Genomic DNA, 144,179 nt, shown 5'->3' on the forward strand with positions numbered 1-144,179 from the left:
GGCTGGGTTGCCATGCTGTTTCCTGAAAACCAGGTCTCCTGCCTTCTAGCAGAAGGCAACACCCCTGTCACTTTCTCTTCTCCGCTTCGTATGCTAATTGACAAAGAAGGTTATTAAGCATGCATAGTTTGTTCCTTGAAATGGGTCGGTGGTCCTTTTGTGAGGAGTGGTCACCAAAAGGAGGAAGTAGAACGAGTCTTCCTATTTCTAAACTTTCAACCTTTTCAATGCAGATGTGATTAATGGCTGGTAGAACTCCCTGTTTCCTGTTTTCCAGGACTATTTCAGTGGGTTTCTGGAAACAGGAGGTCTTGTGTTGTATTGATTAGTTTCTCTGTTTGACAAGCAATGAGTTATTAAATCTGGGGTAGCTTATCTTAAATCCGGTTTCTTTTGACCATCCTCTAACTTTTAACTGATTTCAGCAAAGCTTATCTATTAATTTCAGCTAAATCAGCAACATCTACTGTTAGCTGTAACCTTAGCTTTTCTCAAAGCTTCAAAATTAGTGTCTCACTTTTGATTATCAAATTACGATAATCATTCATATTTCTTTGCCCCTCATTATTATTTTGATTCCAGTTAAGGGATGTTATTGGCATTTTCTGATCTCCTTGTTTCCCTTGTGGGTTCTCTCTCTCCCAAATCCTTGTCACTGTGGTCCTAATCATTAGCCTTTCTCCCTGAGAATAAATGATACTCATAATTGACTGCATCTCCTCCCAAGTAAAAATGTTTGGACCTAGAAACTGGTCTAATTGTTCAGCAGTACCACTGGGATCCTCCAATAATCCTTTAATTTCCTTTTTAAAATTTCTGACTTCTGAAGAAGTCAAAGGGGCATTTACAAATCCTGTATTGCCCCCTCCCATAGGTACTTCTCTTAAGGGATATAAATTAACCTCTTTATCCCAGTTTTTCTGCTCTTTATTCTTCTTTTTAACTGAATTCCCTGTATGTTGCTATGGTACTTTAAGAAGGGGATTTCTTTGCACAGCAGGAGCTGTCGTTGCCAAGGGAACTGCAGCCGAGGCGGAGTTTGCTGGGGTTGTCAGAGAAGGAGGGGTGGGGGTGGGGGGGCTGGTCCTGAAGTTGAATCCTCCGGGGAAGGGGCGGGTCTAAGTGGCGGCTGCGGCCGGAGCCGCCGAAGGGGTGGGGGTTTCTGGCGGAAACCAAACCCAGGCACGAACCATTCGCATGGCGGCTGCTCCTGACATAGACAAAGCAACCGGGCTGGGGCCGGCCGGAGCTCCTATGGGGGAAGTGGCCGGGGGTGGGGCGGCCAGAGCGGCTGTGGCTGGCACAGGCAGGATCTCCAATGGGGACCGCAGGGCTTCCATGGACCACGTGGCTGAGACTGGGGGAGGACAGTCCCACGGCATGTCCGGCTGGGCGGTCGCCGACCAAGCAGCCTGGGCGGGGGCAGGCGGAGGCGCGGGCAGCGTGGGCAACAGCGGAACAGCCGTGAACAGTGGGGCAGAGGCCAGCACGGGATCAGGGCCGAGCGGGGTGGCCATGAGCAGAGGGGGAAAAGCCTGCATAGAGGCAGGAGCCACCGGAGCAGCTGAACGTGGGGGGGCAGGAGTCGGCACGGGATCTGGGTCGAACGGGGCCGCCGTGCAAAGGGGGGTAGGAGCTTGCATGGGAACCGGGACGGGCGGGGCGGCTGGAGGCAGCACCTCCAAGGGGTCTGTGAAAAATGTGAAATGATTAATTCATGTTCTTGTGGTTAATGATAAATTGAAAACTATAACAACTGTGTATTATGTGTGTTGTATGAAAGTATAAGTTTCAGGATACCTTGTAACATTTTGTTAAACCAAATTATGAAAAGGCAGGCACCACCCCCGAAGCTCACATTCAGAAATAGACAAAAGGTTTAGGGAAAACCGGCAGTCTCCTCAATCACCGGGAGGAGACCCATCAAGATAAGGCGGCAGGACCATCAACACGCCAGCCGACACCCTCACCGAGCATCAAGCATCATCATCCATATCTCGACCATTAATCAGCCATGAGGATCTATAGAAACTAGACATTAACATATGAACTGAGAGAAAGAACTCTTCAGCCTAGCCAGAGACACCCTTGGATTTGAATAGCTAGCTGGGACACAAAGGGAAATATGGGGAAATATTGCCAAGGGCAGAATAAAATGTATAAAAACTAAGCCCCGAACCGGGCAAATTTGTGAACCTAGAGGGAGACAGCAGACGGCCAGGTTCTGTGTGTCGAGGTTCACCCTTGGCATTTTCCCGGGAAAAAGACTGTCAAGTATCTCCGCTGTTGGTGGGTTTACCGAAATTCTGTAATTCGATCTTTTGTTAATAAACCAAATTATTATTTTAATTGGAATACTGTATTGGCATTTATAACAGGTCCCACCTTTTTTCCCTCTGTTTTTCTTTCTGTTTTGTCTTGGGGGTCTCTGCCACCTTACAAATTTTTATCTCCATAGCATCTGTCTCCTATCCATCATGCAGCATACTCTTGTTCTTCTGGATTAAATGGTTCTTTTGAATTTACAAATATGTTTAAAGCTTGACAAATCCACACTTCTGTAGATCCATATCTGGGGCAGTACACATGGTCTGATCTTATTTCCTTTTTTGCCCATTCTATGACACAAAACTGTATCATCATTACTTTTTCTTTTTTTTCTTGTACTAGGATTATTATCCCATTTAGCAAACAGGACTCCCGCAGGGCTATCCTGGGGATTTTTTTTTTTTTGGTATTCTCTTACCTCCTTGTACTGGTTTGAAAGCAAAACCAGTGAGACTCCAAGTCAGAAATACAATTTAGTAGAGAGAGTACAAACAACAAGAAAGATAAAAATAAAATAAAAATAAAACAAGACAAATGCAATAGTATAAAGGACCACTAACAGAGTCAAAATGCAAACCTGACACCCTGTTGGTCAGGGTGTTGGAAGCAGCCTGAAGTAAGTCCTCCCAGAGTGACAGTTCTGGCTCCGTTGAGGTAGAGGTGATCCTCAAGAAGTCCAGTCGTCCTCTGGGAATCCAGTGGAAACAGGCAATCTTGGTGTTTGGGATGGCTGGTTTTATGCTGGTGGAAAGGCTTTGGCTCCTCCCACTGAGTGGAGCATCTCACAATGGAATGAAGTAATGTTATCAGTCGTGTAAGAGGCCTTAAATGGCCCATTGACAGGTGATATCCCTCGGAGGATGGGTGGAGGAAGAGATAAGGAGGCACTGCCATATCTGGTGTTATCAAGTGTCCCATTAACAGAGGGCATCTCCCCTCTTTCCACCCCTAGAGTTACAAGAGATAAGGAACAATTTCTCCCAACCGACTTCAACAGATGAAAATAGAATACACATTTTTGGTTACATTTCTCAACCCAGGACACTCCTTTTTTCTTCTCTGAACCTAACTTGCTTGTTTTCTGTCCCATTTTTTAAGATTTTATCTGTTCATCTCTTGATCCTGTTTTCCTCTTTCCCTAAAGACCTATACTCCACCTTCCCCTCCCCCACCTCAGGCACACTACACTGTCTTCCAATGATATTTTACAGTACAATACATTACAATGCACCACCCCTCCAGGAAATAAAGTCAAACAGGAAATTAGCAACCTATATTACATTTACTTTCATTCATCACACTCACTCAATTTTATTTCTTCAATATCTCTCTCTCACTCTCTCCGACTCACAACCGAATTACACAAAATTTGGTGCCTTTTCTTTTCAGATTACCTATTAATATCCCCTCATGTGTATTTTTAAGGTCTCCAGTGTTATGGGTTGTGATAAATGATGTGAGATAATTCGTGTTTATAATGTATGTATAATATAAATCAAGTTATACCCTTTGATATAAACGGTACAATCATACAAGGCAGGGCAGGGAGGTAGACGGATTTCGAATCAAAAACGACCTTGCCAGGACCCGGACGACCAAGTTTACAAGAGAAAAGGAGAGGATTGACCAAATTTCAAAGAGAAAAGGAGAGGGAGTCCGAGGAAGATGGGTCCTCTCCAGAGATGGAGCTGCAAATGACCCAATCATTACCACCCAGTTCCGCCACCAGGGACATGCATGTCTGTGGATGCATAGCTGGAAAAGCAGGGACGTGCAAAATCCTGCTTTTAGCCTAAAGGATGAGTAGAAGCTGAAACGTCCCTGAACTGTTGTTTAGATGGGATAAGGATGAAGTAAAGTTTGGAGCAATAGCTATAACAGGATGCTAGACAGGATGTGTTGACCATAAGTTGGGGAAGGCTCATAGCATCCAGCCGCGTGGACAGAGCTTCTAAGCCAATTATGTATACTGCAAGGACGCGTGAACACTATGGTTTAACCAATGATGTTCAGAGTTAGGTGCATGATATGCTTAGCACAGTATAAATGTATGGGAATACACAAGACAGAGAGTCAAACAGACTTGATTAGCATAGCTAGTTTGATAACCAAGATGCCATGGCAGGAACAAACAGAAGTGTGAAAATTACAGGAGATGAGATTACACCTGCTTACGGGAAGAGAGAAGATTCAATCAACTTCTGCAAGCAAAGAATTATTGTAAAATGCATGAGTTTTCTGTGTGATTTTTAACCTGATTATTGTAGTAGAAATTATTAACCTGTTTGAAATAGTATATAAGCTTTTGGGAAACATGAGTAAAAACAAATTCTGATCACCGCATCAGTCTTCCCGTCTCTCAATCAATCGCCAATAATTGGTGCTCCGTATGACCAGAGAAGAACTGGCTATCTGCTGGCAATTGGCGATGCCCCTGGAACTGATCGTGATGGTAAAAGAACCGTGTTTGGGCCTACAATCATCTGTACGCCGGACGTGACAGGTGAGCCAGGGGAACTCAAGGTATGGGACAGGACGTGTCTGACGAGAGAGACGTTAACAAAACCATGCAACGCTTGCTGAGCAAGCTTGGATTCCCCATCCTTAAGCAGGACCTTAAGTCGCTCCTACGATGGGTGTCACGCATGTTCCCCGATACCACCCCTTCCTCTGTTTTTACTCTCTGCTACTGGGACAAGGTCGGCGTAAAGCTCTACCACCTGGCTACACTGCCTGGCCACGAGCCAGAGTTACGCCTGCTTCCTGCGTGGAGGGCAGTCATGGATGGGATTAAAAAAGAGGGGGTAGAGAGGCAGCCTGCGATACCACCGCGGAGACGGCCCCGGAGGCCGTACTAGATGGAAACCTGCCCAGGTCCTGCTCCCCGTCCCCCGTCCGCACCCCCTCCCAGACGAATGCCAGGGATAGAGCCCAGCCAGCACCTGCAGCCCCACCGGTATCCCACCAGTGACCCCAGAGCTGCCGAACGCTAATTACTTATGGGAACTCTGACTCTAGCAGTGATGGAGAGGCTTTTGACCCCAGCCCCGAAAATGATCCGGACTTACTCCCTTCAAATATGCATAACAACTGGTTACAGGTAAAAAAAGAAAGCCCTTAAAGACAGAGACTTTGCCTTTATTTTGCTAATCAATGCCTCTTCAAGTTTCACCAAATGGCCAGCTTTTACAGCAAATCATCTCACAGCATGGGACAGCAACGAGTGCAGACACAAGTCCCACAGCCAACCCAGAAGCTGACACAGTAACCAGGAGCAACCTTCAGCTTCCAGCCGCCCAGACCCCATCCACCGGACCGTCTCCAGCCTACGTGCAGCCACCCCAAGAAGTGCAGTAGCGTTGTCTAATTGCTCAGTTTTTGTCTCCCTACAGGAAATCTATGGACTCTTCCCAGGTCCTCTCAGGGGTGGGTGGAAACAGTCAAGCTATCAAAGCCAACACCTGCTACAGATCACAGGGCCTGAGGGGAAAGTAGGTACTGTCAGTCCTTTTGTACTGTCTGCGCCGCTAGTTTTGTGGGGGGGAGATGTTCTATCTCAATAGGGAATTTTTATGCAGTCAGATTTTGTATAAAGGTCATTAAAGCGCGCGACTTTATAACTAACCTAGAAAAAAAGGAAAAAAAGTTTGGTAAATTAATGTCTCTTAAAATCTTAACAGGAAAGGGGGAGCCAAGGATGGCACCCCTGCTGAGAAGACTGCAGAAAGCTCTTTTATGTTTTCAATCTCTTTGTTCTTGATGAATTCTAAACAAATGGTTACAGCCTTTGAGTGAGAACTTAATGCAGAACAGCTTCTCTCCTTCTCTTGTTTAGTCATCAAACCGAGGTTGAATGCAAATGTGTTATATGTGAGATACTGTAGTACTGTGAATCTCTTAAAAGACGAGGTATTTGCTGTCAATGTGATCCATCCAGCACAAATTCAACAATGAATGTGTGTATATAAATTTGACCTACCTGAAGAATTAGAGCACAGTGGCTTATTGCCACTGAGAATAAGGATATATGATGATTTTGTGACTATCATAATATTTACTGAGAATTTTTTCTAGTGCTCAGACATAGCCTGTTAAACTTACATGCTTTTGACAAAGATTGTGATAACCAGTTGATTTTTAGTTCAACAGACATCTCCCTGAAAATATTTGGGCTGGCAAATAAGCATGCATTCTAATTCGGCACACCCCTTGCAAATTTCAACTGAGATCAAAACTTTACATGATGCACAAAAATTGCTGGGAACAATAAATTTGGTCCATCCCTTACCTGAGATTTCAAATGCAGATTTAGAGCCATTATTTGGCCTCCTGGGAGGAGAGCCCAACTTCTTATCACCCAGACGCTTAAACTAAGAAGCACAAATTGCGCTTCAGAAGGTAGCTGATGCTATCTCTCAGAGGCAATCAGCTAGATGGGCTCCTGAACTGCCACTGTGGCTAATCATTCTGAATCCTAACAAACAGCCTTATGCCTTAATATTTCAGTGGGACTCAGAAAAACCAGACCCTCTGCTAATTATCGAATGGGTCTTTTTGCCTAACAATATGCCCAAGACTATTTCCATGCAAGATGAACTTATGGCCATGTTCATTGTCAAGGCTCGTCAAAGACTGACCTCTTTGGCTGGGAAAGATTTTGATCGTATCTATCTACCTCTCACAATGTTTTATTTGAATTGGTTGCTACAGATGTCTGAAAAATTGCAAATTGCTTTAACAAATTACCAAGGGCAGATATCTATCCATCCGCCTAAACACAAATTATTAAGTTCATCTTTTAATTTAATCCCCAAGCCAAAGAGACGTGAGACTCCTCTGCAAGCTATGACAATATTCACAGATGCGTCTGGGAAAACCCATAAATCAGTGATTGCATGGAGGGACCCTGAAACTGGAACTTGGCAATCTGATATTGCTGTTGTTGAAGGGCCTCCACAAATAGTGGAGTTAGCTGCTGTGGTCAGAGTGTTTCAGAAATTCAGCACACCTTTTAATCTGATTACTGACGCCTCATATGTTTCAGGTATTGTACAGAGAACAGAGAATTCTGTTTTGAAAAATGTTAAAAATGACATTCTTTTTTCCTGGTTAAAACTGCTAGTCTCCCTGTTAGACGAAAGGACGGCTCCTTACTTTGTGATGCATATCAGATCACATTCCAATCTACCTGGCTTTCTCACTGAAGGTAATGCCCAGGCAGACTTGCTAACCTTATCAGTGCAACATGTTTTGCCCAACAAAATAGAGCAAGCTAAACTGAGTCACTCCTTTTTCCATCAAAATGCTGGGGCTTTGGTAAGACTTTTTGGATTAACTCCAGCACAAGCCTCTAATATCATTTCTATATGCCCTGACTGTCAGCGTTGCTCCCTTCCTAATGTGAACACAGGGGTCAACCTGAGAGGTCTACAGATCCTACAAATTTAGCAAACAGATGTGACACACATTCCTGAATTCCGCCGCTTGAAATTTGTGCATGCTTCTATGGATACCTTTTCAGGTGCTGTCTTGGTTTGAAAGACAGGTATCTGCTAGGAAGGGGGCAGGGCCTCCCTAGAGATGGAGAATTCAAATCCCCTCCCTCCAAATTATTCTAATTTAGAAAATTAAAGGAGCTTTCAGACAGAGGTATGGGGATAGGAATAACAGTTCTTTACTAGTATATATGACAAAACAACAAACAAACAAAAACTACAGCATTAATAATAAACAGAACCAAGAACCTTGAGGGCTTTCTTTCACAAAAAGCCCGGGGCAGTTTGATCTCGGTGCCCCTGCAGGACTCCGAGAGGCTGAGCTGGAAGGGAGGAAAAGTCCCGGGCTGGTGGATGAGATGAGGAGCTCTGCGCTGGTAGCTGGAATGGCAGGGATGTCCCGGCAGGGCTGGGCAGTGCAGGGCTACAGAGTAGCAGGAGAGCCTCAGAGCTCCGAAGAAGCAGCGGAGGTGGGGGGAGGGCTGGAGAAAACGAGCTCAGGATTCCTGGGTACACGAGCAGATGACGGTAGCTTTCCCAGGACGAGGCAGAGTGATGGCCGCGAACTCTTCCTGCAGTGAGGGGCAGCTTGACTGTCTTCCTCGATGCTGAGAGCAAGAGTGACAACCCCTCCCCCAGCTCTGTCTTTTTACCTTTCCCAAAGCTCATCATGTCTCCCCTCTGAGGGACACTCCCAGAGACTTAAAAACAATAGGTGTAACCTTGTGCTGCCATGTCCTTCAACTACTCCCTTTTGTTCTGATTAAGTACTGTCATTAAGGTTTCTTGGAAACTTATGGGAAAAAATTCTGTAGGTGAAAAAAGAGGCAAATCTAACCCCCAACAGGTGCTCTGTTTGCCTCAGTTCACACAGGAGAGACAGGGAAAGACGCCTTCTGTGATTTCACTGCTGCCTTTGCCACCTTAGGAATTCCGCAACCGATTAAGACAGATAATGGACCCGCATACATTTCCCGTAGAGTTGCAAACTTCTCCTCTTTATGGGGTATCACTCACAAAAGGGGCATACCTCACTCACCCACATGACAATCAATTATAGAACCCACCCATGGCTCTCTCAAACGTCTTCTGGTACAACAAAAGGGGGGAGCCGGGGACACTCCTGCTGAAAGATTATGCAAGGCCCTGTATGTTTTTAATTTCTTGAATCGTTCAATGACAGACTTAAATCCCCCTATGACTAGGCATTTTGCATCATCCACATCGCATTCCTGCAAGGAGAAACCACCAGTACTAATCTGTGACCCAGAAATGGGTAAAATCCTTGGCCCTTACCCTTTCATCACCTGGAGGAGGGGCTATGCTTGTATCTTCTCAGAAAAAGGACCTTGCTGGATTCTGGCAAAAAATGTGAAGCCATTCCGGGAACCTATACCGATAGCTGACAGAGGCCAGGACGCCACCGCCACCAAGCCCCCGGGAGAGGAGGAGGAGGAACCCCCCTCAGACTGCAGTTGATGACATCCTTTGTTCTACCTAGAAAGGAAACTCTGAACTTTTGGGTTTGATGTCTGTGTAAAGGGTATGGGAATTGGTGATATCACAGAGCCCTTTTTGGCAAATGAATAATGTAAAACAGGTATAAAGCCATTGAATTTTTAGTTATAACTGACCACCACAAAGGATAGTCCTTGAACGAGGACCAAAAGGGGATAAGCTAAAAAAGTTTTTTTTTTCTTTTTGCCACAACATAGTTCTAAACAAACAAACAAAGGCACCATGGAGTTAAATCGAATGCTATACTTATTAGCATTGCTTGCCTTTTGTAGCACTGCCTGGCCTGTTGATCAACCCAAAACAAATGTTTGGATAACTCTGGCTAATGCAACCAAACAAGATACTTTATGCCTGGCCACCGCATCCCCAGAAAATCCATTTTCAACCTGTTTAGTCGGTTTGCCATTAGATGGCTGGCCAATACCAGAAACTACCAAAAGCATAGTACAGAGCTCAAATCCTGTTGATACATGGGATCAGTGGACTCCTTACCTTCCTATAACACCCTTGGAGCCACAAGAATTAGAACTCCTGGGTTCTGTAAAAATGGATTTTTGTGTTAATCTTGATTACACAGGAAAAAATCAGTCAAAAGCCTGGGATGTTTCTCCCTATCATCCTGCATATAAGAATCAGACCTTTTGGTGCAATTACACTTCTGGCAGCCCTTCTAAATCCAGTAACACCCCACTGTGGTTGCCATCAGGAATGTTTCTGGTTTGTGGAGATCAGGCCTGGGCTGCTATCCCTTCGCACATAAAGGGAGGTCCCTGTAGTTTGGGACGACTGACTGTGCTAACACCTAATATGTCCATGATTTTACAGCACAAATATCCCCGCAGAATAAGGCGCAGTCTGCATGCATTTGATGAATACTGCAATGATGACTTGTCTTTGTGGTCTGTGACCCAGATGAATTGGGCTTCTTCGCTTTTGCCAGGACTGGCTGCAAAAAAGGCCTTAAGACAATTAAATAAGATAGGCTGCTGGCTGGCAAAGCAGATGAATGCCACCAGCTCTGCTTTATCAAATTCATTAACAGATGTTGACAGTATAAGGCATGCTACCCTTCAAAACTGTGGGGCAATTGATTTAATCCTCCTTGCTCAGGGCCATGGATGTGAAGATTTCGATGGAATGTGTTGTATGAATCTTTCTGATCATTCAGAATCTATCCATAAAAGCATTTAGCAGCTAAAAGACAGTGTGTTCAAACTAAAGGTAGAATCTGGATCTTGCCTAGATAACCTGTTTAGTGGCTGGGGATTGACACCTTGGCTAAAAGATTTTCTTAGGATTGGAATGCATGTAATGATTTTAATAATAATTGTCTTAGTTATGATACCTTGCTTGCTTCAGTGTGTGCAGAGATTAATTAATAAAGCCATCAAGGGGGTGTTCTTGGTTCATACAGAAGGGGGAGGTCTGGGAATACACAAGACAGAGAGTCAAACAGACTTGATTAGCATAGTTGGTTTGATAACCAAGATGCCATGGCAGGAACAAACAGAACTGTGAAAATTACAGGAGATGGGATTACACCTGCTTACGGGAAGAGAGAAGATTCAATCAACTTCTGCAAGCAAAGAATTGATGTAAAATGCATGAGTTTTCTGTGTGATTTTTAACCTGATTATTGTAGTAGAAATTATTAACCTGTTTGAAATAGTATATAAGCTTTTGGGAAACCTGAGTAAAATAGAATTCTGATCACTGAATCAGTCCTCCTGTCTCTCATCAATCGCCAGTATAAATGTATGTCAAATAGCTGAATAAACGAGCAAGATCTTTAACTCATATTGAGTGCTGTCTTGACTCTGGCTGATCTCCGGCAACACATGTCAATACGCTGTCACCATGAGATTTTACTAGTTGCTGAGTGTTCATATTAAAGTAGAAGGTTTGCACCTTCTCACGCTCCTTTCATGTAAACACCAGCTATGTTCTATAAACATAGCCATTGTTTTCACATTCCTTGCTGGGACAGACAAGACTGTGTGACAGTCCCCTTGACCAATGTGGTGAGAGGTGGGAATGCCCACTCTCCAATCCATGGTCATCTTGCTAGAAGTATATAATAGGAAGCAATAAACAAAGCAGGAGGATTCTCCCTGCTGCTGTCTGATCTCCCCAAACTCCGGGCTCCGTGTGTCTTTCTGGCGAGGCTCACAGCGACAATACGCAATTCCCAAAAAGTCATACCTAATATTCATCTCCCCACAGAAGGACTATTCAACTATTCAACTGACCCAATGGCAAAGATGAATCTCCATGAATATGAAGGAAAGCTTATTCAACTGACCAAGCGGCAAGGATGGACCACTATGAATATGAAGGAAAACTGAAGAAACAAATAAAGCATGAAATAATGCTCTGTCCCAACTGTATAGAAACTGGGTTCACAGAACCAACAGTGTGTATGGTGGGAGGGGGGGGCTACGGAGCGATAGAGGCCGCAGCTAAGGTTCACCGATCCTGGGTCTCGACACTGATTCTTTGATTGTTGGCTTACCCAAAATTCTGTCCAATTATTTTTCTAAAATTAATAAATTAATAAAATTATTTTTTTTTATTTAGAATTGGCTCGGCATTTATTACATTGGTCAATCTCAGATGTTTTTACTTTCAACCCAGGAATCCTTCAAAGCCCAGGCTCTCTGAAACTGAAACCTTCAACCCAGCCACATTTTAATGTCTAGGTTTCTTGACTCTTAAACTCTCAACCCAGCTACTTTTCAAAGTCCAGATTTCTTGAGCCTAAGAGTCTTAACCCAGCCACTTTTTAAAGTCCAAATTTCTTGGATTTTCCAACCCTCAATTTGGCCACAAAAAAAGGAAATTTTAGAGCCCCTCTTTCCTTTTTATCCTCTTTCCCAGTGGATTGTACTGAAAAACACTCAGCTCCCTCCACCAGAGGTCCAACCCCTCCCTTGGGACCCCGTTCCAACCATCGAGGAGGGGTTTCTCTCATTCCTTTTATCTTTCGCTTAGGCCTCCATACTGGCCACCTTTCTTGCAAAAGGACAGAAACGCAGCTTAAGAGGCTCCACATTCGCTTTGCCGGTCTAGGGCCACCAAGCCAGAGTCTCATTCACACATCTCACATGGTTCACCCCCCCAGTATCTGCCCCCCTGGAAAGGTACTTACAATCCTTCTTTTATTTTTCCAGGTCTTTTATGGGGCTAAAATACTGCTTTTTTTTTTTTTAAGGGAGCCTTTTAACCCTTTCTTTTGCTCTTTTGTCTCCTTCTTGTCCTTGGGGTATTTAACCTGCTACTTCCAATCCCCACCAGGAGAAGCGAAGTGAGGCTGCCAAAAATCAGGTGGGGCGCCCCCCCCCCCCCCATTCCTCTCCCAGGGTCTTGGAAGTCTAGGTATTTCCTCCCGTACAGGCCACCAAATTGTGAAAATCGAGGTTCACTTGGTAAAATTCAAAAGTTTAATAAAAAATACAAATAGACAATCAGGAGACAATAAGAACAAAAGTATTCTTTTACAGGTGCCTGGGTACCTTAACATGGAATTCACCATGTGGTACGCAGCTTAACAAAAGACTCATCCCTTAAAAACACTAGTGTGTTGAATATTCATACATCACATACATGATTCAAATATTCCTTTAAAATTTTAGGTGTTTCTGTTTAATCTCAACTCCCCCCCCCCCCCCCCCCCTCCTCCCCCATTCTCCCTTCCCTCTATAAATCTGGCCTTCTCACAGCTCCATACTGTCACAGGGCTTTGATAACAGATGCCATAAATCTTTTCTCAGAGCCTCTTTTAGAGTCATTGCTGCCATCCCTTATCCAGCTAGGATACTGTGAAAAAAATTCCTTGGTTATCTTCTCCATTTCTCGAGCTAATTATAAAAGCATCTTTACATAACATAGTTTCTATTTTACTATTATGCTATAACCTAAAAACTACATTTACCATATTACTGAAAGAAACTATATGAATACAGCATAACTTCCCAACATAACACATGGGATATTCATTTTAATATCTGCGATAAGCCAGTCATATGATATGCATTTATAACAGTTTGTTTGTAAAGGCACCTCCTTCTCACTCCTTTCAAATTGAAGATCAGTTTATTTCTAGAAGAGTAAGAGCAAGCCTTTTAAGTCCTATGGTTGCCTCCCACAGCATGGGTTTTAACCACGTTAGGGGTACCACTTTAAAAAGAGAGAGACTGGCTAAGGGTGGCTGCCCGAAGTACCTGCTCCTTTAGCTACTTTGGCCCTATTCTCCCTGACATTGTTTCTCATTGGTGAGACTGGGTTCTCTAGTCCTCTTTACAGAACTCCTAAAAGACTCTGCTGCCTCAGTTAGGTATTTAAATAAGTACCACAAGAGGGTCAAAGAGGAAGTTGGCCATTTACTGCAGACTTTTCTGGTCAATAACAGTGTTCCTCAGTATTAGTGTTCAACCTGTTTGTCTGATTTTGCTCAGTGGTAATGAGCCTCTGCTCTAGTAATCCAGGGGACAGAAAACATTTCTAGCCTATCAATAAGAAAAGATTGGGAATGTAACAAGTGTCTTACCTACTAAGCCCAGTGGTTTCAGGATATCCTGTGCTATTGCTTCTATTCTTGGTAGTCTTTTTTTACATGGGAAGGAATAAGTGCTCTGCAACTCTGAATGTCAGAACAACACTTCTTGGCTTCAAGATGTGATATTCTTTTAGCTGGCAGACAAATAAAGTCTTTTGTAATTATCTGAACTTCAGGGCAGATAGACAAGTATATTCAGCATCAAGAGTATTTGCTGAACGCGTATTCATCTGGAGACTGACAGAAAACCAAAACTGATCCATTATGTTGTACTAAGTTTGTCTTTAGGAGAAAAATGAGGCCTTGAAACATGCATGGCTGCTGACACTGCCTATGATTTGCAAGAAAGAATGAAACACGTATTCCTCTAGAGGGTTTGGGGGAAAGATCCACAAAAAAAGGACAGCTGCTCAGTATTTCAGCTGTCTTATTTCTGACTGTCCTGCCACTGAGCAAATACTCATTACTGGGGGTTTCACTGACCCTGCTAGTCCCCTCCATTGAGGGTGCATCCAAGCCAAATGATACATCTGAAGATTCTGTCTTTCCTTCGTGAGCAAGTTCTCAGTCACAATGAGTTCTCAAATGATTCAGGTTTGGAGAATTCACCAGTGACCAAGGTGAAGAAATAGGTACTATGTGAAATTGAAGTCAATACAAGCTGGAAGTTTGTTCTTATAGGAACAGAGTCAGACTGAACTACTAAGACAAATTTTCTGTTCTGCACAATAATTTAATTTGGTTTTCTGCAACAGACCCTTGAAAGATTATAGCACACCTCAGCTAAAAGGTACTATGTACGTCTGTCATGCAAGCAGAAAAGCTTACAGCTCTTAATCTTACTGCCACCAATGAAAATCTTAATTTTGATTCCTGGACTGAAGAAGGGAGGAACAAGGAAGTCCAACTCTGCACCTTCTTCCTTAGAACAACTCAAGTCCCTCTTTCCTCTGTGTCCACATAAAAGTTTAACACCTGTGAAAAAAAATCACACCTTCCTTGGCTTGTGACCTGTGGTGTCAGGGAAGAAAACTGGAAAAAATTAGTTGTCTTCCTGCATTATGGGGTTACTTTTAGGGACAGTGTGTATGAAACATATGAAAAATAAAACCTCAACCATGAAAATAACAGAGGAAATGAAGGAGTATCTCCGTGACGGTAGAGTCGGCGACAAAGTATCTCTATAAGCAAAGTAGCAGGGGTAGCACGTGGTTTATTGTGAGGGCCTTGCTTGTAGCTGTTAGGCACAGCTAAAGCAGGCCAGGAGAGCAGGAACAGAGGAACCCCCCGAGGTCCCAAATACCGTACATTAAATATCTTTCTAAGTTGAATAGTCTGTGTTGGACCAACCAATCTAATACAAGATAACAACATTTACATACAGCCAATAGAAATGTCCCATTACCTAAGGCAAGCAGAAGGGGATTGTTTAATCAAAGGAGCTGGCCTTCAGCTTAGCAGGAGTATATTGTTTAATCAAGGGGGCTGGCCCTCAGCTTAGCACATTGTTGTTCACAAGCTGATGGCCCTGTACCCCACACCCTAAATTTCAAAGCATGCTTTCATTTCGCTTGTTGAACTCAGACTCCCAGAATCTAAACCGACATATTTGCAAGGTCTTTCTACTTCATCCTTCCCAACAAGGAAAAAAGCTTTATTTTTATTATTTGAAATTTTTGTGTGAGGTAAAGATACACATTTGACTCCGGTTTTCCTACATTTCCAAGACAGAGTAATTTTTTTTATCAGCTAAAGCATTATGAATACCATGGCACAGAGGAAGCTAAAGCACAAAAACACTTTGATGTGCATCTTTCATCCTTGACTGTAAGGAGAAAAAGTCTGTATTTAGCCTCATAGGGATTTTAAAAAGACAAACAAAAACAATATCATCGACAACAAAAAACAAGTGAGAAGAATATTTCATTATGAGTTTCAAGAGAGTGCAAGGCTTACATATACACAAAACTTATACTGACAAAGATGGAATGTACAAAAACTTTAAAAAAAAACATGAAAAAAAGAACTGGAAACACTCCTAGAACTGGAAAGCTGCAGCATATCAGCTGGTAGAGATTTCTATCAGGAGCTGCTGCCATACACCACGCAACTTTGGGAACATTCCCATGTCATAAAGCCAAAGGAAAAGTGTCAGGGTTAAGGCTGTGTTGCTCACAAACATCTACTGAAGGGCTGTACATTTGTCAGAAATAAAATGACCTGTTAGGAACCTTCCCACTCCGTAGCACAAATACCTTTTGGATACTTTCCACAAACAGGTCAAATAGTCACTGCTCACAATTCTTGAAGAAAAGTTTGACTTTACATCATGATTTCATAACAAGCTGTCTCCCACAACTAAGACATTTCTTTACAACAAACACAACATATTGGGCACTTATAATTCTCATTATGGCAACACTAGATCCTTATTATAAAAAATATTGACATAAAATCAAAAGCCATCTAGCTTTTACAGAACAGATGAGCATTTACTAGTAAATAACACTCCATGAGGCAAATACTTGCCTAAATCACTGTCCTTTTCTTTTTCAATATATTGGTGCTGGTTTAGCCTATGTAAAACTCTCCTATTGTTTATATTGGATTTATCTGAACAGATCTTTTTATTCTATTCACAAAAAAATGAAAATACAGTTGGCTAGTTTGTCTTAGAATGTTCCATATGACACAAGATCTAATGACCTTTTGAGATTACTTTTGAGTTGAAGATTAGTTAAATGAAGCACATACTTCCACCATTCATGCTGTGCTGCTAGTCAATCAGCACTCCAGGGAAGTCAAAGGGACATTTGGTTATACCTAAAATCTGGCAGCAGCGTGCCTATAAAGCCTTTAATAAATGCTAACAACTCAGCAAATCACATAGTGCAATTATGACCTTCCCTTAAGTGGATGATAAAAAAAGTCTGCCAGCTTTTAAGTGCAAAATTTTTGCTTTGGTTGCTCTTTGTAAGGTTTATAAGACAAACAATTTAGTGATGTTGGCTTCAAAAGCACACCATAAAAGCCATGTGTTTCTCAGTTTCCCGGTGCCAGGCAGATAAGGTCAGACCTTGGAAGGGAATGCCCTATACCACTAAATTTGAAATTGAAGTTGACAGCATTTACTATCAGAAGTAACTTCAAATTAGTGACATTTTTTAGGTGCTGCTCTGCTGATAATGTCTAAAAACTCAAAAGACTACTCAATTTTAAGAAAAAATCCACAAAACTAATAGCTTTGAGCTGGATTGTGAGGGGGGTTTTATGGAGAATTCATTATTTCATCAGGATGCACTAGGTTCACAAGGGTTATCTAAAATCCTGGTAAAAAATGCTGAACCAAAGGACTGAAAAGCTTTTGAAGAAGTGTATACATGAAATAGTGCAGTCTTAAGTATCTTTTTTAATATATGGGTTAGGATCTGATTTTCATGCTTCTCAAAGTTCCTGACAACAGAGAATTTGGCAATACTTTCTGAGGGGTAAACATGCAAGCTTAGTAAAACTGTATTCTAAAAATCCATATTTGGAACTAAATATGATAACTGACAGCGACAGCACATTTTAAAAAAAATTTATCTCAATCTGTGCAACCCCTTCTCTTTGTTACTAAATAAAATTCAAATGCCTTCTCTTCACTGATGTGCTATTTATGAGCCTTCCAATGTCAGAAAGTGTTATAAGGACACTTGGAATGAAAATTTGATCTACAGCTTTGTTAAATTTTGATAGGACAGTTTATTTGTAATGACTGAGATACCATCTTCAGAATTTTAGGACAAACTCAGTTCAAGCAGAGGATATTTTGTTCTCTTAGTAATAACAAACTTGAGTTTTAATATTCATAAATGTTACCACCAGTTTCTTAGCTTCATTATACAGTCCTTAAGCTTCATGCACAAAGAATTTATTCCAATGAAATAAGGAAACATATTTGCACAAGAAATTGTAAATTGGTTCTATGTGCAAAAAATAAAGGAAAGAAGAGGAAATATCTTTAGGAAACAGTAATTAAAAACCAGACAAACCCCCCATTTAAGAACCTTGGGGTCTGCATTTTACAAGTCAAATGCAACTTTACAAAAAACCATACCTTTTTCTCAAATTCATTGAAACAACCACCGACGTTTTAGAAATAAGACAAATACTTATAACAAGAAATTTTATCAAAGATTTCTTTCCATTTTGCAAACATGCTTAAAATACTCCCTTGTTTCTGACCCAATGCCCTTTTGTTTCAAGGCCCTAAAAATGAGAAAAGAAAGACAGCATTTCCCATGCTATTGTAGGCATTGGCAGCAAGCTCACAGCTCCTTAAACAACACTTAAAAGGGAGCACCACTATCTATATCAGGCTACAGTAGCAACTCAACCTTTGACCACTGGATATAGAAATAAGAATAAAGCCAATGCTACTTTAGAAAGGACAAGTTTATACTTAAAAAAACCTCAACAAATCAAACATTAAAAACAGAACCATGCCTGTAAGCATTTCCAGTTAAATTAATACTTCAACAAAGAACACAGTAGAGGGATCTGGCAGAGGAAGAAAGGTCATTTTTTAGAGTACTTCCATTGTCAAATATCATACATACATTCCAGTTTGCTGAAATAACCCATGTTTAGTTTTTTTATTTTTATGTCAATCAGTCATACATACATACATACAAACAAATTGGAACAAATCTAACAGTCCTTGTTTTGTTCTCTAACAAAATTCCCTTTGATGACGGACTTCAGGAATTGGTTCAAATTCAATTTTATTTTTAACGAATTTTTTCTCACATAAAAACAAATAGCTTTGGTAACCCTTGGATTTCCTATACAACCTCTGTTTACCATAGTTCCTTTGGTTGTATAATGTAGGTCCTCCACAGGGGTACTTCTCTGGCTTTCTGTCCTGTGTGAAGCTGCATTTTATTTTACAGGTTAATACAATGAGTTGCCGTAAGGAAACATGGCAATGGACATGTATGAAAGAGTGGCACACATGAGGTTAATCAACTTGACATTGTAATAACCTTGATCCTAATGAACTAGTTTGGTGTCAAAAGGTCTGCTCCCACTAACATATCGCTACAATTAAGTTTTTCCAGAGTTTTAGAAATGTCAGGTCTCTGCAAACTCCTTCCTGCACACTGAGCAAGAGGAAGAGTGAAAAACGGCCACACGAAACAATCCTTCATTAATTCCACATGAATAGGGAATTTGCATTGATTCTCATAGTGCTAAACACTGAGCTGTGTTAGGTCTGATGGTTAGAGCTAGATGGATTTTGTGAGACTTAACCTTATACTAAAAGAACCTACTTGTTATACACAGTAAGACTGAAGAATGTTAAAAGTGTAATACCTACCATGATAATGAGATCTAGAACATTCCCAGGATCACCTCTGGGTTAAATAATCCAGGAAGTTGGTTATTTAGACTTGGAAGCTCTGAGCAGGAGCTATCCTTTGCAGTCATCAAAAAGCTTTGGGGACTTTTCCCAATTTTTTCTCATTTTTACCTTATTAGTTAATTCCAGTTTCATAGGTTGCAGTTTGTGTGTAATTTCACATTGTCTATATGAATTCAGTTACAGAGGATTTTTTTTATTAACACATCAAAAAGTTCAGTGAGAAACATAAGAGGTGCAAGTCCTATGTAAACAAGGTAAGCTTGGAAATTATCACAAGAAGTCCACAAGAGACTCCTTTGTTATTAAAAATGAAAAAAAAAAGTAGGAGATATCTTGCACTGGATCTCTAGGATGAGTCTTTTTGTAAGGGTGGGTGATTATCCAGCTCCAGAGCTCATTGCTACTGTAAGTATCGATACACCTTGAAACAGTGATTTCCAGAGTCTGCAACTACAACGTGGCCATCTGAAGTAAGAGCCAGACCTTGGGGACCATAAAGTGGGTCAGCAGAGGTGTTAATGTAGGATAAAAATGATCCGTTTCCATCAAAAACCTTGGAGGGTGACAAAGCACAGAATAAATGTTATGAATAAAAAAGGAAAGTAGTGGACACAAGTCTGCTCTCAGTTATACTGTTCTACTTCTCATTTCTGAAACAGTTGACATAGAATAAAAAAGGGCAGAATTTGTTCTGTTATCTCATAATATGCAGGTTTATATACAAATGTATGTTCTTATTAAAAAGAACTAATTATAGATGCCAGGATCTTTGGCAAGAATTAACACACAATGAAATAATAATAATAAAATTAAGAACCTTGTCCGTTCCTTGTTCTAAAAATAGTCAACTACAATAAATCAAACTTAATTGGGAACTCAACCAACACCTTGTTTTCCTAACAAATATCACTGTTGTAGCCTGATTCTTAGGTTCTCGCACAGAGAAAACCAGGAATTTGTTTACTCTGTTGACAGTGCTTCCTGAGAACAACTCATAAGCAGCTCCCTCAGTTTTATATTCAGTAGAAATAATGCATACACTTATTTATTAAATATTCTTTGGCAAACAAGACGACCTTGCAATTAGCACTTAACACATAAAAAGAGTGCAACTCTCATAATTTGAAAGCAGAATAATTTCTCAACATTTAAAAAAGATGATAAAAATCCGCTGCATTCACCTCGGGTCATTTGCTTTTTCATATTTTCCACTATGTCTCTGATCTTCTGTTACAGTGATTATAAATGACTATCATCTCAGCAATGCTTATAAGTCTCATAAGTCATCAAGTAACTTTTGGGGAACTAGTTGGTGCGAAAATCCTTGGTCACAGTGGCCATCAGAGCTGCCAGCAGCCACACTGAAAAGCTGACAATCTGACACCACCGGATCTGAAGGTGGACAATGAGACATATAAAGGATGGTGTGAGAAACCATATAATTTCTAATGCTGATAGTGTTTCTTGGGCAGTCTGAAGGCCAGAGTTACCAACCCATTCGTTTTTTTAATCAAGCACCTTTGAAATACAGAAATTTCTACCTGTATTCGGCTGTTTCCCCAGTCTGCTACGATAATATTTCCATTAGAATCTACTGCTACTCCAGTTGGTGCGTTAAATTGCCCATTTCCTTCTCCATTTGATCCAAATTTAAGCAGAAATTCTCCCTCCTGGTTAAATACCTGTATTTAAAAACAGGTAAAAACAACAGCCTAAATATGGCATGGTATCAAATATTAGTAATCTAGTACTAGCAGTACACCAGCTAATTAAAGGAGGAATTGAAGAGTTCCCAGGAACACACAGCCCCAACACACACACACAAGATGGGAGAAAAGGTGCCCATTTCTCCCTTCACTCCATTACACCATACAGCATTTCCCTTTTCATTTAAGATCTGATTCATCTCAGACACGGAGGTCAAGAGCCCCAGAACCCTTCTGCAGCATGTGCATCTTGAACTGAAAACAGCTGAATGCAGATACAGCACTGGGTTCTTTGTTTCTGTGGAACTAAAATACAGTGGAGCAGATGTTCTCTGCTTCCATAATCTAACAAACATTGCAAATCATGGCATGCTGCTCTCTGTAGACAGTTCAGCAACTGAATTCTCTGTGATGGTAACAGGTTTAGACCGCAGAAGGATGGAGCTGATCAATGACTATTCTGTCACTGACCTGGATGTGCTAATGGGACCAAACAAGATACAAAATATGTCATTTACATAGTACCAAAGCCATCTCTAAAATATTTTGGTCCATCTTGGACCCAAGCTCAGCTACAGTACAAGGTCCAACAGTGTTCTTAGAGACTGATGGTGGCTTGCACAAGAAAATGCAAAGACCTGACAAGTGCCAAGTGATAACTGAAGTGCTGATAAGGTGGAAGATGTCAGGAAATTATTGTGTTCTCGAACACCCACAGTGAACAGAGAAAAAACATTTGGGGAAGGAAATTAATGAAGTACCAAGTTCGTGCCTCAGATGATTAAAGAAAATAATAAAAAGTCAACTAATGGAAAAAACAGACAAAGACATATTGCTTTCTCCCTGAGCTGAAGTGACCAAATGAGAGAGAAGCTTACATTGCACAGGATTTTCCATAAAAGATGCCTGAGGGAAGGAATATCCTTGAACGTTAATGGGGGCAGGAAAAAAATGTTGCTGAGTAAGCTTGTTTAATTCAAGACACTGGAGGCAGGAAGCAGCTTTGGGACTCATAAGAGTGAAATTAATTTATTTGGTTATTTATAAACTAGTTTATTATTTAAAAGAAGTTGTACTCTGCTCTCAGATTATAAACTCTCTAGAGTGTTAACAGTTATATGTAGCAATTTAGAGAACACTACAGAAATAAGAATCTTTTCCGGTTAGTACCAAATTGTAACAAGTAACATTTGTATCCCATTGAGTCACACCAGAGACAGATGGGACACTGTTCTCATTAGAAATGTAGTAATTATATGTCCTCTAGGATGCCACACTTCTAACATTTCTTCACTTTTTTTTTTTTTTCATTTCAGTTTGCCCCTTGCTGTTATGCCTCTCCAGCATTCTTGTTACCAGGCAAACCTGGCTTGTCGAGAGGTAATTTATGGAGTCATAGGCCTCCTGCTGCTTTAGGTCTCCTGCAGCAGGCTTGGTTTCTGTGTTGTAATCCCAACCACTAACTACTTCCTCACCAATTCCAAAAGGATATGCAAGCAAGGTTGCTATTCCATACCTAGGTGATTCAGAACTGCTCAGGACACAAAGGTGTCTATGCTCAGGCATATGCTTCCTATTTCAGGTGAATATACTAAAACTTATTTTTTCAGTCAAAAGCAGTAAAGAACTAGATTGAGGGTTCATCTTTGCGTAATAAATATGGTACATTAATTCGTGTTTTGGTGTACATAGGCTGTAAATATGTTCTGTAAAATAAAAATGCAAGCAGGTCAGGCACGAAATCAGCTAATCTCAAATCGGGCAACACCCAGGAATTACTATTCAGGGAAGGACAATGCCTTGCTGGGAATCTGGACGCTGTTATTGACACCAGAATGAAAGGCAAATCAAGATCGAAATCAGTCCTCCAGGGGTAGCAGAACTGCGAAATGTTCAGCCATCACCAAGGTGGACGCCTCTCCATTCAGAAAGTCATCTCCTATTCATACAACGAGGGAAGAAATTAACACCCATCCTTTCACGGGGAAGCCCCATTCAGCAGACCGGGCAGAGGAGATGAATTTGAAAAACCACCTCGAACACAAAGAACTGTGGAGAAATCCTCTGCCGCGGGCCAAATAAACTGTATAAAACAAGGGCCAAATAAGCTGTATAAAACAAGAACCCAGAAACAGACCAATTCATGAACGAGGGGGTTACAGCACGCTAGAGGCTATAACTGGTTCATCCAGCAATGATCCCGGGTATCGGCGCTGTACTTCTGATTGATGGTTTTGCCTAAATTTCTGCCTTGTAATTCTTTAATTAATAAAATAATATTTTATTACTTGGAATAAAATTGGCATTTATAACATTCATGTTCGGTCAAAATAGGCATTAGGTGAAATGCCAGAGATTTTATTTTGTTTTTTTTGTGGGACTGACATACATGTCCTGAGAACCCAGGTAAAACAGCATCCTGCCTCTGTCCTCCTGCTGCTGCCTCCTGTAGAGGGAGGGCACAAGAGCACATGCAGGAAGTGTAGGAAAGGGAATGCATGAGAACAAACACACTCAGGTGAGGCATTTCTGAAGTGGCCTGTATCTCTTTCACAGACATTTGCCAACACATCTCAACATGTTTCCTTTGTTTAGTTTGTTACTGGGACAAACAAATAAACTTCCTATCTTGCCATGACTTTAACAGGCTGTGAGTCAGGACTTCCCATGGGTGTAAGGACTAGTGGTCAGTTCTGCTCAGTGCAGGAGGCACTGAATGAAAACCAATAGCTACATGGGTTTTAGGAGAATCAGGTTGTCAAATGGATCCAATAATCTTAAAGCTTATAGGTATGGAATTTAAAGATTGTCATGTATCTTTACTTTGTTATAAGGAAAGCTTTTACTGGGAAACTCAAAAGCCAGACTTTTAAAAGAAGACAGAATACAGGGTCAAGAATGGGTTTGGCAGAGGGCTACTAAAAATAAGTAAAGTTTTTTGTTTTTGTTTTTTTTTTGATAGAACTTACGTTTAAGCAATTGAATTAGAGACTATTATAGTGACACCAAAGGTAATGGACTATATCTTCACTGAGCGATGCACTGCATGCAAAGTTCTCTGAAAGTGCTGTCCTTATAGCAGAGCTCATACAGGTGGAGTGTGATCTCTTTGGCTTTAACAAAACGTTATTTTCCCCAAGAAAGTATCACAATAAAATTAAAATGGCAACTTTCCAAGTTGCCATTAATTGACAGTACCTTGACAGAATGGTTATGAAAATCTGTAATGATAATTTCATTGTTGCTGTTTACAGCTGCAAAATGAGGACCTGCAATGCAGAAAAGGAAGAAGAAAAAAAATAGTAATACCATTAAAATAAAAAGTATGGTTAAATTTTAAAAAATATCAGCCTGTCAGCATATTATGTTTGGCTTCTGAGCAATAGTAGTCCAAGTGGGAATACCTATTTCAAGTTAAGAGTAATTTTACTTAATGGGTTTTTTTACAAGCTCAGCATGCTTTTTGTAAACACAAATAATTTCTTTTTCAACCAGTTGTCAGCTATTGTTACCAATAAGCATTGTTGATTTCTCCCTCTCTTGTATACATATGGCTATGCAGAGATTTATGGGCTTATTAACAAGACAAAACATGTAGAGCTTAAGCATAAAATTGTGTATACACTGAAAATTGTTATCAAAAATGTTCCTGTAAATTCTTAATTGAAATATTTTATGCTCTATATGCTCACATCTTAGAAGCAATTGAGCTAAAAAGTTTTAGGATAGATAAAAAAGTTTCGTAGAAGACCACTGTCAGGGGAAAAAAGGGCATTTTTGCTTTACACTGTGTATTGAAATATGTGTGCAAATTTCAGTAAAGAACAAATGGTAGCTTGAAAACAGGCAAGTACCCAAACTAAAACACCTGTTGCTATTTTGAGTTATTAAACAGAAACAGAACTCAGTTTCAATTTTCACAGTATATCAGGGTAAACTATAAAAAAAGTGAAAAATTTTACATTGAAAACATTTGAGTATTGACAATGTACCTGTTTTCTGTAGCCTAACAGCAAGAAGAGGTGATACATTTCTCAAATGCACTGTTAGGAAGTATTTGCCTACTTATTTTCAGGAGGTGTTTTTGCAAATTTTCAAATGAAAAGAAATTGAGATACCCAGAAAATGTAGCTGTGTTAGAGCCCAAGCTCTCATAAATTATATATATTATGCCATAAGACATTGCAAGAGATCTCAGGATAAAAACACATTGATGATATTCCTCTTTTTCACTGTGAACCTGTCAAAACAACTACATACTAAAAATGTCCCAACACCTGTAAAATTACCTGCATACCTAGTTTGGTATCTTTGTTTCAAATTTTGAAAGAACAGCTATTCACTTAAAATATATCAGTGGGGTTGTTTTTTAAAACTTAACTGCATGTTCTACTTGAAAGATAGCATGTGCAAGCAGTCAGTTGAGTATAAATGACAATTTCCCCAAACTTAGATTGGCTGTTCCATAACTCTGCCTTCCTGATCTCAATCTTAACACTACCTCATTACACTCATTTTCTGAGATACCACTTAAGGCCTTTGGTTTTGTGTATCTGATGACTGGAAACACAAAGCACAGCATCTGAGTTGATTGTGGTGAACAGCTTAGTGTAGCAATTACAAAGCACTTATAAAATGCTAGTTAAGATCAGTCTTTCTTGGGTCACTGATCTAAAATGCTTCCAGGCATAAGGAGGTAGATGAAACAATCTGGTTACAGTTACATTTGCAGAACAGATGTTGCAGTCTGCCTGACCAATCAAGCAAATAGAAGTTGTATGTCTAGCAGAACTTCTCCCCCTGAGGATAAAGGAGGAGGATACAGCATCTTCAACATGCTCAAACATCATGCAAATGTGAGCAGAAGAGGCAAGAAAAGGGGATTTACATATTACCATCAAGTGTACCTGCAAACTGCTTGTCACCATTTCCTCGACTTCCAAACCTGGTGACTAATTTCCCATTTGGCTGGAAGATGAAGACACAGCATGCTTTATTGTCCACTACAATGATATGTCCATTACGATCCACTGAAACACCTTTAGGGCCCATGAGCTTTCCAGATCCAATTTTGGCCTATAAGGGAAAACACAAAACAGGAAAATGTTGGCATGATAGAAATTAGTTAGTACAGTTTAAAGATTGTATTACAGGCACAGAGCAGAACAGAGAGGCTTTTTTTTCATCAAAAGTTGGAAGTGATAGTTTTTATCTGCTCTTACTATGTACTTCATATTTTTTCTTCAGATGAAAATAAAGTCTGCTTTCTGTATGTCTTTTCTAGACTGAAAAATCTGCCACCTCAGCAAATGAGTCTAAATATACAACTCATAATAAATACAGTCATCAGATTTGTGTGACTTGATAAACTTGTCAGAAATGTCTGCATATACAGCATTAGGGTACCAGCAGGACAGGCAGACAAGCAGAAAGGACTTTTGTCTCCTATTGTGTGCTATTCCTGAGTCCAACAACCACCTTGATGGACAGGGAGACATCTTTATCACCGCCTGCATCTAAGAAGTCAGAGTTCTTGAAGCATCAGGGCTGAGTGGAATGGAGGCTGTGATGTCCTCTGTTGCCTTTCCTGGGTTAGTAAGACACCAGCACCTTCTGAGTGCTCATGGGAGAGCTGAAGCTCAGGCTAACCTCTGTATCTTCCACCAGATTCCACATGAGATTGCTTCACTTGTTGCTTAGACACATGAAGTGTCAGCTGAAAACTGCAAAGGGGAGAGGATCATGTTGCCAAAGAGCAAATGAAGCAATCTTTGAAACACTAAACAAATCAAAGCTTGTTCCTATCTTAGTTAAATAAAATTTTTCCATCATTTTAAATAGGCCTTGTTACTACCAAAACCATCTGCTGACTTATAAATGCCAATACAATATTCCAATTAAAATAATAATTTGGTTTATTAACAAAAGATCGAATTACAGAATTTCGGTAAACCCACCAACAGCGGAGATACTTGACAGTCTTTTTCTCGGGAAAATGCCAAGGGTGAACCCTGAGACACAGAACCTGGCAGTCTGCTGTCTCCCCCTAGGTTCACAAATTTGCCCGGTTCGGGGCTTAGTTTTTATACACTTTATTCTGCCCTTGGCAATATTTCCTCATTTTCCCCTTTGTGTCTAAGCTAGCTATTCAAATTCATGGGTGTCTCCGGCTCAGCTGAAAAGAGTCCCCTCTCTCCGGTAAGGTGTTAATTTCTGGTTTTGGCAGATTTCCTGGCTGATTAATGGTCCGAGATATGGATGATGATGCTTGATGCTCGGTGAGGGTGTTGGCTGGTGGTGTTGATGGCTCTGCCACTTTATCTTGATGGGTCTCCTCCCGGTGATTGAGGAGACTGCCGGTTTTCCCTAAACCTTTTGTCTATTTCTGAATGTGAGCTTCTGGGGTGGTGCCTGCCTTTTCATAATTTGGTTTAACAAAATGTTACAAGGTATCCTGAAACTTATACTTTCATACAACACACATATATATACAGTTTTTTATCGTTTTCAATTTATCATTAACCATAAGAACATGAATTAATCATTTCACATTTTTCACATGACATAATCTGCAACAGGAGGGGAATTGTATACAGTATTTCACTGGAAAAGCATTCAGTGGAGATAAGATGGATCTCACAACAGTAAATTATTTGGAAAGGCTAGAGAGCTGTCAAATCCAAAAATGTCAGAAGCATGCTTTAGTAGGTTTAAAAAAAGTGGTTCTTTAAAAAGGATCTAAGCAACAGAGAAAGCAGAAATTGAGACAAAGCCTTCAAAGAATCCATTAACTACCTGGGTATTGCAGTGCATTTTTAGGTTATGATTTATTCCTGTATTGTGCTTGTTATATTTGGTATAATCCAGGCACACCCCTGTCTCCATCCCCAGTTATAGTTTCACCCGGTGGTTTAAGCTCTGGAACTCCACCTCCCAGTTGTCAATCCTCCCTAATTCTATCCCACTTTCCAGAGTTTTCCCTATCAATATCCCTCTGTGAGCCAACCTCTACCTAATCCCTGCCTTGCAAATCCCCTAATCCTCGATGCCCCATAGGCCCACGTGACCCTTTTCCCCCCTCCCCTTTCTGTGAAAGCATAAAATCCCCCCCAAGGCCTCTGCCCGGGGTCTTGGGGCTCCAACATCTGCTGAGTAAACATCTCAGCTTGCACCGAAGTCCTGTCTCGCTGTTGTCTGTCTCTGCGTCGACCCATTGATAACTGGGACCAGCAGAGCTCACCAGGGGGGCTGCCACAGCCCAGTTGCCACCTGGCAGGATCATCCCAAAAATCGGGCACTGCTTCACCTGGGCATATATCCAAGAAGACTCTAGGATCACCTCACAATCCATTCCACATTTTTCACCATTTTTAGGCTGAGATTCTAGAAACTGTTTTAATCTACATAAAATCAGTTGAGTTTTGACCTTTCAGTTAAAAAAGATTGTAAATATGCAATTGTTTGCATTGGAATGGAGCAACTTGCATCCTGCTTTTAGACGTTTTTTAAAATTGATGGACAGATTTGAAAGCACTTATTCAGGCTGGTTTCAAATGTCTGTACTGGACAGACAATCCACCAAACAGGCTGTGTTGAAATTATGGATTCCAGAACTTTCAGATCCTATAGTAATTTGTGAGAGACATCCTACAAAGTCAGGTTCATATCTTGGCAAAGAACACACTTTTCTGTTTACATTGGAATTTAAATTAATTATATACTAAGATATTCATCTTATTTAGGACACAAGGCCATCTTTCACCTCATTGCCTTTGCAGAGTGAGACAGATCACTCCCTAGAACAAGCAATGCTGAGAATCATTGAATCATTTTGGTTGGAAAAGACCTCTAGGATTGAGTCCAAGCATTAACTAGGATTGAGCCCTAACACTGTCATGTTTACCATTAAACCATGTTCCCAACTACCACATCTACTTCTGACTTCTCTGCCCCTCTCCCCTCCCTCCTGAAACTGGAGAGTAGCAGTGGGACAGATTACAAGGCATTGAGAAAATCCATTGGTCAACTCATTTTTCTCACATTGCTCATGTTTTCAAAGCAAACAGAAGAAGCTCTCCTACCCTTAGTAAGTCCCATGCTCCTATTTCACCATAAATTCTCATAGGTGGGGTTGCAGGTAAAAAATAGGAACGATCCTAAAATAAAGCCACCTGGGTTCCCTGAGGATGGCTGCTACTAAGCCACTACAGAACCTTTTTCGGCCTCCAGTAAAGAAAATTCCAAGGAGTAAATCTTGCTGCTTCAAGACTATGCTTAGCCAACATGCAATGATCTTGTGTCAGTTTTATGTCCATGTACATATACTGCTATAAACTGCTAAAATATTTAGGCAAAATCTACCAAATTGAATCATGCTAAAATATCCCAAGGAAAAACTATTAAAAATTATTTTGTGTTCACCAGGGGAAAGATATCAGCAGATCTACAAAATGTATTCAGTTTGCATAACATCAAAGCAGCAAAACCATAAATCAAATGAAAATCTGTAGATGTATTTCCTTTGGGGTGATTAAATCATATTCCCCTCTTTCCTTTGGGATGCCCGCACAGTTGTCTGCTTGAGCACTGCACCACCTCCTTCCCATCTTTCCAGGATTCCTATGGGAAATGACTCAGACTCATGAGTACAGTGTCTTCCTGCCCATATAAACACATATGGAAAAATACAACGAATAAATCACATACTACATTAATGGGCACTCAGTGCTGGGAAGAGTAATAAACATCACAATTCTTGGGCCAGGTTTAAAATATAATTTGCAAGCAACAATTTAGGTCAAAATATGCTGATGAGACATTACTGGATCTGGCTGAACATATTCTTTGTATATTTTTATTTCAGAAAGTTTCTTAGAATTATAGGTTTAATTATTTAGAACAGAACATTATGAAACCCAGTCACTCCCATTAATTGTATGAATGGAAGTATTTTCAGGCTTTTTTTCCACTATAAATTAGTACAGTACAATGAATCATGTAAACTGTTAATACAAATAATGTGTTTAATTGAATTCAGTAAGGGACATTATGTCCCTTATTTTATAGGGTCTTAGAATTTAGACTGGTTTTCAAACATGTGTTTATAAAGTCACCCTACCAGGTTGGAAAATATTCTACTATGGGATATTCCTAGAGGTAAAAAAAAAACCAACAAACAATCAGCTAGCCTACATAAAAATTAATGAAGACTTTTCCACTGTAGGAGTAAGCATGTTAGGGCTAAGTTTAACTTTACCAATCTTGTTGCTGTATGAAAGGTTCAAGATTGTCAGGGATTAATTACAAACTTTCAACAAACCATCTTTTCTTGTTTGAGAACTTCTCTAATAAGGAGATACAGCTTTGTCACACATTGCAATACCACACAATAAGTGTATTTATAATTCATGTGACTGTCAATTCAATTATGACCACTTAACCACACTACCTGTTCCCATCAGAACATGTAACCAGACAGCTCTTTCCTTAATTCTACTAATGAGACAAGGAAGAAGTCTGACACATGAAATGTTTCCTTTAATCTTTTTACACTTATCTAAACTTGATCTTAACTTGACTTGCAGAGCCCTGTTTGATTGATAACAAGCTTGTCATCTTATATATAGCTCTTCAAGACTAGAAGGAAAACAATTCTCAGAAGAACAGGAATCATTCTCTTGGCTCTGTTGTCCACTTCCTTCACTAGGTTTGAACACCACACTGGTGAGGACCTGGCACAGCTGCTTCACCATGCCCTCTCTCCTTAGCCTAGTGCTGTATCTGCTGCAACCGTTTCCTTAGCAATTTCAGAGTACTTGACAGAGGAAGCCAGCACCGTTATCTGCCTTGTACAGATGAAGAAAATAAAGCACTGGGAAGTGAAATGGAAGATCACTAATCACCCATGAGATCTGTGGCATAGCCAGAAACAGAAGCTCCAAATCCTAAAACCCAATCTGAGTCTTTATTGTTTCCAGGATAATACAACCTTTCATGTGAAGAAGCTCATGTTTTGGTGCAGCCTTAGGTTAGAGTTTGTCGGCCTCTGCATTTATCTAAGTTTTATAGCCTTGAGAAAACAGAACTCCTGTCTTTGTTGCTGCCAGAACTGAGGAAGGTGACACTTTTCTGCCTGGCAGTGGAGGTTGCCAAGGGGAGTCAGTCCAGTGTTGTAATCAGGGAGATGCCTGGGCCTGGCTCCAAGGAAATTTGCCTTATGGATCACATGACTATTAAAATTCCGCTAAGCGAGAGAGAGTGTAAGTAAATACAGAAGGAAGGGGACAACATCAAAAATAGTTAGATTAAGCTCAAAACAGCCCCCTGATATTGCTGAGTTAACAACTAGCAGGCCACCTGCATCAGAGGTTTTACACAATGACTCGCAGGCACAGTCCTTTGAAGGTAAATGCCATTATCCTTTTCTCTCTGTCTGTTATTTTAGCAAGTGCTGCCCAATTTAATCTGACAAGGCCCCTGTAAGAATTACCACTGCCAACACACAAGAAATTACAAGGCTTTATCCAGATTCCCACAGGCTAGATCTGTTATATCTATGCTCTGTGCTTCAAATATATTTTATTTAACCCCATAATAGAATAATATCCTGAGCTGCAAGGGACCCACAAGGATCATAGAGTCCAACTCCTGGTCCTAACACCATCATCCCCAATACAAGCCCCATCCCTTCATGGCATTGACTATCCCCTATATCACAGCCTCAGCGGACATGACCTCCCAACCCTGTGTGTGTCCCCCCACAGTTCCCCCTGTGCTCACCCTGCCTGCATCCCTCCTCCCCAACACAGCTCTCCAGCTACACTGTGCAGTACAGGATGCCCCGAATCAGTGCAGCACCAATACAGGACCCCCTACTCCCATTATAGCTCCTCAGTGTGGCCCTGTGCCCAGTGCTCATCTGTGTCTCCATCCCAGTGCTTCCCACTGCCTCACTCCTGCTCTCCCCATGCACATGCTCTGCCATGTGCCCTCTACCCAGCTCCTGCACTTATATACTTATGCTTACCTTCTGTATAAAAAAAATACCTCTACAAACATTTATTTTTCCTCTCATAAATATGGCTTATTGCATTCAATCTAAAAACAGTATTTTATACCATTGATGTTTAATCTCTCATTTAATCAGTCTAGTCCCAAGAACTACAAAGTCTGATGCATTAATTTGTATTAACCACACAAACACTGCCAATATTACATAGCTTTTGCATTTTTTTGCAATCCAACAGAAACATTGACTGAAAACAAACCTAGGCTTCACATCAGAGGAACTACATTAATAATTATTTTTTTCCAATACCTGTCTCCCTGCTGGTAGTATATGGCACATAAGGTCCTGGCTTCTCCAGAGTTTTTTCCTCCAGAGCTGGCACCATCCAAAATGCTGGATTTATAGCATATCTTAAGAAGGCAGGAAAACAAGCCCTCCATGCTGTTACATCCCCCTGGGGAAATGGTTTCTTCTCCCTCAGGGACCCCTGGAACTCCTGTCATGTAGTTTGACCCTTCCTTCCCCTTCTGACCCCATTGGCTGTGTGCCAGCTAGCCCCTCCCTCAGAGACCCTGAGAAAAAGGGACCCCTGTCCCCCGGGAGCTCTCTCTCCTGGGACATCAACCTGGAATAAAGGACTTGCAGCTAAAAGGGTAAGAGAGCCTCTTTTGAATCCTTATCCTGTCTTTCTTGATATAATCCTACTAGGCCTGAGAAGGGCTGAGCTAGCTGAGACCCTTTGAGGGAAACAGGATTGTATCAATTGGCCCCCAAAGTGGGTTTAATTATAGAAACCCATGCGGAGCTGGAGACCTTTCATGGTCTTAAAAGCTCTTTGGGAAGTTCAATTACCCTAGGCACTTTGGCCACATGTTGTTGCTATAGGTGGGTAGGGATAAGCTCGTAGCTTGTGGTTGCCCAGTCACGAGTGAGCTAAAGACAGGACCTTCAGTTGCTTCTGACTCAGCATATGATACCACAGACCAGGTAAAGTCCTCCGTTTGATCGGTACCGCAAACTGGGAGGGCGTCATTTTACCTTTGCTAGTAGCAGCGGGTGGGCTTTAGGACCCTGCGGTGGCGATTTTTTTTTCTTTCTTTTTTTTCTTTCGTTTCTGATTGCCGCAGCCCGCGGACCCGTGGGGCGGCTCCGCACAAGGAGCCCTGCTTTTTGGGGAAACCCCGGCCCGGGTACGTATCCCATCGGCCAAGCAAGGCTGCGGGGACCCCCCCGGTGCCACCGGGGCTGGAGAAACGGCGCGGACACGTGACCGCAGCCCCCGAGTTTTCCCCGCCTGTTCTCTCTGGTTATAGGAGACACAGGAGTTACATACAGCTGACTGTAGCAGCTGGAGGCTGGATTTTGAGCTAATAGCTTTCAATAATATCGAATCATGGGCATACAGCTATCAGCTCCTCAAAAGAGTATATTAAAACAACTCCAGGACCTTTTAATTAACGTTAAAATTTCCAAAAGGCTGCAAAAACGTTTTGTTCGCTGGTTAGAACATGAATTTACTGAAGCTGAATTGTTGCAGATAGATTCTGTTTCCTTTTGGGACTACGTGGGTACGGTGATCACAGATAAAGTCCAAAATAATGATCACGCCGCTTCTGTATTTATCCCAATATTTTTACAAGCTCGTAAACATCTGTTAGAGTTAAACAAACCCAGCCAGGAGCAAAAACTTACCCCATGTAATCCTCCCTCTGATCCACCTTTATACCCGGGTTTACCTTTGTCCCGGGATCCTTTTAACAAAGCCAGTTTCTCTCCTCATGATCTCGCCGGGGGGGCAGGGGCGGCCCGGGACTTCTGTGAGGCGGCAGAGGCCCAGGGAGACCCCCTCCACGTGGCTGATAACAATGGCGGCTGCCATGTGCCCCGACCTTCCCCCCACGACCCCTTCCCCTCCCAACCCCCTCCCTCTGCCCCCGCCCCCACCCCATACCCCTGTGCCAACCCCTGCTGGCCTCCGGCAGCCCCACCCCACCCCTCCTCCCCCTGCCTCCTTCCCGGCTGTTGCGGCGGCTCAGGGGGGGCCGGCCCCTCCTCCTCCTGCCTCCCCGGCAGCAGGGAGAGGGCCGCCCCCCCCACCCTGCACGGCCACAGCGGGGGGTATGATTGCCACACGGCGGGGGGAGGGGGACAGCCTGGGCTGCCCAGCCAGCACGGACAGAGCACGCCTTTCCTTCCCAACCCACAAGGGACTGCTAACACTGTAACCCCGGTACCCCCAGACACGGGGGGACCGGCAGCAGCTTCCAGACCCTTGGCAAATGCAGATGAACCCATTTTCTCTGTAGCTCCAGTAGCATATGTAGGCAGGAGGCAGGGTTCTCGGCAATACCAGCCACTCTCCTACCAAGACAAGAAAGAACTATGTAAAGTACAACGTGAGTTTGGCAGGGACACGCCCATCTTTAAAGGGATGTTTAGAGCCACATTTGATTCTAATGAAATGGTCCCTAATGATATTAAGGACTTATTCAGATGTCTGTTATCTCCCTCAGAGTATGATCTGTGGGACAATATGTGGAAAAGAGCTTTAAGAACACTTTTACAGGAGATTCAGCAAAACCCTAATATGGCTAAGGACACTGAAAATAATGATATTACATTTGAACATCTGTGTGGTGAGGGTGCATGGGCTTGCCCCGAAAAACAAATCCGAGTATTATCCAAACAAATTTTACTTAGGATTAGCAATGTTGCAGAGAAAATGTTTTATCAGCTACCATCAAGGGAAGGGAAAGGAAGTTATGTCAATGTTAAACAATTTCCTACGGAGAATTTCTTACAGTTTGTTGATCGTCTGAGGACACAGGTGGAACACCAAATACCAGATCCCGTGGTGCAGGCAGAGCTGATCAAAGAGATGGCTCAAAGAAATGCTAATGAGACCTGTCGTAGAATTATCCTCACTTTACCCTTGGACCCACCACCTACTCTGTCCCAGATGATAGAAGCTTGTTCCAGACGGGCAGAACTGTTCTGCACATCTGAAAGACATCCTGGACCAACACACCCACAGCATACAGCCCCTGCTGGACCACACCCCAGCAGGCAACAGATGCCACCAGACCAGCTGCAGCGCATCATCTGCCTCCGCTGCAAGAAACCGGGACACTTCGCCAGATCCTGCCCCCAGACGCAGAAGCAGAAGAAATCCAACAAACAAAAAAACTGAATTTACAGCGCGTGCCCGCGGTTGATACTACAACGCGCAAAGATATAAATGTAGCGGGACTCACATTGGCAAAAGCTTCTCTCTTAAAGAAAAAGGGGGGGGAGGGCAGGTCACGGGGTGTGGGGGTGCAGAAAAATGTAAATGTTAAATGCTCAACTAACAAGGTTTGGCAGCCACTTGGCCGTTTTAGACTTGTAACTACCAAAGGTTTCCATTTCAGATCTACTGAGTGGATGGTTATAACAGTTGACCTGTCTAACATCTCACAGGACCTGACGGTTTACCACATGGGATTGGACAGTGAGTATTTTGTTATTGGGGACACAGCACACACACCCTTGGAAATTGAGATAGCTCCCATGACCATAAAGGGAAAAATAATAGGCCTCATGTTGTTGGCTCGTTGTTTGCACCCACCCTTTTATCTGGTAGCGGGACAAATTCTTGCCCAAGCTATACCAGTTCCAGCAGAGATCACAGCAGACGGTAAATCACCAGAGGTCTACTGGACAGAGGTGGTGGGGGAACCTAAACCCTCTATGATGTGCAACATCACCTGTGGATCAGAGCGCCTCCAAGTGGCGGGAGTGCTCGACACGGGAGCTCAGGTCACCGTAATGCCACAAAGCATGTGGCCTTCAAACTGGGAATTAGAGCCGGTAGCAGGCAAACTTCAGGGCATAGGAGGAATCTCAGTGGCAAGGATTTCAAAAAACGTGGTGCAAATTGAGGGACCTGATGGAAAGGTGGCGAACGTCCGTCCTTTCGTAGCAGATTATAACGCCCCACTGTGGGGGAGGGACACCATGTCTCAGTGGGGAGTCCGATTGGTCATTCCTAAAACACCCCAGGATTTTTGCAAGTAGCCACTGTGGAGCGCCCTACCCAGAAGTTAAAGTGGTTGGAAAACACCCCCAGATGGGTAGCACAGTGGCCTTTGAGTAAAGAAAAGCTCAAGGCGCTGGAAAAACTCGTGGAAGAGCAATTGGCTCAGGGACATATTGTGGAGACAACAAGCCCCTGGAATTTCCCGATCTTTGTGATAAAGAAACCGGGAAAGGATAAGTGGAGGTTGCTCCATGATCTAAGAGAAATTAACAAAATAGTAGAAGACATGGGACCCCTCCAACCAGGGATGCCCACTCCAACAATGCTCCCCCGAGATTGGAAATTGGCTGTCTTAGACATCAAGGACTGTTTTTTCCAAATTCCATTGCACCCTGAAGATGCCCCTAGGTTTGCCTTCTCAGTTCCCACTGTCAATAGACAGGCCCCAATGAAGCGTTATCACTGGAGGGTCCTTCCCCAGGGTCTCAAATCGAGTCCTTTCATATGCCAACAATATGTAGCCTCATTACTGTCTCCAATACGCGCACAGAGGAAAGAAGCCATCATCCTTCACTACATGGATGATGTGCTAGTGTGTGGCCCCAATGACTTTATACTCCAACACACGCTTGACCTAGTGGTTAAAGTTTTAACCTCTGCTGGATTTCAATTACAGGAGGACAAGGTTCAAAGGATGCCACCTTGGAAATACCTGGGCTTGCAAATCAGTGCAAGGACTGTTGTTCCACAGAGCTTAGAAATTGGTTGCAATCCAAAAACTCTAGCAGATCTCCACTCCCTGTGTGGGTCTTTGAATTGGGTAAGACCCTGGCTAGGCCTCACAAATCAAGATCTAGAACCCCTCTTCAATTTATTGAAGGGGGAGAAGGAGCTGACGTCTCTCAGGGAGCTGACCCCAGAGGCGAAGACAGCAATCGAAAAGGTACAAAAGGCCTTGTCAGAGAGACAGGCTCACCGGTGTGAGCCAAAGGTGCCTTTCCAGTTCATTGTTCTAGGAAAACTGCCACACCTGCATGGCTTGATCTTTCAATGGATCGAGGAAGAGAGAGATTCACTGTTGATAATAGAGTGGGTTTTCCTCTCCCACCAAAGATCCAAGACCATCACAGAGCCACAGGAGCTGATAGCTCAGCTGATTCGGAAGGCCAGGGTAAGATTGTGTGAATTGGCAGGTTGTGACTTTGCATGCATTCACCTCCCGGTCAGACTTTCAGAGGAGGGAAAGAACTCTCCTGAGAGATTGACCAAAGAGATGTTTGAGCATTTGCTGCAGAGTAATGCCAGTCTCCAATTATCTCTGGACAGCTACAGGGGACAAATATCAGTCCATGCCCCGTCCCACAAGTTGTTCAATGAGGAATTCCACCTCATTCCTCATGAGAAAAGGAGTCGGAGACCACTCAAAGCTCTCACAGTCTTCACAGACGCATCGGGTGCTTCCAACAAGTCCGTCGTGACTTGGAGGAACCCACGGACTCAGCATTGGGAAGCTGATGTTGAGTTTGTGGAGGGATCCCCCCAAGTGGCTGAACTGGCCGCAGTGGTAAGAGCTTTTGAGAAGTTCTCAGAACCAATCAATTTGGTAACCGACTCTGCCTATGTGGCGGGAGTAGTGTCCAGAGCGGAGCAGGCTGTGCTCAAAGAAATAGAGAATGAACATCTCTTCAGGTTGCTTTCAAAGCTAATCTATTTGGTTTCTCATCGACAGCACCCGTTTTACGTGATGCATGTGAGGTCACACACTGATTTGCCAGGTGAGATTGCAGAGGGGAATCGCCAGGCAGACTCCCTTGCTGCCCCAGTTGAAAAGGCACATCTCCCTGATGTCTTCCAGCAGGCAAAACTGAGTCACCAACATTACCATCAAAATGTGCCAGCCCTGATCCGACAATTCCAACTAACACGGAGCCAGGCTCGAGCCATTGTAGGTACCTGTCCGAACTGCCAGCTCCAGGTCATGCCATCGATGGGCATGGGGGTTAACCCCAGGGGCCTGGGCAGCTGTGAGGTATGGCAAACAGACATCACACACATTCCTAGTTTTGGTCGCCTCAAATATGTTCACGTGAGCATTGACACATATTCAGGTGCAGTGTATGCCTCTGCCCACGCAGGAGAAAAATCTATACATGCCAAGCAGCACCTAGTGCAAGCCTTTGCAGTGTTGGGAATTCCAAAAACAATCAAAACTGATAACGGCCCAGGGTATGTGTCCAAGGAGTTCCTAGAATTTGTCCAGCAGTGGGGAGTGGAGCATAAAACTGGCATCCCTCACTCCCCCACAGGTCAAGCTGTGATCGAGCGTGCACACCAAACGCTCAAACAGGTTCTGGCTAGGCAGAACTGCTCGGCTTCGTGGATGACACCACAGCAGAAGCTCTGCAAAGCCATGTTCACCATCAATTTTCTAAACTGTTCATTTGAAAACATGAGTCCACCTGTGGTACGTCATTTTAACAGTGGTGATCAGTTTAAATTGTCTCAGCGTCCACCGGTTTTGATTAGGGATCCTGAAACTTGGGAAACCAGAGGTCCCTATGAGCTGGTGACCTGGGGTCGTGGCTATGCATGCGTGGCTACTCCCTCAGGCCCTCGGTGGATTCCCCAGAAGTGGGTGAAACCTTTTGTCCCCAAAAATCCAGCTCCAGCAGAAGGGGACGAGAAGCAAGTGACTGATGCTTCGAAGAGAAGACGCCGCCGGATGGAAGAGAAAGAACCTCCTTAGAGGTGAATTCCTTCTGGCAGAAACAGGAACCTTTTTAACATGTTTTAAAAAATGTTTATTTTTCCCTTCCAGAGAAAACCTACCTCCCACTCAACCCTATGATGAACCCCATCCAAGTTGTCATCCTGCTAATGCTGAACAGTCTGGCAGCTGCATGGATCATCCCTCAACCACGTCAGAACGTCTGGGTAACCCTGGCACAGACACTTCAGCAAGAAAACATATGTTTGTCCACTGCAGCAGCTAAGAATCCTATGTCTACCTGTCTGGTAGGAATTCCTTTGCAGGCTGGAGAATTTCCAGCAGGCTTGGACAAATACAAGTCCAGCGAAATTCCAGAGGCACACACCCCACAACCACACAAAGATCATCAAAAGCAAGGTGTGTTCGCCATGAACCCCTTAGCGGAATGGGTGCAGGGTTTGCCCAGGGTAGCTCATGAACCCCAGGAGTTAGAACTATTGGGTTCCTCCCCTGCCACATACTGCATCCATTTCTCTGTCATCCCAAAACCCTCTAGCACTGACGAGTACCACCTTATAAAGCAGTTCCGGGGAGAATTTACTGCAAAGAGGTGGTGTCATAATATAAGCCACATTGCACCAGACAACCCATCCCACTCCAAACCCAGAAGCCTCCCTAGAGGATTGTTCTTGGTTTGTGGGGATCGGGCATGGGCAGGAATTCCATCCCGGCTTTTCGGAGGGCCATGTACCATAGGGCGATTGTCCGTGTTGACACCCAACCAAACTTTAATTCGTGAATGGACACACAAAAACAAATCGGCTGACAAAATTCAAAAAAGGAGTGCTGACAATTTGGACCCAAATTGTAATTCAGACATTTTTCATTGGGCAAAGTCAAAAAGAGTTGCTGTATCCCTGTTTCTTCCGTGGGTAGCAGCAGCCAAAGCTCTAGGTGAATTGGGCCACCTAGAGTGCTGGGTGGTCAAGCAGGCTAATTTAACATCTATCGCCATCAGCTCCCTCCTAGAAGACGAGGAGATTACCAGACAGGCTACCATCCAGAACCGTGCCGCTATCGATTATCTCTTGCTATTACATGGACATGAATGCCAGGAATTTGAAGGACTCTGTTGCATGAATTTGTCCTCAAAGGCTCCAAACATCCATGCTGCCCTCCGAAGCATGAACAACATGATTGGACAAGTGAAGCAAGAATCAGAAGATTGGATCAAGGAACTGTTCAAGGGCTGGGGATTCACTGGGTGGTGGACTTCTGTAGTCAAAACAATTTTGTTACTTTTTGTTATCCTTTTCCTTGTAACCATAGCATTCGGAATCCTACGCTGTTTGATTTTCAAGGCTATTAATGGCCTCATATCTTCTACCTCAGAAGTCAACCATATAGAGTTGGCAAATCTAAAGCAGTCTGGTCTCCCTACCAACCATAAGTGGTGGGAAACCCACACTCCGTGTTAAACAGAATGTGAGAACTTCTCTCTGTATCTTTTTAAACAAAAAAAGGAGGAGATGTTACATCCCCCTGGGGAAATGGTTTCTTCTCCCTCAGGGACCCCTGGAACTCCTGTCATGTAGTTTGACCCTTCCTTCCCCTTCTGACCCCATTGGCTGTGTGCCAGCTAGCCCCTCCCTCAGAGACCCTGAGAAAAAGGGACCCCTGTCCCCCGGGAGCTCTCTCTCCTGGGACATCAACCTGGAATAAAGGACTTGCAGCTAAAAGGGTAAGAGAGCCTCTTTTGAATCCTTATCCTGTCTTTCTTGATATAATCCTACTAGGCCTGAGAAGGGCTGAGCTAGCTGAGACCCTTTGAGGGAAACAGGATTGTATCACCATGCTCTGTGTCCAGATCAAGCCATTCACATTAAAGACATTAATAATTATTTAAAACACACTTAGGATACTCAGAATATTTGGATTCTTAGCTAAATTACATATTTCTTTGGGTTTGTTTTGGTGTTTTCATTTCATTTAAGGACTTCCGCCAAAACCAAGGTTTCCCTGTGCAGCTGTACATTTTCAAAATTACTTGACAAGTAAAATCACATTCTGTCTGCAAACGCAAATAATTTGTATTTTTTTAACACTTGCATTGCATTTTAGTATTGTTTTATTTTAGCTTGAAGTCTATACATTATCTGGATACTTCTAAAAGTATACATACCTGTTTCTCAGATGGAGGTCACTGAGAACTACACAAGCACAATCGCCTGTTTGCATTTGTCACTTTGCAAAGACTATTCAGAGAAAGGCCATTTCTTGCTGCACACATGAGCAGCTCAGAACCTGAGCTTTTTGGTCAGTAGGCTGCCAGAAAATTAGCCAAGCAGGCTATATCTGTCCAATGCAGGACTCCAGAACTAAGTAACTATGGTAGAAATTTCCCTGCAGGTCCATTATGCCGATGACCAGTGAGTACAGCTAACCTCTGTCAGGGGTGGCTCTCTCTATTGTGCATCACCAGACTTGGTATCATGCATTCAGAGAACAGCACCAAATAGAGGAGACCTTTAATTTTCTTTAGAACTGCACCTGAACCCAAGTGAAATAAATACTGTAGGTTGGAAATCATCAATGAAGTGTACCAGCTGCTGTCTTATTTTACTCCCATTAAAGGGATCAGAGTTGCTATGAAAATGAGGTATGCTTTCCTTAGAATTTCTGATTTCTGAAACCTACATCATTAGTGCCTGTCAGTTTTTTCAGTGCACAACATACCACCTAGAACACTCCTGTCTATGCTGTAGCACTGAAACAACACCCTGGGTTACCTTTCTTTGCTTTTATTATCAACAGGATCATACATAGATTATACACTTTATTTGCTGATAAGTATGGAATAAAAGAGGAAGTAGTCATCAGTCTGCTACCTTTTTTTTCTCTTCCATATGTCACTGAAGAGCTTCATGTACTCCTTGTAAGATTTTGTGTTTGTCTGTGTGCATACATATATCTGCACACACCCTTCTGTACAATCAGAGTACTAATAATGTGAAGGTTGTTGAGCTAGTCCAACTAGCCTTGGTGGCACTTGCTATCCTCGACCATAAGTTTTAGAAAGGCATCTAAGTACCCAGAATGGAACATGATGTCTCTGCTTGGTGTAACATTAGCATTACTGCTGTGATCTCCTCCTATTAATTATACCATGTGGCTGGGTCAGGGGTTTCCACATCAGAACAATGGAATTTAGACTAAGCTACAGCCAAACTATGTAGTTTCTTAAAAAACAATGTTACTTTGCATTCCTTTGTAAGACAGAGAAACCTCAGGAGAGTTCACATGGTAACTCGTACCTTAAATTTTCCATCTGATGAGAATATGCTAACCCATTTGTTATCATAGTCTGCAATAATGATGTCACCACTGGGATGCACAGCCACTCCTGTTGGCCGCTGCAGCTGGCCAGGAGACCTTCCTCGTATGCCAAAACGGCTTTTGAACTGACCATCATTGGAAAATATCTGTAATAGAAAACAGGAATTTTAAAATTATGTTTACATATGACCATCAGCTATTTCTTAGAGCTTAGATTTTAGCAAGTCACTAATGAACACTATAGTCAGGAAGAGAGCTGGGAACATGAACCACTTTTACACAGTCCATATTTGAAAGTGATATATCTAATTTAAGAAGACTCTAATTTAAAAAAACATAAATTCTCATTGCACTGTTTCTTCAGTGATCTCAAAGTACTTCACAAACATTAATGAATTAGCTTCACAATATCTCTCTCGGGGGGAGGGAACAATATTATTCCCTTACTAGAAATGAGGAAACTGAGGCACTGAGTGACTTGCCCACAGTCAAACACTAAGTCTGTAGAAAACATAGGAATATGTCCACTGGTTGTGTCCTCAAGCCAGGTAACCAGACACTGAAGTTCCTCTGAAGAGGCTGAGAATTACAAAGCATGCAGGTGCTGATGAATATTTGACTCTGTCTCTTTGAAAAGGTCTGGAAGCAAGTTCTCATGGCATGTGGCTTGCTGGTTCTCACATGCAAGAACAAGCCACATGCTGCTGCCGTGTTCACTGCTACCACATGGGCAGCCTGGAAAGTGATGACAAATTGTTAATGGTAAAAAGGATACTTGGCACGTAAAGGAAAATATACAGCTTGATTTTCACACAGGTTACAGAAGCCAAGAAATTATAGGTGTCAGAGTGCTACCACAGAAAAGATTTGATCATGGTATCAGAAGAGAAGTCAGTTAAATAGACTAAAAGCCACTTGAAAATGAAATCTATATGCTTATTTTTATATTTGTACTTCCTAAAAAATTATATGTGGCACTTTGCTCTAGATTTACATTTGAAAACATGGGAGTGTGTTGCCCTGGTTTTTCGGAGTTTTTTTAAAGCCTTCTACTTGTTCATAAGATGGAGTCAGTTCTTTAGTTACTGTACAATATTAAGGGTCAGTTTTTCACTTTCTCGCACTTTGGAACATAAACAACCTTTCTTGTTTTTGTTCACTGTCCTTTGTCTACATATTTCTAGCCTGAAAATAATGTTGGTTGACAGCTGGTCTGGCCAGTGGGGTGAAGGGGTAGTAACCCCAGAAGCCAATCCATAACCACACCCACAAATGTATAAAAATGGAAGAAATAAACAGGCTCGCACTCTCTTTTTGGGGAGCAGCCTTTCACTGCAGACCTCTTGCCTCTGTGCTGTTGTTTTGCATGCCGTTCTAACAGGAGTGATAAAATTTACAATGTTAAATCATATTTACAAAAAGGCATTTTTCCAGATTATTGCACAACTTATTTTTTCATCAAAACATCATAAGGAATGGAAATAAAATTCAATTATATACTAGATATAGTATAGCTCTGAAAAAGCTATCTGCAGGTCAAGAAGATGGAAAGGTAATGGATGATAAATCGAGCTTCCCTTGTATTTTCTATATCTGCCTGAATTGTGTAAAATGTGTCTTTCTGAGACTACAAAAAAGGCAGAGGTGTGGGGGCAAGGAGAAAAACACTGAAAGTGGCATATTCTCATACCTGCACGCACTGGTTGTTACTGTCTGCTATTAATATTTTTCCATTTGTAGATGCAGCTACACCTTGAAGATTTGTAAATTCCCCTTTATTTCTTCCTTTGGTGCCTAAAATTGAACACAAAGCACATAAGAAATCAGGTGAGACAGGACTAATCAGTTAGGACTCAAATGCCAACACATGTAATTATTACATTTCTGATCAAAGGATTTCTATTTTGATGAGTTCTTCTCACTGCTACAACTTCAAAGAACCCTTTCAGTAACAGATACACAATTCTACCAACAAGAAGGGATTTTATTTAAGGGACTGTTCTCACTCTTTACCATGTGTGTCACCCAAGCCCCCATCAATGTTAATTGCCTCTCAGGCCTTCCTAAATCAGTGTTCACAAATTGCCTCTTGCATGAGGGAAGTAGTAGAAGGTTTTAACATAAGCAATGGACTTTTTTAAACTGCAGATTTTTATTCTACTGAAAGGGCAATTAAAGGGGCAATACAGGGGAACACACAGAGAGAGGCTTAAATAAGAACTTGGACACATGACAGTTTTAGCTAAGTCTCCTCAGTGAAATCACAAAGTTGGGATAAAACATCACTTTGGATGGAGCCATCTCAAGACAAGGAAGTTTCCTATTCCCTCATATATAGTTTGTAGTCATAGGCTTCAAAACTTCTCTTAGCAGAGAAATTCACACAAAGAACTAGCTTTGAATGAATGGGACTTGTGTGCCAATGAAGACAAACATCTGGAGACTGAATGCTTCTGGAGAGACATTGGATTGTTCTAATAAAGTAGTGCCCCCACACACACACAGACAAGTCTCATTTTAACCCAGAATAAATACACTTGTGTTACATAGACCTGCAAGTCTTTTACTCAGTAGCTTAAGGTGATAAGGAGTTGTAAAATGTCCATTTTCCACAAAAGTTCATTAAGTTTAGGAGGCTTATTACTTAGATGTTTGTTCTGAGACATTCCAAGGTGTCACTGTTTGCCATGCTGAAATGACTACACAGACACTTGGAACTTGGGAGAAAGATGAGCAGGGGCAAAAAAGGCCCTGATTTGTTTATTTTATCCTATTATATACTTTTAGAAAAGGGACTGTGGATTGGAGGGTGCAATTCCCACCTCTCAACCACATTGGTCAAACAGACTGTCACTCAACACCCTCCTCTCATCAAGAAGAATGCAAAAACAATGACTATTTACAAAAACAATCTTTTGTTTACATGAACAGAGCATGAGAAATGAAAACTTCTACTTTAATATGAATGCTCAGAAAACTAAGAAAACTCATGGTGACACCAAGGTGTGTCACAGAGCAAACCAATGTCTTTAAAAAATCAGCCCCAAAGTGGTTGGTCCAAATTCGTGATTTGTTTGCAAAGGAGGCTCAGGGGTCTTTCAAAAAGACTCCAGTTATGATCTTGGACTCCAAGGTTATTCATAATAAATGAAGGAATTCTGGAAAAAAACAAAAAAAAAGCCCACCAAACAACCACCAACTCTATAAGGTGTCCTTTCCAAGACATGGATGCAGTGCTGTTTTTCCTGGTGAAATATTTTTACAAGCATTCACTGGCTGTGTATCGGGCATTAATTGGTTCCAATATATGGTTTTAACTGAAGAACTTGTATTTCATTTTAGTCAGGCTAAAATATCCTGGAGCTCAATCATTAAAACTGTTCTGACTGTGATGCCTAATATAAGACATATATATCAGCTCTATATTGTATTTAGCTTTCATCAGGGATGTGCATGCTCATAATAACCCTTCTTTCTTCTGTGGTGATGGCTATGGGATGCATATTTCCTGTCACTGGCTAACAAGTAACATTTAATTTCTCTGCACTCAGTGCTGCAAGAATGTCCCTTTGTTTCAAGACACATTTAACTCCATCTGCTTCGTCCTCTAAACAAGGCAAATGCTTCTCAGTTTTTGTACTGCAAGGGGGAAGTATATATTCAGGGAATAGTGAGTTACATACCAATTAAATTACCCATACTTGAGCCATTTCTGTTTATTCTTTTAACCCAGTGCCTGAGAGACGCATGCAGCAATTTTTTCCCATCATGTGCTAATGATAAGTTTCCTTTTTACTTCTTAGCCAAAGAGAATGGATGAAAAAAGAGAAACATTCCTTTTACTACTGAGAGTAAAGGGAAAACATTTGTTAGAAAAGAGGAGGCATAAGCTAGAGCATCTGGAACTAACTAGCACAAACTTTATCGAATGTACACTCTTTAGCCTTAGAAAAATGTTCTTGAAAGTCAAGGAATTTTTTTTTAAAGATAAGAGAGACCTATATAAAAAGTTACTCACAGTAAGTTTAAGAAATAGCAATTTATTAGCACAGTGTGTAGATGAAATTCAGCTCCATGTAATGTCTTAGTATCTAGCACTTTGCAGCTATTAAACCTATCATCTAGCTCCTAATTTGCATACAGTCCCCTCTGGAATGGCAGAAATTCCTCTGCAGAAGAAAGCTTATTTCCTAATGTATGTTCAAGAGGAAATCAGATAACTTTGAACTTTCCGTTTTGAATAATTCACTGTGCCAGCAAAAATCTGAAGCCAAGTGCAGGCACTTCAGATGATGAGAGGAAAGCCTGTAGGAAAGCATGTCAGCCTCTGGAAAAGCAGGCTTTTGCTACTGACTTTGCAATACCAAAGGATGATAGGTCCTCTCTGTAAGCAGAAATTCCTTCCTTATGAACATACCTGCCTAAGAGAGAGTCTTCAGCTAATCTTTTACTGCAAGATACTACCCCTCTGTATCAAGGCATTTCAGGTTTCGTCTTCTCTCCATCATGGGCAGTCACCCATCTCTCCTCAGCCTAGGGAGGCACCAACCTTTCAATTGCACAGAGCTGGAACCAGTAGGAGCCTCATTCCAATCTTTCCCAAACAGCCTGGTTAACAGATGAAAGCCTGCATCTTTTTTGCCCATCATTGCCCAGCTTTATCTCCCTGCTGTTCTGATCTACTGCAGGGAGCAAAGGAGGAAAAGACAGGTATTTTACTGCAAGCTGCCGGGGATTGGGAGAAAACAGGAGAGATTTCAAAAGGAGAAGACTGAACAGAGTTATTAGGAAACAGATCAGTGGCCTGTGGAATATCTCCTTTTACACAATTTTTGTATACAGATAACATTGAGATTTGTTTTAGCCCTATCTAATTCCTTCTGGTATTACTGAGCATAACCTGCACAAACCAATTAATTTAGCTTTCAACAAAGTGTGCATTTTCTGCTCAAGAGAATTCTAGCATCCCATAAAATGCTTCACAATTTCAATCTTTTACTCTTGAGCAATAGATGTCATACTGAGTCTCACCGAAAAGAAGAAAAAATAATCTAAAAGCCCATTAACAATGACAGGAGATGTTAAAAATAACATCATGTAGCTGTAATAAGAATCTGCTCTTTAGGTCCTGGGAATCTGAACAAACGTGTATAATGTATATTTTTGATGCTCATAGTAAGAGGAGTTTTCTGCTTTCCAAGTCTTACTAATATGAATAATAATCCCCCTGCTTGCTAACCTAGATTCCCCAGCTTCCTAAAACACAAAGAAAAAACATGTCAGTGCCTCCAGCAGGAAGGGAATAATTTCAGAAAGACAAAATCAAACTGCAAAAATATTACAGATTATTGGGAAGACTTAATAGGTTGTGAGTGGCCATAACCTGTTGTGTAGGTACCCTTTCTTTTCTTTCTACAGCACTTCAAATAATTCTTCTTGGACTCTCCTATGTGGTACAGAAAAAACAAAAAAGGGTAAAACTAAACAGCGTGGAAAGGTCTATATACATACTGCATAGACAGGCATCATAATAATCTCAAGTTTTAAAATCAGTCAGTCTGTTGGTTGAAGGCACACTGTAACCTTTAGAGAGGAATGAATAATTCAGTAGGAACTCTGTCAGATATGCCCACACACTGTTGGTAGTGAAGATAGACTGATTTGTGTTAATTTGCTTCACACAGCATCTGCCCCTAAGAGCTTGGCCAAGACCACCTCCAAGCCCTACTCGTGCAGCAGAGCCCCTGTCACCACAGAAAGGTATGCACAAACCTAGGAGTAAGTGCAAATCAGAGGTTATTTGCTGCCACAGCAGTCAAACCTCAAATAACAAGAGTCAAATCCAGGCCAGGTCTCTGTCATCAGCACATCGTAACTACGTTGGGGACTTTGCCAGCAATGTGGTATCAAGAGTTCTTCCCTCCCTGTCCAATACAGGTATGGCTGCAATGCAATGCAGGCCTGGCAAAATGCCACACTGACCATCACAACCCCACAGAGTTCACAAGGAGCATCAGAGGGATTTGAGCTAATAAACTGGAAAAGGAAATTCTATTTTCCCATTACTAGGCATTCCTATTTCTACAGCAGGGAGGCTGGACCAGATGACCCAGTGTGGTCCCTTCCAAACTTCTTTCTTTTGTGATTCTGTGAAACACCTGATCAAGAACCCCTTTGCTCCCTCTAAGCCTGCTTTTTAAACTGCACTAAAGCTATTATTACAAAGACCTCGTTTGTGAGTTTGTATGTGGAGTAAAGTCACAGTAAGGCTCCTATTTGCTTTCAGCATTGATAACAGACCAGAAGATGACATTCACACCTAGTGAGGAGGCTGACAGAAGTTCTCTTAAAGGCATTTTTTTACACATTAATCTACCAGCTAAACTTAGATGCTCAGTTACATGACTGAACAGACAACTAAACAGTCTGAGGAAAAAGAAAATTGGAAAATTTAACTTTCTAGCAGAGGGCCAAGTCTCCATCAGGCTGTATCTGATGCCAATTCCAAATATAAATAAATGAAGAGAAAAAAGCAGTTAAAGTGGGAAATACCACCACTACTGCTAAAAGGTGTCAAAGAACCCAGTCATGAAAAGTGCGAGAAGGGAAAAAATACCAAGGCACACAGCGCAGCATGGCAGAGCTTGAACACAAGATGGGGTCCTGGACAGAACAGCTGATGACAACCATGTCTCTTAACCCTTCTTTGAAGAACATGGAAGAGATTTACCAGGGAAGGTGGAAGTGGCTGACACTGTGAACACCCCTCACCTCTGCTCAGCATGAGTCTAAGGCACAAAAGCAGGGTAATGAAAGAAAGACTTCCCTCTCACTTTAGTGCTTCCTACCAGTTGTAGAGGTAGCAAAACCATTGGGCAACAATTATTTTTTAGATATCATAAGAACATTCTTGTTTGCATCTGTATAGACTAAGGACATGCTGTGCAGATCTGCATGGACACATTCTTTGAGATTAGACATGTTTAAAAAAATAATAAGTTGAGGATATAAATTATTGAGAAAGAAAAAGAGGATGCAGAAAATACTCCGCTCTTGTAAATAAATTATATGAATGTATGAATGTGTAGTCAATAATTTGACCTTGGAATGTCTGAAGAGAACCACATGCCATTTTAAAAGCCACAAAGAACACAGAATTGGCAGAAGATACAATGCACCCCATGAACAAAATGCACTAATGTTGTATTAATGCTATCTCTTGTTAATACTAGCAGGAGAACGATACCCTGCTAGCAGCTGATCAATTTACTTGTGCATAAAAGCCCATACATCAGCATACATACAATAGCACACTCCATAGACTTGGATGCCCAGAGGAATATTACAGTGTGATTCTCCAACACAGCTGTACAAGCTTCTGGAAGGCCAAATAGAAGATTTATCTTGCCCAGTTTAAAATAAAGATCCAGATTTGGCCAGGGCCATTGGAGGAATTCAACAATGGGTTCAAAACAGAGAAACACAATTGTGTTGGAGAACAGTTATAAACTTTACATTACCTCATTAACAAATGAACCAAACCGTAACTTTTTAAAATGAGCTGAAACTGGAAGTAAATTAATTCCATGAAGGCAATCCTTGTGAAAATGTCAGAAGTTTTATCTGTCTCAATAATTTTGCATATTTTGGAGGAGTGTAAAATCTTGGAGCATTACAGCTGTAACCTTTCAAACAATGCATACATAAGCCCACAGAAACCCAGAGGAACATCTCTATGTAGGGTCATTCTATGAAATAAGTGGCTGAAAACTGAACAAGAAATATTACTCTCCGCTCTGTTTTTTCTATAAAATAGTGATCTATATATCCCAAATGTGGACACTCCAAGAGATTTGATGGAGAAAAAGCTCTGAGACATGCATAGCTCTTGTTCTAATGAAATACATCTTCCTGTTTTGAGTGGTGAAGAAGGGGAGAAGGCAGAACTCAGCAATAAAGCACATGGTCATGGTTGCATCACAACAGAACTAAAAGGCTCTGCACTTCTGGGAAAACATTTAAGACTTCTAGAGTTTATGGTGTGTTGGAAAGAGTAGTTAAAAAAAAAAACAAACAACCACTTAAACAAACAACACCACTACTAACAAAAGCCAAACCATACCACTATTTGGTACTCAAGCCAGAAACTGCTCACTAGAAGCAAGGGATACAGAAGCAGAAATTACAAGCTGAAATTACTTTAATCCATACCAAAAGCTTTTTAATATGAATATTAACAATTTAAAATATCCCAAATCAAATGTATCCATTTCTTAACCAAAATCCCAATTAAAGATTTGCTGCAAACAAAAGTCGAGGCCTAATGGTATTATCAGGTTGCTTTACTTACAGCTTTAGCTTTACAATAGCTAAACTTTTTCATTCAGTTTCCCTAAACTATTTTTAAGTATGTCAACAGGCAGCCAAGTCACCTACCTATTCTGAAGATCAAATCATCTTCAATGGGATTCTCTTTTCTTTTGCCAGTGCTGTACATGCTCGCAGGTCTTTTCACAGCTTTCTGCTTCACATGACCACTGCCTGGAGATTTAACATGTCTCTTAACCCCTTCAGTGGTAGGAGACACATCTGCTGACCTGACCACTTTAAGTTTGAATGGGCTACCCTTGATATGCTGATCATAAAGTCTCAGTGACAAAGTGAAGTCCCCTTCTTTCTGAACAGTATACAAAAATTCGTAGGTGCCGTTTTTGTTGTCGAGTATTTCTCCATCCGCTACACTCCCATCAGGTGTGCTCAGTTCAGCAGTGAGGTAAGCATTCCCAGATTTACAGAGCTCCCCATCTTTGTCCTTGGTTGTGATGGTTATGGACATGGGCTGTCCAATCACTGTCTGCCTCAGTCCCTCACCGGTGGCAACTGTTTCAGAGGCAACAGCGTTGGTAGTTAAAATAGTCCCCAGGTTGTGAATGGACTTCTTCAGGCCTTCTGTTTCCACTATAAAGTCCAACTGATCATTTTCACGGGGCTGCAGCGGGAAGTCCTGCTCAGCCAGTTCATTCAGCTTGTCACTCATCTGCTTCTTCACCAGCAGCACTTCAGTTTCAGTGCCATGGGTGAGGGCTTGGGCCGTAAAGTTGCTGCAGCTTTTAATGCTTTCCTGTCCTTCTAGTAAAGTATCCAGCTGCGTCTGGAGGACCTGTGTGCATTACCAAACACCAGATTAGCATCATGTTACAAGACCTATTCCAGGAAGATGTAGCATCTAAAGGTCTTTGTAGGAACCAAATTTATAATGTCTTATTTTAGAGTTTAATTTAAACATTCATTTTAGAAGAAGTAGCACACTGATCGCCAACCTGTATTTGGAATACAATGCTGCAACACACACAAAAAAAAATACCCTGGTTTGGGGATTCAAGACTTTACAGACTCACTCTCAATAGATTGAATTATTGCCCCACCTGTCTTGTTTTGTTTGGTTTTGGGCGGTTTGTTTTGGTTGGGTTTTTTTCTGTTTTGAGTTTTTGTTGTTGTTGTTTGGTTTGGGGTTTTTTTGAACAAAAACCCAGTAACAAATGCAGGAGTTTGAACCCTGCCCCATCCAACTCTCAGGAGTCACAGTTAATGAGACAGCTATTGGAACTGAGTTGTGTTCACAGATGCAGAGATATTTTGGAGTCATGAGGTCCATTAATAAGAGAGGCTACAAGAAGCTTTTTGATACTGTTTCTTCAGAGTCAAGGGAATCTGTGGGTTACTCCTCTATGGAGATGGACAAGGTGACCTCAAGACCTGGATACACATCCATCCTGAGGAAAAGTGGAATTGCTGAACTAAATAAGTGAAGAAAGGAAAAATCTCCTTAGCAAAAAGTAAATTGATTCCTCACTTTCAGCAGGCAGGAAAGCAAAATATATAGAATGGGTTGTGGATGGTGGAAAGAGTTGGATTAAGTAGCCAGAAATGTTGGTGGGCATCGAGTAGCCACTCCATATTTAAGACTATGAAAGAGCTTCTATTATAGGGTAAGTTTTGGCCCTCAGTCTAAAATCCTTTAAACAGTATTGATCTCAAAATTGCTAGGTGTGGGCTGGGAACAGGGCTAATTTTTTTTTTTTTAACCAATTTTGCAATGAATTGGAAAAAGGATCCCTGAATTATAACAACCTAGCAGAGACATTCATGAGAGTCAAGAAAACATTGCATCTGCCCCCCACAATCTCCACTGATAAAATCCCCAAACAAAGGTACCCAGTCACACACTTTGTGTGCTTCTCCTACATAGAAGAATTAGGGCACAGACATGACTGTGGATTAGAGAAGTTATTTTGTTGACCATCACTGTAAATATTTTTGAAACATTTTAGTTGATGTAAAGTAAACTTAAAGACTGGATGTATTTAGTGCTATGAAATACTCTTTCCTTGCTGAAACACACAATGCAATGACACTGAATTCTAAAGGCATTTTTTTCTGAATTTTCCAAAGCTTTAAGCTTTTCATCCACTGGAGAAAATCCAGCCTCATGTGTTACTGATATGGGAAAGTGATAACAACACAAAATCTTTTGCAATTCAAACAGAATGAACAAATTTCATGACATCTGCTTTTCTAGGCACACAAATTTCTCAGGATGCAATACAAGGCATTTCTAATCTGTTTGGTCTTTATTCAGAGACATAAGTAGTTAAAGAGAGAGCATAGCAAATAAGGTCCCAGGATGACAAAACCTCATATGCTTCAGATAACAGGCCACAAACTAAAAGAAAGACAATTTGCAGCTATGCTTTAAAATCAACACTTTCCTAAGGCAGTTTTCTTTCATTACAAAAATGGAAAATATTAAAATCTAACATAAATAATATTTAAAATGCACATAGAGTATTTTACATCTTACACTCTTTCAATCCATTGGACAAACTGAACTGCCAACTTTTTTTTTAGTAAAGTGTAGTCCTTTCATTTTTTCATTTTCTAAAAGTATATGATCAGAATGATTGTATTTTTCAGGGCTACTAGGCATTCAAAAGTAAAATCCAATTTCAGTTGGGTTTTTTTATACAAACAGGGTAGATGCCTCTTTTACTGCTTATGTACAACTTCATAAAAATGTGATTCTCTAATACCTACAGTTATTAAATTATTTTAAATCTCTTTAAACAACAATAAGATAATTTAATATCATATTCTGTGTAGACTTTGTACACAAACAGAATATATTTGCTTGCTATGGAAGTAAGTGTGACATCTTGAATATATTGTGACATCGTGAATACATTTAGATGAACCTGGGATCTAAATCCAAATTATTGATGCTCAAACTTCTGTAAGCTGCTGCTTAGCTCTGGAGATGACTAAATTCTGTGCCCCAATGGTTTTGGGCTCCCTATGTTCCTAGAATTATGTATCTTGTGCATACGTTAGAATTCCTCCATTTCCACAGGCTCAGCAGTTCGGCGCCTTTCTAATGATGTTTTCAAGCCTGCTCTACATCCAGGAATGCAGCATTCCTCCACTTCAGACATCTGGAGAAACTCAAGCTGCTCAATAATGGCATTCTTGAAACTCCAGTTATTGATGGTATTTTCTTTTAAAGGCAACTTTCAGTGAGAAATCTTTCTTTATAAAGCAAAGAACTGATGCCTAGGAAATTAAGGACTAAATTCTTTCATTTTCCCGATTTAGACCTAATAATCCTCAACAAAATCTCTACCCACCAGGCTACAGGCTTTGCTTTGTAAAAGTACAGGTTTCTGTTTTCTTCCTCCGAAGCTTGGTCTACAATATAGGGGGAAAACCCTCAGAATCAATCATCCAGATAGGAAGTAAAAGAGTGAATACACTCTTTTTTTTCCCCCCTAAGAAAGTGAGATGTCCCTCCAATATTTTTGTATTCCAACAGGCAACATCTAACATGAAATATGTTACCAAGCACTGGAATGGAAAACAGTGATTTGAAGCAAAACAGATAGCTTTACTCAGTTCTTCAGGATAAATTGTTTGGCCTGTTTCTTCATGCTCATCTTAAAAGGCTGGGCACCCACAAGTGAGGCTCTGCAGCATCTGATTTCAGGAAAACAAAGTTCTCTGGATCTCAGACAAGATTTGTCAAACTGGTGTCCTGCATCATTTGTAAAAACTGGCTGATTAAATTAACAGCTTTTCATTGAAACAAAACATGCATCTTACTTTGTGTTTAAGGCCATAATTCACTTCCAGCTCCATGAGCAGCACGCTCTTTCGCACATTTAAAGTTTTCTGGAGTTCGTCAAAAGTGGAATGAATGTCATCTACAATGCTAGCCTTTTGGTTGGTTAACTGGTGTATGATTTCAGATATAAAATGAAGTGCTGAGTCAATCTCTGGAAGCCTGGGGGAGGAATTAAATTACAGAGGTTGCTGTTTCAAAAGTCATTAAACACTGGCCCTCGCCCTGGTATCTTTTGATTGAACCCTCTCATCAGCAGGCTGTCTTTAAATTTAGTAATTTCCCAGGAGTAAGTTCATTCCTTTTATAACCACACAGTGGGCCTGGTCTGATAAAATAAGGCTAAGCCACAGTCCTCCCCTGTGCAAATCCATTAGACTTTAGGCATTACCAACAATGAGGCCTTGGATCCTCTGTCCTTTATGCTGTATATCTACTCAAGAAGATAACTAGATTTATCCCACTTTTTCTTTTTTTTTAAGCCATTTTCCCACCATAGTGTTTGTACCAGTCTTTTTAACACCCAGCATTATTTATTTAGCTATCATTAAATTCATGATTGGACAGTAGTTTCCTCCTAGCATTTTATGCCCCTTCTTTGGACGACACTTGCATTTCTAATGGCCTCTGTTTTGTGAAAGACATAAGAATCTTTTGCTCTTTTTGCTAACCCCTCAGTACATCCCACTCAATGGATTTTTTGTCCTTATGTTAGCCTCACTATCCCCGTTTCCTAGGTAAATACCCATGGCACCAGCACATTAAAACATCTACCCCAGTCAGCACAGGAAGCCGGTGAAAAAAATGAAAATGGAAAATAGTCAGTGGAGTCTCCAAACCTTTTGTTGACAGCATCCAATTGGACTTGGAGGGAAGCCTTGTGTTGCTCCACCACATCCTTGAGTGGTACCGTGGGATGCTCTGCGTGTTCCCCCTCTGTGCATTCCCAGCACATGGCTGTCTCACAGGACTGGCAGTAAAACTCCATCACCTGGAAAAGTGCACCAATCTACACTCAAACATGGCAGCAGTAACATAACTCAAAGCGCATCTTACTGAGTCTTAAACTCATTTATTAGCTAAGCTCTGAGACAAAGCTTCTGTTTTCTTATGCACCAATGCGGAATATATTCATGAAGGGAAAGAAACAGAGAAGTGCTGTGCCCAAAATCATATATTAGTCAAAATAATGCACATATATGCAAATTCGGCATGAGACTTTCTTTTACAGCTAGGAATTCCTTAGGCACAAAGCATTTTAGGCGTATTAAAAAGGATATAAGGAAGTTTGTAGTATATGCTTCAAAGCAAGACATTGGCAGCTCTTTTGCATTCAGAGCATAGCATCAGAATCTTTAATAATTCAGCTGATGCTTCTGTCACTCAGAAATCTTGCACAAAGATGGTTGTGCTGGAGTTGTTGGTTGATGAGATGGTTGTGTAGAACCAGCTGTTTTCAGGTGAGCAGAGGGATTTGTAACAGCACTGTGCAAAAAAACTGGCTGTTCCGAGGCATCTTGAGAATTAAGGAGGGGGAAGCAAGAACCATGATTTGCACGTGGCTGTTAGTATTAACAGGGATTTTCCTCTGATAAGCTCCTTTCCATCTTATTTCCATTCTTCCCTCCTATCTCAATTCACAAGACACGAGATTCACATGCGGTGGGGGTTTAGTCATTTGTCAGCCACTCGTGTAAGCTGAGAAAATTTAAAAGTTGATCCAAATAACCTGTGTAACATCAAATAAATCAGCAATGGGAAAAAAAGTAGGCCTTCTAAACAATGTCAACCTTCATGAACACTACTCCTGCCACTGTGAATTTAGCAGTCTTGTTTAGATCCTCCGAGGCCTGATAGTTACTTTGGCAGGCACTGTGATGTGATGCATTCTTACAGTGCATAGAGGAAATCAGTTAAACGGAGTTTAGGATGTAAGTTCTTTTCAAAGGCTTCAAAAGTCTGCAATCAGAAGCAGCCAAAATGAAGAATATTTTATTAGGAAACTCTGAAATCTTCTTATATGGTCAAAAAAAAAAATCATTTCTTTTGCATGAGCGTCCAAAATTCATCCTTCTACTTCTTAATAATTTAATGCTTAGGTTCAAGATATTTCAACAAGCCCTTTATTTATTCAGTACTTTTATCTTTGGATACAGTGATTAGAATAATTTAGTATTTCTGTTTTCTACTGACCACCCCATAATAAACATCATAATATCTGCAGCCACATATATAAGAAAGGAAACATCTCATTGGCATAAAGGTTTCTCAGTCTAAACAACTTCCTTCCTCTTTATTCAAACATCAGGGAAACACAGAAGCTCAAATTATAATAGTAAACAGATCATAAAGACCTAATGTGTATCTCTATATAGAAATAGTTGTCTTTGCCTCAAATTCAAAATGTTTTGAGATAAGCAGCTTTCATTTCCCACTATAATTTTTGTATTGTGCATAGATGAAGAAGGAAAACCTAATGACAATACAATTCAGGGTTCAACTGTCTAGATAGGCTGATTTCCTAAGATTTTTTTTCTAGCATCTCTTAATCAGGCAAGACTAATTTCTAACTACAGACAGACAAATATTACTGGCATTTCATCTCTCCCCTCCATGCCCAACATGGGCATCACATTTTGTGACACTCTGTCTTGGGTTGTAATATCTAACTTAAAATGTGTATTCTATTTGCCATCTGTTGAAACCAGTTGAGGAGGTGTTTTTCTCTTGTATAACTAATTCCTCATAACTCTGGGGTGGAGGGGGCAGGTGCCTTCTGTTAATGGGCCAGCTGTTAAAACCAGGGGAACAATGTTCCTTATCTCTTCCCCGACTTATCCTCCCTCCAGAGGGATATCTGCTGTTAATGAGCCATTAAGGCTCACCACATGACTGATAAAATGAAATCATTCCATTGTGAGATGCTCCACCCAGTGGGAGGAGCCAAGCATTCCTACCTGGATAAAACTTGAGATTCAGAACAGCAGAGCATCCTCTTTTTCACTGGATTCTTAGAGGAAGACCAGACTCATCCCACCGCCATTGAACCTGTCTACAAGATTATCTCTACTCCAACAGAACCACATCTGTCATCATCTCTACTCCAACAGAACCACATCTGTCACTCCAGGAAGACTTATTTGGACTGCTTCCAACACCCTGGCCGACAGGGTGTCAGGTTGTATTCCTGACTCCGTAAGGGTTTTCTAGGACGTTTGTTTGCTTGCTTGTTTTTTGTATTACTGCATTTGCATTTTTTAATATTCCTGGTAAAGAACTGTTACTCCTATTCCCATATTTTTTGCCTGAAAGCTCCTAATTGCAAAATTATAATAATCTGGAGGGAGGGGTTTTTACATTCTCCATTCCAAGGGAAACTCCAGTTTTTCCCTGACAGATACCTGTCTTTCCAAACCAAGACACACTCTCGGAAAATTTTTCATTATGACAGGTTTGCCTTACAAAACATCTCAGAAAATCACATTTGCCTCTCTTTCCCAAATTCAAGAGAGATCTTGGGCAGGATATACTGTAGCATCCAGCACTGGCTTCAGCTGTATTTCCCCCAAATTCAACAAGAACATTCCCATCAGCTGTAATGAACTGTGAAATAATACCCACTGATTCTGAAATCCCATCCACTAATTCCCACTTTAAACCAGATTAGCATATTTCAACACGATGTAACTAGAGACCCATGTGCATGTTCACTATTATAATTCAACTGAATTTACAGAAACTTTTAAAATTGCATAATCAAGGATGCAAGTATTTTTGAACTGGATTTCAGACACACTAATTCCAGTCCTTCAAAGTTCAGGTCTTGAGGAAAAAGCTCTCTCCAATCATAATCCCCTCTTCGCTAAAATCACATTTGAAAATCACATTGCTTATCCTCTGCTTTCTATTTGTTTGAATAAGAAGAGCAGTCTACAGAAAAAGGATGAGTCAGCTGTTTGCCATTCACCTTCCTCATGTCACATACATATGCTTAATTCCTCTGTTCCACGGTTAGTGTACACCTTAGCTTTGTATGCTTTGGCTTTCAGAAGAATGTAAGTTTGAATTACCTCAGGGCACCTCTGAGATACCTGATAAAATTTAGAAGGTGGGTTTTTCTCCCTCCCTAGTCACAGCTTTTGCCTAACCCACAGATTACACTTTAATGTGATACAAGAGTAAGTGACATGGTGGGAAGTACAGAGGTGAGGAGAAAAAACAAGGGTTTAAAAGGTAAGATATGAAGTCACTTAATCACAATATCAAGGATAGGTGATTTTTTATTTTTCTAAGAGAAGCATACAGGCAGTAAGCAACACCTCCACAAGCTCAGGAAGTGTTTTGTAAGCAAGATCTTATGCCTGTCAAGTTGCCAAGCTATGCTATGATCTTTTGAGAAAAAGCTAGTCAGAGATAAGGCATTATCTCTTGTTAAGTGTTTAATTTAATACTATGTATCCTCTCTTGTTACACTCTAGAGGCAGAAAATACATTGCCCCACCTTCTTTATTGTAAAAATGTGCTCCTCCACTCTGAGCTGGTTTTCAGTTCAAATTCAAACAAAACCCAGGTATAGACATTTCAGAGGCTACACCACTCATTACATACAAAGGAGTTAGAATTTCACAGCCTTCCTTGCCCTGGCTTCTGTACCTGCCCCTAAATTATTGTAGATCAATGTCTCCAGTCCAGAATACTTTTATACACAAGAACTGCAGGTGTTTCGCAGCTGAGAATAAAGCCAATCTTATTTTATTGTGTAGGTAGAAGATAAGAATCTTCCAGTAGGTTTGAAAGTTCTATATGTGCCCTATTACCCTGATTTAACAAGAACATTCACTTGTGCTCCATGTTGGGTCAAAATGAGAAAGTATTTTTTTATAGTTCAGGCACAGGTAACCACCTTTTGTATTAAGATACTACAAACTAAGTTTCATTCTTCATAAGAACACACAGAACAAAGATGCTACAACAGAGGATGGGAGGATGTGCACAGAGGAAATAAACATACACACATGGAAAATATGAGTGATGGGAATAGGGGGCCAACTGGGAAGGGAAAGTATCTAATCTACATGGCCTGAGGAAGGCCAAGTTACACAGAGACAGGCAAGCAAATGAGAAAGTATCTCTGCATCAGTTTCTATCTCATTTTAATCAGAGAGGTTTAAGTTCAGGATGGCTGAAATTATTGAAAAAACTTGTTTAAACAGAAACTTATTTCCAAGCTAATATGAAGAAAAATGGTAATATTTACAAGAAATATATTTGATGCAAATAGTAAAAATACAGTGGGTCTGACCCTACCTCAAGCAATATGTAAAAATTAATGGAGGGTGGATTTAGTGCAGAATGACTGCAGGTTCTATAAAGGTATTCTCCTCCAGCTGCCAGCTCAATCCTTTTTCACTTCCTGAAGCCCCTAGTAAAGTCACTAGCAGCCAGGCACTTAGAATCACAGAATACCCTGAGCTGGAAGGGACCTACAAGGATCATCAAAGTCCAACTACTGGCCCTGCCAAGGATCAACACTGTGTGCCTAAACTAAAAGCATTGTCCAAATGCTTCTTGAACTCTGGCAGGCTTGGTGCTGTGACTGCATCTCTGGGAAGCACATTCCAGGAAAGATGTTTTGGATTAAGGTTTTTTAGGTATTGCCTAATATCTAACCTACTTGCCACACACTGCTCTTGTGTCCTGAACCTATGAAGCCAGCACAATCCCATTTCCTCAGTGAGGCCTAAGGTGCCCAGCACCTTGCCCTGTGCACCCTTGCAGCCAGACCCACCTGGCCAGCCTCAAGCAGCTCTCTCCAAATCTTACCTCAGCTCCTCCCATCACAAGGACTAATGTGTGTGCTTAGCTTTTCATTTCTTAACTTCACAAAGCTTTAGATTGGAGTCATCCTCAGGCTATCCCCAACCCTCACAGATACTGAAATGAGAGGATGTTCCTATCACACACTACTCAGCATCCTAAATGACATGCTATGTTTCAAGGCAAGCCAAGTAGGTTTAGGGGACTTACAAATGCACCTTTCCCTATAAGGGAGCTCTCAGAAAGGTATAAGGTGGCATATTTTTGATTGTGGACAAGCCAGGTTTTTTAAACATACCTAAAGAATAATCAGCTGATAATTTTAAATACAAAATAAGTAACACCTTAATTTTGACCTTTTTCTGCATTTCACAATCAAGTGGCTCCTATCAGAATGGCTGTGTCAGAAAACAGAGTCATTTTAAAGAGAACAAATAAAATGCAAACAAAAACTAGGAATGCATTAATCAGTAACCACTATACACACGTAGGTATAGTACACATTAAAAAAGTTACACCAGTTATTCATTAATCAGTGTCCAACATCAGTTCTACAAGTTCACCTTATTCCAACAGAAAAGGAACAGAGCTATTCCTCCATTACAGTAATCATTACCTATCAGCTGAATTACTCCCATACAACCAGTGTACCTACACTGAGTATCAAATAAAACAGTCCCCAGAAAGTTGTCTTAAACTACTGACATATGTTTCTTGGCTTGCACAGAAGCACAACATTCAGTTTACAACACAGCATGGCTGAGTCTTGCAGTCTCTACTTACATGTTTGCATAAGCTTAGCTATGAGTCAGGAACTCATATGCCTATCATGAAGTTGCACAGGTTAACACTGAAAATTGTGTAGTAAGCAGAGTTAGAGGTGTTATTGCAGTAATCTGTGAATATTAACTCAGCTGGGGGTACTTACCAAAGAATATACTGATATGATTTGAGGATGTGTATGGGAACATGCTAGGTAAACAGAGTAAGTAGAGGGAAAAAACAAAGCAGCCTCCAATAACTTATACAAAACACTGCAGGTAAACAGAAGCTCTCTGTTTCTAGCCTGTGCTGATCCAAAGCATCCTAAGCTAGGACTCACTTTTATTTGGCTCTATGTTAATATGTTCACATACCTTTTGGTACTGCCCCAGTGTGCAGGTCAGTTAAACTCATAAGGTCCTTGTCACATATTGCCAGAAAAACATACAGGTACACAACAGCTGATGCTACAAGCACAAGGGCTAAAGAAACCCAACCCAAAGAAGTAAAGGCACAAGGTTTAGTACTTGAAGGACAATAATTCTGACCAAATGTGCCAAAAGACAGCATCATCCCAGATGATTGGTAAGATAAAATAATATTCTGACTACTTCACTACTCCACTAAGAGCATTTGAGTTAGTTTGAAGAAACGTTTGTCTTTTGCTGGTATATTATAAAATCAAAGAAATAGTGTGGTTCCACTTCCCTGCTTTCTCTTTAGAAAAAGACATCCATGAAATCCAGACAAGTCAGCACATACCAATGCCTGTACATAGCACAGGAGGCCATCTCACTTACATTTCCATCATGATTGGGGCAGGAGAGCGGTTTGCCTGCAGCAGCAGCAGTGACAGTCTCCAAGATGGAGGACTCCTCAATGATGTTGTGTGGCGTTCGCTGCAGGACATCCATCAGGTTGGTAATAAAGAAGTTGTTCTGGAGTGCAGAAACCCCCTTCTCTGGCAGAATGGAGGTCTGGCGGCACACAGGGCAAGAAAGGGTTAAGCTATGGGCTGGAATGTAATTCTGTAAACACCTATGGGGAAGGAAGGTAGAAAGAGAAAGAAAGGAAAAGTATCATCAAAGAAGGAAAAGAAAAACCCTTTCATCAGTTAAAGAGATAGTTTGAAATAGTGCTACCCTTACTTATAAAAGGAAAAGTACAACAAACAGGCTTCTGAAGCAAAAGTGGTTATGGGGAATTTTTTTTAACATCTTTTTTTTACTCTGCCACATGAAAAAAAGGTTCAGTAAGCATACATCATTAAAAGAGTTATATGCCTTTTTTTGAGACATTTGTGCAGTTGATCATGCTTTCAGATGGCTGCAGATCTACTGTATCCGTCTCACAGGACAGTAAAAATTTTAAACTATCAGTTAAAGTGATAGACTGGCAGACATGAACTTGTATCCAGTATTTGAGTCTGTGCCTTTAACAGACTAACCGGTGCTTGACCCTTGTCTTTCCAACAGAATCTTCTTTAATAACTTGTATTTCTGGGTTTAGTGTTCCAGAGGTAAAACATGGTCCCAATGAAACCAAAGGAAATTTCGTCATTTATTTCAATTTGGAAAATTATTTGGCTGCTAGCCAAAATCAACAGACATCTCTTTATGAGAAAGGGAACTACTTACTAGGTTATCACAGTTGATGTTAAGGGGAGTTTTGGAGGAAATTTTTGCTTGTGTTTGATTGGGAGGGCAGGGTTGGCATTTTTAAGAAAAAATAAATTTCACAGAGTATAAACCTGACACAAAAGTTCAGCAATCAACAATATGCACAATATGCAGCAGGCTGGCCTAGGTAAGACTTAATGCCACTTTTGGCCTTGGAAATGAAGTAAAGACCTGGCTGGGCGTGTGTCTTGGTTTGAAAGACAGCTATCTGCTAGGAAGGGGGCAGGACCTCCCTAGAGATGGAGAATTCAAATCCCCTCCCTCCAAATTATTCCAATTAAAAAAATTAAAGGAGCTTTCAGACAGAGGTATGGGGATAGGAATAACAGTTCTTTACTAGTATATATGTCAAAATAACAAACAAACAACAACTACAGCATTAATAATAAACAGAACCAGGAACCTTGAGGGCTTTCTTTCACAAAAAGCCCAGGGCAGTTTGATCTCAGTGCCCCTGCAGGACTCCGAGAGGCCAAGCTGAAAGGGTGGAAAGTCCTGGGCTGGTGGATGAGATCGGGAGCTCTGCGCTGGTAGCTGGAATGGCAGGGGGTGTCCCGGCAGGGCTGGGCAGTGCAGGGCTACAGAGTAGCAGGAAAGCCTCAAAGCTCCGAAGAAGCAGCGGCAGTGGGGGCAGGGCTGGAGAAAATGAGCTCAGGATTCCTGGGTACACGAGCAGATGACGGTAGATTTCCCAGGACGAGGCAGAGTGATGGCCGTGAACTCTTCCTGCAGTGAGGGGCAGCTTGACTGTCTTCCTCGATGCTGAGAGCAAGAGTGAGCCCCCCTCCCCCAGCTCTGTCTTTTTACCTTTCCCAAAGCTCGCTTATCTCTCCCCTCTGAGGGACACTCCCAGAGACTCAAAAACAATAGGTGTAGCCTTGTGCTGCCATGTCCTTCAACTACTCCCTTTGTTCTGGCTAAGTACTGTCGTTAAGGTTTCTTAGAAACTTATGGGAAAAAATTCTGTAAGTGACAAAGAGGCAACTCTAACCCCCAACAATGTGCAACATATAGTTGCATGCAATATGACATATTCAGTGTGGTCCTGTAAGCAGAAGGTTTGCAGAGTGCAGTTCTTAAGGGGAGCAGTGCTACACCCAATTCCTCATGGGATGCCAACTGAGACAAAGTGTGACCTCACACAGCTCCACAGCTCTTATTTTTTTCCAAGGGCTTTGGTTGCCCCACTCTTCATCTTCCCCTGGCAGTCCTCCTCCTGACCCCCAAATGAAGGCTCCATGAAAGGAGAGCTTAGGCTTTGCACATCAGCACTACACTTGAATAGTTCTTCCAATATCTCTCCATAACAAGATCAGCCTAAGAGGATTACAGTGAAAACCAGAAGCTAACCCTAGGTCTCACACATGAGCAAAAGTCAGGAAACTTAACACATGATGGTGAAAATCTTGTCTCACTGATTTCAGTAAGTTTCAGTTCTGCCTTTTTAATGCTGGGATTTCCTATTCTTCTACAAAAGACCAGTTCATCTGACACAGGCAGAGATCAAGAATTTTTCTTTCACCCTGTGCAAAGTTAGAGATTCACACCACAATTCTTGCTAAGAGGTGGAGATCTCCTAAATTAAATAAGTGTTCACACTACATACCATTTATAAATTCTCCTGCCATTCAATATACAATCCAGAGTTGCATCCCATCATCAAATTAAGAACTCTAACCACTAATTCTTCAGCTAACTTTTCTGCAGGTGCTGTATTTTCTCCACAATTTGATGGATAATGCAACATTAAAGTATCATAATGCATATTCAGTTCTTTCAGGCAAATACAGTAAAAGGTGGGTTGCTGGTTTATCACATCTCTTTCCAGAGAGTTTTCCCACTTCAGTCAACTAAACTGCAGAATAATGAAGACATTTAATCTCAGGTTATTAATAATGTATATATCATGTCTTGTTGCAGCCATGAGGCCTAGTAGGCCTCTCTGGTGGTCAGTCGCCTAAAGGCACAGAAATGCCTAGTCATGGTGACTAGGCCAAATAACCCCTCTTCCGCGCTCGGACCCACTCTTATCTCCCTGTAAGACAATAGGTCACTTTCTACCCCGACTCACACCATTGGACCATCTCTCAAAACCTCAGTACCCTATAAAAACCCCACCTTTTTCCCCAGCTCAGTAGAAGAGCTGTCCCTGAAACCCTTCACAGAGGATGCCAATAAAGACTCATCTGTGGTACTTCATACAGCGTTTCTCCTCTCTCTCCCTGCGTCTGCCAAGGCACCTTAGCAAGCTTATGAGCTGAGAATCACTGCAAAAGAGCTGATCACTGCTAAGAGCTGTATATCACTATAACTAAGCTTGCTAAGTATTGCCTGTGCCTGGGAGCTTTGCCGGAGTTTCTTGGGCAGGAGGTACGTAAGTGTACCCCCCATCCAGGAACAACCAAGGCAGCCAAGACCGACTGAAGCTACCGGAAGAAAAACAAAAATGTCTAACCCTTGGATATTAAAGGATGGGATAATTACTTATTGGCTTAGTAAATCAACAAAGAATTTTTTTTATTGTTTCTAATTATATGATAATCAGAATAAATTTGAGGTCCAAATTCTGGCTATCATCACCTTTCACACTGTAGTAACCGTATTCATTAGTTTAATTGGATTTACTTTTTGTTTACTCATGCATAAAGGGAATGTATTCCAAATATGCCACTGCTGTCTCTTCTTCCTGCCTGCCATAAATGTGTTTTTCTACATCCCTGCCTCTCCAGCCTTCCCAGTCTTTATCATGCCTTAACACAACATTTACAAGTAAGGGGAAAAGTCCCTGTCCACTAAAGGATGCCTTGTCCTGTGCTTGCAGCACAGCACACATCCTGAGTTACCAGCATGAGGAAAGGACTTACCTCTCACAGAAAGTGTGCAGGCAGGGAAGTACTTTGGGGTTCTTGTAATGGTCCAGGCATATGCTGCAAATCAGAAACTGCTTGTCAATCTGACGGACCACAGGACTTGGGATGTTGGAGCCTTCACTGGCCATCCTAGACCACTGACATATGGGTCCTGTTCCCTTCTACCCTGCACACTGCTGGAGGGAGGTGGGGAAAAGAAGAAAAGAAGAAAAACAGCTTATAAACTCCATGAAATAACAAAATCATTGACTAATGCACTCATGTTTTATCTTTATGCAGGAATTCATATTTCCATATAAAACCAAAACAAGAAAGAATTAAACTTCTAAAATGGTTTATCACTGATGAGAGCCAGGGAAACAGTCAGCAACATCTACAACACCTCTGTCTGAGCATTCTGGAAAAGCATGCTGCCTCTGGAATGAAAGAGTTATGGGACTGTCTGGTTTTAAAGAAAACCCACGATAGAAACATTCTCGTGCCAATAGGCTCATCCAGTGCTAACAAACATTGGATTTCTTACATCTACAGTACTGCTGGCAAAATGCTCAAACTGGAACTGCACCAGCCAGTCAAATGGTTGCATCACAGACAGAATCTGAAAATGGTTCACCTAACAATTCTTTTTTCTCTTGTCTGTGCTGGTATTGCCAAAAATATGGTACATTTTGACTCCAGGAAGCCCCCAAGAAGGAAGTTCCAGAACCAGGCAGCCCCTGGAAAGGGAATGCTCAAATTCTGCATCATCAATACGGATGAGGTAAGCAAAATGAAAATCCTCATGATACAAGAAACAGAGAAAAAAAGAGGCAACTGATAGCCACTGAGAATCAGCAATGGTAGGGTGAAGGATACATGAAGTGCATCCAAATAATAAATGCAAGAAAAATGTCATTCTAGGCAGAACTAGTAGTAAGAATCATGTTTCTAGGACTGAGGATTCTTCACAGTCCAGCATATAAAGCATGAAATAAAAGGCTAAGAAAAAAAGTCTACTAACTGTTAGAATTAAAATTGCAGGTTAAAGAGATGGCAGCAGGCTTGGAACGCCTCCTGTCCTGGAACAAGGCACAGGGAGAGAAAAATGTAGGTCCTTTTCAGCTGGAGATACAGATTATAGGCAACAGAATAAAATGTGAAAAGAGAAGACAGGAGGAAAAGAAAGAAAGCAACCATAGAAAAAAGTAAACTTCCTGATAAAATAGTTTAGGAAAACCCAGCAAGCAGAGTCCCTGGCAGGGTGGACCAGCAGGAACTCCTCTCCATCAGTGTTTCTAGCAGACTGAAGTGCTGGGAGGCGCAGGTGCGACTGTCGCAGCACTGAGTTCTACCAGACCTCCTGCCCCCACAGCGGAACCGGACTCTTCTCTGTGAGCTGCAAGCCCAGTTGGGCTGCTTCTCTGCAGGTACACTCCTGAGGAGTCTAACTTGTTCCTAAACAATTTCTAACCCTTTTTAGTCACCCATTTCAGACAATTTGAGATCTAGATTGAGGGCAGTTCAGGCTTTCCAAGAAAGAAACAACAAGCCCTCTGCTGATCATGCTCAAAGGTCGTTCAATTCCAGAATGATTTGCGTGACCTGTGTAGCATTTTATTGCTAGTGTTACATTAGGTCTTCTTCCTGTGCTTGAATGAATGGCAAACTAGTCTGTCAGAGTTGAACCAGTGCTGCTCTTCCTGAGCTGTGTACTTACCCATACCGGTATATTTTACTTACTACACTGAGCAAGGGGCTATTTCTAGGATAATGACAGTGATTATGGATCATAAGTCAGCTGTGCTGGCTTCCCTGAAAACAGGTTCCTTGGGCATTGTCTCTGTGTTTGTAAATACAGCAGCATAAAGTTATTCACGGTTCAAATACCCAAGAACAGTAACTGATATTTAATTTGATGGAAAACACTCATGGCAGGCCCTTTTGTTTCCTTTTTTCCAAGGAAGGGGAAACCACAATGATAAAAATTGCTGTAATAGTCATAAAATATCATGTTTTTTCAAGACCCAAAAATGCATGATTTCAGGATTGATAATATTTGCATGTCTTTTCCATCTTTTTAAATTTATTTTTTAAATTTCTTTTCCCATAGTTAGATAAAATGTGAGTATTATGTAAACACAAATTATTTTTTCCTATTTAAATACCATAAATCACGCTGAATAAAGCTTAGGAGATCAATTAGCAAACCATGTGTCCCAGGGTGACTTTATGATGCTTGTATCCCCAATTGTCTGTTCTGTTTGTGCTGTATATTGAGTTCTGTGCCTTTAAGACTGGCTCTGAGAGCAAAGCAAGGAAAGAAGAAGTGCCAAGTTTGTTTTGAAAACAGTTCTCCTCCTGTACATTCCTCTCTGGACTGTGTTTGTCTGAAGCACAGACCGGTGCCTGTGACAGAGATCTTTTTTTGCTTTTTAGTTAGTTTAGCTAGCTAGGGCAGAGAAGTTCCCTGGACTGTTTTTATATTTTTTTTTGTTTTGTTTTTTTTTTTTTTTCCCTTTTTCTTGGGACTCTTTGAATCTGCTCTGGACTGAAAATGCCAGAGGAGCACTGAGGGTTCACACCTGCAGCCCACTGGGCCTGGACCTCCAGAGGGACTGGGACTGATAAAAAACTGAGTGAGCTGAGCTACCCACGGCAAGGATTTTCTCAGGTTTACCATCTCTGTTTGGAGCAGTGAGAGGTTTTATTATTTCATATTATTCATTCTTTATGCTTGTGGGCATTTTGTTTGTTAAATAAATAGGTTTTTTACACTTTTCTCCAAGTTCTTTTCCCAGATCGGCTGGGGGGAGGTGTGGGCCTGACATTGGTCTGAATTTAGGCTTCAGGCTCTGCTACTGTCTGTGTGAAAGGCAGGCGAACAACTTTCTCATGTTAGCCTGAGAAATCTTAAAGAGGAATTCAAACAAACCTTGGGAAGTGAGAAACTATCTGCAGGTGGTGTTTTTCCAACATGTTTACTGGAAAGAAATATTTACAAAAGAGTGTAGACGCTGAATAACCAATCATGTTCTTTGTACCGAACTACTCTATAAAAGTAGAATTTAGAAGAATAAACCTTGCTCTCATCTTTACCATCATGGAGAGTCATGTTGTTATTTCTGTGCCGTCCGAAAACCATAGCAACATCTGGTGACCCGACGTTTTCGAAGAAGTTCAGCGCAGCCAGGACTGATTCATGCAGCAAAGCTTGAAAATTCTACCTGCCTCCTCAGAGAGGTAAGCAAAGTATCTCCACGTTTTTTCTAAAGAATGCTGGTCCTACTGACCATGGAAAAAGATCAATCCTGCCAAAAGACAGCAGGTCGGACGGCACCCAGCACAGCTGGACTTTAATTTCTAGAAAAGACAGCCGGGCAGAGGTTCCAGAAAAACCTGGGGAACCCCTCTCCTGAGAGAGGACAGCTTGTGCCTTTCCTGACAAGAGCAGCTGGAATTCTTCGCTGCCGACAGCTTGCCCAGCGCTCCCCTGACCTCTTTCGGTTCTGTCTGGCCGAGATCAAAGCGAGCGTCTGTAAGCCTCTCCCGGCCGGCAGAGACGGCACTTCCTTGGCTTTTCCTTCTCCTTTCTTCATACCACGGATGGCTGGCAGTGGTTCCTGCGCTATCATCCACTGCGACTAGTCTGTACCGTGACTTTAAAAGATGCTAGCCCGTCCAAGATACAGCTGGTCAGATTCCGACCCGGAGTGTGACACAACGATCCTTTCCTTGTCGGCGTGGCCCAGCATCTGGCCTGCGGACGGGACCGGGATCGAAAACCTTTGATCCCTCTGTATCCTTCTGTGTGTTCAGGGCGAAAAGTTCACTTTATGAGTGTTTTATGCTTTTAACGTTACCTGTGCTTGTTTTTATGATTGCCTGTGTGAGTTTAGGGCTTGTCTTTCTTTGTGTCTCTGTATTTTAACTTTGTTCTTTCCCTTGTGCGGGAGTGGGGGGTGCGGTGAGACAGGCATGGCAGCACGGATGCGATCTCCCTGCCTTCTCTCTCTCTCGCTCGGTTTTTCTCCCGCCCTGCTCCAGGGCGCTGCAGCGGCTGCAAAATCTCTCTCTCTCTCGTTTTTCCGTACTCGGTTTTCCCCCCTCCCCACAGGCGCGCGGGTCGGGCGGGCGCGCAGATCCCTTCCCCGCGCGGTGCCGCTGAGACGGGCGGCTTGGAGCAGCTTTGCCTCTTCGTCCCCCCCCCCCTTCCCCCCAGGGCGGTGAGGGGGGCCACCGGCTCTCCGCTTGAGACAGGCGGCGGCAGGGCGGCGGCGGGCTGAGCTCCGCCAAGCACCGCTCCGTTGTCCCCTCCCCGTTTTCCCCCCGGCGGAGGTTTTCTCCCGCCGTGTGCAGTGGCGATGAGAGCAGGGGCCAGCGGCCACTGCCCCGCCGGCACACACTTCATCGCTGTTTTCATTTCCTTCCCGCGTGAATTTGCACAGCAAGTCGTCATAGGAACCGAGGAGCGGTCTCCTCGCTCCTTTTCCCCCTTCCCCCCGCCATGAGCGGCGGGGTTCGCTCCCCCACTCCTTCCCTGCGGGCCGAGCGGCGACTGCGAATAGGGCACGAGGAACTTGCCGTTCCTCTAGACAGCGGATAATGCTGTAGGAGTTGCTTCGCTTGAATTTTTTTTTTACATAGAAATGGGGGCCACGTTTGTTTGGATTTCCCCCAGCTCTGCGGAGCGGCCCTGGGGCCATTGAGCCCCCAAAGCCCCACTTAGGGCAGGGCCAAATAGCTTCACCGCCTTTAAGGCAGGCAGAAGCTTTTTCCTTTACAGAAAAATGGGGGCCACGTTTGTTTGGATTTCCCCCAGCTCCGCGGGGTGGCCCTGGGGCTCTTGAGCCCCCAAAGCCCCACTCAGGGAGGGCCAAATAGCTTCGCCGCTTTTGAGGTGAGCAGAAGCTTTTCCTTTTAGAGGGACAGTTGATTTTTGTTTGGGTTTTTCCCTCCCCCCCTCCCTCAAAACATTTCTTCTCAAGGCGTCTCTGTGAACAGAATTGGAGCCTTAAATGCCTGTTCATAATAGAAGAAAAATGACAAGAAATACAAAAAACAAATAAGCAACCTTTGTTGCCTTTTGCAGATAACACAAGTATTATTAATAATTCTACAGTATAACCATCGGTTATGAGTTTTAAGTGTTATCTCAGTTTTTAAGATATTTGATGTGAATTCACTGATATGATAAAGTTATCACAGTTCTACAGCCGGCTGCTACTGCTGCTGCTTCTGCTTCTTCTTCTCATGTACTTTGCTATTTGTCTATAATTGCCTGTAAGACACGTGTCACCCAAGAATTTTTCCTTGTTTTCTAGCTGTCTATGCTAGTTTTGCATTCATGATTTTTTAAATATTTTCCTATTTCCGGACAAGGTTATCTGAGTTTGTAAGAATGCCTCCTCTGTCCTGACTGTTTGGGATGCAGTTCCAATCCTGGTCACAGAACATCTCAGGAGCCTGCTGAGCTCAGAGCATCTCTACCCTGACAAATTTAGGAGGTGTCAATTATTATATTAGTTTCTTATTATAAGATTTTTAAGAAGTTTGTTTTTAAAATTGGTGTAAGGGATTCCTCTGCAGTTAGAGCTGGGCACTGGCCATGCCTTGGCTCTCTCTGGATGGGAATTGCCTATTTGCCCAGATGTTTTAGCAAGAAATTACATGAGTTATTTGACTCAACAATTTGACCTTTAAATATAATAGCTGAATTGATCTTTGAGGTGAACCTGGAATTCCTACCCGGGAAGGATGAACAGGATCTCACTGGAAAAGAAGCACTTCAGCTTTTGCAGTTCCTGGGCTGATCAAAATTATTATCAAAAAGATAACATGCAACAATGTAAGATTTATGTTATGAACCTGAAGAAAAAGTAATTATGAAACCTGGATGTTGAATTTAGACAATGGAGCCTGACAAGTTTGTTAACTTAAGGAGAAGATGTGCCTGTGTTTTATCATTAGCAGGTTCAGCAGTCGTTTTACCCATCACCTTTGAGGAGTGAAAAGGGACATTGCATAGCCTTAGTGGCTGTCATATAGACTGCAAAGATGACCATGTGGTTGGAAGTTATGGAGACAACAGAAGTCCTGTGTCAGCAGCATGGTCCTGTTTTCATCGATCATCCTCGAGTCACTCCCTGCTCCAGGCTTCAAGAAGACATCCAGTGATGCTAAGGATCAACATCTTGTCTCAATGGACTTTTTCTTTTCATGTGTTTTAATTTTATAGTAGATGTTTCATTTAAGTTTCCTACATAGATGTAGTTGTATTTTAGGTAATATTTCACGTGCCTTCGGTGTATGTTTTGTAGTTATTAAGGGCTGTTATTTCACTTTGTGGTTTTTGCCTTTCTGGTCTTTGGGATCATGTAGATTTTTTTTGGAGTCAGATATCTTTTTATTGATATTTTTATTAATTTTATTATTCTTTCTCTTTCTTTCTAGGTGACATCCTACAGATATCATGGGCCAATTGAGTGAACGATGGTCCAATACTGCACATCCTGCAATGGGTCTCTGCCCTTTCAAACATCGCATGCATTTTTGCATTAAAAAAAAAAAAAAAAAAAAAAAAAAAAAAAAAAAAAAAGGGTCAACTCAGGTTGTCCAAATAATTGGAAAATTAAATCAGTTTGCGGTTGCAGGTGTAATGCAAGGACCACTGTCCTTTGCTAAAAGGCAGAAAAAGCCCTTGTTATCTGAAAGGATGATTCCTAGAGTGATGGATCTTGACAAATTAGACTGCCATTTTTGAGCAGGCTAATGATGTTTTGTTTTTTTCTGTATTAGAATTAGTAAATAGCTAAGCTTGACGCTGGTGCATGGACATGGTTATGAAGGGTCAACACCAAATGCCACAGAACTTCCCTGACCATTTAAGTTGGTGCCCAATGAAAGTTCTGTTTAGTAATTGGTTGATTACTAATGGGACTTCTGGTGTCATGTTTGTCTTTTTTCTCTTGCAAGGGCCCTGCAGGAGAGGACACAGACACAGACGCCGCCCTCAGCAAAAACTAAAAGGGGGAGATGTGGGCCTGACATTGGTCTGAATTTAGGCTTCAGGCTCTGCTACTGTCTGTGTGAAAGGCAGGCGAACAACTTTCTCATGTTAGCCTGAGAAATCTTAAAGAGGAATTCAAACAAACCTTGGGAAGTGAGAAACTATCTGCAGGTGGTGTTTTTCCAACATGTTTACTGGAAAGAAATATTTACAAAAGAGTGTAGACGCTGAATAACCAATCATGTTCTTTGTACCGAACTACTCTATAAAAGTAGAATTTAGAAGAATAAAGTTTGCTCTCATCTTTACCATCATGGAGAGTCATGTTGTTATTTCTGTGCCGTCCGAAAACCATAGCAACAGGGAGGGGCCTTTTGGGTTTGCTTTCCAGAGGGACCCTGTTCCTAGGTTTCCTCCCAAATTTGCCCTAAACCAGTACAATACATTTTGTTATTAGTGCCCAACTGCAAGGCTTGAGAGAGTGGAAAAAACTTGTCTTGATTACTGATTGCATTTTAGTTGTACTTTGTGTAGAGATAAAACTGTCAGTAGCCATGTTGCTGCTTGAATTCATAATGTCTCTAGGAATGGAGTCCTTCTTGTGTTTCTGTTCCCTAGGCTTTTTTGAGGTTTTAATACCTCTCTGGTCCCTAGGTTTGTTTTCTTATCTGGAAATAGCTCCAATTTTGTCTCTAACCCATAGCTTTTACACTAGAGGTGCACGAATTAGGATTGCTGTTTTGTTTGGCTCAGTGATCATGATTTATAAGAAGTTTATAAAGGTACTGGAGTTTGTGCCAGGTATGTTTGGTTTGTGGTTTCTTCGTCCTACCCTGCGTCCTAGTTCCAGTAGCATGTAGGGATTTTTAAGTAATTGTACCCAGTTTGTTAGAGGAGGACTAGGGGATGAAGCTTTGCAGCCTTTCCTTTCCTTCTTCTCTTTTGAATCTGTTACATCACTTTTTGAGAACGTTCAGTCTCCCCTGAATGTTAAAGATACCGCCTTCCTGGTATTTCATCTGGTGAGTTTCCTCTATATGGTTAGTAGCTTGTCTAGAGTGAGGTCTGAGATTTCCAGAGGGGCTGATGAGACCCCTGACCCATAAATAGACCCAGAAGTAGACCCAGGTGTGGAAAATCCTGAGTGGTGTGGAGAATGGGAGAGAATGGGCCGAATCTTGAAGGAATTTTCTGATCCCCAGCTTGGGAATTTTCACGTGAACAAATTCAGAACCCAGATGAGGTGGGGAAATATCTGGAGGAGTACTGCCATGATGACTCTAAGGAAAAAAAGCTCATTGCAATAAGCTGGGCCCTGACATATGCTTATCGCACACTGCTAGATACTGTAGGGCAGCAGATAGAGGCAGATAAATCAGCAGCTACCCCAGTCAGACAGCAGCTAAACCAGACAGTGAGCCTAAGACACCGGCAGTCGCTGCAGGAAAGAAGGCAGAGAAGCACACACGCAAAACCGATCAACCAGTGGACAGTGATCCAGGTGAAAGACCCTCAACGCTTCTCGACACACAATCAAAAGCTGAACCAACTGGCACACAGTCAGCAGCCGAACCAACTGATACAAAATCAGAAGCTGAACCAACTGACACAAAACCAGAAGTCCAACCATCTGGCACAAGATCAGGAGTCCAACCAATTCACACAAGATCAGAAGGCCAATCAACTGGTACAAGACTAGGAGTCTGACCAACTAGCACAAGATCAGGAGCCCCACAGACTCACACAAGATCAGGAGCCACTGTTGAGTCCTTTTCTCTGAAGGACCTTCATGGCCTAAGAAAGGATTACACTTGACAACCTGATGAATCTATAATTAGTTGGTTAGTTCATCTTTGGGATGCTGCAGGCGAGGCTACAATTCTGGACGGCACTGAAGCGAGGCATTTAGGATCCCTGTCACATGATCCGGTTATTGACCAAGAAATTATGAGGGGGGCTCACCCTCGCAGTCTCTGGGAATGGGTCCTGGGAAGTGTGGCACAAATATATCTGTGTGCAGATGATCTCTATATGCAGCAAACCCAGTGGAAGACCATAGAACAAGGGATTCAATGCTTAAGAGAAATGGCAGTGGCAGAGATTGCCTTCTCAGATGACCTAAACATAAGAAACTCAGACTTGGTACCATGTACACCTGTGATGTGGCAAAAACTTTTATGACTTGGGCCACAAGAATACTCTTCTGCTTCAGCAATAATGAAGCGGGATGACATGGATGAGACCGTGGTGGATATGGCGAAGAAGCTCCGAGCGTATGCAAATGCTGTGCATGGTCCAACACACGCAAGAATCGCAGCTGTGGAAACACATCTGCAGAAATTAGAAGACAAGATAGAGGAGAACCCCAAGAAGCTCAAGGGAGGAGATTAGAGAAGAGATAAAAGAGAGCTTTCTTTAAATATCACCGGTACAGATCAGAGGTTCTGGCACCAAAAGTAGACATTCCCCAGACAGGGAGAGAAGGGACACTCTACAAGCTGAGCTGAGGTTGTTCCTGTGCGATTGTGGAGGAAACATGAGGAGATGGGACAGAAAACCTACTGCTGCTCTGGCACGACAGGTGTCTGAATTAGAAGACAGAAAAACTCAAAGAAGTTCCACCAAAAAAGAAGCAGCTCCAGTTACGCAAGGAAAGAAAGATAACCAGGCTTAGAGGGGCCCTGCCTCTAGCCAGGTAGAGACTAAGGAAAAGTGTGTTTTTTGGACTGTGTGGATTGGTTGGCCTGGCACATCTGAACCACAAGAGTATGAGGCCTTGGTTGACACTGGTGCTCAGTGCACATTAATCCCATCAGGATATGTAAGGGAAGAATCTGTTTCTATTGCTGGTGTGACAGAGGGATCACAGGATTTTACTTTGGTGGAATCTGATGTAAGCCTGACTAGAAATGAGAGGAAGAAACATCCGATTGTGACTGGCACAGAGGCCCCATGCACTTTGGGCATAGATTTCCTCCAAAATGGGTATTTCAAAGACCCAAAGGGACTCAAGTGGGCATTTAGAATAGTGACTGTAGAGACAGAGAGTGTTAAGCAATTGAACACCTTGCCTGGACTACCAAAGAACCCATCTGTAGTTGGACTTGTGAAGGAGGAAGAGCAACAGGTGCCATTTGCCACTTTGACAGTGCATCACCAACAGTACAGAAAAACTCGAGATGCCGTTCTTCCCATTCACAGGATGATCCGAGAGCTGGAGAGCCAAGGGGTGGTCGGCAAAACCCACTCACCCTTCAACAGCCCTATTTGGCCTGTGCGCAAGTCTGACGGAGAATGGAGAGTGACTGTGGACTATCGTGGCTTGAATGAAGTGACTCCACCTCTGAGCACCGCTGTGCCAGACATGCTGGAACTCCAGTACGAGCTGGAGTCCAAGGCAGCTAAGTGGTACGCCACAATTGACATTGCCAATGCATTTTTCTCCATTCCTCTGGCTGCAGAATGCAGGCCTCAGTTTGCTTGCACCTGGAGGGGCGTGCAGTACACCTGGAACCGACTGCCCCAGGGGTGGAAGCATAGTCCTACCATCTGCCATGGACTGATCCAGACTGCCCTAGAAAAGGGTGAGGCTCCAAAACATCTACAGTACATTGATGACATCATTGTGTGGGGGAACACGGCAAGGGAAGTGTTTGAGAAAGGAGAGGAGATCATCCAGATTCTCCTGAAAGCCGGTTTTGCTATCAGGAAGAGCCAAGTTACGGGACCTGCTCGAGAGATCCAGTTCCTGGGTATAAACTGGGAAGATGGACGGTGTCAGATTCCCACTGATGTCATCAACAAGATCACAGCAATGTCCCCACCAACCAGCAAGAAGGAAACACAAGCTTTCCTAGGTGCCATAGGCTTCTGGAGAATGCACATTCCTGAGTACAGCCAGATTGTGAGCCCTCTCTACCTGGTTACCCGCAAGAAGAATCATTTCCACTGGGGCCCTGAACAGCAGCAAGCCTTTGCCCAGATCAAGCAGGAGATCGCTCATGCAGTGGCCCTTGGCCCAGTCAGGACAGGATCAGAGGTGAAGAACGTGCTCTGCTCTGCAGCCGGGAACCACGGTCTGTCCTGGAGCCTTTGGCAGAAGGTGCCTGGTGAGACTCGGGGTCGACCACTCGGATTCTGGAGCCAAAGTTACAGAGGGTCCGAAGCCAACTACACTCCAACAGAGAAAGAAATCTTGGCTGCCTATAAAGGAGTTCAAGCTGCCTCAGAGGTGATTGGCACAGAAGCATAACTCCTCCTGGCACCCCGACTACCAGCACTGGGGTGGATGTTCAAAGCAGAGGTTCCCTATACCCACCACGCCACTAATGCCACATGGAGCAAATGGATTGCTCTCATCACACAGCGCGCCCGTATTGGAAAACCAAATTGCCCAGGGATTTTGAGATCATTACAAATTGGCCTGAAAGTGAAAACTTTAGTCTCAGCGATGAAGAAGAATAAGAGCAAGTGACATGTGCCAAAGAAGCTCCACCATACAACCAATTGCCAGAAGAAACACGCTACGCTCTTTTTACAGATGGTTCTTGTCTTATCGTAGGGATGAAACTAAAGTGGAAAGCAGCTGTATGGAGCCCCACACGACAGGTTGCACAAGCCACTGAAGGAGAAGGTGGATCAATTCAACTTGCAGAACTCAAGTCTGTTCAATTGGCCCTGGACATTGCTGAGAGAAAGAAGTGGCCAAAGCCCTACCTCAGCACTAATTCATGGATGGTGGCCAATGCTCTGTGGTGATGGCTGGAGAAGTGGAAAAAGGCCAACTGGCAGCATAGGGGAAAACCAATCTGGGCTGCTGATGAGTGGAAAGATATCACTACTAGAGGAGAGAAACTACCTGTGAAGGTCCACCATGTAGATGCCCATGTCCCAAAGAGTAGAGCTAATGAGGAGCACCGAAACATCAAGCAGGTAGATCAGGCTGCCAAGATAGAGGTGTCAAAGATAGACTTAGATTGGCAACACAAGGGAGAGTTGTTCCTAGTTCGATGGGCCCATGATGCCTCAGGTCATCAGGGCAGAGATGCCAGTTATAGGTGGGCATGAGACCAAGGGGTGGATCTAACCATGGACAGCATTTCTCAGGTTATCCATAACTGTGAGACGTGTGCTGCGATCAAGCAGGCCAAGCGGGTGAAGCTCCTATGGTATGGTGGGCGGTGGTCCAAGTATAAGTATGGGGAGGCCTGGCAGATTGATTATATTACATTGCCCCAGACACGCCAAGGTAAGCGCTATATGCTCATAGTTGTAGAAAGCACCACGGGATGGCTGGAAACCTACCCTGTGCCTCATGCTACAGCCCGCAACACCATTCTAGGCCTTGAAAAGCAAGTTCTTTGGAGGCATGGTACCCCTGAGAGGATTGAGTCTGACAATGGGACTCATTGCAAGAATAGCCGTATCAACACCTGGGCTGGGGAACATGGCATTGAGTGAGTGTACCATATCCCCTACCATGCACCAGCTGCTGGGAAAGTGGAGAGATACAATGGACTGTTAAAGACTACCTTGAAAGCATTGGGTGGGGGACCTTTCAAAAATTGGGAGCAGCATTTAGCAAAGGCCACGTGGTTAGTGAACACCCGAGGTTCCACCAACTGAGCAGGCCCTGCCCAGTCTGAGCTCCTACCTACAGTAGATGGAGATAAAGTCCCAGTGGTACATGTAAGAGGTTTGTTAGGGAATACAGTTTGGATCAGATCTGCCTCAAGTGCAGACAAACCCATCTGTGGGATTGTCTTTGCTCAGGGACCAGGTTGCACATGGTGGATAATACAGAAAGATGGAACAACATGATGTGTGCCTCAGGGAGATATGATTGTTGGGTGAGAACCATGTGTAAATATCATTGTTTGCTGAATGTCACTGCCATTGTCTATATATAGTTGTATACTGTGTATATATATGCATGTATGAGGTGTGTGCATATAGAGTTAGAATTTATTTCGTTTTGGTAGTAAGTTGACGATATGGGGATAAGGGGTGTGACTGTCCTAGGGTGACTTTATGATGCTTGTATCCCCAATCGTCTGTCCAGTCTGTGCTGTATATTGAGTTCTGTTGTACCTTTAAGACTGGCTCTGAGAGCAAAACAAGGAACGAAGAAGTGCCAAGTTTGTTTTGAAAACAGTTCTCCTCCTGTACATTCCTCTCTGGACTGTGTTTGTCTGAAGCACAGACCGGTGCCTGTGACAGAGATCTTTTTTTGCTTTTTAGTTAGTTTAGCTAGCTAGGGCAGAGAAGTTCCCTGGACTGTTTTTATATTTTTTTTTGTTTTGTTTTTTTTTTTTTTTCCCTTTTTCTTGGGACTCTTTGAATCTGCTCTGGACTGAAAATGCCAGAGGAGCACCGAGGGCTTGCACCTGCAGCCCACCGGGCCTAGACGTCCAGAGGGACTGAGACTGATAAAGAATTGAGTGAGCTGAGCCACCCACAGCAAAGATTTTCTCAGGTTTACCATCTCTGTTTGGAGCAGCGAGAGGTTTTATTGTTTCATATTATTCATTCTTTATGCTTGTGGGCATTTTGTTTGTTAAATAAATAGTTTTTTCTACTTTTCTCTGAGGAAGTTCTTTTCCTGGGCTGGCTGGGGGGAGAGGCCTTTTGAGTTTGCTTTCCAGAGGGACCCTATTCAGACGTTTCCTCCCAAATTTGCCCTAAACCAGGACACCATGTTACTTTTAAAAAGCTTGAGTTAAAGCTGGCTTTACAAGAAGTGGAACCCAAATCTGGCTTTTACAAAACAGAGTAGAAAGACCAGACAATCAAATACCCATTAACGTATTCATACATTTGGCAGCAGAACATGCAGAACATGAGTGACGTGTTTCAAAAGGAAAATTCATTTCACCACTTACACAGCTGTGTTTGCCTCCCACTCTCCCTCCCCAAACGTTAGGTGCAGGGACCCAAACAAAACAGGGAAGATAATCAGAAGCAGGAGGATTTCTTATCAAAAGCATGGTTTCCAAACTGGACACACAAACAGTATAATTTTTTTGTTATAGACTGAACACAAACTACTGGAAAAACCTGTACTTAAGATATGAAAGAATAGGTTTCCAGTGAATGCTGCCTGTCATTTAACAGAAGAAAGTTGTCTACCAACCAGGTATTTTCTGTATTTCATCTTTCCCTTATCAAGTAAAACTACACCAGCAAATAGCGCTTACACAAGAAAATCTGGTGCTGCCTGAAAAAAAATATTGATTTAACCTGTTTTTATCTCAGTTTTTCATATTTGCCCAATGTCATTGCAAAATAAAGTAACTCTTAGCATTTTGCACATAAATCTCATGCCAGCCACTTTATTTTTCAAATGCTCATGCTTTAAGCTTTGTCAGTGAAAGAAACCATAAGTGCTTTTAATATTCTGTGTTTTGTCTGAAATGCAGCAGGTCATAACTGTCACTTATCCCCTGTGCTCACATAAATCATATTTTAAATATGCATCTGGAAATAGAATTTCACCCGTATATTTCAAGCTTTGGCCACTACCTGGTACAACTTCTTACACAAATGATCCCTTACAAAAAAATCTTTCGAGTATGGGATTTGCAGGATTCTGCAGCCTCTCTAAGGCAACTTCACCTTTGATGTAACCCTGATGAATGTGATGTAGCTATGAGAAGGATGATTTTGCCCATTTACTCAATGAAAGCAACTGTACAATCAAAGACTATCTGAAGAAAATCTGGAAATTTTAGACAATGTTTTTACATTTCACCAGACAGTATTTTTTTCTGATTTACTGCTATGCTTGCAGCAACATAAGTTTTAAATGTATTAGCAGTGGGAGATTTTGCAAAGTAACACGACTTTTACAAGAAAAATGTTCTTTTTTTTGGTAGCATCTTCTGTGCTCAAAAACTGCCAGAGTGCTTTTCAGAGGTTCATTATGTCTCACAATCAAAATAGAGCAGCTGAAGCATGAGCTTTGAAAACAGGGCTATCACTTCCCCATATAGTTACACTTCATAATTTAAACATGCAAAGCTAAAGGACTAGGAAACATTCCACCAAACAAGACATAAGCCCCCACCCATTTATCTGTAACACACACACACTCAAAACCAAATTCGGTTTAGCTAAACCAATTGCAGTAAAGGGTTCTGAACTGTACTCCCTTTGTCTCCCCTTTGAGGCTCAAGGATCGCTATCTCCCCAGCCACCCCAGAAACAGCATTACTCTTTTTCCTTCTGCTTGGAGATACGCTTTTCATTTAAAATATACTAGATAGCAAAGAAAGGAGAAAACAATGGCTCTCTAAGTTAGTGGAAAGCTTTGCCCCCCCCCCCCCCCCCCCCCCCCCCCCCCCGCTATGCATGCATGCCTTCAGGAAAGCCAGGGTGCGGCCCCACCCATATGAAAGGAACTTCCTATAGCACTGGAAAAGGGGGGAAAGAAAAAAAAATCATGTTAAGTGTAGCAAATAACAATTCCACAAGAGTTGTTTCAGGTAAATGGAGACATGTAATAGAAAAATTCACCCTTTCTACAGGTATCCTCAAATGAGCTCTGGAACTCCCGAAAACTCTCTATTAGTTTCCCAGCCGAGAAAAGACATTGGAGAATCAAGTAATTGTTCACTTCACAGGATTTTATTCCTAAAAGAGTACAATTCTGTGTTACTGATACACTGCTGTCTCTGAAATCCAGCCAGCCAGAGCTGCAACTAGCCTGAAAGTACAGCCTGAGGAGAACAAATTGCTTGCAGCTTATTCTTCTTATCAATGGTATTCACAGCCTAGAGGGTCTATTCATGTACCATGAATGGTTTCCAATGGCAACGTTTCCAAAGGAACAGTTAGGCCTCCAGAGCCATAAGAAAGGGTGGAGAGCCTCAATAATGTTGCTTCAAGGACTGGGAGATCTGAGGCTTAAAAGTCGTTAAAACAGATAGATCACCTGTCCACAGTCTGTAGGAATAACAGATTCAAGCCATTTCTAGCAGCAGCCCTCAGATTAGCCAATACAGAACACACTGAGCAAATCACTTGTGTAAAAGGCTTGATAAGCTAAATTTGCATTCCTTTCTCTCCCACTCTTGCAATCAGTTTAGTGCCTTGTTTAAAACACAGCAACCCTCTTCATTCTTAGAGCATGCAGAAATGTAACGATCAGGGGCCAAAACAGGAGCAACCCAGCAGCAGCCACCGGGAATAACACTGAGCAAACTTGAGCATTTCAGACCTACCCATCTTTGCAGAAAAATAGCATAATCAGTGCAGTGCTGAGGATAAAATCCTTGCAGGGACGGAGCTGCAGTTCCGCAGTAATCCAAACGAACAAACCATCATCTGTTAATATTTCAAGCCTCACGCATAAAACTGTTAAGGAATCCCTATCACAGCACAATCATTATTAGATGCACAAGAGATTTTGTGCTCTAAGGAATGATGCTCCATTCCATGAAGAGGACAGGTGGAAAGAAAAATGGAAGAATAAGAGGAGGCCCAGTGAGTCATCAGGATTTTTTTTTTCTCCCTGGGTCATTTACAACTGGGAGACCTCTTCAGGATTCAAACCAATCAATCTTTATTTAGCACATTCTTTTCTCACTCAGCCTGTGTAGAAAGACTGCAGCAAATGGCGCAAGGGATTGTGGGATGGGGATGCAGCAGAGAGCTGCAACCAGATTCGCCGGGTTATTTTATTTTTCCTCCCTACTCAGCAATCAGCTGTTCCGAGGCTCTGCGCAGGGCTATTGAATTTGGTCACCAGAATGTTATTACAGGATTAGCAGGCAGAGACAGCTACCACTGTGCATCTGGCATGTCAATGCAGCTAAGAAATACATATGCAAATATTACTCACAAATCAGAAAAAATCTTTAACTCCGAAGGAGAGAGTAAATATTACATAACATCCATTACCAGGACAGCTGCCAGGGATAAAACGAAAGCACTTTCATTTATAGAGAAGATAAAGTTTAACACTTAATGATTCCACTCGGATTTTTCCAGGATTCTGGATATTTCTTGGAATGTAATTCTTCCCTGCTCCAACGTCCAGAAGCATCAAAAGACCCCACAAATGCTCTTTGTCTCTCTCCAGATATTTAAAGCAGAAGCAAAGACCCTCTCTGGAAAACTGTGCTACTGACACACAAACCAGCAGCAGCTTCTTCTACTACAGAGTCACATATTTGACCTGACTCGGTCTCAAGTCAAATATTCAAGGCAGTAATTAGTAAACTCATATTAAAGGAATTTGAGAATCAATTCAAAGCTAACAGACTGTTCAACTTTTCTATAAATATTAATGCAAAGGTGTATTATCATAGTTAATCTATTTACTTGATTAATTTTTTTTTAATTCACAGATCAACTCTGATTTTACTAGGCTGTTACCAAAGAAATAAAAAAAATTGGTGCCTGCTAGTTTTCAACCAGTAGGTTGTTTTAAAGATGCTTGTGAATATACAGACAGCACTGAAGTAAAGCAACATAAAATTAGCTTTGTCTTCCAGTATAACAGCTGGTGGGTTCTGCAGACAAGGTAGTATTTGCATCTCCAAATAGAGTGTATCATTTCTTTTGAAAAAACCAAATTGTATGCAAGTATTTCAGCTAATTGAGGCTAACAAAGCTTCCCACAAATAAAAGAACATAAAGCTCTATTTGCATCAGGAAGAAAACACGTGGGGCTTAAATACTCTCTTTGCTACCCTGACTTAATTAGGACAGACATAGCTATTTTAGAAGTTTAAAATGTTGTCCCAAGCTCTTTAAGCATGGTTTCCAGAAAATAATATTTAACCCATTCTTGAATTGATGAGTTAAGTAGTATTCTTAATGATTTGGTGTGACTGAAATGTAATCTAAATTCCTGTGAAAAATAAAATTTCTGCACATGTACTTTACTTTCCACTTGGCGATCATTTAGCTAGATCATTTTATGCATCAGGCAGGTCCAGTCTGGTTTCCCTGGACAATGCCCACAGGGTGAAGGCATGTTGTAATCCAGTTTATAACCTGAAATGAAACATCAGGCAGTGTGTCTGCATGTATTAAGGTTTGGGGTGCCTGTGCCAAAATACTGCCCCTCTAACTCCCTTACCATGTGCTGAACTCAAAGAGAGAACAAGGTATGTTTAATTTTAGCTCCAACATTCAGGAGCAGCAGGCATCTGTACAGCAGGATTCACAGTTTAAAAGAAAGCCAGAGATTTCAGGCATGTTTTTGGAGAGATGGGTTCTTTATCTTTGGTTTAGGGAGTTTTTTTGTTTTCTTTTTAAACTATCATGGAATCCCTATTGCAAAGAACAAGCAACCGATTTCACTCCCACAACAAGATCTAAGGCCTTTTGTTTCTGCCAGTGGAACAAAGACACTTAAAAATCAAGTGAAAAAAATTCAGGAGTGGCATCCCCAGAACTGAAGAGGAAGACTGTCGGACAGAAGCATGCAGATATCATTTAGTTGCTTGCTTTCCCTTGCTCATTTCAAATGACCTATTTACATACACTGAAACAGAATGATCAGTATCACTCAAATTACTATTTCCATTTACAGTCAGTAGTAAGGACTATATACCCCTCAGAACTGATCCCATAACATACTTCATGGCCTAAGAAGACCTGCTGGAGCCAGCCACAGCTGCAGCCACTCTCATAGGGAAATACACCTCCAAACAAGAGATTCCTTCAAAGTGCTGTTCTCTTGCAATTAACTCTAAGAAGCTGCCTGCTGACAATGAGCTGATACTCCACAAATTATCCTGCTTCTTCAACAAAACAAAAACGTGCTACTGTGACAAGGAAAATGAGACAAAAGGCATAGCATTTCACTGAGATTTTTCTTGTTACATGTTGATATGTGGGTTTCTTCTGCTTAGCAAAGAGGAAAAGGATTGTCTTGCACTTTACCCCCACAGCAGTTACAACCAGACTCTTTCAAATAGGTTTACTGTATGTGTACGTCTTTTGTGCTGGGAGATGGGGGTGGTCATTATATGCTTTGTTTTGTTTGTTGTTTTTCTGGTTTTATTTAAAAAAGAATAGGCTACTTTGCTCGGAAAATTGCTGTGTTTCATTGTTGCTGTTGACTTATCTGTGTCACTGCTGACTGCTGAAGAAAATTGTGGAGAACATAGATAGTACATGCCATCTTCATAGTGCCATGGAAGAGTGATCTAGCTTCTGTTGTCATCCCCTGTAAATGTCTTGGGTTTTGAATAACATTCTTTTTCCTGTTCCAAACACAACCTGAATTCATATTCTTAAGGGAGGCCATAAATAGTGTGGAAAATAGGGTTATTTAATTCATGTTCTATAAATAATTATAGACTGGAAACTGTAATATATTGTATAAAGGTATGTGTGTCTGCTCAACCCGCACGTTTCATGGACTTCTGTAAAGCACTTCTCCTGATCTCCCTGGTCCAAAAATAGAAGGTGAGAACACGAGGCACTGATGAGACAATGAGTACCGATCAACCTACCCTTGCATACGTGCAGCGAAAATTACCAGGACTTACACCAGTCGAATGCTACGTGCAGAAGAGTCATCACACACTTCTACGGCTCAAAGCAGGGACTTACACTGATCGAGTGCTACGTGCAGAGGAACCATCACACACTTCTACGATGGTTAAATTACTCAAAGCAAGGACTAACTCTGGACATTAGCATTTGAATGGGCCAGGGGACTCTTTCAAGATTTAGTATATACAAACTTAATGGCCGGTGCTTAGTGGAAACAATGGGAGAAGGGCTGCCGAGGGTGAAATTAAGGGTATTTAAGTTAAGCCTCTAGGTGGGCAAGGCGTGAACCCAGCTAGAGACTCAGACTGCCAGGGTCCATGTCTCTGGGTCACCCTTAGCTCATTTTTTCCCGGGAGAAATTCTGTCAAGTAAGTGTCGCTGATTGTGGGGTTTTGTTTTTCTTATTGCTTAAAATTCTGTAATTTGATTCCAAATTTTGTGATTTGAATTTTTAATAAACCAAATTATTGAATTTGGTAATAAATTGTCCTGGCATTTATAACAATAGTAAGCTACCAAAAAAACTCACAGTTAACTTAGAGGTCAAAGGTAGATATTGTTATCTTCCCTAATATTAAATAAGTCATCCAAACACTCCAAGTTAAGATTAATGGTCTGCACTGAAGCCTGTACTATAAACTGACTGAATAGAGAGTAGTATAGCTCACCCTGCTGTTCAAAAGTGCTTTTAAGGTCAGCAAAAAAAAAAATTATTGGGTTAGTTCAAACTAAATGACCAGCTAATACAGTCCTGGCAATTAAGGCTGACTGAAAAGTAGAAGATGTGCAAGACCAGAAATCAATTACCCAAAGCCAACATGCTGGAAATGAGGATTAGTTGAGGAACACAAACATAGGCTAGGATGGGCTGTTACAGCCATCGCCCAGCTCCACACATCCCTAATTTGACCCTGGTGACAGGAGAGCAAGTGAAGTGAAACAGCCAAGCTTTGTCATTGTGGAGCCATGCCCATACCAGGAATCAAGGGCCTTATGAGGCCTCATGAGCCGGTGGCCTTTACCTTTCCCCACAGTGGCTGTGCATCCATGCAGACCCAGCAGCTTCCAGAGAGCAAGTGCAACTTCTAGCCCTCACTCTATATCCTCCAATACTCCAAGCTGTAGCTCACACCATTTGAAAAGAACAACAGCTTCCTTCCACTGTGGGTTTGTACCTAGAGGGCATGTCTACCCCAAAAGGAGCTCTGCTGCATCCTGGTTCCTCCCCACCAGCCACAGCCATGAGCCATGGTCACTCCCTCATCTTATGACCCAGCAGAGCAGATGCTTTTTCTCAAATCTTGTGACCCAACACAAGGGATTTGTCATAGCCTGGGAGGCAAACAACTTGAAAAATTTGCCTGGGATGTAATGCTGAGCTGCTGGAAACTTTCCCAGCAGCCCAGCACCCATCCTCCTATGACTTTGCCACCTTCTTCTATTTCCTTCTACCTTCTGCTTATGCCTGGTTTAGCATGCCAAGGTTACAGCTTTTGCAGCACAACTGCAGCACGGCTGGGACAGCCTGGCCTCCCTGCTCAGCCAAGCCTGAGCCTTTCTGGCAGGACTGCACTTCCTCTCTCCACCACTGAAGTTGCAAGTCAGGCAGCACCAGACACAAACTGCTTTTCTCCCCTCTGTGTTATTCTTTCTCTTCCCCCTATTGGGTATCTGCCATTGAAGGGACACTGCAGTCACCAGAAACAAGCTCTGTATTCTGGCACTCCTTTTGTGTCGTTATGGTTTACGGATGGCATGGAATAACGACATGACTCAGCGTAGTGCAAAAATGATAGCAATCTTTCTTCTTCTAAATCTTCCTTTTATACAGTACTTCAGTACAATGAATGATTGGTCATTCAGAGTCTACACCTCTTTGTAAACAACCTTGCCAGTAAACACATTGGAAAAACACCACCTGCTGATGGTTTTCACTTCCCAAGGATTGTTATTGTTTCCTCCTTAAGATTTTCTCAGACCAGAATGAGAAAGTTGCTTGCTTATCTTTTACACATACTCTAGCAGTGCCTGAAGCCTAAAATCTGGCCACTGTCAGTACCCACACTTCTGCACAGCCATGGGCTCACCTTCAGTATCACTGTCAGATGTAGATGTGATGAATTAGATTTTTTTTAAGTTTTCAGCTGCTGAAGGCCCAAGAATAACCAGAATAGAAGCCACTGCTACAAATTAAAGCTTTGCTTAATAGTGTTACATGTTTAATGATTAGTTCTTTTTTCTTCTTCCTTTCCCCAGCCTGTAATCAAAGCTTACAAAAGGGTGAGCTCCTGAAACATGGGTGGACCTCTTAAGACACCAACATACTAATGCTTTATACTCCAGTTGTAGAGGGAAGGTTATGGCTGGCATCTAATACCCACATTTCTTCTCTCTTCTCATCTCCAAAACTTGTGGCTCTGCAGTACCCCTTCTCCACTCCTCTTTGGAGGTGAATAGTCCTGCTTCTGTCCCCAGAGACCACATCTCCCAGCTGTCCTGTCTTTGGATGGAGAGGAGACCTGCTGGTGGCTGCACTGCACACACCAAGGGACCAGTCTGGCAGGTTAGAGCTTGTGTGATCACACAGTCATCACCAACTGAGAGTCTTTGTGTGACTGAGGTATTCAGGACCTCATTTTGAGTCAGGGACCTGCACAATAAATTCCAAACCAGCTGGAACACACTATATTTACTGCACATGCGAGAACAATGCATGAATGGGCATCCGTGAATCCTCAACCAAATACCCCAAATTCTCAAAAATGAGATTTCAGAGAGAAGGGGTAGGAAATGAATGGAAAGGACACACCAAGGGAAATAACAGGATAAAAGTATCAGGTTAAATTACAGCATCAGAATGGAAATCAGCAATTTAGGGTCTTTTCCATGTTTAATAAAATGTCATATTCTCAGGCCTAAAAAAAAAATCTGTAGTGAGGTATGTCAAAGTAATTATTTCAGAGACTAGATGTTGTGCAGTCATAAGTAAAAGAATTTTAAATTGTATACTTGCCATCCAAAGCAGTGAGTCAGAGCATCTCTACTGAAAAAAACCCTACCCTGACTACTGGTACTGTTACTATCACCCTTATAGTTGCACATTTTTGACTCTCTAGGTCTACCTATTTTGTGAACACTGACAGATCTCTGTTCAGCCTTTATAGGAACACAGGCTCAAATAAAACCAAGGTGAACAAATAATTAAAACTGCACATCAAAACACTGCTGCTTCCATAAACATCTGCTGTGAAATGCTACTTGAAATAAAAGAGCTCCATGAAGACTCCACACTAATTATTGTTAATACTTCTAAGGAGCAGGAAAACAGGCAATAGAGAAAAAAGAAGGAGGCTGATCAAGAATCGATTTGGAAAAAGGTCCCTGGTCTTTTCTACATACTGTGAGATATAAGATATGCTGGAAAATGCTCTAGGCATTTTCTTTAGAGTTGCTGAGCAACAGGTAAAAAATAAATGGAAGCAGAAGATGCTCAATGCTTTTGGTACTGTGGAACTGTGTGGTGAAAATTGTAGAGACCATCCCCTTCACTCCCTCCTGAGACTGTATCTGCCGCACGCTGCGTGTCCACTGCAACTCTCCCTTTAGGGGAAGTAACACACATCAGGTACTGGAGTTTAGTCACATATTCTCTGATGACCACCAAAAAGTTCTTCTGTTGTTTCCATTTAATTCAGTAGGATTTTGGTGAACTAGCATGAAGTTCAAATCAGCAAGGGAGAAGGCAGCACTCAGCAATCACTACAAGCCATGTAACTTCTTTGCAAAATTAAGAGAGTGCCAACCCTTTAGAATGTTTTTCTTGCAGCCTTCAAAACTCCCACTTCCCATCAAATATAACATATGAAACACAAACCAGGAGGTAAAGAAACCCAAGCCACCTTAGGTGTCTCATAGCAAGAAACAGAAGACAGAATCTAAGTATTAAAAAAAGTAAAAATGGAGGCAGAAAAGGAAGGAATTATTATCTTCTTAGCACAAAAACACTTATTGAGATAAGGACTAAGAAGGAGGGAGAAAAAAGAGCCCCTCTCCAGCATGTGAGCAGCCTGAAATCAGGTTCACATCCTCTGTAACAACTACATTGTTTGAAATACAAAATATTGATTGCTGCACCTCCATATTTACCTTGGCAAAAGGAGCTCTGTAGGTTTTAATTATGGTTGTGGGCACAGGAGCTGAACAGACCAACCAACCATAGCAAAATGCCATCTACAGCTCTCGGTGGGAGCTCAAAGTGCTCAAAGCTTGAGTGTGCCAGCTGTGACGCTGTGTCCTCCACCTCTGCACTCACAGGGACACTCTATTTGACTTCCCAGCAGTCAGCTCCAGGAGTTCAAAACTTGGAAACACCCAAAGGCTGAACTTCACCCAGTAAACATGTCCTTCCAGTTCTCAGCAAGGACATTCATTTGCTGATTGCATGCCAGTGTTCCTATTCAAAGAACTGTTGTTACTGGAAGTAGTTGAAACTTTTCTACAGCAGAGATTAAGTGCTCCCTGCACCTTGTGCCTTGCCTGCAGAAATGCATCAATTCCCAGCATGTGCTTCCACAGCAGAGTTTTATCACAGCCACAGTAACGTGTTATCTGCCTGCAAAGTCCATCAAACACCTGTGTGGGCAGGATCCCCAGACAGTCCTACCAAGCAGCCCCTCTGGCTCAGCCCAAGTTTTACTCAAGCCTTCTCTCTGAGGTACAAGGTTTTATACATAATATAAAGCTGTCTTAGCTCTGATGTAGGTTAGATTTCTGCAAAAATGACATTCTCAGGATACCTTGTATATACACTCCTGCATGAATATCAGTCTTTTCAACTGGCCTCACAACTTAGGAAACAACAGCTAATGAAAGAGGAATAAAGCAGAACCACTCATACACAATTTTAAGACTCCCAAGCTCAACTGGGATATCTAGGACATTCATTTCTCCATGAAAACACATCCATTTTACTTTACAGGAAAACCAGTACATTTTTGTGTACATGAAAAGCAAATTAGGGGACAGTATAGGAAACTATAATATAATAACCATATGCATACATCTGTCTGTTTAAACAAAAAAAGGCACCTGGAAAAAAAATCTGGCATCAGGAGAGATAAGAACAATATTGTCTTAAATCAACCACATTATCATTTGGATTGTGATAGCACTTGGAGATCTCTTTCAAGTACCAGAATCCTGCTGTGATAGGCACTTGTTACACACCGCACAAGTTCCCTTGCAAACATAGGTAGCCCATATCTTAAGGCCAAACACAGACTGTTGCTATTTAACTGTATCTGTGACACTAAGTACTTTCTATGCTACAAAATAAGTTTTCATAGTCAGCCATCTATTTAGATAAGGACTATCTTTGTAAAGAAAGAGGTGCAAGACAGTGGCTTATATAGCATGAAGCTCTTGTAGTCAGGAATAGGAGCCGATCTTAGCATCCTCTTTCCTTTGCAAACTCTAAGAGTGAATATAAGAACTGCCTGAGATTTTAGAAATAGTCCTTGTGATGACTGCGACAAGATTCACCATGTCATTACTGAAACAGATTATACATCGTAAGTGATAAAACCCATGAAAGGTGTATGCAAAGTAACCAGATGTAAGCACTGATGTTACAAGCAACTGAGAAATCCTAGTGGAAAAACAGTTACAAACAGGACATGGAGACAGCCCTACCTCAGGTACTGAAGTTCTCTAACTCATATTCCACAGTGAGAAGCTCTTAGGATGTATTTCAAATAAATTAGATGCTTTTGAAAGGTTGATGAAACAGGCGTCATTAGGTTTTTGGCATGTGGAGTCCACCATCCTCTTGAGTTAAATTTTATTCACAATGTATTGTTTCTTCACTATTTGTATCTATTGCTTTTTACTATTCATTTTACTGGCCACAGAGGAGAAGCCTCTTTTGCAGATACCAGTAATCTGCTGGATAATTCTTCACCTTGTGAGCTGTGAAACCCATTGTCCAGGATGCTACAGTTGTTAATATTTTACAGACATTCCAGGAGAGTGGGACAAATTCATAGTGAATAAATTGATTAAAGACACCACCTCTACCAGGAGCAGAACTGAAAGCACAAATCATTGAATATAGAAGATCATTCTGAAGAGTACCATGATATCTCTGATCCATTCTTGTGCTCTTCAGTAGGCATTTACTGTCAGCAACCATCCAAATTATAAGGCTAGGCTAGATTTACTCTTGATTTGACCCAGACAAACCTTCAAATTACTCAGAGCAGACATCACAGGAGCCACTCCCTTTTGGCATAGTTAATGGCCATGAATGGCTCTACAGGGCTGTTTCTATCACTTGGCAAAGCTGGGCCTGTTGTAGTTTAAATTTTGGGGGGCTCCCGGGGGGGTCCCCCGGGAGACCCCCGGGTCCTATGGTCGCGGGTGTTCCCGTGCTGGCAGGCAAAGAGACTCAGACGGCTGCTGAGGTGCTGATGAGATAAAGGTTTATTCAGAGCCTCACTCCAGGCAGGGAGCATGGTCCTGCAGGAGAGGGGGAAGGGAAGGGGAGAGGGGGAAGGGGGGAGAGGAGAGGGGAGCGTCCGGAGGCCTCCAGGGGGAAGAGGGGCAAAGAGGGCGAGACCCCTGCGTTTGCACTCTTAACACCAAGGTTCAAAGGGGCGCGGTAACATTCTCCAGCCAATCAGGTTACAGATACATGATACTGCAGGGAGGGTACAGACTTGGGATAAACCATACATTTTCCAGGGGTGAGCCAGAGCAAACCATTTCCATAAAATGCAATCCCACAATTCACTCTTTTTTTCTTTAAAATGTGAGAAGAGAAATATGACATATGACAATTAACAATTTAAAAATGAAACAGTAATTACACAGTTTTGCAGCATGAAACTAAATACAATTGCAGTAAGGATTATGTTATACTGTGAACTTTTATCTGACCTTGTAATTGCAGTAGACGGGTTATGTGGGTTTATATTGCAAGATTTGAAACAAATTAACAAATTTGTTTGAGCCTTTCCAGCATGACTGGGCTGATAGTGTCTAGCCTTTTCCAACTGGCTTTTCAGACCACCACAGCCCCCAGTTTTAGACTGAAGCGCTGACCTCTGCTCCCACTCTAGGGACAGGAAAACACGTGGAGTTCCCCGGGCTCCACACATGGCCTCAGATTCTCACCCACGGATCTGAGCCAAATCATTCCTTTCACTTTCCAACTGGTTCAACCAAAGGACTCACACTCTGCATGCAATTGTTTACATTCGTCCATATGTACCCATTGAGGATTTTTTCGTCCATACTTGCACCAGAAGTGTCAGAGACCTAACAAAAGACCCCCAGTTTTAGGTCATCATAAGAAAAACAAAAGGAAAAAAACTACAAAAACCGTCAAATACTTTCTCAGACACCATATCAGGTTATCAGTCACCCTCAGAACTAACTGAGGACAGCATAAACTCAAAAGCATTACTGATTCAATAGTCTACCACTGAATCGCGCCTTACAAGAAGACAGTTCAAAAACTGCTTCCCATGGATCTACCCTTGTGACCTGAAAAGGCCTCTGCTTTCTAAAACAGAAAACAGGGGAATTTACAATATGCACACACACAAAAACTAGGAAGGCATAATTATAAAACTACTTCATGAGGAAAGTAGAATTAACAATTATACAAGGCTGTAAAACTGGTATTACAAATTCACTTTAGCTTTGGGGTTTGGTTCTTTTCGCTGCTGTCCAGGGCCGTTGGCTGCTCGGGCTCGATGGACGGTGTGCGGGGCCGTTCTCGCCGCTGCTGCCGAGTGGGGGGAGGGGCGCCTGTTCTCCACGCGGCTTCTCCAGGTGCTGGGGCCTGCGCGCGTGCTGCAGCGGGGCCACACCACTTGTCGGCTCATGTCGGGACTGCCCCGCGCCGCGGCGGGGCCGCACCGGGCCGGGGCTGCGCTGCTGGGGCTTTCGCCGCTCACGCCGGGCTGGGCCGGAGGGGCCGCACCGCTGCACCGAGGCGGGCCAGGGCCACACCAAACCGCCGCAGCGGCGCAGCCAGCGCAGCGCCGAGGTGGGCCAAGGCCCCAAGGGGCTGGGACCCGGGCCCGCGCCGGGCCGGTCGGCGGCGGTGGAACAGCGGCGTGGTGGCTCACGAGGTCTCTGCACGGTGGGGGAGGGGCAGCCCCGCCCCGCCATGGCCCGGAACGGCCACTCTGCCGGAGACGGCACTGAAGCGATGTTACCGTGGTCCATCAGGGTCGGATGGTGGTCTGCTCCACGTTGATGCACCATTTGATAAATAAATCCTCCGTTAATTCCCTTAAGGGTCTAAGATAGCTCAGTCCTTCTCAGGCCTTGGAGGAATATATCAAAAGACAGGAAAAAGGACTCAAAAGAGTCTCTCACCCCTAGCTGCAGTGAGATGTTTATTCCAGGTGGTCTCCAGGGGAAAGAGGATGTGCCCAGGGGAACAGGGTCTTTTCTCAGGACATCTGAGGGTGGAGCAAGTTGGCACACAGCCACTGGGGTCAGAAAGGGAAGGAAGGGTCAAACTACATGACACAAGCTCTAGGGGTCCCTGAGGGGGGAGAAGCCATTCCCACAGAAGAATGTAACATGGGCCATTTAGGGATATCAGGTGAAATGAAACCCGCAGACATCTGCCTTATAACACCACTGTTGCATGAGGAATGCCACTCAAGGCCACAGAGTATCTTTAGCAGGTACACCCATTTCAAGTCATACAAACAAGGCTCCCAACTATGGTGAATGACTAATCATCACCCCAAGCAGAAAACCCTTTTAAAGTGAATACAATAATAACCTAGCACTTCTTTTCCCCTTCCTCTTACCTTTTTGAATTTACTTCATCCTTGAGCAAAAAAAAGACTTCCAGTGATATTTCCTTTTTCTGGTTTCTCTGCACAGGTACTCTGTACTATTAATGTATTAAGTAATGCCATAGAGCTTGGGGAAATCATGCTTTAATCACTGTTGTGGTTCTTCTCATTTAAAAGTTGCCCACCTTCATCATCAGAGGTCCCTTCAGAAGGTGCACATCTTCAGAGCAGGCCTTCTGCATTAGCACATCCCAGAGGTGAAACGATGATTGTTCAGAGGATAAAGGCCACCATTCAGGAGCACAGATAAAAACCCATCCCAAAAGTTAAATATGGGAAGAAATCTTCCTGTTTTTACAATTAATTGTATTCAAGACTGTAATAGGTCAGTGTCTTGGGTTGAAAAATGTAATCAAAAATGTGTATTCTATTTTTATCTGTTGAAACAGGTTGGGAGATATTGTTCTTTATCTCTTGTAACTCTAGGGGGGGAAGAGGGCAAATGCCTTCTGTTAATGGGACAACTGATAACACCAGATAAGGAAGTGCTTTCTTCTCTCTTCCTCCACCCATCCTCCTCCGAGGGACATTGTTGCAGCCCTAAGGCCTGGTAGGCCTCTCTGGCAGTCAGTCGCCTAAGGGCAGAAATGCCTAATCATGGTGACTAGGCCAAAATAACCCTTCTCCCGCGCTTGGACCCTCTCTTATCTCCCTGTAAGACAATAGGTCACTTTCTACCCCGACTCATACTATTGGACCACTTCTCAAAACCTCGGTACCCTATAAAAACCCCACTTTTCACCCAGCTCGGCAGAAGACCTGTCCCTGAAACCCTTCACGGAGGATGCTAATAAAGGATCATCTGTGGAACTTCATACAGCGCTTCTCCTCTCTCTCCCTGCGTCTGCCAAGGCACCTTAGCAAGCTTATGAGCTGAGAATCACTGCAAAAGAGCTGATCGCTGCTAAGAGCTGTATATCACTATAACTAAGCTTGCTAAGTGTTGCCTGTGCCTGGGAGCTTTGCCGGAGTTTCTTGGCAGGGGGGTACGTAGGTGCACCCCTAACCAGGAACAACCAAGGCAGCCAAGACCGACTGAAGCTACCGGGAGAAAAACAAAAGGACATCACCTGTGAATGGGCCATTTAAGGCTTCTCACATGACTGATAGCATTACTTCATTCCATTGTGAGATGCTACACTCAGTGGGAGGAGCCAAAGCCTTTCCACCACCATAAAACCTGCAATCCCAAAAACCAATTTAGCCGTTTTTCCACTGAATTCTCAGAGGAAGACCAGACCTATCTCGCCAGCACTGGACCCTTTTTTTTTCTACAGGATCATCTCTATTTCACAGAACAACATCTGTTACTCCAGGAGGACTTATTCTGGCCTGCTTCCAACACCCTGACAACAGGGTGTCAGGTCATATCTCTGACTCTGTCAGGGTTTTCTAGGACTTTTGTTTGTTTGCTTGTTTGTTTTTTGTACTAGTGCATTTGTATTTTTTTAATATTCCTAGTAAACAACTGTTATTCCTATTCCCATATATTTTGCCTCAAAGCTCCTAATTGCAAAATTGTAATAATTTGGAGGGAGGGGTTTTTACATTCTCCATTCCAAGGGAAACTCCAGTTTTCCCTGACAGATACTTGTCTTTCCAAACCAATAGTCAGCTTCTGATAAGACAAACAAAAATTTTCAGCTGTGCCAACAGAGAAAATGGAACTACTTTTTTTTTTTTTTTTTTTTTTTTTTTTTTTTTTTTTTTTGCATATCCACCTTAATATACAGAAATATTTTTGCATGCTCTGATCTCGTCTGTTTTTAAACTAAGTTTTACAGCATGGAATAGTAAAATCTAATTAGAATGAGAAAGCTAAGGGATGAGGGGATTCTCTGCCTACACAGAACATGTAGTGAAATCCTTACAGAATGATCCTCCAATACTTAACGTCTTTTTTTTTTTTTTCTGTGTAATATAGGGTTGCACATAACTCCACTGAGAGATTTTAAGTAAAGGATTACTTTTGTAAATTAATGAAAAACTATTTGTCTTTAATTAGGAACTAAGTATCTCAGAACATGTCTGTATTTTACAATCAAAATTTATTTCCAGCTGTTTTAAATGCAAGACAAAAAGTTATCACTGCTTATTTGGTAAACAGAATAAAATCTTCATGGTGCAACAGTTAATTTTCTCTTTCTTACATTTTCTGAGCTGAGATGCATAAAGACCAGATGTTCCCAAATCTACTCAGAGCAGACTAAGAATTAGGTAATAAAAGAAGAACAAGTTCTTTGAAGAGAGACCAGTAAAACTTAAAAGCACTTTGAAAAGACCACATATTAACACATATTGTACTATTGTGTCAGAGTAACACTCAGGACAAGAAAAAATACCCTTAGATGCTATGAAATTATCTGTGGCTCTACCTGACAGTTTGGCTCTAGGTTTCCTAACTTCAGCACAGTGCAATTATTTGAGTTCTAGATTCTTGAGTTCTAAATCTGCTTTCAAGATAGAAAAAAGAAAACAGAAACAAAACAAACCAGCACTTGCAGAATCTTATCTTGTGGGAATTAATCCCTGAAGGTTTACCATTAACACTTCCACCAATAGAGGGATTACAGTGTTGGTGGAGGGTTAAAAAATATAATTTCTGTATAAATTAATCACAGGGTTAAGTTGAGGTATGTGTGGGGGGGAAGGTAGGGAACGTACAACTAGAACTTGACGCAACTCAGCTTCGGAACAAGCGTCAGCTTCTGTAAACAGCTCCATGCTATTGTAATGACCGAATCAAGTGTGACTGCAACTCAGGGGATAATTGAGAAGCATTGTTTTAACCAAATCAAGTGTGGATCAGGGTAAAAGCGTAGGTATGATTTAAGATAGTAACTAAGGAATAGGATAATCAGTATCTAGGGGTGGGGGTTAGTTAACATGTGTATAATTTAAACTATAAAAATCACAACTCGACTCTGTATTCCTCAGACACAAGATTTGGGCGTATCATCGCCCCTGTGTCCCCGCGCGCAAATAAAGAACCGCATATGATCGCCTTTGTGTGGTTATATGTTTTCCTACGCTAACATTTTTGGAAACCCAGATGGGACCTTGTGGGCGCAGCCAGGACCCTGCGACCAGATCACGCTCCAGCCGGCACCGGGGGATTTCTCGGGGAGCCCATCGGAGCCGCAACCCTCGCCGCTCCCAACGACCCCTGGTGAGAGGTAAGGTTCTTTATTCTCTGGTCTGGGGGCCTGCCATTAAGACGCAGCGAAAGCTACGCTTGGTTGGGCAAAAGGAATTCCTGGTGGTATTGCCTAGGCAGCCGTCCGTCAGACATCGCGAAAGCGTTGCAGGTTCGGCATCTGTGGTTTTTATGTATCTGTAATATGGAGAAACTAAAAGGGTTAAAAGAGGTTTTGGGCAGCAATAATGCCTCTATACCAAGTTCTTCTCCGTTGGGTTGTTTGTTGGCACATTGGAAAGAGGGGAACTTCGGTCAGGAATTACGAAAAGATAAGTTGATTGAATATTGTAATGTTCACTGGCCAAAATATGCTTTGCCTGAAAACCAGAGGTGGCCGAAAAACGGGTCTTTTGATGTGAAGGTTATTATGCAACTTAGATCGCTTTGTACACAAGATGGAAAGGTAGAACAAATACCATATCTTGATTTATTTCTGTGCTTGCTTGAGAAACTGGTTTTGTGGCTTGACAAAATGAAAGCAATGAAGCTTGAGAATAATAAGTGTCTGGCTTGCGTCCAAAATAAGCATTGTATGGAACATGTAGTTTTAAGTGAAATTTTAGGAGAAAAAAGAGATGAATTAGATGTAAATTTATCAATAGCCCCTGCCCCCACCACAGCTCCCTCAACACCGAGTTCTACCCCGCTCACCCTGACCCCACCTGATTCTCTTACACCCCCCTCGCTCGCGCCAGCACAATATGTTTCACCCCCACCTTTGTCTGCTGAAGGTAATTATCCTCCTCTGCCTGTGCCTGCCGCTCATCCGCCTGCTCGGGTGCTTGCCCCTCCTCTGCCTGCTCAGGTGCCTGCCCAGGTGCCTGCCCCTGCTCCACCTGCTCAGAGAACCCCCCCTTCTCCACATACACCTGCTCAAAGATATCCTGCTCCCCCACCCGCTGAATAATTTATCCCCCCTCCAACACCGGCTCAAGGGTACCCTCCACTCCCACCTACACCTCCTTCGCCAGCTAGTGTCCCATCTGCCCCCCTGTACCCTCCCCTGCCAGATTCGCCCGTCCAGGATGTGATTGTGAGGCGGAAGCAAAGGGAGAATGCGAAGAAGGCAGATAGAATGGAAAGTAGTGACAGTGAAGCGGATGAGCTAGATGCCCCAGTAGCTCACCAAACACGAGGAAAACTGGCCCCGGAGTGGCCTAAGGCAGGAAAGGGTATATTAAAATCAGGCAAACAAAAGAGAACAATTATTGCACCACTAAGGCAAGGGGTGGGAACTAATGGACCTGTCTTTGTAAAGGTACCCTTTTCACCAGCTGATTTAGTTATATGGAAACAATCAGCTGGAACATATAGAGAAAACCCACATGAGGTAGCTCGTGTGGTTAAGATGATAATGAAAACTCAGAACCCTGATTGGGAAGATATTCATGTGATATTAGACACTCTGATGGATGAGACAGAGAGAGATATGGTTCTTCGAACAGCGAGAGAAAGAGCTAGAGAAGATAAACGGAATGGTTTGGTGACAGGGACACTGGATTATAATTTTCCCACTGCAGACCCAGAGTGGGATGCTAATGACCCCTCTGGAGTGGATATGTTAAGGCTAAAGATATATCAGGAGTGGATTTCAGTTGGTGTTCAACAAGCAATACCTAAGAGTATGAACTGGTCTAAGTTGTATGAAATTCGACAGGAAAAGAAAGAATCTCCCACTGCCTTTCTAGAAAGACTTAAGGAAGCAGCTAGAAGATATACTGATCTTCAAGTAGAGAGTGAGCAAGGAAGAACTCAGCTTGCCTTTATTTTTCTGGGTCAGGCACAGGAAGATATTAGGAAAAAGCTACAGAAACTGGAAGGTGAAGAGTTAAGAAACTTGGATAAACTCCTAGAGGTTGCCTAGAAAGTTTATAATAACAGGGACAGAGAAATTGTCAAGAAACAGGGGCAAAGCCTTTTGGCAGTTTTACAGAGACAGGGGCGAGGACGTGGTAGAGGTAGTCGTGGCATTAATAGGGGTGGCTTTGGCAGAGGTTCTGGTCATGGTAGATTAGGTCTGAATCAGTGTGCATATTGTCGGATGGAGGGACACTGGAAAAGGGAGTGTCCGAATCGGTTTAGCCAGAATGGTCAGCCTCAGTTAGACAGTATGTTTAATCAAAGTAGCGAGCATCAGCTGGATGGTGTAGCCAGGGTCATGGTCTTACATGAGAGGGAGCCAGGATCAAGAGAGCCCATGGTGACTTTGCATTTAGAAGGAAAAGACGTAGATTTTCTCATTGACACGGGGGCCACACACTCTGTGCTAAATTATCTTGAGGGGCAAATTGGGAACAAGTCAGCAGCAGTCATTAGAGCCACAGGGAAGGAGGAGATACGGCCATTCTTGCAACCCCTAGAATTGAGCTTTGAAGATAAGATCTTGACCCATGAATTCTTATACATGCCAGACTGCCCAACTCCGCTCTTAGGGCGCGATCTACTGGCAGCACTGGAGGCAGTAATTACTTTTGAGAATGGTGAACTCGTAATGAAAATTCCGGAGTCTAAGACAGGAAAGATTTTGATGATAAAAGAAAAACCAATTTCTAATATTCCTAAAGAAGTAGAAGATGCAGTAATTCCCTCTGTCTGGGAAAGAGATGTACCTGGAAAATCTAAATTGGCACAACTGGTACATGTAGAGTTAAAAGAAGGAGCAAAGGCTGTACGAATCAAACAATACCCTATAAAACCAGAAGCACGACAGGGAATAGCAAAGACCATTGATAAATTTTTAAAATATCGAATTCTAGAGGAATGTAAATCGGAATACAACACCCCAATATTCCCAGTGAAGAAACCCAATGGTGAGTATAGACTTGTACAGGATTTAAGAGGCATAAGTGAAATAACCAAAGACATTCATCCAGTGGTTGCCAATCCCTATACATTGTTAGCATCCGTAAAAGAGATATATAAATGGTTTACTGTAATTGACTTAAAAGATGCTTTCTTCTGTATACCCCTTGACCAAGAAAGTAGGAAACTATTTGCCTTTGAGTGGGAACATCCAGAAAGTGGAAGAAAAACTCAGCTCACCTGGACTCGATTACCGATGGGGTACAAGAGCTCCCCCACTTTGTTTGGAAGTCAACTGGCAAAGGAACTGGAAATCTGGACCAGAGAAGGGCAAGTACCAAGAGACCAATATCTATTACTCCAGTATGTAGATGACATTTTGATTGCAACAGAAGAAGAAATGACCTGCATAAAGGTAACCATTGAGATCTTAAATTCATTAGGAATGGGAGGGTATAAGGTATCCAGAGAAAAAGCACAAATTGCCCAACAGACTGTGATTTACCTGGGATGTGAAATCTCACAAGGGCAGAGAAAACTGGGTACTAATCGTATTCAAGCTATCTGTGCTATTCCAGAGCCCCAGAATCTACACGAGCTGCGGATCTTCCTCGGAATGACTGGGTGGTGTCGCCTGTGGATCATGGACTATGGACTGATTGCAAAACCCTTGTACGAGGCTCAGAAGACGCAGCCGTTCACCTGGGGCAAACCACAGAAAGAGGCCTTCCAGAAGTTAAAGGAAACACTTACAACTGCTCCTGCTTTGGGGTTACCTGATCTGTCTAAAGACTTTCAGCTGTACGTGCATGAAAGGCAGCCACTGGCACTGGGAGTCCTGACCCAACGACTGGGAAGCTGGAAAAGGCCGGTGGGTTACTTTTCCAAACAACTCAACAACGTAAGTGCCGGATGGCCTTCATGTCTACGGGCAGTGGCAGCTACCGTGCTGCTGATACAGGAAGCCAGGAAGCTCACGATGGGAAGACACATAGATGTCTATGTGCCGCACATGGTAACTACAGTCCTGGAACAAAAGGGGGGCCATTGGTTCTCTCCAAGCCGGATGATGAAATTTCAGGTAACCCTGACTGAGCAGGATGACGTTACACTAAAAACAACTAACCTCTTGAATCCAGCTCTATTTTTAAGTGCCACAGCTGAGGAAGGTCCATTAGAGCATGACTGTCTAGAAGTCATCGAGCACACTTATTCAGCAAGAACAGATCTGAAGGATGTCCCCCTAGAGCAACCAGAGTGGGAACTCTTTACAGATGGAAGCAGCTTCATGGAGAACGGAGCCAGATACGCGGGATATGCGGTAACTACAATTAATGTAGTAATAGAAGCAAAATCACTACCACCCAACACGTCTGCACAAAGGGCAGAACTAATCGCATTAACCAGAGCTCTCGAGCTGAGTGAGGGGAAGACAGTAAATATTTTGACTGACTCCAAATATGCCTTCGGAGTAGTGCATGTACACGGAGCTTTATGGAAAGAAAGAGGACTGCTGTCCTCCCAAGGGACAAATATTAAACATCAAGATGCAGTCCTACAATTGATAGATGCAGTACAAAAACCTGAACAAGTTGCAATCATGCACTGCAAGGCACATCAATCAGGCAATTCCAAAATTTGTGAAGGAAATTGAAGAGCAGATTGGGCAGCCCGTCAGGTAGCGCAAGAGGTACAGAAAACAATGGCGTTGATACCATCAAGACTTAATATCTCTCAATTTAATTTGCCTCCTAAGCCAAACTATACAATCGAAGATGACAGACTAGCCCAACTGCTGAAGGCACAGAAGAACGCAGAAGGGTGGTATGTAACCGCACAAGGGCAAATAGTGGTACCTCCTTTGGTAATGAGAGAAATTTTACAAGTAAAACATAATGAGTGTCACTGGGGTGCAGAGGCGTTGGTAAAGTGGTTAAGACAATACCTAATCTCAGTACGGATGCAAACAATGGCCAAGTCAGTAATGTCTAAATGTGAAATCTGTTTGAAAAACAATCCTGTAGCTAGACGACAGGCACAGTTAGGCAGATTTCGGATAGGAATAGAACCAGGAGATTATTGGCAAGTGGATTTTGCAGAACTGCCAAGAACTTGGGGATACAAATACCTGTTAGTAGGGGTTGACACGTTTTCTGGATGGCCAGAAGCCCTTCCCTGTCGCACAAACCAAGCAAAGGAAACAGTTAAGTGGTTATTACAGGAGATCATTCCCAGGTTTGGGGTGCTCCTAGGGATATCATCAGACAGAGGCCCACACTTCATAGCCACGGTGGTACAAGGGGTAAGCAAGTTATTGGGAATATCTTGGGACCTCCACACACCACGGAGACCCCAGTCAAGTGGGCAAGTAGAGAGAATGAACCAGACACTGAAGAGGCAGATCAGTAAAATAAGTGGGATGTCAGTTAGTCCTTATGAAATATTGTATGGGAAACCATATGAATCTCCTAACCCCAATCCAAATGTTCATGTCACAGGGAAACAAGATGTGTATAATTATGTTCTGTCCCTCGAGAAAACTCTAGCTCGACTTCGAAGTGTTCTCGTGTGGAACAGACCACTGGCCCTGGAGAATCCAGTCCACAATATCGAACCAGGAGATGAGGTATACATCAAAACCTGGAATGAAGAACCACTAAAAGAGAAGTGGACTGGTCCCCATCAGGTACTGCTAACCACCTTTACAGCAGTCAAAGTGGTTGGAGTGGAACCCTGGATACACTATACACGTGTGAAGAAGGTCCCTCGTGGAGTCCAATCGTGGGCTGTAGAAACTTTTGGACCAACAAAGCTGAGGCTGAAACGTCTGTAACTGTTCAAATGGTATTGGTAGCTGTGCTCATGTTCTTCTTGTGGGTAATGTTAATTTCATGGATACTAATGTCACCAGCAGGGATTGCTGTTACTTTGGGATATGGAATACAGAAGGGTCAACTAACAACTCTTCATTCTAGAATGAAGAGAGAGGTACAGGCAAAAACACAAGTAATAGAAATTTCTAATGAAATTCGGGCTGAGAATGCAATGATTGGATTAGTCAGAGACTTTGCCAAAATGCACAATACCAGCAGAATAACGGCCTGTCTGCCAATACCAAAGGCAGCAGGGGACCCAGTAAGCTGGAGAATAATAACGTCAAAATTACCTGAAATAGGAGGGAACAAAACAATCAACTGTAAACAAGTACCAGAGTCAAGGGTGGTGGTCAGAGAATACTGGAAGATAACAGAGAATTCCTATATGCAACCCATGAGAAAGTCAGAGTGCATTCTTAGTAATGGCAAATTGGGACAAATCATAGAGTGGTGGGTTAAGGACCAAGACCTTGCAAAATGGCAATGTTGGTTTCTACACTATCAAAAGATCAGGGACAACACTACAGAGAGTGTTGTGGTGTGGAAATGTGAAGAGAAGGATTGGAAAGGACTGGAACCTTGGGACAGTGCATGGTCTATGAGCATCCTCCAGAAATTCCAATATATGGAAAGCACACCCTGGTGCATTAAATGGAAAGGCTCTGAAAATGAGACAGATCCCACAGTGACGAATACTGATACTAGCAGTCAGAAAGAGGCAAATAAGGTAAGTTGGTGGGTATGTAATAAAATTTATGATTGCACCTCTGATAATCTGGAAATAAAACAGTGGTCACCATTGGCAGTAGCCTTACGAATCGGTTGTGCCTGCAGGAAAATTAAACACAAACAAGGCAAAATAGATTCCAAGATTATAGTAGGATGTAGCAAGAGTACAATTCGAAGTCCAGGACCGTTTGTATGGGCAATGAGTGATGGCACATGGACAACACACTTGCCTATGGACGGGGAGGTAAGAGAAATCACCCTGGGACTTCCCACTTTATGTCCAATTTGGAAGAAATCCCCATTTAACAGGAGCAGTGAACCCTTGCAAATAAAAGCAAAACGAGATGTCTCAGAGGACAAGAACCCAGATGACACTTGGAAGGAACCCTCTAGTGGAGTAAAGATTGGGTAGGCCCTAGAATCCTTGTTTGGTCCCATTGCAAATTATCGAAATAGAGAAATGCTATATAGACTCACAGGTCAGGTAGACAGATTAGCAAGAATCACACGAGAGGGATTTAGGGAACTCAATGTGCAATTACAGGCCACCACCAAAATGACCCTCCAAAATCGTTTGGCTTTAGATATGTTACTTTTGAAAGAACACGGAGTGTGTGGATATTTAAAGGGACAAATTGACCATTGCTGCATCCACATCCCAAATGTAACTGCAGATGTAGAACATGACATCAGCCAGTTAAAACAAATAGAGCATGAGGCACAAAAGGAACAAAAGGATTTAGCTACCAGCTGGTTAGGTTAAATCTTTGAAGGATTGGGATGGAATGTGAGTTCATGGATAAAATCTATCCTTGAAAATCTGATAATTTTACTAATTATATTTTTAGTAATTTGGTTAGTTTACAGAATCCTGAAGAGAGAGATACAGAAAAAGGCATCTTGGAACAGGACCATAATGAAGGCATTGGCACGGAATCCAGCACCTTCGATCCGCAACAACATCCCGGACAAGGCCTATGAGAACAGGGGATTTGGAGATGAACATCCAGTATAAACTCTGAAGCCTAATGGACTGTATTAAGTGAAAGCATTTACACTTAGTATATTAGAGTGAAAATACTTTCAAAGGGGGGAATGTTGGTGGAGGGTTAAAAAATATAATTTCTGTATAAATTAATCACGGGGTTAAGTTGAGGTATGTGTGGGGGGGAAGGTAGGGAACGTACAACTAGAACTTGACGCAACTCAGCTTCGGAACGAGCGTCAGCTTCTGCAACCAGCTCCATGCTATTGTAATGACCGAATCAAGTGTGACTGCAACTCAGGGGATAATTGAGAAGCATTGTTTTAACCAAATCAAGTGTGGATCAGGGTAAAAGCGTAGGTATGATTTAAGATAGTAACTAAGGAATAGGATAATCAGTATCTAGGGGTGGGGGTTAGTTAACATGTGTATAATTTAAACTATAAAAATCACAACTCGACTCTGTATTCCTCAGACACAAGATTTGGGCGTATCATCGCCCCTGTGTCCCCGCGCGCAAATAAAGAACCGCATATGATCGCCTTTGTGTGGTTATATGTTTTCCTACGCTAACAACAGGAGAGAAAGTTGTAGAAGGGAATTTCATGAATACTTTTTTCCTCACTGGAAAAATAACAGAAAAAGCAAAACCAAATCAAAAAAATTAGTGAATTCAGAGAAACATGGCAGTTTATATAGGCTGAGGCTTGTTCCTCAGTCCTGCATTTTTATTTCTGGGGATCATTTGAGTTCCTGAAGAATTTTTAAGTATTTGTAACTTATAGCTGTTCTGAGAAGAACCAGGGGGCCCTGAAGACATCATTGAAACTGCTGACACCTGCTCTTTTAGAAGTCCCCTTTCTCACAGAATATGCAAGTTCTCTAATACTACAGATCATGGGCTAAATATGGTTGGGGCTAAATATGGGACACATACTGTCTCTCCAAGGATGAGTACAGAGATGAATGCATTCAGAGGCACTCAGAACCCATAATTGTTAGGATCTTTTCAAGAACATTTCCAAGTTCAGCACAATCTTTTTGAGTGCAATTTGTTGTTCTTCTGTAAGTAATTGTTTCAAGCCTATTTGCTCAAGATTTCATCAGTACTTTAGAGGGCTTTTGATCTGCAAAAGGTAGCAGGAGCATTTTGCACTTCATTATTTTCATACAATGCAGAATTATGTAGTTCAAAATAATCTGGACACTGCTCTTTCCTTGCTAAATCAACCCCTGAGTACTTCACAAAACATACTGGTAGACATCACACACCTTCAAGCTCACAAATAACCAAGTTCTGCTGAACTTTGATGTAGAAGGAAGCAGGCACAGTATAGATCCCCATAGGGAGTAATACTTCTTTTAAGCCATCAGTCCAGGCATGACAAATTTCCAAGTCACATGTTCACTGAAGGAGCATCCTCAAAACTAGCATTCAAAATCCATAAAAAAAAGTGGGATTGTCACTCAGAAGCTCATGGCAGCACAATACAAATATCTTTCCATGACAAAAGAACAGAAAGTCACCCATAAATAAACTGATCATACACATGTTTAGGCAGACTAATAACAATAAGACAAATAAATCCATACTGGATTAGGAGCAAGAAAATTGCTGAACATTCATCTCAAGCATTTAAAATCTGATCAAAAGTAGTTGCATCTACTTCAATCTTTATGTGTCTTTCACAAAGAGCATCCACCTTGGCATAAGGACTGAAGATCACCATCCATCTAATTAACCACTCCTACAATGCATCCAAAATTGATAATATTCAGATGGTTTTAAAGTGAGACAGAATGAATAATACTTTTACACGTGAGCAAAAGTACTGACCATAAAAAGCAGAGTTGTTTGGAGTTCTTCCAGGGGAACATTAGTTATATATGTGATTACAGTAAATTTTTAAGTCCTTTCTCTTCTCCTAATGGCAGGGCATATTCTTAAGTTATTATCACCTAGATTTAATATTTAACAATAAACCATCACAGCCATTTCAGCATGAGTTTCTTTTGATGCTTATGTTAGCAGGGTCACCATGTAATGTAAAAAGTGGCAGAATACTTGCTGCTAACATTTTTCATGTGCCTATGATTAGTCTCTTCTTAATTTAGCTGTGCCTCTTTTAACCCTACTGCAACTAGACAGTGGCCAGATGGATAGAGCCAGCCAATATCTACCTGCTGCTGAATTCAGCACCTCCAGAACTATATTTCATTTGCATTTCCAATTTTAATTCTTCCATTTGAATGGGTGTGCTGGTTTGAAAGCAAAACCAGTGAGAGACTCCAAGTCAGAAACACAATTTAATAGGAGAGAGAGGAAAAAAAAGTAAAACAAAATAAAAGCAATAGCACAAAAAACCACTGACAGAGTTAGAATACAACCTGACACCCTGTTAGTTAGGGTGGTGGTAGGAGTCCAGATGAAGCAGTCTTGTTGAAGCAGTGATCCTGTAGAAAGGTCTGGTAGCTCTTGTCCTCTGGGAATCCAGTGGGTAAGGCCTCCTGTGCTGTCCCAAATCCCAGATTATATCCAGGTGGGAATGCCTGGCTTCTCCCCCTGGGCAGAGCATCTCACAATGGAATGATGTAAATTTATGAGTCCTGCAGTGGGTCCTTGATTGCCCATTAAACAGAGATAGTTCCTGGAGGGAGTTACCTATGAGTTATGGGGCAAGGCCTTGATGGCCCATTAACAGAAGATAGTTCAGAGGGAGGGGGCAAGGGAAACACTGCCCCACCTAGTTTCAACAGCTCCTGAAGATGGTGATAGAATACATACTTTGGACACATCTTACATTGTAACCTAGGACAATGGGATTTGCCGCTGAGTTTTTGCCCTAAAGTCCAGCTAGCAAGTAGGAAGTCTGCCTGGTTGCCAGCAGACTTCTCAGCTGACTAGATCCTTGGCTGTCCTCACACAGAACATTAGTGATATGTTATGTCATTTGTTTCCCTGTGTGGTATTCCAGTTATAAACTGTTATTTCTAATCAAGCTAAATTACTGACTTCCAGCTAAAATCACCTTTCAAAATAAGTAATGCCCAATCCAAATATAACCAGCCATCCCAATTATTAGAAGGAGTGACATGCAATACATCTACAGATTGTGGACAGAAAATGTTTAGACAGTCTGTGGTAGAAAACAAAGGAAAATGCCTTTAATGTTACAATTTATACAGTAAATATCTATTTAAGCCACAGAAATAAAACATGGTCTTAATAGAAATAAAACCATTCAGAAAGTTTGACATGAAATGCTATTTTAATTTCTCCAAAGTTCAGCCTGAGTTTTGTACAGTGGAAGGTGATCTTTATTGCAGTTGATCAATAACAAAAAGGAAGAGAGATCTTGTGCTCAATACAGGAATTCTTCCAAATTTCATTTGTTAAGCATGTGTAACCAAGCAGCTCTTTCCTTTACAGACATGTTAATACAAACCTTACAGCACGCCAAAGGACTGCCTGCAATCCATTCACGTCACATAACAAATAGAAGAGCAAGTGCAATTCTAACAGGAGCATGTCTTGAAAAGTAACTTATCAAAAATGGAGATATAGAGAGATGAAGTCCATTTATGTGACTGCTAAGCCCTGTTCTTTTCCCTTCAGTATTTTTAAAACTTCTAAATAGTCATTATTTCCTTTCCAATACTGATTTCTTTCAACAAATACTGATTTTTTTCAGTCCAGTTTTTTTAACAGCTCATGCCATGCATTTCACATGGTTAGCTCTCCCCACCTTTTTTTTTTTTACCAGGAAACATAACAGAAAACACAACCACAACCTGCAGTCTCTGTAAATAGCATATAATTATTGATAATTATAATTTTGATTGAAGGTGTCAGCCAAGTGTAGCATTTGCAACAGTGGATTGCAATCTGGCAGTCACTGGATTTCTTTAATAACTGAAAAAGGCAAGTTCATATATGTTACTCTGCAAAATATAGATGGGCAGAATTCCAGAAGGAAATTTTTAGGGCTTTGGAATTAGTGGCATTTTATAATATAGAATACTGCACTGTCCGTTAAACAACTAATTAAATCTAAACTGTTATTCCCTTATATAATGCCATTGTATTAAGGAACATTCTTCATAAACTGAACTTATTAGTTTCAGTAATATATGCTTGCTGCTGTGTTTAAAAAAATAATTCAAACTAGATACACTTGTATCCTCAGACACATTTAATTCTAATGAGACAATATGCTTGCCAGCAGATCAAATCAAATGCTTTTACATGTGGCTCAAGGATTTATCCTAACCTACTATACATTGTGCCTTTGTTTTTATAAAACTACTTCATGTGTCTAGACACAGTATTACATGTTTCCGCAAAACTGTGTACATTTAATACTTTATGCAGATGATTAAATTTCAGCTTCAGTATAGTAATGTACAGCACTTTGTTCTCTGGATTAGAACACCCAGTACCTTTCCAGTTAATTTATTCCTCAGTTTTCCTCAAAGGAATCAGGAGCATCACTGTGTTTACATAAGCTGTCCAAATTCCAGTTTTGTTATGAATTAATGAAATTCCATTATCAGGCAAAGACAGGCCCAGCATGCTTTCATGATGGCTTCAAGCACCAGTTATCTGGGATTTTCCAGTAAACAACCTGAGGTTCAAGCTAAAACCAGAATTGCCAGAAAAAGAATAGTATCATGGGGTGGGGAAATCCCCCAGCAGAATTATCATCTTTGTCCAGGTAAGGTCTAATGTTCCAAACGTTATGCATGCTGCTGGACATAGTAGAATTCTGACAGCACTTGTGTGTGCCACCAGACCATGGACACTGCTTCTCAAATCTAGCCTCAAACACAAGATTTCAGCAAAAATCAATGCCATGAAAAAGATGAACTTTTAAGACACACATACCCCCACCGCTCCCCCAAAGCCTTAAATGTATATGTATTTCTAATTTTTATTTAAAATTACTCCCTGTACAAATTACATAAAGAAATCAAAAGACCTTTCCCAGTTGACTGAAATAATTGTTTTCATGATTTAAATCCTTTTCTCTTCCCAGAAACCCTATAATCGAATCTAGAATTTGCTGTCATAAAACCCACTTAATGTTTCCTTCTGGCCCTCAAGCAGCATGTGTTCGAGATGCTCCTTGAACCAAAGTTCTGTTTAGCCTTCTCCCTGAAAAAAAATGTAATTATTAAAGGCCTATCAAAGCCATTTCTCATGAAAAAAGATGCATCTCAAGAACTGAAATGAACCCTCCTCGAAGAAAACACTAAGCTGTTCTTTATAACCAAATTATGGGCACTGCAGGTCCAGATTGTTATGAATAAATTTCCTGGTCGAGAGGGGCTGGGCTATCTCTGTCCTAGCTCCATACTGAGACAGTCACTCCATCCCCCCAGAGGAAAGCACAGAGCACCATTAGCATATTAAAAGAGCTCTGAGCTCAGAATGCAACCCCACCCTCCTCCCAATTTGTGCCGTCTCCCTGCCTTTTAGAAAAATGGGGGGTTTTCCTTTTTTTTTGCAGAGAACCCCATAATAGCTGGGGTGAGCCTGCTGCCCCCGGGAAGTGGCTGGCTGAGACCTGTGGCTGATATCTCAGCCCCTGCCCCCGAGGAGACAGGGGACGACCCCCATCCCTGGCAGGGCTGAGCAGCCACCCTGCCGATCCTGCATTCCTACATTAGCATGTTAAAAGCAAAATGATTGTCCTAGCTGTGCCTACTGTAATCGAGCTTACCTAGTTTCCCCCCCATGCTGCCTACCTGAGGAGGGCATATGCAAATAAGACGAACACACAGCACGCTGGGAGAGAGTTTTTTGGGGATGAAAGGCACCCCAAAATGGAAGACTGGACACAGTGAAAAGATCCAGGTGGTGCCCTGGCTGAGCAAAGAGTGGATGCACCCCTCTGGCCTGGTTCGAAGACTCGCCATAATCTATTAAGAGTCTGAATGGAATGGGAGTGGGCCCGCTCAAGTGACTGAGACAGACAATGGGAAACTCTCAAGGTTTTTCCCTGAGGGTAAAGAGCTGACTCTGCACTCCTGCATCAGACTGCTCACCGCCCTGCATGCTGATGGTTGACCAGAGAGAACTCCTAGTTGTTCCTATGGGAACAGGGACTCGGCATCTACTGTTTGCAGTGGAATGATGAACTGGGACAGCACCTACTCCTTCGGATGGCTGCAGCAGCGGGGAAAACTCCGATCGGACTCTGCAATCCTGCTGATGACTTTAATAATGAGCTGATCACTTTAATAAAGAGCTGAATATTAATAAAGGCATAAGCCCTGTTCTTTTCAAGATCAGAAGTGGGAATGTCTACTCAAGTTTGTCAAATGCTTTGCTGAGAAGTTTGAGGAAACCTTTGGTTTAATGTAAGCAGTTCTGGATGAGGGCCAAAGCACAGAAGCCTTATTTTGTCAGCAACTAACAGACTGATTCCTCCCCCAAACTCTCTGGAAACAGGGAACAACCACCTCTTTGTGCTCCCTTTGTTAGCAAGCAGGATGATGCAGTCCCAAGACCAGGTACAGTAGCTTTCTGGTGCCTTCTCTCTATAACCACTCCATGCTTTAGACATTATCCAGAAAATTATGTGACTAACTTGAAAATAAACAAGTTTATACAGATTTTAACAAAAAGCCCCTTTTATTATTCTTTTCAAGCCCTACAGTTTATATTCCCAAAATTATTTAAAATATTCACATTGTCTAGAAGATCTCATTAGTATTGTTAGTCAATGTCATTTGTTTTCACACAAGCAGCAATGTGGAATTTTGAGGGAAAAAAACTTGTGATCATTAGATCATAATAGTTGGCCACAGACTATTATCTAGATAAGTAATACCTTGCCCACAAAACCAAAAAATCCAAGGCTGGAACAGAAAGCAACTTTTCTTAAGCCACATCCTTAACTAAGGAATATTTATTTAGTCATTGTACTTTCACAACAATTTTCTCATTTGTCCCCTTGAAATGAACATCTATGTCATTGTTTTGGCCTGATGAATGTTTGAGTTCAGGGTGATTTTCTTGGTCTATTTCTTGTTTTATTCTTAGTATATAACCTGGTATATTATCTATAATTATACCCCTTGTTTTTACATAAACCTATCAATCTGCCTAGACTGCATTTTGAAAATAGCAAAATGAAATAAAAGGAGAGTAATCAACCTACCTGTATAACCTATGGAGAGCTATGCATTAGGTAATGGCTCAAGTTACACTTCACAAAAGCACAACAGAATATGGCGACATTAATGCCAACTTCCAGCTTCAAAAATGAACCACTGTAAAAAGAAACCTCTCTCTCCTAATTAGACCTTGGCATTGTCCTCTCAGATTTAGTCATTATTTTGCTTTGAATAAACACCACTATTTCTTTCCTAGGCAAACTCCTTGGCTGTGTTTCAATTATTTCTTTTAAATATTAAAGAGCAGGAAACACTCATTTTCCCTTGTAACATCCTGTCTTCTCTACACAGTGTCACACAGTCCCCTTTGAAACGCCTGCTCTTACTGCAAGCCTGACATGCACAGTTCAATCAAAACATTTGCTATTGTTTTTTGCCAGCTACAAACAAATTTCTGCACAAACACTGAAAAAGGTTTAAAGGTTTCGACAGCCATTTAAAGCCGAGCGAACACGACTGTCAAAGAAAGGCAGTGTCAAATTGCTCGGCTTCCCCACTACCACACTTACTTAGAAAGACAAGGCAATTCACTCATTCACACAGCAGAGCTCCTGGCAAGAGCTTACTGACTATAAAACCACTGCTCTCACAAAATACTTGAAAGCAGAAAAAGCACACGAACATTTAGAGATGAGTGTGAAAGGGTAACTTACATTATGTAGAAAGACAGTGGGAAAGGACTGCTGCAGTTTCTTCGTTATTTTACACTGCTGTTGGCAGAGCAGACAACCAAAAAAGTTCACCTAAAGAAATACCTTCTTTAAATTCTCTCTCTCTCAGTTAATTTACTCTGGAGTCTCTCAGCCTGAAGAGATCCGACAGTCAGAAGTTTATCCCCTTGTATTTCTGAATGATACGGCCAACTTTCTTTGGACACATACCAATGATGCAGTAAAAATAGACAAAAGCAGGGGGGAGGGAAGAAGCAATCTAGCTTGAGCCTGAATCTTCTTAACTCAATGTTTTCTGTAAAAAGTGCTCTTATGTCAGAAGATCCCATTCCTACCCTAACTTGCAGAGCACTCAGTCATCCATCTGGTTTTCATAAACTGCAAATTACAGGGAAACCAGGGAACGTACACAGTCCAGTTAAAGCAGAACTCCCCAAGCATCAGCCTAACAAGTAACCTGAGGTACAAAGTCTTTGAAAATAAACAGCTGGCCCCATGCTGGGCTGGTCTCCCGTCTGCAGATGGCTGACTGCTCCCCCAGGCAGCGTCCAGCAGCCCAGAACACCACCCACCACTCAGGAAAGCGGCAGCCGGATGCCCACACTCTCCGCTGGGGAAACAAACCGACCTTGCAGCCCTCCCTCGCTCCCAGCACAAACAGCCTCTCTGGAATGGGGCAGGAAAATCCAGTGCATTATATGAGATCGTTCAACAGTTTAGCAAGTCATTTAGAACAACCTGTTTTTTATAAACAGGGAAGCGAATGCTGATCCCCTTACATCCTCTAAATGCTTCCAGGTGGGAAGCAAATCTAATGTGTTGGTAAGTTTTGCTTTGTTTTGTTGTTGTGTTTTTTTCCTACTAAGGCAACTCAGAGCCAGTGGATGGTTGCTGAATAGGGAACTTCGAGGGTGGTTCAAGCCATTCATTACCAGCATAAATATTTTAGCAAAAACAGCAGAAGCAAAGTTTTGATATGTGTTATGAACGAATTCCCAGTGGGTATGAGGGCTCAAAAAAAGCTGCCCGTGTTTGCTGCTGTGACCCTGGGAGGGGGGCAGAGCTGTGTCTCTGGAGCACCAGCCGCCGGGCAGCCACGGCCACGCCGTGCGGCCCTGACGGGCACAGCCGCTGCTGGCAGGAGCCACAGCCGGGCTCTGGGCAGAGTGGATGGGGGGGAGCACTGGAACCCCCAGCGTTTCCCGGTAGGGAGGGGGCTGGGCTATCCCTGTCCTAGCCCCATAGCGAGACAGCCGCACCATCCCCCCAGAGGAAAAGGCAGCGCACCCATTAGCATATTAAAAGAGCTCTGAGCACTCAGAATGCAACCCCCCTCCTCCCAATTTGTGCCGTCACCCTGCCTTTTAGAAAAATGGGGTTGTTTTTTCTCTTTTGCAGAGAAACCCCATAGCTGGGGTGATGCTGCTGTCCCTCGAAAGCCGCTGATCCCCCTCCCAGGCTAGGCTAGAGGTACCCCCCACACTCCAGCAAGTTTGAGGACGAAGGGAAGCTGTCCCGTGACATTCTCCTACCTCATTAAAATGTGAAAAGGAGTGGCTCCTGCCTAGATTGCTCGGTCATTGTTTGCTGTAACTACCTTTCTCAGCAGGGACACCGTATGCTGCGACCGGGACAAATGCATATGCATTTGTATATGCAAATAAAACCTACCCTGTGAATCCTGGGAGAGTTTTTTTTGAGGAACTGCACCCCAAGATGAAAAACTAGATGTATCAGAGGAGAATTAGAGGGTGCCCTGGCCAAGGAAGGAGTGGATGCACCCCCTGGACTGGTTTGAAGATTCACCATGACCTATGAGGAGTCTGAATGGAATGAGAACCGGCCAGCTTAAGCGACAGAGACAGAGAACGGGAAACTCTTGAGGTTTTTCCCTGAGGGTAAAGAGCTGACTCTGCACTCCAGTGACAGACTCTCCACCGCTCTGCCTTCTGATGGTTGACCAGAGAGGGCTTCTAGCTGTTCCCGTGGAGACAAGCACTTGCCACCTACTGGGGGCAGCTGAGTGAAGATCCGCAACAGCACCTGCTCCGTCAGATCACCACAGCAGCGTGAAAAACTCCAGTCAGACTCTGAAATCCTGCTGATGACTTTAATAAATAGCTGATCACTTTAATAAAGAGCTGAATATTAATAAAGGCATATGCCCTGTTCCTTTCAATATGCACCCCATGAAAATCCATGACTCAAAGCCCCCAAGTCACCTTCAGCCCCTATTTTCATCTATTTAAAGGTCTAGTGCCCTGACTATATTCAAGTACCAAAGGCTTAAGGAGTCACCTATATTTTTGGATACTTCATGGCTTTTGTGTCAGGACTGAAGATTCTTTTCCCAATTAAAAATCAAGAAAAAATATTATGGTGGATAAAAAAGTTTTGCCATTGCTTAAAATTAAAGTTGCTGTTATCTGTATGTTCCTTAAAATAACAAGTTTTATTTAGTTGTTAGTTTTAGCAGAGGACTTTTACAAGCTTTTCTTCTGGGAATAATCTTACTCTGCTTGAACAATGAGACTCTCAACAAGGCAGCTTTCACCAAAGCATTGGTGAATCATACAGTGAATCATTAACAAAATAAAAACACCATTTTAAATGCTCTGCCTAAAAGTCTTGAGCCTTGTCACTTGCTCAGTTTTTCATCTTGGTACAATCAGGTTTGGGCTGATTGTCTACTCATTTGTACCTGGATCCGGGACTGACACAACTGGACTGTTAAAGCCAAAAGCAGTTGAATGATTAAAAAAAAAATTAAAAATTTAAAACAAGCAAACAACAACAACAAAAAACAACACCAAACCCAAAAAACAAGGCTCTCTAATCAGTAGAATCAAAAGAGAAAATTATGAATTAATTTTTTGTGTTTATTTTTTGTCTGTGCTGTCACAATTCCTTCCAGTAGTTGTATAACCCATTGAATAATTTCAGTCACATCAGGTAGAGATCCCAAAGGTATTATACTCCTATAGCTTTTGTGAAAAAAAGGCAGCTGTCCAGATGAGTGAAATACAATCCAGTAATCCAATGTAAAAGGCTACACATGAACTCAACTGTATTATTAGACACCAGGGCACTCCACACAGACAAGAGGTCTATGAGAACAGATTTCATGTGCTCTACAGCTCAGCTGCTACCAAAGTTGGATAGCTTCACCTACATTCTAGCATTTTTCCTCTCTTCTTTTCTGTTCTCCTGTCAAGGTAGTAAGCAGCAAAACACACAAAATGCACAGATGTCAGCTAAAGCAAATAATAGTAATTTTTGAAACAGCAATAAGCAGGGTTTGCTAAGAGTTGAGTTATTCTCCCACTTAGTAAACAAGTGGGGTGAACTGACTACCTCATGCTCTTAGTGATATTTTCCATAATACCAAACAACCTGATCCTTGTAGAGCAGACTTACAGGTTTGGGGACAGAAATAATTTCGTGGGCCACAGCAAAGTAGTCCTTCTGTGGTTTTCTGGGCACGCAGGTCTCTCCCCACTGTACGAGGACAAGCTGAATGACTGTTATCCTTGGAATAAGAATGCTTTTTTTTGTGAGACATGGTAATAAAGAGAGGAGTAAGTGGAAATAACCACTTTCAGCTTGTGATGCTTTTGCTGACTGAATGTTTTTTCCCCCAAAGGAGCAAATGCATTAATTCACACTGATTGCTCAGGTGGTCGTCAATATATCTGTTCTCTCAAAAAAAAAGTCCATTTACATCAAAGGTGGCTTTCATAAACAGCAATTCCTCAAGAAAACCTCAAGAAAATTCAAGATTCAAAAACAGTAGATCAATTTTAAATGACTCTTCATTTTCCAGGCTTTGGGGATCATTCTTACTAATTTTATTTCTCTTTTTTTTTTTTTTTTTTTTTTTTTTTTTTTTTTTTTGTATTTTTCATTTCCTCTTTTATCTCATCCCTATTAGGTACCAGTATCCTACTGTACATACATAGCTCCCGCCTCCAGGCAGGCCAGCTGTGTGTCCCCTCACTGTTGCCTGGATCTAAGGCATTATTTGATGCTCACATTGTCACACTTTGTGTCCGTGAATTATGGGGCAGTCAAGCATCATGTTCCTATGGAGCACAGGGAGCTCGGCTTTTTGGAGAAATGGAAGATATTCATCACTTTGATGGTGAGAAAATTTACTCTAGAAAGCTTCATATAGGAAAGACTGCAACAAATAACAGATCAGATAGGAAAAACAACTTTCTAGGAGCAATGTCTTCTCAGAAAAATGGCAACTTCCATTTGGGATATTTTCAAATGCCAGCTACAAAACTACCCTGTTATTTTCCATATAAATTTTTCACCAAGATCAACTATGTCAGCAATATTAGTAGGACAAGAGTGGAGTAGGATGCAGCTTAGATACTGATTATGCTGATTATGTATCTATATGTAGATGCTTGAAAGGTTTTTTCAAACACCATTACTTGTTCCTTAAAGCAAGGGAAAAGTATCCCTCAGTCAGTGATGGACAGGTTGTGATGCACAGGAGGTGGCAGAATATGTATGTCTTGGTCTGAACTCTGCTCCCATCTAGTGTGGTTGTATTGGAATCACTGCATTGCAAAGGTATAGTTGAAAGCAATCTGGTTTTCAACCAGTTTTTTTGCAGCTTAAATACTGAGAAAGTGACAAGTGAAAGGTCTCAGTTTGGTGGAGGATGCACCTTCCATTTAATTTGAATCTGTGAAATTACCTAAATTATAGAAGCTCAGGATGGTATATTAACAAGCCTGGGTCTCACCACAGGTATATGTTCACCTTTGGTTTTAACACTAGACCACGTGGTGTAGGACTTAAAATATGTTTATGCAGATTTCTAGTCGGTTACAACCCAAGTTCTAGATGAGTCTTCTGATGCAAACAAGCTGGCAGGCATTGTACCAACTGAAAAATCACAGATCTGATAAACTGAGACAAAACTACCCCTGGAAGAGTTCAAGGTGAAGCTTCAGTTCACTTAATGAAATAATGTTGATTTTGGCACTGACAATAACTCATTTTTAAAAGACAGATTAGCTGTGACATTATGAATCATTTTATCACCAGCATTTTAAAGCCAGCACACAAAACAGCTGCTTTGGGTCTGGGTTCAAATGCTAAACTTGTATTCAGTAGGTCTGGCTCATGTATTTTATCATAGCAGTTCAGCTTGCTGCCCAGTGACTTGAGTTTGGCAAGTCTGTCCCCCTCCAGAAACACACATAATTTTTAGCTGATCTTCCAAAGAGATATCATGTGATAATCCTTTGCTGCCTGCTCCAACTCTTAGATGAGAATGGGGCTGTTTCAGTGTTTGTTTTTTTTTTCCATGATGTATGTATTTTGCTTTATAATGTATCACTTCTTTTCCACAGAAAGAAAAAATGCAACTCAGACAAAACCGCAATGCATTATTAACCTTGATGTCATCGTTGGAGAAGCCCCATGGCTGCTTCTGTTTTCACTACTGCCTGCAGTAGCCCCTGGCTGTCCCCAGAAAAAAAAAAAAAAGAATAAGCATAACTAAGCCACTTTTCCCATCAGGTCTCACATCTGTGACTGCAGGGATCTGGGCTTGCCTGGGGCACATGAGCTCATTCTGAGCACATTGGTGATTTTCCCTTGTAAGTGAAATGAAATGATTCCTTTTTCCCACCTGTAAGTCCGTAGAACAGGAGTTAATGGCTGGATACTTCATATTCTTTAAGCAACAAATCAGCAAACATTATGCAATGCATATGCCCCAGTGGTTTTCATCAGGGAAGGTCAAATATTAGAAGAACATAATTTCAAAAGACAAACATTAGGCTATTTTCAAAGGCCCCTGTTCCCCTCTGAGTGCACCCTCGCACTTCTTACCTCACACTGAGGCACCTGTTGGACTCCCTAGTGAATAGACAAAGTTCATTGCCTGACAGAAAACTACCCTGTGAAAAAAATGCATCTATTTTCTGCAACCTGAGAGAGATGAATTAGCTCATAGATGTCCATTGAGTGCTGCAGACATTATGGACTGGAGCAGGGGAAGAAAGACAACTGCAACCAAATGCTCAAGTTTCTTATAAAAATATACCATGTAACAGCAGATAAGCCCCACATTCCTCTTGACTGAACCACGTCCCTTAAATATGGGCATACACTCCATTTGTGCCAGGCTCACACTTCTGCTCTGCACTGCTCTGAATTATAGTTTGCTACTCTTTGAAATTAACCATCAGCCCTGGCTCCTGTAAAATTGTACTCTCAGTGTTACTGTTTTTCACAAACTTCCACTCATGTAAGCTTCCTTTCAAAAGCAAGTATCCAGGAAACACTGATGTAAGACATTTTCATATGTCTGCATTCATGAAAAGTTCTGAACCAAAAGTAATGTGTCCAAATCCCTCTTTTTGTTTGAAAACATCATTCATCCAAGAATCAGAAATGTTACCATGTGACTGGTAACACAAAGAACTGAGCACATGAAGAATCACAGCAAACAGTTCAAAAGCAGCTCTGGGCCTGAAGTCGGTTCACAAGATATTTGTTGAATACTGGACACTTTGTTTGCAAAGAAAAATAGAAAGGGGTACATTTTCTAAAAAAAAAATCCCCAACAAAAACCAACAAAAACCATGACAAAAACAAACAAAACCACACACCACCACCACCACCACCCCCCAAACAACCAAACATGCTTATATATTTCTTGGCTTAGTCTTTTTCTCTGACCTTTCCTGGAGCTATCCCCCTTTACAGCACACAAAAAACTAGTACATGCCTGGTTTACCCTGGGCCTGTTCTACTTTCCTGCCTTCAAATACAATAAAGAGGAAAAAGAAAGTATGTTGAGACCTTTGCACTGAAGAACCTGAGACTCCAGGGGAGAACAAAGAGCCTCCTGTCTCTCAGACTGCAAACACTGGGCAGTAGTGAGGGAGAGAGTAGGAAGAGAATACAGCAAGGAGCAAAGAGCTCTGGGGAAGCTCTTAAGGACTGAGAAGCAGGGAGAACAAGCATCTTGAATGGCACGGAACACAGAGGTTCAGGAGGATGGGACATGGGAGGCCAGGGAAAAAAGGTGCCTCTAGAATAGGAAAAGAGTTGTGGCAGAAATATGAAGAGGCTGTGAACTTTGTGAGTGAGGCAAAGGGCATGGATGACAGGGAAAAGATACACGCCCTCCCTACACAGGCATGAGCTGGAGACTTGGACTAAGGATGAGGGGACTGAGGCCAGAAGACATTGCAAGCCAGAGTGAAAGGCTGACCGGCTTGAAGCTGAGCAGAGCTTTGGAGCAGGTAGAGAACAAGACTTTCTCTACTGAAACTATCCTTATCTACATACCCACATGCATATAAAAGATGCTGTCCCTGCTCCATCCACATGCATCCTCTCTTTTGCAGTCAGAGCCACATTAGCCCTGGCTCACATTTTCCCATCTGTGTGTGATAGTGTAACATTTTCCATAGCCAGTATGATCCAAGGAAGTGTTCTGATGTAGCTCTGGATCCCAAGGTGTATATGAGTGTTAAGCATAATTTTCAAAGTGATAGAAAAGAGTGGGTTTCAGGAGAAAATGACTGGGAAAATAGAGAGAAGGAGACATTTCTTTAGACAGATGGTCTCATGAAGGCAATGTCTGAAAAGTGCTGAAAATTCAGCTACTGCAATGCTGGAGTTGATCTTAACCTCATCAAATACTTATCAACTTGCTCTTACACATTCGAAAACTAATTGAAATGAAGGCCAAAAGTATCACGCTAAAGTTAAGCATCCCAGTCAGAAGCAGAAATTAAACTACACGTATGGGAAAAGATTTTAATTCTCAGTCCCATTTCAGTCCTTGAGTAACCAGCCTCTCTATTGCCTTCAGCAAGAGTTTTGCCAGTGTAAGACCTGCAGAATTCCATGCCATGAAGATGCTGCATAAGAAGAAAGATGTCAAGAAGAAAACAGGCCAAAGTATGATTTCATTTTGAGAGAGAAATGACAGTGCACTCCTTGAATTTTAATGGATACAATGCTTCTCAGTTTCACATACTGTGAACGAGCAGTGATAAGAGGAAAAGGCTGATGACAGCCATGAAAATTTTTTTAGACAGCAGCAACAAAGAAGAACACAGCAAGCTACCCTCTTAATTAGGGACATTTTCTGCTACAAGCTAAAATTGCTGCTTTCTTAGATGTCTGGGCAACTACACAGGCAAAAAGAAGAAAACTGAAATATTTAAAAGCTTCTTCATGGATGAAGAAACCATGGCATCTATAATATTTCCTGCCTACTTGAGCATATACTAGGATACAATTTGCTTTCTGAGCTGGAGAGAGGTGAGCTAGAGAGAGAAATAATCCATCTGGAGGCTACAATTAATATACCAGTCTTGTATGTACCCTAAAAGAGGGTAGTTTGCACAACTGTGCCTTTTACACACTATCAAAGCAAAGCAGCAATGCAGAGAGCCTGTTCTGTAAGCCAATAATTCCAGTAAGAAGAAAGTTTAGGGCTTGTCAATGGAGTCCAAGGAAACATCTTCCCAGCATGAAAGCAAAGCATAGCCAGTGCAAGTGCTGGAATGCCACTGAAGGTTGTTTCTTTCAGCATTGCTGGCTAGCACAGAGGCCAGATATGTCACACAGGAGGGAGACAAGTCAAAGGAACCAGTGGAAACTGGTAGATACTGATAATTTAAAGACAGCACAGACCTGAGGACAACTTAGCCACTGCCATTCACTCTCTGTCACAGACAAGGAAGGTAGGGAGTAATACCTTTTTTCTCTGTCTTGACACAAGTTTTCCATTATATTTCAGACAGGCCACACTACAGAATGAGACCTGTGGCAAATACCTGGTTGAGAGACTTCCTCTATTCCCCTGGGGTGAATTTTGCACATATAACCTGCCTAGCAATCCTTTTCTTTCCTAAGAGCAGTACCTTCTCGAGGTAACATCATCAAAATAAAATGCACACATCAGAGGAAGACCGTCCGCTTTTAATGTATGAGTGAGATCTGAGTACTATAGCCCTGCTGCTTTTTTAATAGAAAAGGCTGCATGCTTAGCATTTTTCATGTGTTTAGAACCAACCAGTATGTTCCACTTTAGTGGTAACAACATCCCTTACCTAGCATCTAATACCTAGGAAAAGGGATTTGGGGAGAAAAAAAAAAAACAAAACAAAAAAAAAACAAAAAACCAACCAAAAAACCACAACAACCAACCAAACAAACAAACAAAAAAAACCCCAAACAAACTCAAAAAATAAAAAAAGGAAAAAAAAAAGGCATGGGTGAAAACTCTTTATCCCTAGGGAGACCTGAGTTCTGTTAGTGAGTGATTTCTCAAGGAAATCTATCCAAACCTGACAGAAGGCTGCTACTGCTTCTTTCAGACCCCCAGACATTTTCCTGTTACCTGACAGTTCAGTTTCCTGGTCAGACTCAAGCAGCTGATGGGAGGGAGACACATGCAATATTTCACACACAGGCTCTCCCTTATCATAACTTTAATTGATGTCTGTCAAGCATATAGGACATATCAGCAGAGCATCTGCTAATAATAAATCCTGAGGCAAAAAGTACCCTTAAAGCCTTCTGCTTTCACTAAAAATTCAAATGCCCAGTGTCATGAATTATAGCTCCAATAAGTCAAAGTTCTTAGCAATCTAGAGAGTTGTTCCTTCCCAAGATATTGATCCATTTTGGGAGGTGATCTGACATTCCAAAGGGTAGTGTAGGGGAAATATAGCGGATCTAATAATCTGGTAACCGTTAGTATATTTGGAAAATATTGGTAAGAGGTCACTGTTTCAGTTAACCCCAAATGAATACCTTTCATTAAGTTCTGAACAAGTGAACAATAGCTGTATTACAAGTGTGCCTGCAGACTAAATACTCAGCCATGGGAAAGTGCTAGCAAATGCACCTACAGAACCAGAGGAAGAAGATGAACCACAGTAAGCAGTTCCATTTCCATCTTCCTTTCAGATTTTATCTCCTTCTTTTGTAGATTGAGCATGATATGCTTCTCTGCTTCCCAGGCCATCTGAAAGCTTTGTTAATGAGTATTAGTAAATAACTATGTTTTCACAAACTGCCTACCAGCTCAGAATCAAAAAGTGCAATTATAGCTTATTCAGTTCAGAGCAGTTCTTTTATGAAAGATGTTGATCCAGCACCTTGTTTTAGCGAGCCCTGTAAATACATCTTCAAAATGATCTCTCTGAGAGGAAAAAAAAATCAATTTTAGTTTTCTGCCTGTTTACCCTGATGCAAATCAAACAGGCACAATCTGCCCCTTCAGAGCCAGACATGTTGTGCTGAGCTCGTGATGCACAAGGGATTTCTTTCTTTAGTCAAGAGACAGACAATTTGGTGAGCATATTCATTTCTCCTAATTATGTACTGCAAGGGCACAGCACAATTCCTAGGTGTGTGATGTATCTCATGGCTTTCATTTAAGTAGAGATCCTGCTTTCTTAATCTATAGACAAAACCCATCTTTACTAATCAAGGTTTAGTATCTATCTGCTGCTTAGTGCAACTGACTGAAACGCTCTGGCTTGTATTCACAGCCTGGCACAGAAGCAGCTTATTGCAGCAATTAGCTTTAATTCATACACTACCACACAGGCACTATACTGCTGTAGAGAAGGCTCAGACTCAGAGCTGAACAACCATCAGCATCAAGACCCACCTAAAATGTACTAAGTACAACAGCTGTCTATAATTTGATCAGTGTTATCAGAAAGTTTCTGTCTAGCTGTCTCTTAGCCACTGCTTTCTAAATATAATATTGCTTGACTGGCTTTCTTCAATCCACAACTCACTGAATGATGCAGTCATTAATATCCTATAGGTGAGTAGGATTGTTGAGCCAAAAGTTTCTGCACCAGGGCTGTCTGAGGAAGCTGTGCATTGCCACAAAACACAAGCAGCACAGCAGACAAAGGCACAACCGTCAAGGTATTCCCCCTGTTGGGTACATCCACAGGGGCCAAGCTAAACAAGCTGAAAGGAACGTCACTTTGGATTTGTTTTTAATTTTTTTTTTTTTTTTTTTTGTATGAGTCAAGGCTTATGAAGATCTGATTGCAACTTACTTTCCTGTGATTCTAAATAGAGGAATAATGAACATGCTTCTTTACAGTGACAGCCACTTTTCTCCCCCTCAGGTATCTTGAACTCACAGCCTGAGCCTCAGTTACCACATGAAATCTACACAAAGACTTGCCTAAACTTCAGAAGCAGACTAGTTCTGAGATTTTGCATGGTGGCCAGCTCTGACAGGGACATTAACACTTTCTTTGCTGGTGTAAATGGTGAAAGAGGAAGTCTAAAAAGTCCATCAATATATACAGTGCAGGTGTAAGTTGAAGAATACTGCCCAAACAGGCAATATTTGATTTCAATTTCTGAAAATTAGAAAGGGCATACTAAAGATGCAAGAAGTCATGCTTATTCCATCTCTGCAGTCTTTTGCTCTGTGGAGCTGTGAGCAGTTCCCAATAACAATTCCCAGTCAACAAAGAGGACTGAAATCTCTGACCATGACTTTCTTTTTCTACTGCTAGGTATATATCTTCAAACATGACAGAACCTATCAGCATTTTGAGGAGCATTCCTTTTATAATATCTCATTTCCAGCCATTTCACACTTTTCCAAACCACACTACTCATGACCCTGCAAAAATTGCTGCTGCTTAAAATGAGACTGGATGATCAAATACTGTAAATGCATCTAAAATTAAGAACTAGATGCAGATTAAATGAAGTGTGTATATATATATATATATATATATAAACAAACCCCAACAACTTCGTTAGTTTAAATGGGTTGCATCCTTATTAACTTCTTCCCTTTTGCCTTCCAGGAAGGTCTCATTTGAGATTGAAATCGTGCGGTCCTTGCAGTCATGACACCGCATACAAAGTAGCTGCTCTTTTACTTTAGACAGAGAAAAATACTTTAATGAATGACAGTGTCTACCTGCCTTGCTAAAACATGCCCTTAGTCTAATGAGAAAAGCCACAAGAAGACAGAAGGCTACTTACTAGTGTTCCATAGAGTCCAGGCAGGAGAATCAGAGGCTGAAATTCACTCTGATGAGAAGATTTAGCTCCCTGCAGCATTCAGACAGTTGGTCCCATTACGGCCATCGGGTGGCTGAGTTAAAGGGTGGCCGTGCACAAACATAAACAGCTTGTCAGCACAAGCCAAAGAGGCGGGTCTGCCCTGCCAGCCACAATTCGAGCAAATGATTAGCTCCTTCTTCGCATTATGGGTGTTCAAGATATTGCATCTCATTCTTAAGCAGGGGAACAAGAGCGACTGACTGGGAAGGGCTAAGGCTTGACAGCTAGGTATTAAAATGCTTAAGATGGAAGGAAAAACAAAAATCAATAGATCACTTCAGGAAAAGCATATATTTGCTGTATATTCATACAAATACTTTTAGGGAGCCAGCAGGTGTCTCCAATGTACTGTTTCTTTTAGGTCAATCAAATATACAAGCAAACAAAAGACCTCTAAATTAAATTTAGTTCATATTCACTGTATAGAAGTTTCACTTGCAAAGCCTCTAATTTTAATTCTCTCCATCTGTCTTGGGTTATGTAACAAAAAAAAAAGTGTATTCTATTTCATCTGTATAAAACAGTTGGGAGATGGTTTCTTTTTATCTCTTGTAACTCCAGGGGGGAGGAGGGTGGATGCCTTCTGATAATAGACCATCTGTTAAAACCAGGTGGGGCAGTGTTTCTTATCTCTTTCATCAACTTTGTCCACCCTCCGGGGGATATCTTCTGTTAATGGGCCATTAAGGCTCACCACTGACATGACACACTACATCATCCCATTGTGACATGCACCACCCAGTGGGGAGGAGCCAACCATTCCCTACCCAGATAAAAATGGGGACACAGGGACCCCAGACATCCTCTTTTCCACTGGCTTTTCAGAGGAAGACTGGACTCATCTCACCACCACCGAACCTGTCTACAAGATCATCTCTACTCCAACAGAAACACATCTGTCACTCCAGGAGGACTTATTTGGACTGCTTCCAACACCCTGGTCGACAGGGTGTCAGGTTGTATTCCTGACTCCGTAAGGGTTTTCTAGGACGTTTGTTTGCTTGCTTTTTTTTTTTTTATTACTGCATTTGCATTTTTTAATATTCCTGGTAAAGAACTGTTACTCCTATTCCCATATTTTTTGCCTGAAAGCTCCTAATTGCAAAACTGTAATAATTTGGAGGGAGGGGGTTTTACATTCTCCGTTCCAAGAGAAACTCCAGTTTTCCCTGAGATACCTGTCTTTCCAAACCAAGACATCATCCTTTTTCTTATTCTCATCCTCCCTAACATGCTTTATCTGCTTGATTTGCTGACAGTGGCATTTATCACTTCTCTGTCACAAATGTCTTATGCTGACCTTCTTGACCTGACCCCCTAACCTTTATTGATCCTCCTATGATTGCTTCTCTTCGCCTCCATCTTAACTGCTTGTTCTTTGGGTCCTGATCTCCTAGAAAGAGCAGAATCACAACAGAGGCATCTTAGATTAAGTTTCTGTGAGACAACCACATTGATCTAGCAAGCTGTTGCTGTCAAAAGTGGAGGTGTTAAATCTTCCTTCTCTTCAGCACCACACTGTACCCTCCTTGTCTGTCCCCTCATCATTCAAGGAAAGGTAATGTAGCACAGAAGCACATGCTTCTCTGTCAGTTTACTGATCTTAACACAGAGACAATAGAGGTATTGCATGGAGTGAATACTCCCTGAAATATAAGCTCCTTCTGATCTTGCTTCAGTCATCTGTTTCCACCTGTCTGCCCAAGTTCCTCTCTCCTTTGTTGTTTGAATTGAGTTGCTCCTAGTTAATTGAATACCCTGCTTACAGCCGCTGATCCCATTTCATCCGAGCTCTATCCTACTTTCTTATGCCTCTAGTTTAGCTGTGAGGCCTGTCTGCCACCAAAATCTCTCATCAAGTGTTTTATAATAACTCCCTACATAAATATCATGCTTTGTGCTTCAAGCCTCAGGCTCTTTGAGCTCTTTTTTGCTTTGGAAATAACTAAAATACTCCTTAAAAACCATGTCATGTTTTTGGCTTTCACTGTTTTTCCTCTGACCTTTCTGGTTAAATCTTCTCTCAGCATCTACTCCTCCCTCTCTCACACTCCCAAAGGCACTCTACTTCTTATGTTCTATCCAAATTTTACTTTTTGCTTGTGCAGGCTCCTGTACCACTTTATGTCAGTGATTTACGAGCATCCATTTGTATTTTTCAGCTTTCTGCTTTTCTCCAGTCCTATATTTCACCCTGTGTTTTAGGCATATTGTATTAAATGCCCTGACAGCTCCTAATTTTAAGATCCTTTTTCTGGGGTCAAATTAAAGCAGTCCAGTCACACTACATTCCATGTAGTTTTGGCACAAGTCGTTTCTCTCCCCCTCTGCTTTGATAAAGGAGATGAACTCCCTGCAGAAGCAGATGCTGGAGTTGGCACCTCGTTCAGATGGGTGGGCGTATTGCAGCTCTCCGGCTTTTGCTGACAGGCTGCACGAGAACTCTGGCACAAAGCACTGCATATATGATACTCAATATGCTTACATGGGTCTTGTACCTAGCTCTCTATATATTTCCGCACATGGGGCACTATCTGCTGGTCTTAATGCTCCTGTGTAGACCAGGGTATGGTACCAAATTTGCTTTATTGGTCTATGATGACTATTGCATGATAACCTCCGAGGCAATGAACATCATTTGGAATATATACTCAATTTTGTTTGCTTGTCCTAGTCTAGGATGCTACGTCTGAGGCCTCTACAATCACACCCAGCCCCTGTGGGGAGGGGTGAAGAATTTTTTCCAGACTTTCAGGCCTGACACAGCAGTTTTTGAAAATATTGAGTTCTCTCTGGATGCCAAGGACTGCATAGTGTTGTTGTTGGTTCTGCTTTGTCTTCTCTGCACGGCCTGCAACATGCTTAGAAACAAAGCGCCACATGGTGTGGTGCAGCGTCTTCTTGAGGAAGAGGAAAAAAGAAGCAAAGCAACAGCGTCCATGTGCACACAGGCTGTCACAGAGGAAAAAAGAACCAAACACAAAGCAACAGTGTCCGTGTCTACGCAGGCTGTCACAGAAGAGAAACAAGCCAAAAGCAAAGCAACAGCATCCATGTCTACACAGGCTGTCACAGAGGAGGAAGGAACCAAAAGCACCATCAACATCCCCACACAAACCATCACTGAACCGGAACAGCCTAAACCAGTAGCAGTTGCCTCCGTTCAGAAGAAGAAATCAAAGAGCAAATCAGTCCGCATAGTGACTGACGAGGATGTGGCAGAACCATTGCACCCAGAAGAAGAGACAGAGCCTGAGATCATCACTCGCTCTCTATCCCTGGGTGAGCTGCATGACCTGCGGAGGGAATTCACCCACCAGACAAATGAGTCCATCCTGACCTGGCTGCTCTGCATCTGGGATGCTGCAGCCAATGACACCATTCTGGATGGAAGTGAGGCCAGACAACTGAGATCGCTGTCCCGGGATGTGGTCATTGACCAGGGGATCAGGAGAACCCAAGAAACTCTCAGCCTCTGGCAGCGACTGCTAACAAGTATGAAAGACAGATACCTTTGTAAAGAAGGCCTCCAGGTGCACCAAGGAAAATGGAGCACAATGGAACAAGGTATCCGGTGCCTGAGGGAGTTGGCTGTTCTGGAGATCATTTTTTCAGAAGACGAGAGATTTCCTAAAAGCCCAGATGGTGTCCAGTGCACATCGCAGATGTGGTTGAGATTCGCACGGCTTGGACCAGAGACGTATTCCTGTTACCTGGCAACACTGCAGTGGAAGGAAGGTGAGGACAGGGTGGGCGCCTTGGTCAATAAACTAAGAATTTACGAGGACACTGTCACCGCCCCTTTTCACACCCATGTCTCGTCTGTGGAAACAAGGCTGTCGGCTGAGCAAGTCATGAGCTTGATTGAAGAGGGCCATCAGAAACTGAAAAAGGAACTTAAGGAAGAAATTTACCACATCTCGCCAGAACCAACAAGAGTCTCTGCCATTAGAAGCAGGCATCCCCCAGCCAGGGAGAGAGGCTACACTCCACGAGGTAACCTTTGGTCTTTTCTTCGGGAGCATGGAGAAGACATGAGTAAATGGGATGGAAAACCCACCTCCTCCGTAGCAGCCCGGGTGCGTGAACTGAAAGGAGGGACACCTACCATGAGGAGCTACATCTAGAGTTAACACTGCTCCAGTCTCTTGTGCACAGAACTCCAGATGGTACAGGAAAGATGATATGACTGATCCTCTTGAAGGGACCTCAGAAACATATTTACAGGAAAAGAGAAACGTGCAGCATGACAAGGAATAGAAGGACCCTGCCTCTAGCCAGGTAGAGGAAAGGGACAATTGGATCTATTGGACCGTGTGGATCCGATGGCCTGGCACATCTGACCCACAAAAATATACGGCTTTGGTTGACACTGGCTCCCAATGCACCCTGATGCCATCAAGGTATGTAGGAGCAGAATCCATTTCTATTTCTGGGGTGACAGGAGGATCCCAGCAGCTGACTGTATTGGAGGCTGAAGTAAGTTTAACTGGGAACGGGTGGCAAAAATGCCCCATCCCGACTGGCCCAAAGGCCCCATGCATCCTCAGAATAGTCTATCTCAGAAATGGATATTTCAAAGACTGAAAAGAATATTGTTGGGCTTTTGGGATAGCTTCTGTAGAGAGAGAAGACATCAGACAACTGAATACCTTGCCTGGTCTCTCAGATGACCCCTCTGCTGTGGGACTGCTGAGAGCTGAAGAACAACAGGACCAATTGCCACAGCAACTGTACACCGTCGGCAATACCGCACCGACAGAGACTCTGTGATTGCTATCCATGAGATGATTTGTAAACTGGAGAGCCAAGGTGTGGTCATCAAGGCTCGTTCACCTTTCAACAGCCCTATATGGCCAGTGCATAACTCCAGTGGAGAATGGAGACTGACGGTGGATTACAGTGGTTTGAATGAGATCACACCACCATTGAGCACTGCCGTGCCAGACATGCTGGAGCTTCAGTACAAGCTGGAATCCAAGGCAGCAAAGTGGTACGCGACTGTCGATATCGCCAATACTTTCTTCTCCATCCCTTGGCAGCAGAATGCCTGCCCCAGTTTGCCTTCACCTGGAGGGGCGTGCAGTACACCTGGAACCGACTGCCCCAGGGGTGGAAGCACAGTCCCACCATCTGCCATGGGCTGATCCAGACTGCACTGGAAAAGGGTAAGGCTCCTGAACATCTACAGTATATTGATGACATCATCATATGGGGGAACAGAGCAGGGGAAGTCTTCGAGAAAGATCATCCAGATTCTGCTGAAAGCCGGTTTTGCCGTTAAGCAAAGTAAGGTTAAGGGAGCGGCTCAAGAGATCCAGTTCCTGGGAGGAAATTGGCAAGATGGACGTCACCAGATCCCAACAGAGGTAATCAACAAGATCACCACCATGTCCCCACTGACCAACAAGAAGGAAATACAAGCTTTCCTGGGTGCCATAGGCTTCTGTAGAATGCACATTCATGAGTACAGCCAGATTGTGAGCCCTCTCTACCTGGTTACCCGCAAGAAGAATCATTTCCACTGGGGCCCTGAACAGCAGCAAGCCTTTGCCCAGATCAAGCAGGAGATCGCTCATGCAGTGGCCCTTGGCCCAGTCAGGACAGGATCAGAGGTGAAGAACATGCTCTGCTCTGCAGCCGGGAACCACGGTCTGTCCTGGAGCCTTTGGCAGAAGGTGCCTGGTGAGACTCGGGGTCGACCACTCGGATTCTGGAGCCAAAGTTACAGAGGGTCCGAAGCCAACTACACTCCAACAGAGAAAGAAATCTTGGATGCCTATGAAGGAGTTCAAGCTGCCTCAGATGTGACTGGGACTGAAACGCAGCTACTTCTGGCACCTCGACTACCCGTGCTGGGGTGGATGTTCAAGGGAAAGGTTCCTTTCACACATCATGCCACCGACACAACGTGGAGCAAATGGATTGCCCTCATTACACAGCGCGCCTGAACTGGAAACCCGAATCACCCTGGGATTCTGGAAATTATGACAAACTGGCCTGAAGGTGAGACTTTTGGATTATCTTCTGAAGAGGAGGAAGAGGAGGTGACACGTGCTGAGGAATCCCCACCATATAACAAGCTATCAGAAACGGAAAGACGATATGCCCTCTTCACTGATGGTTCCTGTTGAATTGTAAGCGCTAACCGGAAATGGAAAGCTGCAGTATGGAGCACCACACGACAAGTTGCACAAGCTACCGAGGGACAAGGTAGATCGAGTCAGGTTGCAGAGCTTAAAGCCGTCCAGCTGGCTTTGGATATTGCCAAACAAGGGAAGTGGCCAAGGCTCTATCTCTACACCAACTCCTGGATGATAGCTAATGCTCTGCGGGGATGGCTGAATCTCTGGAAAAAGGCCAACTGGCAGTGCAGAGGGAAGCCCATCTGGGCCGCTGAGATTTGGCAGGAAATCTCCACCCGGGTAGAGAAACTGACCGTGAAGGTTTGACACGTGGATGCGCACGTACCCAAGAGTCAGGCTAATGAAGAGCATTGCAACAATGAGCAGGTGGACAAAGCTGCCAAGGTGAATGTTGTAGTGGGATTTGGGGGGGGTCCCCGGGGGGAGGGGTCCCTGGGGGGGGCCCCCCCCAGGCCCTATGTTCGCTGGTATTTGCATGCAGACAGGCAAGGAGACTTCAGAAGGCTGGTGAGGTGCTGATTAAATGAGGATTTATTTGGAGTCTGACCCTGGGAAGGCAGCATGGTTACTGAGGGAGAGGGAGGAAGGAGAAGGAGAGAAGGAAGGAGAGAGGAAAGGGGAGAGGGGCAGAGCCTCCAGAGGCCTCCGGAGCAAGAGAGCGAGCCCCCTCCCTCTGCACCCTTAACAGGGAGATTCGAAGTGGGCGCGGATTGATTCTCAGGCCAATGGGATTACAGATACGTGATACTGCAGGGGAGGTTACAGACTTGGGATAAACCATACACTTGCAAGGTGTGAGACAGAGCATACCATTTAAATAAAATGCAATTCCACATTTCACCCTTTTTTTCATTAGAATGTGAGATGAAGAGAAATATGACAATTAACAATCTAAAAATGAAACAGTAATTACACAGTTTTACAGCATAAAAACAAATACAGTTCCTGTAAGGATTATGTTTACACTGTGAACAGTCTATCTGACTTGATGTAATTGCAATAAATGGGTTATTTGGGTTCATATTGCAAAATTTAAACAAATTTATTAGCCTTTTCAGCATGACTGGCCTAATGGTGTCTAGCTTTTTCCAACTGGCTTTTCAGACCACTACAGCCCCCAGTTCTAGGCTATGGCACTAAGTTCTGCTCCCATTCCAGGGATAGGAAAACACTTGGAGCCCCCTGGACTCCAGATGAGGCCTCAGATTCTCACCCATGGATCTGAGCCAAACCACTGCTTTCACTTTCCAACTGGTTCAACCAAAGGAGCGACACTGTATGCAATCGTCTATATGCATCCATAAGTACCCATTGGGGCTTTTATCATCCCTATCTGCATCAGAAGTGTCAGAGACCTAACAGAAGACCCCCAATTTTAGGTCACCAAAAGAAAAACAAAAAGAAAAAACCCTCACAAAAACCATCTAAATACTTTCTCAGACACCATTTTAGGTTATCAGTCACCCTCAACCTATTGAGGACAGCATAAACTCAAAAGTGACTCTGATTCAGCAGTCTACTACTATCTGAATCTCGCTATTCAAGAAAACAATTCAAAAACTGCTTCTCGTGGATCTACCCTTGTGACCTGAAAAGGCCTCTGCTTTCTAAAACTGAAAGCAGGACAATCTGCAGTATAAACACACACAAACTAGAAAGGCATAATTGTAAAACTACTTCATGGGGATGGGAAGGAAATGGAGAAACAACAGGTTCTGGGTTTGAGGGTTGGAGTAGGGGGTTGGATCACCCTGCCGTTTGGCCAGAACAGCAAGGGAGGGTCTCAGGCATTTTGGGGTCCTCAGGCTGTCAACATTTGAGGAGTGGATTTTTTTTTTTTCCCAAAATGCTGAGTTTTGGGGTGCTGGGCTTGGGGCTGAGGTGAGGAGAGACAGGAGGGACAGGGGCAGAATAACAGGGAAAGGAGTACATAAAGTAGAATTAACAATTCAGTGAGATATACAAGGCTGTAAAACTGGTATTACAAATTTACTTTAGCTTTGGGTTTTGGTTTCTTAGCTTCTTCCTTAATTCTAGCCTTTACTCTGTGGGACTTGGAAAGCAGAAGGTGGGAACTACGAGCTGGAGGGGAGGCAAGTGGCCATGTTGGCCATGGGGCCACAGAGCTCATGGCGGTAGCTGTGCCGGGCTTAGCAGGACAGGGTGGAATCTCCAGGGTTTGTTTAGGGGAAGGTGGGTTAGGGAGAAGGAGCAGCGAGGGTAGGAGGGAGTAAGAGTGAGGAAGGAGGTCACAGAATTTACAAAAACAGTTTTGGCAGGTGTGGGGCTTGGGCAAAGATGAAGACTGCTTTTTCCTTCTGTGATGGCTGTCTTGCTGAAACAGGCCGGCTTCAGTTCTTTTCGCCACTGTCCAGGGTGTTGGCTGTTCGGGCTCGACAGTCTGCACGGTCTGCTTGTTCTGCATGGCCCTTCCCACTGCCGCCGGGTGGGGGGAGGGGTGTCTCAGCCCCATCGCTGCGGCAACGCTGCTGCAGGCAGCGGGCTAGGTGTGCTCTGCGTGGCTTCTCTGGGTGCCGGGGCCCACGTGTGGGTAGGGCAGGGCCGGGGCCACACCGCACCAGGTCTTGAGCCTGCCCTGCGGTGGGGGTCCTGCCAAGCCGGGGCTCGCGCCAGGGCCCCGCCGCGCCAGGGCCAGGTGGCCTGTGCTGCACCGCGGCGAGCCGGGGCCCCAAGGGGCTAGGACCCGGGCCTGTGCCGCTCCGACTGGCGGCGGTGGGACGGCAGCGTGGTGTCTCATGGGGCCTCTGTGTGGCGGGGCCGCCTGGGGCCACTACTGCTGCCTGGGGCGGCCGCTCCGCAGTACCAGAGACTGCACTGAAGCGGTGTTCCGCGGGGTTCTGCACTGTGCTGGTGTTACGGTGGTCCATCCTTGTCTCAGGGTTGCCGGAGCTCTTGCACCAAGTTGGTGAACCAAATGTTGTAGTGCGGATTTGGGGGGGTCTCCGGGGGGGGGGGGGGGGGATTTATTTGGAGGATTTATTAAATGAGGATTTATTTGGAGTCCAACCCTGAGAAGGCAGCATGGTTACTGAGGGAGGGGGAGGAAGGAGAAGGAGAGAAGGAAGGAGAGAGGAAAGGGGAGAGGGGCAGAGCCTCCAGAGGCCTCTCGAGCAAGAGAGGGAGCCCCCTCCCTCTGCACCCTTAACAGGGAGATTCGAAGTAGGCATGGATTGATTCTCAGGCCAATGGGATTACAGATACGTGATACTGCAGGGGAGGTTACAGACTTGGGATAAACCGCACACTTTCGAGGGGAGAGACAGAGCATACCATTTAAATTAAATGCAATTCCACAGGTGAAAGTTTCACAGGTGGATCTAGACTGGCAACACAAGGGAGAATTATTCCTGGCTCGTTGGGCCCATGATGCTTCTGGTCATCAGGGGAGAGATGCAACATACCTATGGGCCCGTGACCGAGGGGTGGACCTTACTATAGACAACATCTCCCAGGTCATCCACAACTGTGAGACTTGCACTGCAATCAAGCAGGCCAAGCGGGTGAAGCATCTGTGGTACGGTGGACGATGGTTGAAGTACAGGTATGGGGAAGCCTGGCAAATTGACTACATCCCCCTTCCCCAAACCCACCAAGGCAAGTGCTATGTACTGACCATGGTGGAAGCCACCACTGGATGGTTGGAAACCTACCCTGTGCCTCACGCTACTGCCCGGAACACCATCTTGGGTCTAGAAAAGCAAGTCCTGTGGAGACATGGCACCCCTGAGAGAATCGAGTCAGACAATGGGACCCATTTCAAGAATGGCCTTGTAAACAACTGGGCTAGAGAACATGGCATTGAATGGATATATCACATCCCTTATCATGCACCAGCTGCCAGGAAAGTAGAACGATGCAACAGACTACTAAAGAATACCCTAAAGGCACTTGGCAGTGGGACCTTTAAGAATTGGGAAGTGAACTTAGCTAACGCCACCTGGATGGTGAACACTCGAGGATCCATCAACCGAGGTGGACCTGCCCAGTCCAGACCCTTGCACACAGTGGATGGAGATAAAGTCCTGGTGGTTCACATGAAAGGTATGTTAGGAAAGACTGTTTGGATTAATCCCACCTCAGGCAGAGACCCATTCGTGGGATTGTTTTTGCTCAAAGACCTGGTTATACTTGTTGAGTAATGCAGAAAGATGGAGAAACCTGTTGTGTGCCACAGGGAAACCTAATCTTAAGTGAGAATTGTGTATAAGGTTTCATTGTGTATGCATATATATAAAATACAGTTTATTGATTTGGATATGATACAGATGATAATAGAATAAGGGGTGGATAATGTCTTGGGTTGAGAAATGTAACCAAAAATGTGTATTCTGTTTTCATCTGTTGAAGTCGGTTGGGAGAAATTGTTCCTTATCTCTTGTAACTCTAGGGGTGAAAAGAGGGCAGATGCCTTCTGTTAATGGGACACCTGAAAACACCAGATATGGCAGTGCCTCCTTATCTCTTCCTCCACCCATCCTCCTCTGAGGGATATCACCTGTCAATGGGCCATTTAAGGCCTCTCACGTGACTGATAACATTACCTCATCCCGTTGTGAGATGCTCCACTCAGTGGGAGGAGCCAAAGCCTTTCCACCGGGATAAAACCAGCAATCCCAAACACTAAGATAGCCTGTTTCCACTGGATTCCCAGAGGAATATTGGACCCTTGTTTGAGGATCATCTCTACTTTAACAGAGCCACATCTGTCACTCCGGGAGGACTTATTTTGGGCTGCTTCCAACACCCTGACCAACAGGGTGTCAGGTTTGCATTCTGACTCTGTCAGTGGTCCTTTGTACTATTGCATTTATCTTATTTTATTTTACCCTTTTTTGTTGTTTATTTCTTCTCTCTCTATTAAATTCTATTTCTGACTTGGAGTCTCTCTGGTTTTGCTTTCAAACCAGCACATAAACATACTTCATTAAACTTAATAATGAATATTATTGCCTTAGTAATTAAGTTTATCATGAATCATATTAACTTAGTAATTTGCAATAGTGTCTTAACAATTGTAAGGGAAATCTTTGTTGGTGGTCCAGAAATGTGTTGTAACTATGGTCATGTTTTGGTCAGTTGAGTTAATTTCAATTAATATACTTCATTAACTTAACACTAACAGCCTAAGGGAGATACTTCAAGTGAGCCAGAAAGCTTTAAAATAAGGTCAAAGTATATGTCATTCCCTAATTTTAATTACATGCAGTTTCAAGCCCATGTCTAAGCAAAATCTGGTATCCTGAAGACCAATTCAGATAACAGTACTGACATCTGTGTTCTGAATTCAGATAAAGAGCCAAACAAGAAAGGTACTGAGTGCAAAGGTGGTTTTGATTTATTTGTAATAGAACTTGTAAGCAGTCTGGGGACGAGGATTACCTTCTGTTTCTGTACAATAACTAGCTCAGTAACAAAAAAAAAGGTATTCCTAGTTGCTACAGAAGTAACAAAGAATAATAATACTATAAATGCAGAATAAAATGATAATGCCATTGGTGCAAGTCAGTATTTCATATCAGGTATACTGATGGATGTTTAATGAAATGCACTGAATCAATCTGACACTGCACAGTTCTTAGGAAACAACCAAGTCCTGTATAATTCAATTTAAAAGAATTACCGCTGCTGCAGTTATTTTTCTCAGATTTTTTTTTTCAAGCAAAGCTCACAGAAAGCAGCATCCTTCTTTTTTTTTTTCTTCTTTAACGTTATCAGATGATTAAATACATTGGGCCTACATGTGGTTTGTCATTTGAAAATCAAAATCCAAAACACAGCCTAGGTATCTGAGCTATGTTAATTTACCCTAACTGATGCCTTTGTTACTTTTTTATTCTTCAACTGGATAAGCATAATGTTTTTCTTCCAAACAGATTTTTACATCTTGGTAATTCTCAAATAACAGAAATGTTCATGTGAAAGCAGATAAAAATTTGAAGACAAGGGAAAGGAGAAAGGAAGGTAAGGAGGAGGGATTCATTACTGTAAGATGTTTATGGGAATTTGTCCTTACCTAGTTCATTTGCCTCAGAATTCTTCTTGTAGGGAATTAGGAGAAAGGAGGAGTGATCACAGCATACTAATTGGAAAGAAAAGACAAACATGGATATGTAGCCTTTCCTATAACTACAGTAGAGAGAAGGTGATCATGGAATGCAGTGTTCCTAGTTTTAAAGAGCAGAGGGGAGAGCAAACACTTCCTCTTTGAGTAGAAGGGAAGAACACTAAAACAATTAGAAAAAGCTGCTTGCTTGAAGTAAGAGAAAAAACCTGGAGTGACACAAAACTCCTACCTTGAAAGGGAAGGAAAAAATGAAAGAAATAGTGGAAAAAACTATTTTCCTTTTCAGCAACTAGGTAAGGCATTTTGGTAAGTAACAATGGATTTGGCACTATTAAATCTAAATATTTAATCCTTTGCAGGGGTTATCCATGTTGGCAGTTCACCCTGTGCTTTACAAGAAGAATACTGAAAATTCTCTTGAACTATGCCCAGTTGCAAACTGGCTGGACAAGACTGGTCTGGTGCCATTACTAGTGTACCCCTTCCTACTCTCCAAGAGAGGTCAACCACAAGGTTAACAGGTTTGTTCCCTGATCAGCCATGCACACTGCCTGGCTTTCCTACAGGCCAAGCTAAAGCATCAGGCAGTTTCACACCTCCCAGAAATATTTATGCAGCAGGGCTGAAACCAACGAGGCAGCCTATTAGTGTCATTGATCTGTTACCAGAGGTAAAGGTATCTGAGAATCTGACACACCAGCAAGCACGGGAATGCTCACACCTCAGTGCCTTCAGAGAGTTACAAGGCATCGATGCATGTAATAGCAAATGAGACTTCAGCTCAGGGCTGCAGCACCAAGAACTACAGAGGATTGTTTAGTATTCAGTGAGCATATGCCTAAAAAAGTGCACATGCGATCAGAATTTCAGCATCCTGTGCACATCAATGAACTTTGCTTAGGCTTCATAAGGATCCATTTACATTCTGGATAAGAGATTTGGGAGGAAAACTGGTACATGAGGTAAAGAGCAAAATTAAAGGCCAAAATCTTTTTGGGATATCTGTCAGGAAGATGCCTGAGCAGATTTTAAATGAAACACCTCTGAAATTTTCCACCTATGTCCCAAATCTTCCCAGAAGAATTTCTGAAATTATTCAGGACACATATGAATAATTTCTCTATATTTTAGAGACTTAGGCAGGGGCTTTCAATGTATAATCCATACAAGCAGTGGATTAACTGTCTTCAGCTGAAAGCCTGCCAGATGACTACCCCTTCCCCACGCACATGGCATTTGATGTCTGCCATTTTAATATTTTGACATTTTTTAAGAGACATTGTCCTGAAAGGTCACCACTTGTCTCAGCAGCTGGCTGCCATTCAGGCTTGGGAAGCTTAGCTTCACAGCTGTAATCAAAAATGACCATTTTCACAGCTAAGTTTCAGGGAAGCTATGAATTTATGTCTGGGGAGGGGGAAGGAGACAAGAGGAAGGAAAGGGAAGCTTCAAAATCAGCTTTTATTTGCTACAGTGAAGACAGGCATTTATACATATACATCTGTAAGATGAGGCTGAAGTATTTCAAAAGCAGGTTATAAACACAACAGAGTCATCAAATACCTGTGTTACAGCAGCATTATCAAGGGGGTTATACCATGCATATGTTTAGTTCTCTACTGCAGCAAACAACACACATATTGTCTCCCTCATCACTTAATGGCAGTCACCTGTTAACTGTGAAAATTACATTTTCACATGGCTCATGAAAAGCTGACAGTACCAATGGTCCCTAAGAAATAATAAAACCTGTAAACAGAGCAAGAAACGTGACATAGCAACAGAAACAAACTGGCTACAGCCTGCATTTCTTGTGCAATTATCTGACATTTATACTTGGTACTGATCACAGGCTGCTTTCAAGAAGCAGATTTCATTCACAGCACAGTAAGAATTCATTAGCCATAAACTGGGTAGGACAATGGCAATACAGAAGCTTTGAATTAGAAAGGAGAATAAAAACCAATGTACTGCTTCTTCAGTGCTATGAGACCAAAAATACAGACAAGTATCAGTTCTCTCCCTTACAGTATCACCACAACACTGAGAAACCTTCAGCTCCACTGATTCCCAACCACCTTATTATCCTGTCTTGATGCCACTGTAGCAGATAAAGATTGTTTCATGTAGACAGAGCGAGACGGGTGAAAAACATGCATTGCTCACCATGCTATGTTCATTGTTCTTATCAGGTCAGATGCAGACTTACTGGTGCCCCTTATGATGACTATTTGTTTGTGCTTCTGATAATAAGGTACTGTCGAGTTTCCTAATGAGAAGTCCAGGTCTGCATTTATGTATTTTTTTAAAAAATATTCCAGGTGAAAAATACCGTGGAAATTTTTTCTTCTATGTGCTCACAAACTGTCTATTACTGCTGAGGTATCTTTCTTGCTATATATCTAATACTATCTAATCTAAGCAGAAAAACATCTCACTATAAGTACCTCCTGCATTTGCTGGACTTCTCCCCTCACAGACAAAATGGCAAGCAGACAACCTCAAAATCAACAAACACAACTGCAAACTATTTGTTCTGGAAAGCTTTCATGTGTCCCTTTTCCTCAGCAGCTCTTCCACTGAGAGCCAGAACAATACTGCAGAGAAGCTTTTTCTGTCAGGATGTTTTCAGCTGCTTTTCCAAGCAGAAGACTAAGGTAGAAACCTTAATTAGCAATCTGAAAGCACCACACAGGCAAGGAATACTTACATTTGCAACTGTATTTGTGATATTTGTGCACTGATCCAGCGACTGGTGATTACAAAGAAGAGAAAGAGCTTTTTAGGCTGCCTTTCAAGTCTTGCAGCATTGAAATGAAGGCTGCCATCTGAAAGCTACTAATTTTCTATATGCTGTGCTCTACTTGCTTCCCATGTGCATACAACACAGCTGCCAGATTTAATAACCATGTCAGCCTGCTTTCCCCAGAAAGCAGCAGAGAGATAACAGGATGAAGTAGCCAGCACGTTAATCTGTAGTTATGGCTGCACTAAGCCTTTAATGAATGTCACAGTTTTATTGCCCTTGAAAAAAAAAATAAAACAAATCAACGCTGTTCATGAAAAAAATAAGCACAAAAGGATTTCAGAAATGTTAATCCATACTTGCCTCAGTGATATTAAAGTACATTAAAGACATTTCACCTTTTTTTTTCTGCTCAGTTAACAAGTCCTAGGACTTGAGATTTTTTTTTCCTTTCAGAATACATTTTTCCTAACAGTGTATGCTTGTACCCCAAAAGAACAAAACCATTAACTGACAAATTAGTTGAGCTTCCCTTCTCTCCTCTTTCTCTCTGGAAGGAAGCATTTCCATATCTGTTTGTCTTTGCTGACTTCTTTCAGGCAAAAAAAAAAAAAAAAAAAGAGGAGAAATTCTCTTTTACCATTTAAATTCTCCCACGCACAGTGGTTCCTAGAGCACTGGACTTTCGTATCTGCTGTGGTCAGTTCACTGCCAAGGTGGAGCATCGCCGTACCTCCAGCTGTAAAACCAGTTCCACTCGAGGAAGAGCAGCCAGACTTTACATGACAAGAGAAGGTGCCACTCATGCAGTCAAAAACAACAAACTAAAAACAAACCCAGAAATGCTCGGTTAAATCTGCAACAGTGCAGGGATGCCACAGAGGTCATATGACATCTGTGCCTGTCTCTTTCTCTCTCTCTCTCATTTATATTCCTTTCACTTCCCTTGGAGGCACCTTCTCAGCAGGGAGTGGTTTCTGTGGAAACTATGGACAGTCGACTTTCCCCTTGGAGAAACTGTTACTATGGTAACCTTACATAATGTATATGGCCTAGATTCTTTTTAAAAATAATCTAACCCTGAAATTCTCATTATAAAATTAAAGCTGATTTGTCTGGGGGGCAGGAAATACAGTTATTTAAAAATCACATTATAAATGTAGGATAAAAAAATCCAAATGGTGTTACAAATTAAATGACAGTATAGGGAGCATATCATTACATCAGTCACAAAGACAAAATAATTTGTAAATGTCAGTAAATGAGGTCTATTATTTAGCACTTGTGGGAAGCAAGGACGAAGGGAAGCATATACTTGACATCATGGCTCACTGCAGCAATCAATATTGCATCTTGCAGAGTTGAAATTTTCTCTGTATGTTTATTCTTCCAGCAACCAGGACCTCATTTAATGATGTAAGCCCAAATACTGCTGACATCTACCCCATTCAAAACTGAAATATCAGCTTCAAAGTCACTTACTCTATACTATGAAATCATGCTACGTCAAAACTCCAGGAAGTGCGTGAAAGGACTTGTGAGTCAGTGAGACATAGCATGCAGTAGAGCAGAAATAGAGAAGGCACACTGCTGTTTATATGACTTTCCTCTCAGCTCAGTGACACACAGCCCTGGTGGGGAGGGCAGGGCAGGTCTGTCAGATGGCATCAGGGACAGGGGGATGTTAGGGCCCCAGCAATGGGGCTGGGCAGAGTGAGTCTTCTAAGTCAGCAGCTGAAGACCTGCCTGGTTGGGAATGACATGAAGTAGTAGTCCCATCACAGATGTTTTGTGACCCTGGCAAAACAGGTAGGTAGTGTCTCCCATCCCTCCTCTATCTGCAGCCACCCTTGCAGATAACCCTTATCCTGGTTATACAAATCAAAAGTCAAATGGTTAAGAAGGCAAAGCTGCCCATTTAACTTGACACAAATTTGGTGATTTCAGTTTGAACAATACTGTTAGGGAAACTTCGCTAAAATCCTACTTCTGAGATATCTGTACTGTGTCTCAATGGATTGATATTTCTCCTGACCTGTCAACCTAGCACATGTTCTTAGCATGAACCACATTAATATACACAGAAGACTGATTTTTCTTCTCTCCTCCTATTCAGAAGAGGAACAAGAGAGAGTACCTGGCCTACAGAACATTTCCCCAAAACGTAAGCAAGGTCTTCCTACATCCTGCAGTAGAAAGGAGGCTCTCCAGGTGGGACAAAGCAGGCATGAAGCATTGCTTCAAAGCCCACAGAATTTTTCTATGTTTCTTGTGTGGTGGACATACTTTTACAAAAGAGATTCATGCCATCTGAAGGTGAAGTATTGTTTGGGATGTGGCTTCTCCAAACAGGCATTCCAGACCAGGGTTTCACAAAAAACTTGCTGGTGCCACAAGTAATAGGACATATTCTGATACAAAATCCCTCAAAGAGGTTTCATTGCAATGGGCAAAAGTCCCTGGACTTTTAAATTAAAGAACACTGCTCCATAAATTGCATTGAATACTCAAACTGATCTATACAGAAGATTTACTCTGACAATCACAGAGCAGTATTTTATCAGAGGCTGTGCACACAAACACACATTTTTGTCTGTGAAGCTCAAGGGTTGTATGAAGATGTGAAAGCATTAAACATTCTCTCTCTTTTACACAGAAAAAATGAAGGAGATTTGATACATGGTGTTAACTTCAGTTGGGTTTGAGGAAGTTCAGCATCAGCAGGATACAGTCTAAAACTTACATGACTGAAAATTTTATGATTTATCAAGTATCATATTCCTAGACAAACATTACACAGGAGTCAGGCCTCTCTGGAATTTGACTTTTAAACCCCAGGGCTCTCCTGTTCTATCCATAGGACATACAACCACAAAGCATTATAATCAAATTTTTCCTTTTTAAAATTAAAAAAAAAATGGAAAATATTTTCAACAAAACATCTACATCCATTTCTGAAATAATCTTATATACAAAATTAAAGAATAATTAGACAATGTCTAGTGGAACATATATTTAGTGGTCCTAGGAAAGTCAACATATTTTAAAAAAGCAGTAAAATGAAAAGATTCCTTAAGCAGATTAGAAAGAACTAAGCCTTCACTTAAATTCATGTAGTTCTGACATTTTGCTATGTAAAACCTTGAACTTCAAAGAATACATTGCACAAAGACAGCAACAGGGACAAATTGAGAATTGAATATTACAACAAGGTAAAGCAATGAACCTAATAGCTTATTTTTTTAAAAAGCAGCAAACATCTGACATAGAATGAGAAGGCTCAACTACTTTTCATAGCTGTGCCAAGTCTCCCAGCACAGAAAAGCATAGCACAGTGAAAGCCGACATGGTTACATGACTTCTGGACTGAGCTAAGTAACATCTAGCCAGCTCAGTGCAGAAACAGCATGAACTTGGATCTTTCTCCTTTATCTACGTAGATAGTCTGTGTGCATCCAACTCGTGGAAACTTGTGGCTTCCTCAGGCAAAGGACAGGGTGTTTGGGCACACAGCTCAGGAGTGGACATTTCACTAATGCCAGTGTGCTTCCAGTAAGTTAACATACAGCACTTACACTTCTTACGTCAAACTCCAATCATGCTGTAAGGGACCTGACTGAGATACTGCTGAGAAGGCAGTTAGACTAACAAAGATCTGCTTTCATAGCAGGACTCAGACACACAAAGATGCAGCTGTAACATGTGAACTTGCTGTTAGTTTCCTTCCAGCAGGGAGTTAGTTCACTCTAGGAGTCCAAGCTTCTCTTGACAGCCCAAGATCTGCAAAAATGGCCTGCCAGCTAATAGATTCAGAAAAAATGGAATTGAGCTATTATGATCTGCACATTGTTTGGCACATCTCATGGAACATGATAGCAACCCTACAGTCTACCATACAGCTGAGAAAGGCAGACTTTCAGTGGTTATTTAAAATGTCTTCCACCCATTCCATCAGTATTTATTGTTTTCCACATCTTCCCACGCCATTACATCAGGTCTATGAAAAAATATATTAGCAACATAATATTACATACGACTTCGGTTAGAGATAGTAGTGTCAATGGAAATCTTTTGTACAATATTACATCACTTATTCCAAAGGAAATGTCTTGTTGTCACACCTCCTCAGTTAATTCCATGCCAGACTTTCACACAGACAGGTTACTTATATTTCTAGGGCACTGACTGCTCATCAGATTTGCATTGCTTTTGATACTGCAGTCTCTTTTCTCTCATGGTCCTATTGTAGTGAAAAAGTCCTACTTCCCATCTACTTGAATGGACATGCTTTGGATGAAGAAAACTTAGCAGTAAATAAAGGAAGAGACAGATTCACAAAGAGGCACAGGCAGGGGTGTCAGTTCCTAACCACAAGGTGCCTTGCAGTCTACAGATCTTCCTGCCAAGATTTATGTGCTCAAGCAATCCACAGGAATGACACCCACAAAAGCCAGCACATTAGCACAGAGCTGTCTAACTTAGCTACTGTGAATGGTAAGATCTTAAATTCTCTCCATAAACTTGGTATCCTCATCCGGACTGCAGGAAAATGCCTGTCGCCAACCGGAACTCATACATTCTCATTCTCTTAAGTTCCCTTTCTTAAAAAAGCTGGCTGGTGGAGAGATGAGAGCCAATTACAGCACTCAAGAAATGACAGATTTGGGCTCTAATTTCCTAGCAGCCAGATAAAAGCTTAACCAACATTCCCTTATTTAATTGTATCTTTGTGAAAAATATGGGATGTTAATTCATGTTCTCATGGGTTATGCCATATTAAAATTATGAAAACCACTGTATATATGTTATAAGAATACAAGTTTCAGTCTGCCTTGAAAATTCACTAAGACAAAAAGCAGGCACCACCCTGGAATTTAACATTTAGA

The 144,179-nt window shown here is 42.3% G+C and overlaps 1 protein-coding gene across 3 annotated transcripts; it reads right to left on the reverse strand.

The window, feature by feature from the left end:
* Window positions 1-17,577: 17,577 nt before the first annotated feature.
* On the reverse strand, window positions 17,578-112,384 carry LOC134563455 (tripartite motif-containing protein 2-like). 3 transcript variants are annotated; one of them, XM_063421375.1, is made up of 12 exons: window positions 112,188-112,384; window positions 65,376-65,554; window positions 61,633-61,870; window positions 55,093-55,244; window positions 54,235-54,415; window positions 50,518-51,241; window positions 43,772-43,875; window positions 42,060-42,227; window positions 25,917-26,085; window positions 24,208-24,278; window positions 20,845-20,985; window positions 17,579-19,856 (listed from the first exon to the last, which is right to left on the reverse strand). In XM_063421375.1, exons 2-12 carry the CDS (start codon window positions 65,507-65,509, stop codon window positions 19,704-19,706), a joined length of 2,235 nt encoding a protein of 744 aa, XP_063277445.1. In that variant the 5' UTR covers window positions 65,510-65,554; window positions 112,188-112,384; the 3' UTR covers window positions 17,579-19,703. The 3 variants fall into 3 exon arrangements, with proteins under 3 accessions (XP_063277446.1, XP_063277445.1, XP_063277444.1); XM_063421374.1 differs by having other exon boundaries at window positions 65,376-65,557; XM_063421376.1 differs by lacking the exon at window positions 112,188-112,384 and having other exon boundaries at window positions 17,578-19,856; window positions 65,376-65,548.
* Window positions 112,385-144,179: the final 31,795 nt, after the last annotated feature.

This window comes from Prinia subflava, chromosome W (genome assembly GCF_021018805.1).
Source record: "Prinia subflava isolate CZ2003 ecotype Zambia chromosome W, Cam_Psub_1.2, whole genome shotgun sequence".
In the NCBI taxonomy this organism is placed as follows: Eukaryota; Metazoa; Chordata; class Aves; order Passeriformes; family Cisticolidae; genus Prinia; species Prinia subflava.

Bases quoted from the DNA above. Each gene is read 5' to 3' on its own strand.
- LOC134563455 (XM_063421376.1), bottom strand. From the start codon at position 65,509: ATGGCCAGTGAAGGCTCCAACATCCCAAGTCCTGTGGTCCGTCAGATT. The intron at 54,416-55,092 runs GTTTGGAGACTC...TTCCTCCCCCAG, and splicing joins TTGGATGCTGTCAACAAAAG to GCTTCCAGAGATTGACTCAG. The intron at 26,086-42,059 runs GTACGAGTTACC...TTTCCCTTATAG, and splicing joins CATCAGATGGAAAATTTAAG to GCCAAAATTGGATCTGGAAA.